The 118057-nt window shown below is 33.0% G+C and overlaps 4 protein-coding genes, 8 long non-coding RNA genes and 2 pseudogenes across 17 annotated transcripts in view; 3 read left to right on the top strand and 11 right to left on the bottom strand.

Moving 5' to 3' along the window:
- Positions 1-12277: 12277 nt before the first annotated feature.
- On the bottom strand, positions 12278-16933 carry LOC124448872. 2 transcript variants are annotated; one of them, XR_006949291.1, is made up of 6 exons: positions 16436-16933; positions 15922-16002; positions 15384-15832; positions 15151-15284; positions 13374-13475; positions 12278-12318 (listed from the first exon to the last, which is right to left on the bottom strand). It is a non-coding gene; the product is annotated as an uncharacterized LOC124448872 (long non-coding RNA). The 2 variants fall into 2 exon arrangements; XR_006949290.1 differs by lacking the exon at positions 12278-12318 and having other exon boundaries at positions 13136-13475.
- Positions 16934-18995: 2062 nt separating this feature from the next.
- LOC124448100 lies at positions 18996-19706 on the top strand. Its single transcript, XM_046999112.1, has 3 exons — positions 18996-19218; positions 19330-19407; positions 19540-19706. Exons 1-3 carry the CDS (start codon positions 19140-19142, stop codon positions 19704-19706), a joined length of 324 nt encoding a protein of 107 aa, XP_046855068.1. The 5' UTR covers positions 18996-19139.
- A 1345-nt stretch (positions 19707-21051) lies between these two features.
- LOC124448880 lies at positions 21052-22172 on the bottom strand. Of its 2 annotated transcripts, none has more exons than XR_006949298.1 (2): positions 22150-22172; positions 21052-21951 (listed from the first exon to the last, which is right to left on the bottom strand). It is a non-coding gene; the product is annotated as an uncharacterized LOC124448880 (long non-coding RNA). The 2 variants fall into 2 exon arrangements; XR_006949299.1 differs by having other exon boundaries at positions 21052-21818; positions 22150-22162.
- A 236-nt stretch (positions 22173-22408) lies between these two features.
- On the bottom strand, positions 22409-44931 carry LOC124448857. Of its 2 annotated transcripts, XR_006949280.1 has the most exons (5): positions 44521-44930; positions 43871-44001; positions 43457-43561; positions 42897-43035; positions 22409-22671 (listed from the first exon to the last, which is right to left on the bottom strand). XR_006949280.1 is itself a non-coding variant. In XM_046999836.1 (4 exons), exons 1-4 carry the CDS (start codon positions 44636-44638, stop codon positions 22553-22555), a joined length of 507 nt encoding a protein of 168 aa, XP_046855792.1. In that variant the 5' UTR covers positions 44639-44931; the 3' UTR covers positions 22409-22552. The 2 variants fall into 2 exon arrangements, 1 of the variants encoding a protein (XP_046855792.1); XM_046999836.1 differs by lacking the exon at positions 43457-43561 and having other exon boundaries at positions 44521-44931.
- On the top strand, positions 44884-46795 carry LOC124448851 (annotated as a pseudogene).
- On the top strand, positions 44885-56040 carry LOC124448852 (annotated as a pseudogene).
- LOC124448886 lies at positions 46031-46492 on the bottom strand. The gene is made up of 2 exons (XR_006949306.1): positions 46409-46492; positions 46031-46079 (listed from the first exon to the last, which is right to left on the bottom strand). It is a non-coding gene; the product is annotated as an uncharacterized LOC124448886 (long non-coding RNA).
- Positions 46858-56960, bottom strand: LOC124448895. Its single transcript, XR_006949316.1, has 2 exons — positions 56267-56960; positions 46858-46987 (listed from the first exon to the last, which is right to left on the bottom strand). It is a non-coding gene; the product is annotated as an uncharacterized LOC124448895 (long non-coding RNA).
- LOC124448878 lies at positions 47988-50650 on the bottom strand. The gene is made up of 2 exons (XR_006949296.1): positions 50558-50650; positions 47988-48711 (listed from the first exon to the last, which is right to left on the bottom strand). It is a non-coding gene; the product is annotated as an uncharacterized LOC124448878 (long non-coding RNA).
- LOC124448871 lies at positions 52266-53604 on the bottom strand. The gene is made up of 3 exons (XR_006949289.1): positions 53146-53604; positions 52738-52842; positions 52266-52312 (listed from the first exon to the last, which is right to left on the bottom strand). It is a non-coding gene; the product is annotated as an uncharacterized LOC124448871 (long non-coding RNA).
- Positions 56961-59513: 2553 nt separating the features above from the next.
- Positions 59514-69313, bottom strand: LOC124448874. Its single transcript, XR_006949293.1, has 3 exons — positions 69274-69313; positions 67913-67994; positions 59514-60165 (listed from the first exon to the last, which is right to left on the bottom strand). It is a non-coding gene; the product is annotated as an uncharacterized LOC124448874 (long non-coding RNA).
- Positions 69314-81797: 12484 nt separating this feature from the next.
- On the bottom strand, positions 81798-87710 carry LOC124448859. 3 transcript variants are annotated; one of them, XR_006949281.1, is made up of 5 exons: positions 84087-84118; positions 83420-83545; positions 82769-82899; positions 82355-82459; positions 81798-81930 (listed from the first exon to the last, which is right to left on the bottom strand). XR_006949281.1 is itself a non-coding variant. In XM_046999838.1 (4 exons), exons 1-3 carry the CDS (start codon positions 87502-87504, stop codon positions 82364-82366), a joined length of 390 nt encoding a protein of 129 aa, XP_046855794.1. In that variant the 5' UTR covers positions 87505-87710; the 3' UTR covers positions 81798-81930; positions 82355-82363. The 3 variants fall into 3 exon arrangements, 2 of the variants coding, with proteins under 2 accessions (XP_046855794.1, XP_046855795.1); XM_046999838.1 differs by lacking the exons at positions 82769-82899; positions 83420-83545; positions 84087-84118 and adding exons at positions 86691-86821; positions 87342-87710; XM_046999839.1 differs by lacking the exons at positions 82769-82899; positions 83420-83545; positions 84087-84118 and adding exons at positions 86691-86821; positions 87342-87710 and having other exon boundaries at positions 82355-82456.
- A 1844-nt stretch (positions 87711-89554) lies between these two features.
- On the bottom strand, positions 89555-92542 carry LOC124448099 (nephrocystin-3-like). The gene is made up of 2 exons (XM_046999111.1): positions 92323-92542; positions 89555-91338 (listed from the first exon to the last, which is right to left on the bottom strand). Exons 1-2 carry the CDS (start codon positions 92540-92542, stop codon positions 90080-90082), a joined length of 1479 nt encoding a protein of 492 aa, XP_046855067.1. The 3' UTR covers positions 89555-90079.
- An 871-nt stretch (positions 92543-93413) lies between these two features.
- Positions 93414-118057, bottom strand: part of LOC124448887 — a 55310-nt gene continuing 30666 nt past the window's right edge. Inside the window, exon 3 of the long non-coding RNA XR_006949308.1 lies at positions 93414-93487. This is a non-coding gene — a long non-coding RNA (uncharacterized LOC124448887). The remainder of the gene's footprint in view (positions 93488-118057) is intronic.

The raw sequence follows: 118057 nt of genomic DNA, 5'->3' as shown, positions 1-118057 counted from the left end.
ACTGAAGCATGTGTAGATAGAAAAACTACTGAAGCATGTGTAGATAGAAAAACTACTGAAGCATGTGTAGATAGAAAAACTACTGAAGCATGTGTAGATAGAAAAACTACTGAAGCATGTGTAGATAGAAAAACTACTGAAGCATGTGTAGATAGAAAAACTACTGAAGCATGTGTAGAATAAAAACTACTGAAGCATGTGTAGATAAAAACTACTGAAGCATGTGTAGATAAAAACTACTGAAGCATGTGTAGATAGAAAACTACTGAAGCATGTGTAGATAGAAAAACTACTGAAGCATGTGTAGATAGAAAAACTACTGAAATATGTGTAGATAGAAAAACTACTGAAGCATGTGTAGATAGAAAAACTACTGAAGCATGTGTAGATAGAAAAACTACTGAAGCATGTGTAGAGAATAAAAACTACTGAAGCATGTGTAGATAAAAAACTACTGAAGCATGTGTAGATAGAAAACTACTGAAGCATGTGTAGATAGATCAACTACTGAAGCATGTGTAGATAGAAAACTACTTAAGCATGTGTAGATAGAAAAACTACTGAAGCATGTGTAGATAGAAAAACTACTGAAGCATGTGATAAAAAACTATTGAAGCATGTGTAGATAGAAAACTACTTAAGCATGTGTAGATAGAAAAACTACTGAAGCATGTGTAGAATAAAACTACTGAAGCATGTAGATAAAAACTATTGAAGCATGTGTAGATAGAAAACTACTTAAGCATGTGTAGATAGATCAACTACTGAAGCATGTGTAGATAGAAAAACTACTGAAGCATGTATGATAGAAAACTACTGAAGCATGTGTAGATAGAAAACTAATGAAGCATGTGTAGATAGAAAAACTACTGAAGCATGTGTAGATAGAAAAACTACTGAAGCATGTGTAGGTAGAAAACTACTGAAGCATGTGTAGATAGAAAAACTACTGAAGCATGAATAGATAAAAACTATTGAAGCATGTAGATAGAAAACTACTAAGCATGTGTAGATAGAAAACTACTGAAGCATGTGAGAATAAAACTACTGAAGCATGTGTAGATAAAAACTATTGAAGCATGTGTAGATAGAAAAACTAAGCAAGCATGTAGATAGATCAACTACTGAAACATGTGTAGATAGAAAAACTACTGAAGCATGTGTAGATAGAAAAACTACTGAAGCATGTGTAGATAGAAAAACTACTGAAGCATGTGTAGAAAAAACTACTGAAGCATGTGTAGATAGAAAAACTACTGAAGCATGTGTAGATAGAAAAACTACTGAAGCATGTGTAGAATAAACTACTGAAGCATGTGTAGATAAAAACTACTGAAGCATGTGTAGATAGAAAAACTACTGAAGCATGTGTAGATAGATCAACTACTGAAGCATGTGTAGATAGAAAAACTACTGAAGCATGTGTAATAGAAAAACTACTGAAGCATGTGTAGATAGAAAAACTACTGAAGCATGTGTAGATGAAAAACTACTGAAGCATGTGATAGAAAACTACTGAAGCATGTAGATATAAAACTACTGAAGCATGTGTAGATAGAAAAACTACTGAAGCATGTGTAGATAGAAAACTACTGAAGCATGTAGATAGAAAACTACTGAAGCATGTGTAGATAGAAAAACTACTGAAGCATGTGTAGATAGAAAAACTACTGAAGCATGTGTAGATAGAAAAACTACTGAAGCATGTGTAGATAGAAAAACTACTGAAATATGTGTAGATAGAAAAATTACTAAAGCATGTGTAGATAGAAAAACTACTGAAGCATGTGTAGATAGAAAAACTACTGAAGTATGTGTAATGAAGCATGTATTATCCAGTTGTAACATTTAACTTTGAACACATGACATGAATGATGTCACATATACATGCTCTATTCCATTTTGTTTTTCATGTTGTTAACTTCACAATATTCTGTATTAAATTCTTCATATCTGCCTTAGTGTACATATTTAGGTCAAGAGGAGAAGGTTATGAGTTAGTAATGATTGTGATGAGATGTACATTTGAGTAAATGTATCAAAATAAAATGATCAAAAATGTTTTCTTTGTCAGACAAAATTTTTTTTTTGTTCGCATGCACAGATATGAAAGGCAAGTGTTTGGTACCTTAAGCTTTACAAAAAGTTGTCCATATTTCAATCACAAGTTTGCCATTTCTCAATGATGTCAGACAAAGGTTTTGTAGCATAAATCATGGTTTCTATGATGCAATTTAATGATGAAAATTTCCATACTAGTGATTCATAAATGTTATTTAATATCGTGACAAAGTAATAGAAATAACACACATATTTTATAAAGATAAACATACCTTGCTTCAAATGACAGTGATTTGTCTTTGGTAAGCAAATTGTTGTTGTTTTGATTGGTAACTTTGTTTAATTGGTCTACAATAACAGAATTACAATTTCTAAAGGTTATCTATCAGTGGCGTGCGGTGACCGAATTTAATAGGCAAGCGCTGGGGGTGAGGTTCGCAGCATGCCGCGAAGCTATCTAGGGTTCTGGGGCATGCTCCCCAGAAAATTTTGGATTTTGAAGGCTACTGGAGCGCATTTCCCGCGATTTCTGGGAGTACTTTGTCGAAAAAAATGTATCTGTCATGACTGAAACAGTATTGAAAAAATCTAAAAAATTCAAAAACTTTTATAGAGTATATATCACAATTACGGTTTAAAAGTATTACATGTGGTATTGTGATATAAAGTCGTTTTAAGTAAATGGCTACGCGTGCATTTCTATTGTAGTGAAGAAGTAACAGAACGAAATAGTCCAAAATCCTACAACAGATTTACTTAAATGTAAATTCCATCCGTCTTTCCTTTGCGCAAAACTCCTTTATAACGTCCTCATAGAATCGTGGCTTCCCTGCAAACTTACCAACATCTCCTTCTCGATTGAAATTGTAGCCAATGCAGAAAGTCGCTCTTGCCCTTGTGTACTGCGAAGATACGTTTTGATACGCTTGAGAGCCGAAAATGATCTTTCTGCAGAGGAGGACGTACTTGGCATAGTAAGAATGAGCTGACACAATCGGTACACCTCTGGAAAACAGGCTTTCAAGTCAAGTTCGATTATTTTTGATATCATATCAAAAACAGGTTTCGATTTGAGCTCGGCAGATGTGTATACAACGATTAGTTCACTTTTAGTGCTTGAAGATTAAAGAATGTTCCATATGAATCTTGCAACGATTGCAGCTCTCGTTCGGGAAAATTCCGGCTGTACAATTCGTGCTTTGAATGATCCAACAAAGAAACGAATGCTCTGCTGTTAAGACTTTCGAATCTAGAGTCAATCTGCACGACAATGGTATCGACTACACAGAAAAACATTTGACGGAAGGACGCCTTTACATCCTCTTCACTTTGCCCGCGTTTCAGTGCTACTTTGACGATACTTGACGTAAAATTCCAATAATCTACGAATTTTGTTCGTTGTTCTTGAATCTTATCTTTCGTCTCGCGAACTTTCGTGACACAGAAGACAATATCGAACTGCTTACTCTGAATGATATTATACAAAACATCCGTAAGACCAAATATTTCTGAAAATATTTTAAGGCAGAACACAAACTGGAAATCTGCAAGAACTTGTCGGTAGCCCCTCGCTTCGTTTAACGTCGTACCGTCAAACTCGTCATCATTTTCGATGATGTATTCGAAAACTTCGAGCAGCTTTGCTCTTGTCTCCAGTACAGCATGGATTAACCTGCTCTGATAGTGCCATCGAACAGCTGTTCCAGTGGGAATGCGTCTGCCGACAACTGTGTCCAACAGGTATGTTCTCTTGGACGAGGCGTGAAAAAAAGGATGAAAGACCAGTGACGGTTTTAAAAAATATACGACACTCTTTAGTTGACGAGACAGCTTGAACAAGGACCAAATTTAATGCGTGTCCGCAACAGTGGATAAAAAGAGCATGTGGATAGTCTTCTCTTACTCGTGTTTGCAAACCGGACAGTTCTCCTGACATCACACTCGCACCGTCATACGTTTGGGCAATCAGTTTTTCGCCGCATCCGTACTCGTTCAGGGTTTTACCGACTTCTTGTTTCAGTCTAGCCGCAGTTCTATCCTCACTTAAATCGGTAAATCCAAGAAAGCGCTCCACAGCTTTACCATCTGGGTTGACATAGCGAACTATAGTTGTTAGCTGCGATAAGGTCTTAACGTCGGAGGTTTCATCCAGGGAAATAGCGACAAATGGGCTCCTCATCACTTCATCTTTTATTGCTTTCAACATAACGTCCTTGACAGCAACAATCAAATCGTTCTGGATACGATTAGAAAGTCCAGAAAACACGGTTGCTGTATGAAGATGCTGTTCAAGCGTGGGGTCATATGCACTTAGCAGTTTTATCAATTCGACGTAATTGCCCCTGTTGGCAGACTCCTCCAGCTCCACCCGACCTCTGAAAGAAAGTTCCTGTTTGCCAAGAAAGCAAACAACATCAATGAAACGGCGAAGTACTTCTCTATTCTTGTGCACCATCAAGTTGTGAGCTGAGATGTGTTGACGGGCCTGTTCGTCTAGCTGCATGTCGATGCGTGTACGCCCAAAACTGGCATTCATTAGGCAACTGGACAAGTGTGTCTTCGTTTTCTCGTGTCTGTTGACGGCATTACACAGGTTGGCCAAATCATCGTATCCCTTCTTGCACCAGACTGTCTTGTCTGTTGAGTTGAACAAAAGACACGGCCAGCAAAATAACTTATTCAATTTTGAGGAGCCAGCCATTTGTACTTGTCGTAATTTGACGTCTGAAAACTTCGAATAAAGACTTTACCACTTCGCTTGCATGTTGTATGTAGTCCTTGCAACTCAGGAGTGGGACGGCCACCTTCGACGATCTCTCGTTTCTCGGAAAAAGGTCTCAATCCAAATGAGCGGGATAACAGTGATTCCACAATGCATTCAGTCATGTTGTACAGGTGTCGTGAAAATACCGAATTGTAGAAGTAGAACATAAAAGGATGAAAATTCCTATGCTATATATTTTATAGGAACATCAATCTTATTTATACCTTACATCAGTTACATGATATCTTGTAGTGACGTACATAACGTGCGTACATTACTCATCTAGATTCATGTATTAGCAATAGAGGAAATAGCCAATCCTGCACTTACTCAAACGCGCTACTTAAACTTACGCACTTAACTTTATAATTACGTAAAACTACTCAAATTTCAAGTACATTATCCGCTGTGTAATAACTGCACCTTGTTTATCAAAATATATAAAAAGCCTGTAAATAAATTCTAACATATAGAATACTCACGACTGTTGTAAATAACTTCTTTGCTAGTGAATAAAATAATCACAAAATTTAATAGCGTTCTAGTACATTGAAATCACGTTCAGAGCTCATACGCAAGACTTATATAACGCTAAAGTAAAACATGCTACAGATAATATCTTCTACATACATAAATTAGAAATCTACTACTACTTTGAATTAGAAATCAGAACATTACCTTTCGCTCTCAGTCATCTTTTAATAAACGATAACATTAACGGCGTGAATAATTCGGATGTCCAATGTGTTGAATATACGAATATTATTCGTGCGCTGATATGTGTTTAAAATTGCGAGCGTACAAGACTGTTGACCAATCGCTATCAAGCGGCGCCCTTAGAAGCGCCGCTTGCCTTTTCTCGATATTCCTCGAATAAGAAGCCTCCAAATCTAGATTAACGCATGCGCAAATGTTCAAATTGAGCTCCGAAGGCAAGCGCGCTTGCCTTGGTTAATAAATAATTAATTTAATCCACTTAATTTAATACACTTGACTCATCTTACAAGTGTAGCAAAGTGAAACCGAAAACCACGACAGTAAATCGCGTATAAATAGCAAGCATTTCAACTGTAAAGACAATTTAGACAAAAGATTACATTGACATTGTTTAGAACAGAAAAATTTAAACTGATTTTGCTCAGAGATTGATCCAAAAAATTTTTGTTCGGTAAAATGCTTAGGCAAGCGGCGCTTGACCGCACGCATGACCGCACGCCACTGTTATCTATAATATATCATTTATGGTATTTTGCCAGGGTTGCTAGAGCCAAGAGGTTGATTGTAGGAAGCTTTAGTTATTATTTTGAAGGGTTTTTTAAGACATTACAGTAGAATGAATGAATGAATGAATAATTTATTTCAACACGCGAACCATTGTAAACACGCGAGTTGTTTTCCATATGGGGCGTGCGCAAATTTTACAGAAAAAATTTAACAAGAAAACTAAATTACGCATTTAATAAAAACGACAATTTTTTTTAAAGTAGACATGTTTCGACATCTCATGATGCCATCTTCAGTATAAGTGAAATAATAAATAATACAAGGTTTATATAAAAGTAATATGATACATAAATTACAACAATGATATAAGATAAATTAATGGGGAGCTTCCGAACGGCATCATGTGATGTCGAAACATGTCTATTTTAAAAAAATTTGTCGTTTTTCATAAATGCGCAATATCAATAGTGCTTTTACTCAGTTACGGTAATACTAAATCAACAAAGTATAGTTCCTAAAACATTAAATTACATTCTATAGACTACAAACTTAGCGAAGTATTTACATTTAAATATTACGACATTATTTGGGAAAGTGAGCAGCGATTATTTTTTAAATAGACATTAGAGAGAACGATTCTTTGAGTGCAATAGGTAATGAATGAGACTAAAATTTTATTCAAAATGTAAAATGACTTAACTCTTGGCGAACAATTTAAAAACGTCACATTTATGTATCGTAAACACGCATGATAATTCTTTGTCTTTTGTTTTACAAACCTTTTACTGGTCGACGGTTGAAACTTTCTGGTTTTGATATTTAGCGTACTGGAAGTTAAGTGTCGTATGAACAGATCGCCAATCTATTCACTAAGATTGCTATGCCAAACAGTTTAACAAAGAATGAAAGCGAAGACGTGTGTTAAATTGGACACCACAATCAACCGATGCAATCCAACACCATATCATATTTTCAACATCACATTCAACTAAATGTTATCGCTTAAAATGACAAATACGAGTATGTTGTCTCTCTTGTGGTAATACAAAATGAAATTAAACAACTTCAGATAATTGTACAATAAAATTGATTACGTTTTAAAAATATTCCTAAAATTTGCCATAGTAAAAGCAACTGTGGCGTCACACAACCACTGTGAGCGCTCCGTTAATCAATAATTGGTGACCCCTCCTTGACCTTGCTAGATATGGTCTGAATGATCGCATTTATTAATTTATAGTGCTTATACATAAATCAATTTCATTTACAGATTTAAATTGAGAAAAATCTGAACACCACACAAAAAGAAAATTCCCCTCTTGATGAATTTATAATAACTGCTAAATGAATGAAACTCTGCAAACTCTAAAATGCCAATTGCGATTGCCCTGTTTTGATGCGATAAATGGGCATTCTTTAAACTGATTAACACCTATAAAATAATGTTGCTGAATACTTGCTGAAATTGATTACAACAATTTTTAATAATCAATTCAGAATTGGATTTTTTTTCACTGCAAAACACGTCCATCTTAAAAGCGTAAAGGACTCTATTCTTCACTTGGCATTTAGCAAGTCTAATTTTTGCTGTGTTTAATTACCTGGAATTTATTAAATTAGATTTTATAACAGTAAATTTTTGGAGGAAGTTTCTTTTTGTGTGTTGTTTATATCAGTTAGTTAGTTGAGAGTACATCTCAAAACATTTCTAAACACACAAAATATTTCTGTTTTATTGACAATAACTAAAATCATAAAGTTGTATCACAATCACTAGTTCGTAAATTGATTTTCAATAAATATAATTTAATTACAAAAGAATTCATGATAATTTTACAGGAGCCTAAAGCTCTAGGGTAACTGTCACTTAATACTCAAACTTTCCCCAGTGGCCAGTTACGACATTAATAAGCAATAAAAAACTTTATCAAAATAAAAATTGAAGCAGCTTACACAACCTTCACAAAAAGAAGTTCCTGACCTGTTATTTAGACATACAGAAATTTAAGGAGTTTTGGAAGAGGTTGTACTAAGTTGATTCAGTTTACCAGACCCTTATTGTGAAGATTTCTAACATTTTAGACTCCTGTACAAACGCAGTACTAGGAGTAAGTTCAGAAATTTTTATTATTTAGTTACACTTCATTACAAAACGTTTTGAGAACTCTCGAGCAGGTGCAACCCCAGACCTTCGGTCTCGGGCTTGCACTGATCTGCTCTCGAGTACTCCCAAAGGTCTTCTCGGTTTGCATTAGCCTGTGCAAACACAGTTAACATCTTTTATTTCTTAATTAAAGTTGAGAATTTACATAACGAAATCAATATTATTTACTTTTTATTTATTTATTTATTCAACTTGCTATGAATACAACACATACATAACTAAATGAAAGGAAACATACTACAGCTTTTGGAGGCCAACATGATGTCACAAACATTAAAAACAACACAATATTCCACTGGACAGTTGACGTGTCTTGTCACAAGATAGAAATATAGTTTTCCATGTTCTTGAACCGTCAATGTCATCATGTATGGTTTCTAAGGATAATTTATAACATACTCATAGCTTTTCCTTGAATTGACTAAGGCTGATCTTGTTGCCATACATTTAAATTGTTTAGTAATGCAGTCTTGAGTCTAGTGCACCTATTTAGAAACGACTTTTGGACTGTACTTGTTTTGTAACAACTAGTAACAAATGACAAATGGTTTGGAAAGCACATAACCGTGTTTTACATTGGCTTAAAGATTGGTTTGTAGCGGTAAAATGTCTTCGTATAATATAATTATATGTATTTAAATAGTTCATTTAGGGCCTGTTTATATGGAGCCGAGTTACCTGGCTAGGCGAGTTACTCGCTCCACCGGGTTTAAAAAAGTGATCTGTTTATATGGCACCGGATAACTCGGCTAGTACTTCCGTTCAATTTTCTTAAATGAAGTTTGGCTATGTTAAGTTCGAGTAAAGGCGCGAGATTTTATAAAGCCTCACAGTTTCGCAGCAAAATGGAATAGGTGAATATAGAATTGAAAATTATGATATGTGTATGTTTTTGTATAATAATGCTGCAAGTAAAAGGCTTAGTACGCATGCGTACCAACAGAGTCAATTTTCTCGTCTCAGCCGAGTTACTCGGCAAATGCGTTTATATGGAAAATTCATCCTGCCTAGCCGGGTAACTCGTTTACACAAACCGAGTTGCCCGGCAAGGCGAGTTACTCGGATGTATCATATAAACGATTCACCGGAAATGCATTCATTCTATATAAGGGCCGAGTTACCCGGCTTGGCGAGCCATATAAACAGGCCCTTAGTTTTAGTTGAAACGAAATCTTTGCTCTGTAATGATTTGGAATGGTCAGACTGAAAACGAGAGGTAGCAACTTCTAACCGTCTTGATAATAAAAGAAAGACTGGTTGTGTGCTAGAGTGAAAAGACAACGGTTGCTTGCTGGCCCTACTTTCTGTTTCATCTAAATCAAAAACTTGGGCAAACATTGATTTCGTAAAAAACATCAATTGTTGGACGGTTTCCAATAACATAGAAATTGAAATTACTTTTTTCAAATTTACAAAATGTTGTACACGATAGACAGAGATGTTAACCAGAGTGAATGTAGAAAATTTATTTAAAGAACAAGAATAGGCTAGGAGGAAACATAATGAGAATGAAAGCCAGAACAGTGGTGAAAATAATGTCACTATCTTGTCTAAAAGGGAGCTAGCATTCAGAGGAGATGATGAATCCGGATCTTGTTTGAATCAAGACAACCATAGAAAGTTTCCAAAGTTATTTGGCAAAATCATGTTCCGTTTTTTGACAATTGCTTGCATGCCAAACTACTTGAGTAAGAACGTAGTGATAGCTACTGCAGGAGGTGTTTTCATCTTCATGTATATCACCTGATCTCTGGAATTATTTGATTGTCTTTATTGATGAAGTTATTCATGGTCAGATTGATAGGAAAATCAGGGAATGCCAGTTTCATTGTTCCTAATGTGATTAATTTTTGAATAAATCACCCCAAAATCAGCTTATCTATACTAACCGTCTGATTAAAAGCGTGTTTGGAGCCTTTTTATATGTATATCGAAGCGTATACTATTTTAAAATAATTTGTTAAATTATCGTAAGATTAAGTATGGACATGTCGACGGTTTTCATATAAATACAGAAGTTGAATGGGAAAAAATATACATGTTGGGCATTCAACACGCGTTTGTATCTGGAAAATGTGGCTGTCATATACGTTATGGGTGACATTATTATAATAATGTTTTTATTGCTAAAGGATCCACTTATAAAACAAAAGTTATTGGGGAGCTCAACCAATGCTAAGAGCTACTCTGATCTATAAATAAACTTAAACTACTAATATACAACAGTGGCTTTGTTTGATCATGCGGATGGATCAGTTAAAATTTCACCCAAAGACGCGTCTGATCAGGTGAAGCGAATTGCTTCGAAGAAAGTTTGTTCATTTGTTTAAGGGCCGAAATAGATCAGCATAGCAACAACAAAAAGAAGCATGGGATATTTTAAGAAATCAGTTCGCCAAAACTTCTATTTCACAGTTCATTCGACTACACCAGCAATATTAATCGCACCAGTTTAAAAGTGAAAACATACTCGACCATATCAGCGAATTGAAATTCCTCCACGATCAACTAAAAGAAATGGGATATAAAAACAACGATCGCCAATTGGCAATGACTTTACTTGCAAGTTTGCCAGGAGAATACAAGCCGCTGATCACAGCTTTCGATGCGATTGGAAAGGAATCTTAAATTTATCAAAAAGGTAAAGGACTGTTGCTTAATTTTGTAAAATAAAATGTTAGGTACAAAGAAAGATGAAGGGGCGCATGCTGCTCACTGATAATTCAGGAGAAAAGAAAAGAAAGAAGATTACAGTAGGAAAGAAAATGAACACCAGCATTCTTTTCAAGAAGTTTGTTGCTCATGTAAGAAAAGAGAACATTTTGCACGAGATTGTCCCAAAAGAAAGAACGATTTAAGTAGTAAATTCCACAATAAAGGAGAGAGGTCAACATATTGTGCCAAAGAAAATGAAAATGATAAAGAAAGCACTGATGAGGTAGCGTTACTCACAAAAGAAATGAAAATAGATATGATTAGATAATCAATTATTGTGCGAATCAACATATGCAAACGTGACAATTTATCAGATTATGAAGAGTTATGAAAGCCAAAGAAAGTAAATCTTCGGGATAATTGTGTCATATTGTCTTAAGGAAAACAAACTCATCGTTTGACCGTTCATTTATATGGCTCACATTAACGCCCTAAAAAACGTACTCTATCTGCCCGAGCTGAAGAAAAATTTGCTGTCTGTTCAAGCTATGTCTAAATTTGCTGAAACTGTAATGTTTAAAAACGAATACAAGATCTCCAAGAATTCTAGATTATTGGGAGTTTGTGAGGTGTATGGAAAACTATATAAAGTCATTCAAAAAGAGAAAGCGCATGCTGCAAAAGAACATCTGACTTTAGAATTATGGCATTAGAGGTTTGCACACTTAAGAAGAGAAAACATTTATAAATTGGTAAATACAGGTAAAGTGGAAGGTATGGCCATTCTTTTCCAACAATACAGAGTTGCTAAGTTGAAGACTTGGGTGAGAAACATCACAACCTAGGAATGAGTATTAAATGAAACCGTCATTTACGTACAATGTCCATAACTCAAAGGAAATACTTGGAAGGAGTGCTAAAGAAATTTGGTATGGAAAATTGCAAGCTAGTTTCCATCCCATTGGAACTAGGTAAGAAATACGAAAAACGATCAAAAGGCGATGAACCATTCGATAAGAAAACATATTGAAAGAGCTATTGTTTTTTTTTTAACTTATCCTGCAAGAATTATCAGAAAATATTTATCAACTTTTGCTTACCTAAGTTTATGTCAAATCCTGGAGTTAAGCATCCAAATGGAGTAAAACGAGTACTACGTTATCTTGAAGGAACGTTAGAGTATACTCTTCCATGTTCCACTAACGATTCAAGTATAGTTTGTTAAAGTAGTAAACGAGAAGCAAGTGTAGCTAGATCAACAACTCAAGCAGAGTATATAGTAGAGTATAAGCACAGCCAGTCAAGAAGTAGTAAGGCAACGAAGACTACTTGGCAATGTTTTAAAAAAACAAAAAAAAAACAAGATTGTTTCACTACTTTACATGAAGACAACGAATGAATAATAGATAGTCAAGAAGTAGTTAGGCAACGAAGACTACTTGGCAATGTTCTGAAAAAACAAGATTGCTTTACTACTTTACGTGAAGTCAACGAATGAACAATACAATAAAGCTCACCAGAAATCTTATAAACAAATAATATGTTAAATCATTATGTGGGAGAACAAGTCAAAAATAACATCATTACTGTCAAGTATTGATGAACAAAGAATATCCTGGTGATACAAAGACCAAAAGACTCTCGATTTTAATTTTAAAACTTTCATAAGCTATTGGGAGTAGTTAAAGTAAAAAAACAATCATAGAATTTCAGTTTGTATTATAATGATGTGTTAATTTTATTGAAATGATGACTATTAAGTGGAAGTGCTAAAAGAAATTGATTAGTTGTAATATTCATATCTTTAGACACGTGACATGAATGACGTGACATATGCATGCTTTCTTCCGTTGTGCTTTTGTATCTGGGCAAGCGCAGATATATTACTATCATGTCTGTTAAGTTTGTTATCTTTCTCCAAGAAAATATTTCGGAAATCATGCAAATCACATCTTAGCTACGAATTACTCACAAACGCTAGGCTACGTTTTATTTTTGATTAATTCAATATATAAACTGACTAAATATAGCGAGGATCTTATAGGTGCGTGTATGTAAAAACCATCGGTAACAGCTCGAAACATTTCCTGATAAACAGCCATCCACATAAATTCGATGTTTCGACAGTACCGCCGTTGACAGTTTAGAAATTTCAGTAATATTGCTTGTGCTTTCGTAAGACATATTTCTCAAATGTTCTATATTTAGATGATTTTTCAGTTTGTTCGATAGCATTATCTAACGTACAGAAAATTATTGACAAATTCTAAGGCACCTCGGACAGTTTAATATCTTTATAGCATATTCTGATAAGACAAATCGTATATCTTAACAGGAAAAATACATAGTTATTGGACTTAAAATGTCTTGTAAGTTGTTAAAATTGTTTAAGTCAAACATGTAACACACATCAGTATTAAAACAAAGTGCAATTCAAACACGTTCACCAAAGAAAGTCTTTTTTTTGCTTTGCATGCACAGATATGAAAGACAAGTGTTTGGTACCTTAAGCTTTACACAAAGTTGTCCATATTTGAATCACAAGTTTGCCATTTCTCAATGATGTCAGATAAAGTGTTTGTAGCAATAAAAGATGGTTTTATGAACCTAAATTAAAAAAGAAAATGTGTTAATAAACAACAAAAATTTGATACTTTTTTCACAGAGGGAGATCAAGGTTAAGTCAGAATACATTATAGCACCTCATCATAGATTTAAAATACCATAGCAATAAATTCTGTTGGTTAAAGTTTATAAAGAATATTTTGACGATAATTTTAAGAGCTCGCTTCATTACAAATTTAATTGAGAATTAATCTGAGCATGCGCAGTCAACTGCATTAATGCTCCGAGTTCATGGTCATGGCAACGACCAACTGTATGTAATAATACCGATTGTAGAGTAATTAGCTCGTTCAGTTCCAAATTTACTGAAAAATTTTCTGCGCATGCGCAGTCCACTTGACCAGTTGTCCAAGTTCATGGTCATAGCAACGACCAACTGCATCTTCTAGCACCGATTTTTAAGTAAACAGCATGCTTAGTAACAATTTAATATGGAAATCATCTGGGCATGCGCTCTAGCATGCGTAGTCCATTCGACTAATTGTTCATAGCCATGGCAATGACTAACTATATGTACTTGCACTACATTTGCGGCAATTAGATAACTTAGTCGCAAATTATGAAAGAAATAATCTGGGCATGCGCAGTAGTGACTTTAATGATACCACAACTTTTGCAAACCTTTGAATTTTTGTATATATATATAAAGCTGAAACTTCAACTAGTAGATGTCAACTAGCAGTGGAAGTTGGGTGCGATTAGGTATGCAGTGGCTTAGGGGCCCAGACTTCGGTCGCGACCGCACTCTCCCTGCGTAACCAGAGCAAAGCCTATCGCAGGCGATCTCGGGGTCTGATGGGCGGAAGCTTGCTACGTATTGGCATCCCCAAGTAGGATAGTGTGGAGGGGCCGAAACCTCCAACCGAAACGTTAACATGCGGCGTTCTAGTACCTTACGCTTAAGAGGGTATCGGGAAGCATGGACCGAAAACGGGGTTTTTTGCTTTCGAATTTTATCTTTTTCTTCTTTTAACAAGAGTTCTTCTCATAAAATAAACCAAGCAATGTTGACACTGTGCCTTTTTCTGACACTTATAATTTAGGACAACATTAAACATGTTTCATAAAATTTTTATTGGTTTATATTTTTCTGATTTAACTCTCTCATTTACTGTTTCTTAAGTATCACAAGCAAACCATCCATCGACTTTGTAGCAGACAGAATTATCTGGTTTCCTTAATTAATATGAGACGCTCTAGTGCTAAACTATCTCGGGGTCTCCGGAAACATGGACCAAAAACGGGATTTTTTGTTTCCAAAATTTGTCTTTTTTTCTTTACAAGAACTCTTCTCATAAAAGAAACTAGAACATCCAAGGATACTGCACATGTTCAAACAACTTCTGCCTTTTTCACTTATAATTTAAACCAACTCTAAGCATGTTTATACGTTTTTTACTCATTACCTTTTGCAATGTAACTTTCTCATAACTCTCTCGTGATGAACGAGAGCCTTCTTATACAATATGACTCTTTCATCATGAACGAACGCATCCATGGGCTTCACGGAAAAAAAGGATTATGTACTTTGTTATAATAGTGTCTACAAAGATAACATTTAATAAGCCAAGCAATTTGTATCGTCTAAATTGAGCCTCGCTTTGAACCATTATGTTATAAAATTTCGAATCATTTTGGATACTAAATTTTTTTTTACCTTATAATATTTTCATGATTCAATCTAGAAAGTAACTTCTCTCCTCGAGTAATTTTGCGATTAAACAGCACACTTTTCGGAATCAAAGCAATTCTTTTGATCGCATAGAGACAGCCGTCCAATTCATTACGTACCTAAGCGTATATAAAGCATTTCTAAATCACGTACAAAATTTCCTTCACGTGACCAAATTACCATCTATTTAAACGATGTTGTATGTAATAAAAAGTTACCTTGACAACTGAAGCAAACCCTCCTTTTTTTAAGCATTTGCAACACCTCAAATTCATTTCGAACTCTTGCATTTCTCGCAGCGTAGCCGAAAGGAATAGGCATCAAATAAGGATACTCATCTCCATCATAACAGCTATTTTGATTTCTCCCTTGATCTTTTTCAGCGTCAAGCTTATCTGAAGTGATGTTATTTGCTAAACCGTACGACATGGGATTTGGAGAGATAAAACGATGTCCAAGAAGCTGCTGTGCCAAGCATTGGTTACCGTTCTCCGGATATAGACATCTATACAAAGTATATGACATTAAAAAACAGTAGCTATAAATTCTTCGTCACTTTAATGCTTGTTTTTTCTTATGATCTTCATATTTTCAAGTGGAAGCCTTGAGTGGCAGTTTTCAAGCAAACCCAAAAATGTCCAAAAAGGTTTACTTGAATCATAATACCCTATTGGCAAAATTCAATAAAAATAGCAAATAATAAGTCCTTATACATATCTATTGAGCTAAACGAAAATTGTTAACATTTTTCCCTACCTATGAATGAACGTGAACTAATCCTTCTACAATCTCACTGAGAATCCACCACATTCTCTGTTGGTGCTTGTACTATCCCTCCTCAATAGAATTTGTTAGATGTTAACAGACATTATGTCAAACAAAAAGACACTCTACTTTGTAATGAAACAAGGCAGATAAGTTAATCATAGTTTTTTATGTTACTTATTGTAGCTAACTGGGTGTTTTTTCTACTGCTATGCTTACATATCTTTAGTACAGAATGTCTGGTTATTTGACTGATTTGGAAGAACCAACAATGTTTGTTAAGTTGTGCTTGAAGTGTGCTTTGAGAAGTTTTTCATAAAATTAAATTGCAGCTCAACAATAGATAAATTTGTTTTGCAGAGTTGATTACATAAAATTTGATTTTTAAGTTTATACAAAAGAACCTCTTGGAAAAAAACACCCGGAAGCCACTTTTAATGAGAAGTTGTGTTAAGATGAGATGCTAAGATGAGTTGTGTCTAAGTTTTCTTATCTGACAACATACCTGAAGTAATCCATCAATTCTATATCATTTTCATCCATTTCCAATTCTCATTCTGTGTATACATCTCTCTGGTTCAATATACCACAAACATTGTTATCAGAAACAGTGATTGTGCAGTTCCTATGTCCAGTGCTTTCAGGAAGAAAAAAAAGATCATCAGGTACACCCGAAATCAAGGTGTCTCTGAAATGCCGTATGCAATGTGTGTTCCATTGTTGCTTTACCTTGTTAAGTTTTGACTGTAAAAACTCTGAATAAACAAACCAAATACATTCCATCTGCAAGTGATTTCCCAATGCAAGCTTTCTTTCATGAACAAGATGTTTAAAATGATTGATAACCCATCCAGAAAATCCTTTTCTACAGTGAGACCACCAGTTCTCAATCCATTGATTAGCATGAGATGATGAATAACGATGCCCTTGCTCACCACCAACAAGGCTACATTGCATCGCTGCCAAAATAGTATTCTCTGTTCCTCAATCTGTCTGTACTAGGATGGAGCGAAACTTAAATTCCTCCACTGACCGTAAAAAATTAGCTGGAATAACTGGATTGTTATTTTTTGCTTTTCGCAAACTTTCAACACAACCGTGAATTTATTCAGCTTCAGTATCCATCTACATGCCAGGTAGCATTTGGTCCATCAGATACGTAAGTTCGCGGAAGCAACTTTCTAGCTTTACGGAGTGCCGATGCTTCTGGGTCGACGTCTTTTAGGATTCTCATAACTGTGTCTCGAGGAACTTTATATTGTAACTTGTTCTTAACTTATTCCACATACCCTGTAACCAAGAGTCGATGATGATCCCTTAATTTCGTTCTCAATGATTTGCCGAACGGTGTCTTCTGAGACAGCTTGGTCCACTTTTTGCAAGCCGTATGACTGAAGCCTTCGCTTTAATGTTCTGATCGACATTGAAATATCATGGTATTGGAACAAGAACAAAGTTATTGTGTTCCAATCATAACCACATATTCCCTTCTTATGCAACACCAAAAAGGTATCCTGTCATTATAGATGCTTTTGAAGAATATAGGTAACTGCATGTAGTTCACTGATTTATTACACTGCTGTACTAGGTATGAATTGCTGGGAAAGTTGCAGTAGTCTAAGAGTTGCAGTAGTCTAGTAGAAAGTTTTATAGCCTAAGAATCTCATCTTAAGAGATGTATTTAATTGGAGAAAATCAAAATGCTAAAGTTTATGATGGGAAAGAATTTTTCCTCAAGTATTATTATATTGCACTGTATTTTGTTTATGTCATTTGTTTAAGAGTGCATAATTGCTTTCTTTGTGTCATTGCTTTTTTCAGAATTTACAGACATAAACTAAACATGTTGAGCTGTGTTATTCCTGAGCTTGATGAAGGAAATATCTGTCCTGCTTGTACCAAAGTGAGTATATTCGTATTACTTGTTTAACAAGAAAAATTAGGAAAAAGAACATTAGCAATGCTATCTCAAACACCTTTTTGACTGCATCATTGAACTCAAATACATTGCATGATTTTATCCTTCATCATATTATTATTTGATTTTTTCATTTTCTACCACATAGTTTTTATTTTCAATAAATTTTGCCATGGGCTTTAGGAAATAAAACTCTTGTATACTTTTGTTTGTTACATATTGATATTTATAAGAATGTCATGGTTTTCTTGCTGGGAATGCTGTTTGATCAATGAGTCACTACAAAGCTCTTGATGAAACAGCAATCTATGGACGAGGCTGTTGACATGAATTTCCTAAAAAATTCTTAAATTTGAAACATGGAGATAGGTCTGTTACACACATTTTGTCTATTTTTACCTAAATGTTCTTGGTTTGAAAGAGGTGGTTAGGATGCATGCATTTGATGGTGTAAATTTATTTTTTCAGTTGGTTTGCTACTTTCAATGCTTTGTGCAAGTGCTGAAGCTTTTGCATACATGTGGTTGCATTATTTAAAAATATTCTACATATTTTATAGATTGAGCTATGCAGTTTATGTTCTCCAAAATTAGAGAAAGATAATGCTGATAATCCTGCACTCAAAATAAACATATTGTATGATGTTGCATGCATGTTGGTGAAACACTTACAGGTAATATTCAATTGACAATAGTTGCTTTGTTAACTGTTTCCTTAGTCAATAACTTTCCCTCAACACTTTTTTCTTTGAAAAGGTAGTCTTTCACATGTTTTTCTTTATTTTGTTTGTTACAAAAGAATTTGGAGGATCCGATTGTTGACATTTTCAATTTTCAATTCCAATTTTTCACTGTTGGGCGATTGGACGTTAGTTGTTGTTTTATTTTCATACGTATAAACAGATATTGATACCTGGGTTTTTATGCTGTCATAACTAATGGTATTGTAGATGATAAATGATGAAAATTCAATAATTGTTTACTAAATCTTTCTTGTAAAAGGTTAAATTTAGTCCCCGACGGGAAGAAGGATTTGGCCTAACTGACGGTGAGATGTTGGAGAGATTGTGGGCTTACATTCGCAAATTTAGCAGAATGACTAAAGAAATACGTCCAAGTCACAGAGTTGATGTACTCAGTTTATGCTCTTTTACATTATGGAAAGAAAACGAAGATTAATTTAGGTATAGCTAGTTTTTCTTTCTTTGTTTGAACATATACATAGCTAACATGTCATCATATTATGTAATAGCAGGTATGAATTAAATTTTGTTTTTTGTGGCAATTTGCTGATGGCAAGGATGAAGCGAGCTGTTGACGTGAAAGAAACTGCAAAATTAGATATTGAAAAGTTATGCAGGTGCTTTCCATGTGAGTATATGTTTGTATTTGCTGTGTGATTATAGTTGACTCCGATTTTGGATATGAACTATTTACGACTCACATGAAAGCAGTAAATTTTCTTTTTTTCATTATCTAAAGCTCACAGGATTTCAATAGATGATATTCGTGAGTGGATGAAGGACGAATCGACTTTTTTTGGTCGTGAAGTTGAGACTGGTTAGTAAATGAGAAATAATGGCTTGTAGCTAAGGAACAGATTTGACACATAATTATTGCTCATTATGTGAAAATGTTTTACGCACAGAAAACTTTTTTAACAAATATACGTAAATCTTCAACAACTTACAGAAGAAGAAGATTGGAAATGCAAGTACGTTATATACCTGGTCTTGTACGCTGATCTTTACCATCGATGGAATGGTTGCACTGATCCAAGTGAACTGACTGTTCGATTTAATCAGATGAAAAGTATGTTCAAAAAGTTCAACTTGTTTCTAGAGATATTAAAGTCTTAAACAGTGTGAATTTAGAAAAATGAACTGGGAAATTTTGAAGCTATGAATGTACGTCGTAACATTGTGAATAATAAGTTGGAATATCGAATAAAAATTATTTTTGTTTTTATACGTACGTACAAGTAGAGATGTATATGCAACTTGCATGTGCTTGTCAGACCGTGCCTTATATTTGTAATGATTTGGTATTTACTGTTTAGAATTGAGGAGTAGTTGAAGATCATGGAAAGGGAAAACTCAATTTCTGCACGCTGGCAAAATACTGACTCAGAGTACGAAAATGCAAAACGCGAGGTTGCGTCTAGGAAAGAAAAACGTGTTTTGTCTCGAATGAGGAAAAATGTTGTTGAAAGATGGTTTCTCCTAAATCTTAAGTCTAAATACTGTGGTAACTATACGTATCTCATAAATGTTCCATACCACTTGCAATGTTTGTAAATTACTTTACATGTTCCCTTCTTTGTAATGTTCTCTGTATGTTTGTAAATGTTTCTGTATGTTTGTTCTGTTTTTTAGATGGTCAAGCGTTGGCATCCAGACTTTCGAAGCAAATTACTTGAGTAACAAAGGATGTCAATAAAGATATCGCAGCTTATAACGAGGAAAAAGAATCACATTTTAATCATTCACATACCGCATTAACATTTGATGCTGTCAAAGATCCTGACAATGATTTTGGTGTGAATATCTAGCTGCACCTACTGATGAAGATTTTCAGTTTCATTTACTTTTAAACGGAAGGCTATAGATTTATGCCATTTGCTTGACCGATCCCAGGAAGAGCAAATCCTGTTAAAGACAGAAATGGAAAATACGTGGGTCACTACTTTCAGCAGCACGGCAAGATTACTGACTTTTTGAATAGTTTTATTAACCATGAAAAGTACTTTATGTTGAATATGTTGAAGCGATATTTTTACACACTACTATGAAAGAACCAGCGATAATGTATAACAGAGTTGTGCAGTCACTTCAAGCTCTTGAAGATCCTTCAATTAGAAAATCAATTTACGTAAAGGGCACTTGAAAAGTTGTTAAGAAATCATGTGTAATAGCCTTCTAACGTACGTACGCTGGATAATAAAATTTATGAAAAAGTGGAGGTTTTTTAATAAACACTTTTTGTTCATCAAAACACATAAGTAACAACTGTTATGTTAGCTAAATAGCTAATGTAGTTTATAGCGTTGCATGGAGGTAACTATTTTGATTTATAACTAACTTTGATATGAAATATATCTATAAATTGGCCCAACTTAGTCACCAGTTCAATTAATCGTTAACTTGACTCTGTTTGACATATTTTTTTTCTACGTCTTGTAGTTGCAACTAAAAGCATCTTTCATTTTAACTATAGACAAAATTGAAGTATAATTGTTTCCTGTACAAGAATTCATTATTTTTTTAAAAAGTAATAGAACTTAGCTAAAAAGAAAATCTTATTCAGTAAACCTAAACTAAAAACAACGCTAGTTCATCGTCAATAGTATGTTTAGACGACATTGAGTCATAAGAGTAAATCAGTATGATACATTGTCAAGTCACCTCAAATTTTTACAATATCCACTACAGCTTTCAGGTACTTCGGTAGACAACAAGGTTAGTCACTTTCAAAGTCTGCAACGTCTTGAACTCCACTCGCACAATTATAAATTTTTTCAGAGTTATTTCGGAGACAACGCTCAGTTTTTCGTATACAATATATGCAGGCTTAAATAAAATATCATAGTTTCACTGTCACATAGCTTTCACAACAAAAGAACGACTTGGAATTTGGCGTTAGACAAACAAACCTCAGGGAATAAAACGTTATACATGTAGTTGATGTTCATTGAATTTGTTTCATCAAAGGATTGAAAAATATCTGTGACTATTTCTTTGACTACATTCAACAGATCTTTTGCCTATATATACAAAATGAAGAGTTAAGACACTAGTGGGGCTCTATTTCTAACAGAGAATATGTTTTCATTCTTGAGTTCGAGTTAAAGGACACGCCATGTAGAGATCTGTGAGTTCAGTCTGAGCTTGATTTCGCCCACGGATCATTTGCTTAAATAACCTGTGGCGTTAACTTGGTATGGCACCGTTGACGATTTTTGTTAAATGTGTCTAAAATTTAATGTTAAAATATTATAGGTATGTTTATCTGTAACTGATATTAAATAATTTAAATTCTAGCAGAACATTTAATCCTCTGAATGAGCGATTTCCCTTTATATTTATGTCAAATGTTTTCGCAGATCTGTCAAAGAAAAATTAAAAGAAATGAAATATATTTATTCGTGTGTGTTCAAGAAACTCACATTTTAGAAATAAAGCATTCAAGAGCACGAAGAACGTATTAATAACTGTTATGAATACGTATGCAAATAAATCAGTGATGCACAAAAATGAACAGACTAACAGTTCGTAGTTTAGAAAAAGTGGATGTATAATTTACCCATGAGTAAAGTAAGATACATTGTATCCGCAATCAAATTTTCCTTTCGGCTTTGTCGTAATCCCAACGCAATCCCAATGGTACCATTGTTGACAAACATCACATAACACCCAATCCACCATTCCATTATCTTTGGAAGATGGTTCTTGACAAAGAAAGGCTTTACATTTGTCATAGGATGTCAAATGACTAGCTCTCTTCTTTGCAAAAGACACACTTTTTCTGTCACTGGACTTTGCCTCTTTTCTTTTTCTTTTGTTGTTACTTCTTCCCTTCCTGCGTTCTTTATCAACTTTTTTAGGCACGGCGTTTTCTGTTACAAGGTGTCCGTCACCTTCATTAACTGTTCCGTCTCGTGCACAAAATACATTCCCAGAATTACCATCATCATCACCATCATTATTTACAACACTTCTCTATCGCCGGGAACATCACCATTTTCACAACCATTATCAACATTATCAGTTCTTTGTCCATGGCCAACATATGCTTTAAAGGTACTTGCAAAAAGTTGGTTCAACCCTTACAAAAATAAACTATAGTTTTGAAAACTGCAGTATTTTGGAACAAAAACTGTAGTTCCGAAAACCATAGTTGTATGAATAAACTATAGTTTTCGGGACTATAGTTTTGGGGATACTAGAGTTATAGAAACTAAAGTTTTGGGAGAACTGTAGTTTTACAATTGATAGTTTTGTTCCCAAACACTACAGTTTTCAAAACTATAGTTTTCCATGAACTACAGTTTTCCAATGAATCTATGTTATAATGTAGTTCATTAACTAAAGGTTTTATAAACACAATTTAGCAAATTCCCTGTACAGGTTCTAGTAGTACACATTATTTTATACAGAATTCAATAAAACATGAATCCACGATACAATTCCGGGAGTATCGTTACATGTTTGTAAATGTAGATCGTCCAGATTGGTATAGTCCAGAGAAGGACTGTTTTTGTTGTTGTTGACTGACGTTTCGACAACCTTAGCGGTAGTCATCTTCAGAGTCAAATGAGTAGTAAACGTCAGGTTAGCGGTATTTGTTATCTGGTTCTTACGTCATTGTATTGTGTGTACAGGAAATGTGTATTGTCATTGTGAATTAGTGTGAAGTGTAATGTTTTTAGTTAATCGTTTGTTTGTATTGTGAATAAGTCGTTTGTAAGGTGCCGGTAATTGCTGTGATCTGTTCAGGGGGGTTTGTTCCAAGTTGGTATATCAACTTTCTAATGTAAGCCGTTGTCTATAGTCAGTACTGTAAGTAATGCATTTTGCCGAGTCCCAGTCAATGTTGTGCTTAGTGATTCGGTGATGTTCGGCAATGTGATTAGTTTTGTCTTGTTTCTTAGTAGCTCGTTTGTGTTCAGTAAGTCTTATGTTTAATTTCCGATATATGAGGCGTGAAAGTCGGAGCAGTTTATTTTGTAAACTGCACCTTGTCGTTCGTTGGGTTGTTCTATGTCCTTTCTGTTCGTTAGTACTTGTCGTAACTTTGTGATTGGTTTATATGCGACACGTATGTTGTATGGTCGTATGATACGCGAGATAGTCTCAGACGTACCTTTGATGCAAGGTATCGTTGCTGTTGTCACTGAATTGTTCGTTTCGTTGAGTTTGTATGTGTTGCGTTTGATAAAGTCAGAGTTATAGTTGTTTTTGTCAAAAACACGTTTGAGATAGTTGTTTTCGTTGTGTAGAGCGTCCGGTGAATCACATATGATTTGTGCACGTCTTGTTAATGTTCTGATTGTGGTGGCTTTGTGTGATGTAGGGTTGTAAGATGATTCGTCTAGTAGTCGGTCAGTATGTGTTGGCTTGCGATAAACTGTTGTTCGTAGTTTTTGATTGTCATGTTTTACCAAACAGTCGAGAAAAGGAAGAGTTCCGTTTTCTTCGACATCAGTAGTATAGTACATGGGGGTAGGGAATCAAAAAAAGTTTACTTTTTTTTATTCCATACGCCCCATGTACTATACTACATATAACCTTGGGTAAAAACTATCTTTATAACAGCGTAAAATAAGACCATGGATTAAAAGGCGTCCCTCAGTAAAAGGTCATGTAAAAAAGCTGTGTAAAAAATAGTCATTGTTTCAAAGGGTAAAAATCTCGAGGTTACAATCTATCGTTTAAAACTATGGAATCTATATGTTTTTAAAAACTATCTTTAGAAATAAATGTTAAGAAAGCATTGTTTCGGAGGCGATCCGGCAGCACAGAGCACGAAGTGCTCGAGCAGGGGGATGGGGTCGCCGAGAATTCTAAGCGACGGTGGGTAAAATTTTCACGAAGTGAAAATTCGGAGCGCCCCCTTACATTCGAAGAATATTCGAAGAATATTCGAGAATAACAGAGGCTTAAAAAATGCTCTTCAAAAATCAAGTGTTAACAAGACCCTGCCAGGACTATGTTAATTTAGCGAAGCTAAATCGCCACAGTGGGTAAAATATAGCTGGTTTTGTAGCGGCGCGCGTGTCTTAGTGCATGTTTTTAACAATGGTTGTTTAATGTAGATAGCACATTTCATCAGCGCATGTATAATAATACAATGTTTTACAAAACTATGGAATCTATATGTTTTTTTTAATTTGTCTGTCAAGCGTGTGTCACATGTACATGTTTAACAATGTTTTATATAATTTTTGTTAAAAGTGTTTTTACTAATTGTTTCAGGATTTTGAATCTTTTTGTATATCGCTTTTGTATTAATTACTTATTACAAACAGTTATGTGATATGTAGTCAAACATGAGGAGCAGGTATGTATGATATTACTCTAACAGAGGCCCACGCTACATGCTTACTACACATTATAACTGTTTGTTAATATTTAGTTATTTGAATTGATAAGATAATGACCATAAGCATAACTTTTACATCCATTAGCTAATATATACCGTTTATCATCAAAACAGCTAAGTGATACTTTATTAATTTCATAACTACTAAGTTGATGGTTTACACTTCTGATAGTTTTCATTGTATGATGTATTTGTTTCTTTTCAAATAGTGTTTGTTTATAGTCTTCATGTTTTATTTTGTTTTTAATAATATTTTTCTTAATTCCTTTAGCTTTTTTATCTCCTTTATTATTATCTTTAATATAACTATACATTTTAGATCGAAGTCCAACAAACTCTTTAATTATATTTCCAGCAGCTTCATCTTTCATTTTACCAATAACTTTTTTATTAGTTTTATCATGATATTTATGGTATTCTGGGTAATCACTAAAATCAAATTTATCTTTATCAGCCCAAAAATCTTTATAAGCATCTTCAGTTTCTATTTCATAACAGAGAGAATCGGTATCAGTGAATAATAATTTAGCTTTATCACCATACCGCTTTTTGATATAATTGTAATGAAAATCATACATCAACGTTTTACTCAAATCTAATATACACATACCCACATATGCAGGTCTGTTAAGGGTTAGTGTTTCTTTAATCTTATGCACAGCCACAAGGTTCTCATTGAATATTTTACTACTTACATAAGTAGGTTTTGAAGCTAATTTTAATAATTTATTTTTATTAGTTACTAGTTTGACATCTACTCTTTTTCGTAAGTTTTCCATTGTTTTCCCAAACACCGAATTATTCATTAATTTGAAGAAGTCTTTTTCAAAAGAATTTTTTGCAATAGTTCTTTTTTGAGTATTAAAGTCTATGTATTTTTTCAACCAAGGAGATTGATTAAATTCAAGTACTCTATGTACTTTTTTCAATTTTAACCCGAGATCTAAGTATAATTGAAGATTTCTATAATGTAGCACATACTTCTCTTTATTTTGTAATGTAGGTATTAATTTTGAAACTAAACCTGTTGATATATTGTAATTAGAAGCAATTGTCTTACAATATTTTGACAACATATCACTAGTTACCTTAATTTTTCTGGTGCTAATGGATAATCGTTATGTAAATTATGTAGTTCTTCAGGGTATTCTAAATCAACTTCTAAAATTAAACCTTTTTTATTATCTTCTTTATATATGGCTAAATTTATGTTGTTAATCTGTTTATCAGTTAACCATTTGAAACCACCAGTAGGTAGGTATTGTGACATAGCCCATCCATATAAATTATTTGCGTCAAGATACATTATATATTTTGAGGGTTTATTCTTATCAAATGTTTCCATATACTTGTTATTAGCTTACCATATCGATTAGAAATATAAGAAACACCTCCCTCATACCCTTTTCAATGAATTGAAACATATCAATATCTGTCATTAATTCTAATTTAATATCTGTCATTTTAAGCATAGCATCCCAAGACAGCCCGGGTGATGTAAAATAATGACATGGGTCTAAGTTATAGTATTCAATACATGTTTTTCGAAAGTTTTCGAATACATCAGCTAATAATAAAACGTCTGATTTCAGATACAGGTCGTGATAATCACCCATGTTTTTGAGATTGAATGTATTCCACACTTTTTGTGCATGGTTATAAGAATCATCTGAGATATTTTCATTAGTAAGAATACTATAAAAGTCTTTTTTTGAAGGCAACCCCTCATCAAATTTTTCAAAGCTATCCATATAATCATATGGGTATATACCTTTTTTAGTCATTAAATTAAGTTTTTCACCTTTAAACTGCTTAGAGGTGTATTTAAACGATTCTTTAGGTAGGTTACTAACAAGCTTTTCTAAACTAGAGCTCATAAATTGAAAACTATCAAGAAATGTTAAGTGGTTACCTAACATGAAAGCCATATATTTTTCCATGTTATTAGGTATAGCATTTATATTCATATGCGTTTCCTCACCTTTTTTGTTTTTGTATGTATGCTTATTAACAATAGCTCCGATCTCTTGCATTATGAAGTGACTGTCATACCCACGTAGATTGTGAAATATTACTGGGATCTTTAATTTATCAGAGTCTATTCTAAGTTTTAAGTTACAATCTTGATGTGCCGAGCCTCTGTATTTGCCAGTGATATGACAATGGTCTCGAACTCGAATATCTTTGTTAGTATATTTTTGTTACAGATATGACATTCATCAGCTTTTTAAATTTTTTCATCATCAGAGGTCATTTTAATGGTTTATTAAAGTGGGTTTTCATAATATTTTACAATATTTAACTTCTTTTAACATAGCTTCCATAAATTTGTAAACAGCCTTTTCACCTCTATATAGTTGAATTTGTTTAGTAAATTTATCATCATAACAACAAACAACTTTATACCCATAACCACAGTCAGTGTGCTTCTGATAGGCTTCAGTATATGAGTTTTTATTATCTTGTTGACAACCAGATATCTTTTCTGTAATAGCTTCAAAATCAGCATATATAACAAACGGAACAGCTTGTTGTTTATGATAGTTGTTGAATTTAAGTATGTTATTATTTTTATCAGGCATTTTATTGATTGTATACCATTTATTAATATACAGTTTTCTATATGGTTATTTAATATTTTTCAGAACTAAAACATTGAGCAGCGCATACAAAAATGTTTTCTTTCTTTATGTTTTGTTTGATTATACATAAATGCATTAAAATTTTTATTAGAATATAATGTTTGTTTTCATTATCAGTTATCAATAGTAGTTCCATATGGTCTTCAAATTTTTCTTTTGAAATGTATAATGGATATGGTTGTTTATTTTCATAACCGAAAACGTTAATGTTAATTCTGTTTTGCTTTTCGATTTTATTATAATGTTTAACAGTCACTGGAAATTCAACCCCAGAGTAGTTTAACTTGTTAATATATTCCTTATCAGATTTTTAATTCTTTGTGGGTATTTATTTTGTGGGTTAATATGTCTAATATGGCACCACATAAAACATTCATTATCTTTATTTTTCATATTTATCAAACCCTTTTAGAGTTTTAAGTTCTTGGGGTAAATTAATGTATGAAGACCCTTGTAATGGTTTGTATTTAACAACATTAAGATAATGATTATCTATAGAGCGAATAACCCATCCAGAACCTTCTTGTGTAAATTTACTAATCTTATTTAATATATTTTGTTCTGAAATTTGTAGTGATTCAGTAATATTTTCATTATTTGTAATTGTTAAAGCTGGGCTGTTGAAATAAGCTGTTTTTGTTGAATGATCAACATCACCATTATATTTTATTTTAATTTTTTCAAATGTTACCTTAAGCGTTTCAATAAATTTTAATCCTTTCATTGTTGTTAATATTTCTTTAATATAATATGTAAGATACTTTCTTGTGCTTTGCATTTGTATTAATGGTGCTTTATTGTTAATAATGCTTATTTCATATGATTTAGTGTATCCTTTTATAGCATTGTTTGTTACTCTTATTTTAACTCTAGGTGTTGGTACTGGTTTCTTATTTTATTCTCATACTCTTTAACCATTTCTTTAACACTCTTTCTTGGTTTTGGGACTGGTGTTAATACTTTGATTAATTCGTTTTTTCTAAGTTTATAATAACCTTTAACCTTTTTTTCTTTAGCAATAACTTTTAACTGAGGTACAGTCATTTGTTTGATATTGGATTGTGATAGTACTTTTTGTACTGGTTTGGAAATTGAAGTATTATTACCTTCAACCCACGGCTTTTGATTTAATATTAAATTAATTAAATCGTCTTTAGTCAACTTTTGAAGTTCATCTTTTTTCATATTAGGCATACTATATAAAATACTCATGTCTTTAAGTACTTTATGTTTTGTTTTATCTTTATTCATCTTATGCATATTATATAATATAGGTTTGTCTTTAAGTACCTTTCGATTTAAATAATCTCTATTCATATATATACTATATATTTTATTTTATTTTTTTAAACGCACTAATTTTAATTATAGAAATAAATCTATATTTAAAACTTTTATAAAAATAATTAAATTAATTTATTTAACATTTTTAGTTTTTTTTTTTTAAATATTCTTTTAATTCAGATTTTTATGTAATAAATTTGGTAACATATTTGGCATTAAACCATATTCATAATAAGGATTGAACCTTTCATATGTAACCATATACACTGATTTAATTGTGCACGAATAACAGGATCATCTAAACTTTCTTGTACAGTAGTATCATAATAATACAATAGTTCTTTTTTATGATTATCAGTTTTAAATCTCAATAACCTTAAATTTTTATTATGTTCAACTAATTTTAGACCATATTCAATTGCTTCAGATATTAAGGTATGTTTAAATGTTTTAAAATCTTTACATTTTTTATATCCTGTAGAATCAGGTGGATAATGTAATAATTTTGTCGGTAAAGCATCAACTAGTATATATTAATCAAATTTACATAATAAATAATGGTCTAAAAAGTCAAAAACCCACCCAGGCCCGAAATGACATAATGATATTTTATTATTACTCATTTCAATGTTATTAATATCATCTTTTGTCTTTAAGTCTTTTAAGTTTTTCTATTTTCTATCATATATAATTACTATATATTTAAATTTTTTGTTAAACGAACCTAAATTTTGTAAAACTGTATTATTTTAATTTTTGAATTTATTAAATGTTTTCTAGTTTTAAGATGTAAAGTTTTATATGCTAAACTATATGTTTTATTACATAAATCACAATGCCATGGTTTTGAGAGCATATATAATGTCCTATGTTGTTTGATTTGTTCTTTAGTATAAATTTTGGTCTTCCTCGTATTGGTTTATCTGAACACATATATACTAATACTATATATTTTATTTTTTAAATAGTTATTTAATGCGTTTAAGATAGATTCTAATAATACCAGAAGCAGTTATATAAGGACCATATTCATATAAATCAAATTTTATAACATAAACATCTGTATCTATATTGTTGATTTCATACTTAAAATAACAATCATCCCATCCATGATATTTATTAAACAAAGCTTCAGTGATATGTAAACTGTGGTATATAAAAATCACTACTAATAGTATATATATTAGGTATATAAAATCACTACTAATAGTATATATATTAGATGGTTTAAATGTATTCAATATAACAGGTTCATAATCAATATTCATACTACATATCACATGTAATATTTTTATATTTTCAACATTATATCTATTTTTGAAAAGATAACCATTCATTTGTATTCAATTCATAATATTTAGTTATATATCTATCAATATCGTCTTTATAATAAAGTTCGTACTTTAATGATTTAATATACATGTTTTTATCTTTCATAATTTCATCTAATAAATCTAAATTAATTTCATGTCCTTTAAATTTATATACATCTTTGTTTTTATAACTTTAACCATTCTATATAATTACTATATATATTATTTTTTAAGGTGCGTTTAAATTATCCTTTGTTTTATACAATGTTTTTCAAAATCCTTCAAAACAACTTCTATATTAGAACTAGTTTTTTACAACATAGAATAAAATTTCTAATCTTTTTAATAGATCTTTAAGATTCATATATAATTATAAATGTTTTATTTCTTTGACTGGGCCCAGTTGTTATAATAAGTACAGTTGATGCCTTTATCCCACTCAAGGATTTTATATACTTCACCAAACAATCTATTATCAAAAACTATTTTTGTCTTACTATTTTTCATATCTTTAACAGGGTGTTTTAATGATATACCCCTACGGCTGGCTAAGCGTATTATATAATAGTTATACATACTAATATTTTTTTTATGAATCAACTTATATTTAAACATAGTACTAACAACCTTTATAAAATCATTTGTAAATCTCAACATATTCAAAAGTTACACACAATCTAATTTTATTATAAAACCATTTTTTCTTGAATGAACTGATTTTGACATTTCCAAATTTCTGGTATCCATTCATTAACAATATTTATGTACATGTGAACAGAACCACAGTGTATACAAACATTCATTTTATTATCTGAAATAATTTCTTGATTTTCACAACATAAGTATGTCTTAGCAGATCTATTAATATAACTATCACATATTTTTATTACAAAAGCAACAATTTACGTAACCAAAAACTCTTCTAACTCTTTATGAATCAATTTATTACAATACATATACTAATACTATATATTTTATTTTTAAGTAATTTTATATAATAAATATCCAGATATAATACCAAGCCCTACTATTGTAATAGATTTATATTTTTTCATATTCTTAGATTCTTTGTAAAAGTCATATAATTGTGGTTCTCTATGAAATGTTAACCGGTTGTAATGTATCGTTTTTACTTTTCTAAGCGCATCTAAAGCTTTGTTCGTAAGTTCTATATGATTATCAGCATATTGAAGTTCTTGTCTTAGCTGTTGAATTTTATCATGCTGCTTGACTTCATTTTCATAGAATTCTTTAGCCTTTTGTAGTTTTACTAGAGAATCGTGGTATCTTTTCATTTCCTCAACGTAACTGTTTTATCAAGTTTATGAAATAGCCAGCCTGCTAGAAAACCTAGGCCATTAACAACAGCTCCAAAAGCTGTTCCAACCCACTAGTAATAACACTTGTCATATATATTTATACAGATTTAAATGGATTTTCAGGAATCCATTTTTGTCTTGAGCATATTTAACTAGCATTGTTGATGCTGTAATAGCAATAGCTAGTTTTGCAAAATCTTTGATACTGTTTGTGTCTGTTAATTTTTGACCTAGTAGTTTTTTAGACGCCATAGAAAGACCTACAGCAGTTGTTGTCACAAGCACTGCATCAAAAGCTTCATTCATAAGTTGTTTCTTATTCATATATAATAGGAAATATTTTATTCAAATGAGTCTAAATTATATTTTTATTTTTTGTATCAAAACATGTTTTTCACTAGTTGTTTCTTCTCTCGCTTTATCGTTTGTTAATTTTTCCTGCCTTTTATCATTTTTCCTTGTATAATAGAGACTAGCAATAGCAGTTAATACTCCAACTGTTCCAAATAAGAATCCATAATTAATATTCCAGCTATTATCCTCAATTTTCTTTTTATTTTCTAATTCAATCTTATTTCTCATTTTTTGTTCTTTAGCAACTTTTGATATAGCAGCTAAGCGTTTACCAGCTTCAACTCTAATAGGGTCTTTCTCTTTCTTAACTGTAGTTATCTTTACGTTTTCTTCAGACATGTTATATAATACTGTAGATTTTGTTCACAGATAACTCATAGATAATCTTATAGATAACTCACAGATAATCTTATAGATCATTTATATTTTTTGTTATATTTACTCACCATACTATCTATAGTAGTACAATTGTCTATTATAATATCATCGATAACTTTTACGTCTGATAGAAATATCACTGGATCATAAGCTAATCCTCTCAAATAAGATCTTATATCCATAAGTATTTTTTCATATGATGTATATGCAAATTTACACATTTCTAAGTTATTATTAATCTTACTTTTAACCATATAACCTTGAATTAAAGCTCCTAAACCACTCAGGCTGGCTATAACTATAGGGTTTACGGTTATACTACCTACAATGCCAGCAGTCGAGACTAGAACAATACTTCCCATGTTTAATGATAGTCTAATTTTCTTTAATTTATTATACTTCCATTTATAACAGGTATACATTTTGTGATAGTACAAATACAACTTTTTCAGCTTTTCAAATTCCTCTTGACTCAACTCACTCGAAATATGATTAAAATCTAGAACTTTTTTCATATTATATTATAAAACATATTTTAATATGAATGATGATAGCGTTGATATACCGAGTAAAGCAATCATATCTGTTTGATGGGGATTATTTACTATCATTTTGTATGTTTATGTACTAATGGTTTTTATGAACTTCATCTAGAGTATCTAGGTGTTGTGATGGTGCATTATCTTGATGTACTTTTTAGGTTCTTCCTTTTAACTCCATAATAATTTATTTTAGAATTAATACCGAATTTCATAGTTTTATTAGCTAATGTTAAAATATTATTATACCCATCAATCTTTTATCTAATATGATCATACGGCTGGGTATTAAAATCATACCAGGGCTGATTGCCATATTTAAAATAACATTCGTGTCTTTTATACTTTTCTCATGTTAGATATCAAATACAGTCGTATCATTCTGTACTATAGTATCCTTTAATAATTTCCTAAAACGTTTTGAGTTTGCATGCTCTTAGCTCCATGATTAACTATTGACCATCTTGTATTTGCTTGAGAACCAAGAATTGTATAAACAAAACTTTCAATGCTCTCTTGCAAAAGAACTTTTCCGATTAATGTAATACCTTCAGAATGATATGCAATGAAGCTCTATAATCAGTAGTCGAATATTGAAAATTAACATAATAACCATCATTGTTTTTATCAAATTTTAAAATACCTTTATAAGGTATATGCTTTTTCAATTCCGTAAAGTCATATTTGTCTAATAACGATGGATGCTTCATAAATTTTTTGATCTGATAATATAAATGATATTTAACAAGGCTTTGTATAATTCTACTTTTATCAAAATTTAAATGATTAAGCGCAATACCACATAAAAAACTGGAAACATAAGCTCCACAAATCATAGCATAGTACGCTTCTTGTTTATAATTTAAATGATTTTTAATATTGTATCTTATACCAGTCGGCTGTTCTTTTTTACTTTTAATTTCACTTGTCCACGTAGCTGTTATAGGTGGGAAACTGCTCATAAAATAATCATTCTCTGTGACATACAATCTGAAGTTACAGATATCGACATTTACAGGCCTTTGAAATGTAGGTTTTACAATAAACTTTGATGACCACCTATGCAACATATGATCAAAATAGTCCTCAGAATGACCTTCATCTCCATTAACAGCTGCTATTAGATTTGAAAACAAAGGTGTTTTAGTTGTTTCTAAATATATTTTTGGCCATGTTGGTACATTTTTTGAATCATCATCACCTAATTTTATAGCATTTTCTTCTATTTGCTTGTCTGACATATAATATAAGCTATGTTATATATGAAGTTCACTGTTTTTATAGACGGAGATCATAAAAAAATTGACTTACAAGAAAGTATAGTAACAACTAACTATTCATATTTATATATCAAAAAAGCTTATGTGTATTGGGAATACAAAAACATAAAATTAAATAATACTTTAGCTTTTACAATAGGCGCAACAAAATATAATATAGATGCTGGTTACTGGACTTTTAAAATGCTTAAAACGTTTCTTGAGTCTGTTAACGTAAAGCTTGAGATGGTAGAAAACAACGGAACTTGTAAAATAACTAATAATAATGACGAGGTATTAGTATTGTCTGATACTCTTATTAAAATGTTAGGTTTTAATGATACCATAAAAACTATTAAAAAAGGTATCTTACAAAATGGTGTCTCTAAAGTGGATATAAACAGAGGATTAAACTATATTCAAATTTCTTCTAATATTGTAAATTCAAGTTATAATTATAACCCTGAAGGAAAAAAAAGTAATATAGCTTTAACTTTACCAGTAATAACAATTCAGTCGTTATTTGGCACTGTATACGAATACAATGATATTGAATCTAAAGTTACAATTATAAAAGGAGTCTTTAACGAGCTAAAATTTAATATATTAGATCAAGATGGTAACCCTTTGAATGTAGGTAGTGTTCTTTTAGAATGTTATCTTGAGTAAGTTAAATGGATGAAGACATTAAAATTGAGCAAAGTTTAAGAGATATTTATTATGATCCGAAAACAGGGTATCAATCAGCAGAACGTCTTTATCAGAAAGCATTAGAAGAAGGTATAGATGTTAGTAGAAAACAAGTTAAAGAATGGTTAATATCTCAAGATACATACACTAGATATAAACCTATTATTAGAAGACATAAATTCAGACAAACAAGGGTAAGCTATCTTAGTGAACAACTACAGATGGATTTAGTTGATATGGGTTCTTATAAGTATAAAAACAATGGTTATTATTGGATATTAACAGCTATTGAAATATTAAGTAGATATGCATTTGCTATCCCTGTTTATAGGAAAGACACAAATAATATGACAAAAGCTGTTGCAAAACTATTAAGTCAATTTAAAGATAGATTTAATGATTACCCGAAACTAGCTCAATTTGATGATGGTAAAGAATTTTATAATGTAGGTGTTAAATCATTATTAGAGAAACATGGAATTAAGTACTTCTCTACTAAAAATGATAAAAGGCTGCGATTGTCGAACGATTCAACAGAACGCTATGTGGAAATATTTTTAGTAAAGGAACATATAAATGGATTGATATATTAGATGATTTAGTATATAATTATAACAATACAAAACACAGTACAATCTTGATGAAGCCTAAAGATGTTAATAAAATAATGAAGATGAAGTATGGAATACATTATACGGTCATGAAGTTGCTTATTTACCATTACCTAAGATTAAAATTGGTGATATGGTTAGAATATCAAAGTATAAATCTATATTTACGAAAGGCTATGAAGCAAATTTTACAGAAGAGTTGTTTAAAGTGACTAAAGTTATTAGAGGAGACCCGAATTTATATGAGATAGAAGATTTAGAAGGAGAGCCTATAATTGGTAAATTTTATGAAGAGGAACTATCAGTTGTTAATAAGAAAGATGATGTTTATAGAGTTGAAAAGATATTAAAACGTAAGAAGGTTAAAGGTAAAAAGATGGTTTTAGTTAAATGGTTAGGTTATGATAATAAACATAACAGTTGGATTCCTGAAAGTGAAATACAAAATATAGAGTAATCTATATAATGGCAGAAGGAGGTTTTGATTATATTGAATTAGAAGATAAGAAGCAAGAAGATAATAACGATGATAATGAAAATATTGCTGAAACATCATTTATTAATGATAATGATGATAAATTATTTATTACTGATAAGGATGGTATAACAATAACAATACCTAATAATCTTCCTGATGTTCCTATTAATTCCACTCCTGTTTATACAAATATTAATAGACCTGAAAATGAAGTTTCTTTTGCTGTTGAATCTTTTATTACAAAAAATTATAGAAAAGTGTTTAGATTTAATCATTTAAAAGGTATGGCAGCTTCTGAAGGTTTAAATTTTAGATTAAATTTAGGTAAAACTGATATAAATAATATTACTTACAAACCATTAAATACAAGAAATCAGCGAGGTGTTGAAAGAATTGTTTTAACACGTAATAGTAATGGAGTACTACAATACAATAAAACAAAAAAATCAGAAGAAGCTGTTAAACAATTTAAAAACGAAATTAAAAGAATTATTAATTTGCAAGATGAATTTATAAAAACTGAAAAGAGTATGCCTATGGTTGATTTAAATAATCAATATACAGAAAATTTCAATCAAATAACTAATCAAGAACTTAGAGAACATATAGGTGTGATGACTCCATCTGGAACTATTGATAAAAGAACAAGACCGCAATTCATAAAAGCACAAATAAATCACTTTGCTGAAGAGCTAAACAAAACTCAAGCTAGAATAGATGAAATAGAAAATGAAAATGAAAATGGTATTGACAACAATATTGATGAATTAACTAATTTGCATGAAAGAGCTGAAGAATTAGAAATTATAATTAAAGAAGAAGAAGAGCAATTAGAAAAAGAGGATGTACGAGAGAAACAGGAAGAAGACATTACTAGGTTACAGCGGTTTAAAGAATGGGTTAAGGAAAATATCCCAGGATTATCAGCTTTAGCTATATCTATAGGTTCGATAATTACAACCATTGTCATTGCTGCAAGAAAAGCAATCCTACAAGGTGCTCAAGCTACTAGTAAATTTTCTAAGGCTTTAGCAAATCTAGGTAAAAAATTATGGCCAGTGTTAGGACCATTATTGAATATTATCGCTCAGGCTATATCTTGGGGAGCTAAAGGTTTACCATGGCTAGCTTCTAATCTATGGATTTTAGCTATTGCTGCTGCTTTGTTAATATATGATCAGTATAAACAAAGAAGAAAATAAAATATGTTTTAATATATATGAATAGATTATTACAAGAAGAGCTTTTACCTGGTTATAAAAGACTGCTATGACAAAATTAAAGGTAACCGTACTTTTATAGTATAACCTTTAATCCTAATAGTCTTAAACCGAATGAACAAGTTTATATTAATATTCCGAAATTGAAAGCAAATAGTTGCTTAGTGCCTGGTTCACTTAATCTATCGTTTGATCTTAAAATCAGTAATACAAAAGTCACTTTATAAATAATCTCAGTCAGATTTTACAACATAGACTACAAATTAAAGTGGCTGGGAAACCCTTTACGATTGTAGTGAACATAATGTTATAAGTGTATACAAAGACTTGTGGTTACCTAAAAGTGATCGACAAGGCCTTATTGAATATGGTATTTGTAGCGAAAATTTACGAAAACTCATTTCGAAAGATGATACTGCTGCAACAAGTGGAAGTCCAGAAAAATTAGCAGACAAATTAATGTATGATATTTATGGTATAAGACAAAAAATTAATATTGATAATATTCTTAAAGACCATGGTCTGTATTGCCCTTTCAATATGAATAATAACTTTCAATACATAATAACATTACCACCAAGTGATCAAGTCCTTATCCCCCAAAGTGGTCAAAATATAGGTGATTATGAATTAGAAAATATTCAACTTGAATATGAAACTATTGAAAACCAAGAAATTGCAAATGAGGTGACAAATTTATATTCTATAGGAAGAAGCCTATTTTATGAACATATAACCCTCTTAAAAAAGGAAAAATGGGATAAGTCAAGTACATTACAGAATATAAACGTAAATGTCCCTCGTAAAAGTATGAAAGGCATTGTACTACTATTTACAGAAGATTCAGTTAGTGATAGTGAAAATTTCTATTTCCATTAATCGATAAAATTTCGTGACAATAGAGGGTGTGCCAAATTGTATTTTCGCCCAAGGTATGAATAAAAAACAATTTTATGAAGAAGCAAGAAAATTTTTTGATAGAACTATTCCGATAGATTGCTTCATGACAATTGAAAAATTTTATAAGGATAAATTTGCATTAGTTATCGATCTACGCACCTTTCAAGAAAAAAATATTGCTGGTAACGGTAAAAAAATCATTAATACTCAAAATGGCGTTTTGCTTGAAATTAAAAAAAGAGCATATACAAAAGATTTAAACTGTTACATCTATGTTATTAGTGATGCTCTTGTTCAATTTGTTAATAATGATTTACAAAGTATTCAATACTAGAATAACCAGTAATATATAAATGAACACACCCTTTAATATGATTATTTAGGTATGACAATTGTGGTAAAACCTTCTTTCTTTTAAGAATGTTAGAAGAAAACTTTAATAGACATTTTGATTATATTATTTTATTATGCCCAACGCTATCATATAATAAAACCTATCAAGAATGGAAATATATAAATGATTCTGATTTAATTAAGGTAGAATGTGACCAAGATCAGGTAGATATTGTTTTAAAATATGTTAGTGATGTATATAAAGGTACAAATAGTCTTATTATATTGATGATGTGCTTGTTGCTTGATGTTAAAAATAGGACATCTGAATTAGTTCGTTTAGCATTCAGTGCTCGCCATTATGGGCTTTCTACTATTGTGGTGACACAGCAATTGACAAGTATTGCCAAACCATATCGTGAAAATATAAGTTATCTAGTTACATTTTTTAATACAAACCGAAATGATATGAAAACAATATTTGATGATTATCTTTATGGTGTTAATAAAGATGATATAGAAGAAATAACCAAAAAATTGAAAAATAATAAATTTGCTCATCTATTTATTCAACTAATATATCCATACCAATGGAAAATTGTTATTCCGCAATAAAACATGTGTTAATATATATGCCAAAGCGTAAAGAGCCTGAAACAATTGATGATATAATTAATGAGATTGATTCCGCAAATGATACTATCAAAGATGCTGTATGTGATGATAATATACAAGATAAACCGCAAGAGGGTTTTAATAAAAGAGATCAACTACTTAAACTAGCTGAAGATGGTGATTTAGACAAGTCAGTTGCTTACATTAAAAAAGCTAGTCAAAAAATTATTGATAAATTATACATTGAATACGAGAAAAACGATTACAAAAAGCTAATGAGTTTTAACTGATTTAGTTATATCAAAATTTTCAGATATATTAAAAGGGTTTGATGCTATTGAAGATCCCAAAGAATTAACAAAACAGCTTAAATCAGACGACCTTTTAAAACGAGATGTGTACAGTTTAGTAGAAAAATATCACCCTATTACCTTTTTAGGAGTTTTATCTGGTGTATAACAATAGTTAAACATGTTTACGAACATAAAAATAATAAACCGGATATAAAATCTGAGGAATAATATAAATGAGCTTATTTTATGGGCATGATAAAACAGATATTAATAAATATACAAGGACCTGTAGATAACTACTACACTAAAACTCAAGTTAATAATAAATTTAATGACTACTATACTAAAACACAAGCTGATAATAAATATGTTTTTGTCTCAAGATTAGCCAACTATTATACAAAGAATGAAACAAATGGTAAGTATGTTTTAAGTTCTAATTTATCTAAATATTATACAAAGACTGAAACAGATGGTAAATTTAATGACTACTATACTAAAACACAAGCTGATAATAAATTTAATGACTACTATACTAAAACACAAGCTGATAATAAATTTAATGACTACTATACTAAAACACAAGCTGATAAGTATGTTTTAAGTTCTAATTTAACTAACTATTATACTAAAACACAAGCTGATGGTAAGTATGCTTTGACTTCTAATTTAAATAACTATTATACTAAAACACAAGCTGATGGTAAGTATGCTTTGACTTCTAATTTAACTAACTATTATACAAAGAATGAGATTGATAGCAGAGTAAATGGTAAAGTAGTACACCATAGCAATCAATTAAATTATAAAAATTTTAATACCGACAAGATATTATCAGAATTTATTTTAATAATGTTAAATTTATTGAATTTACACTTTTATTAATAAATCCATCTGATAACTCTAAAACAATTAAATTAGATATGATGGCAGATAAGATTAAAAAAAAATTTATCATTAAAGTAACAAATGATAATGAAAAAAAGATAGTTAATGCATTACTAGATTTATATCACGTATACTGTGTTGATGATGATTCAAAAATATTTTATTATTATTGAACCAAAAAATCTTCAGTTTCACTAGGTTATGACGAATGGAAAAGAAAATGGCTGGCAGCATTTAATGGATTAGCCAAAATTCAAGTTTATTCACAACATCAATCTACATTATCTATGTCATTTAATGGTTTTTCACAAAATTTTAGGGCTACTATAGAAGATAATATTCTATCAACTAAAAAATTTGTAAATGATGAAATCGAAAAATTAAAAAAATTTATTAAAAATAACTATCAAGCTAAAACTTAAGATGAAGAATAATCCTGTTTGACTACATATCACATAACTGTTTGTAATAAGTAATTAATACAAAAGCGATATACAAAAAGATTCAAAATCCTGAAACAATTAGTAAAAACACTTTTAACAAAAATTATATAAAACATTGTTAAACATGTACATGTGACACACGCTTGACAGACAAATTAAAAAAACATATAGATTCCATAGTTTTGTAAAACATTGTATTATTATACATGCGCTGATGAAATGTGCTATCTACATTAAACAACCATTGTTAAAAACATGCACTAAGACACGCGCGCCGCTACAAAACCAGCTATATTTTACCCACTGTGGCGATTTAGCTTCGCTAAATTAACATAGTCCTGGCAGGGTCTTGTTAACACTTGATTTTTGAAGAGCATTTTTTAAGCCTCTGTTATTCTCGAATATTCTTCGAATATTCTTCGAATGTAAGGGGGCGCTCCGAATTTTCACTTCGTGAAAATTTTACCCACCGTCGCTTAGAATTCTCGGCGATCCCATCCCCCTGCTCGAGCACTTCGTGCTCTGTGCTGCCGGATCGCCTCCGAAACAATGCTTTCTTAACATTTATTTCTAAAGATAGTTTTTAAAAACATATAGATTCCATAGTTTTAAACGATAGATTGTAACCTCGAGATTTTTACCCTTTGAAACAATGACTATTTTTTACACAGCTTTTTTACATGACCTTTTACTGAGGGACGCCTTTTAAACCATGGTCTTATTTTACGCTGTTATAAAGATAGTTTTTACCCAAGGTTATATGTAGTATAGTACATGGGGCGTATGGAATAAAAAAAAGTAAACTTTTTTTGATTCCCTACCCCCATGTACTATACTACTGACATCTTTGGTAAATTGTATGTAGCTGTTGTGTTTGTTGATGTGTGTGAAAAAGTCATCAATCTAGTCTGCATTTAGTGCTGTGATTGTGTCATCTACGTAGCGAAACCAAAAAGGTAGTGCATGTTTATAAGTCGTGAGCGCCCGTTCCTCTATAGATTGCATTACAATTTCAGCAACTACAACAGAAACGGGCGAGCCCATTGCTGTTCCATGTAATTGTTTGTAGTGTGTACCTTTGTACTGGAATAAATTTTGTAATAGTGCATGTTTGTAAGTCGTTAGCGCCCGTTCCTCTATAGATTGCATTACAATTTTAGCAACTACAACAGAAACGGGTGAGCCCATTGCTGTTCCATGTAATTTTTTGTAGTGTGTACCTTTGTACTGGAAGTAAGTCGAGGTGAGGCAGAGCTCCAGTAGCTCCATAATGTCTTCTGTCATTAATGGCAGTACGTCCGTGGTGTTTGTAATGAAGATTTTTGTACAAGTAAGTGCCAGATTAAGTGGAATACTGGTGAACAGTGATTTCACATCAAAAGACACTAGTATATAGTTGTCCGGTATTTGTATAGTGCTCAGTTTTTTAATGAAAGTCTCAGTGGATTGCAGCTTGTGTTTTGATTTGTTTGTAAGTGGTTGAAGTATGTCAGTCAAGTACTTCGAGAGTTCGTAAGTAGGCGAACCACAGAATGATACAATTGGTCGCATGGGTATTTGTGGTTTGTGAAGTTTTGGTAGTCCGTATAGTCTGGGTGGTCGTGGTACTGAACATCTGAGTCGATAGTAAATACGTTCAGATATAATGTTAGATTTTCTCATAGAGAAGATCTTGCTGTTAAGTTTGCGTACTAGTGATGGTGTTGGGTCTCATTTGAGTTGTTCGTACGTTTGTCTGTCGTTAACAAGGGTGCCCATTTTGTTAAAGTAATCATTCCTGTCCATGACCACAGTCACACGTCCTTTGTCTGCTGGTAAAATGACGATGTTGTTGTCGTGTTTTAGTCGTTTGAGTGTTTGTTGTTCGTTCTTTGTCAAGTTGTTGTCACGTACAGAGGACGATTGTAAAGTAGAGGCTATCCTGCTTCTGATCTCGTCTTTGGTTGTCTCTGACAAGTCTCTTTGATACGCTATTTCACATTTCCTGTACACACAATACAATGACGTAAGAACCAGATAACAAATACGGCTAACCTAACGTTTACTCGTCATTTGACTCTGAAGATGACAACCGCTAAGGTTGTCGAAACGTCAGTCAACAACAACAAAAACAGTCCTTCTCCGGACTATACCAACCTGGACCATCTACATTTACAAACATGAAGTTCTAAATCTATAAATTTAAAACGATATATCATAAGCTTCTAAAGGTTGATGACACTACGTAATATTGAGTTGTTGTTTTTCACCCAAATACTAAATTTCAAATCCAAAATATACTGAATAGAACAAGCAATTTACAAATTTCTCCATTTTGGAAGACAAAACTGAAAAGCAGAGAAAGCATTGATTTGAAAATACAAATGAAGTAAATTTTCCTCAAGCTCACCATTGCCATTGTCAATTTGCTCATTTAGTCTTTTGATCTGATTTTCCAGCATTTCTACCCTCTCTTTGAGTTCTAAGGCTTCTTTTTTATACTTGCATTTATCATTGCAAAGTGCACTACCTTCATCTGACTGACTCTCCTAAATAATCAACAAGAACTTAGGCAATATTTAACAATATTTTCCTTTTAGTACCAACTATTAAGGTGTACTTTACTAACAACAAGTACATTATATTATAATGATAAATCTCAATTTTTTAATTTCATAAGCCCCACTGATTGAAAATTCTTTTGTATGATTTCCCTATACAAGTCTTACACTGTACAATGTTTGCATTTTAAAAGATTTTTCACTTAGAAACAAGAAATAAATTTCAAATTAACAGCATTTTATGATTAACGGGAACATGTCATACAGTATGAACTTTTTTAGCATTTAACCAAACAACATCCAAGTTTTATTCTGAAAAATGACCTTAATTCCCTAGCATTCCTCATTAAAAATAAAATTGCATAATTTAAAGATAAGAATAATTATTATCATTGTGTATAGTACATACCTTGGTTAATTACTCTTTTATAAGTGAAGCAAGGCTTGCTGAGCAGCAAGCCTCTGTTTTCTTTCACCTGGATGCCTTTAGCTTTTTAGGAATACTGTGCTCCTGCTGGTAACAAGAACAACAATACAAAATTTTATACATGTTGTTTGAAAAGTTTGTTATTAGCTACTACTTCTCATTTAAATTCTTAGGCTCATAGCCTTGTTCAGCAATGTAGACCTTCGAACATAGAATTAGTAGCTAATAACATTTGAATCATGAATACCATATGGAGTACTTAACAAATTTCCATGAATGCATCATCACATTAGTGACATGAGTGCTAACTACAGATGATGGCATCAATAATTGAGAAACATGCAGTAAACACCATTTAAACAAAATGCGGTCAATGTAATATTTCGGGCAACTCACCACATCATCTGATTCACTCTCACTTTCAATTGTAAACTTTGCTTTGTGAATTCTTTTGTGACACCCTTTGCCAGTATTTATAGAGAAAGTTTCTTCTTTTCTCATTGTCTTGAGCAAATAATCTTTACTATCTGCTTAAACAAAATAATGGATGACTATTTAACAACTATTAAAAAATAATATTTTTCAATTAGAAGCAGTAGCATGCCTGAAATTATAAGGAAACAACCTTATGCAAAGTTTGGCCTAATGTATTACTACATGTATTTAAGAGGAAACAAGTTAAAATCTGGGAAATAGAGACATCCTTATTGTCAGTATTGTAACTGAACTATTGCTATGTAGAAGAAAGAACAACATTTGAGTAAAGGCTTTTTATCAGAAAGTATTTCCCTCCTAAAAAAGCAGTAAGTTGAATTGATAACAGCAACCTTCATATAAACTATGACTATTTCTACAAACAAGACAGAGAAATAAACAAATAGATTTTCACACAGAAATTTACAGATATATAGCAAAGCAAAGATGTTTCATGAAGAAATGATAACAAAGAGAAAGAGCTAGATGCACTAGCAATTAGCTTTTTGGCTGAATTATACAAGCTTTTAGAAACTTGACAAAAAATTCTACAACACACTAAAAGTACTAACCTGAAACCTCTATTATCTCTGCAGGAAATTTCTTCGACTTGCCGTTTCCCTTTGTTTTTCCATCGCCCCACATGACTAACGTTTTGAATCCTTTAAGTTCATCTTTGTCTTTCGACATATTTTCATCCTAAAAAATGATGTTAGAATATGGAATGATATCCATGTATTTTCGTTGTAAAAATTCACCAATGCAAACGCCATATTTTCGAATATTATCGCTGAAAAAGTTTTTTCAACTCTTAACGTATCTTTGCAACAAGCAACATGTTAATCAGATTGAAGATCATGGAATCGGGTAAAGATTAAGGATTACAAAATAACAGTCCCAGTCTCCCAACGCTCTCGTCTAAATCTAAACAGAATAGTTTGAAACAATATTGAAACAAAGCAAAGAAAAGATTTTTGTTTTTATAAGTTGAGGTAAGCCTGGTGTTTTCTGGGTTTCAAAAACCCAAGTTAAGCATTCATTAAACTACAGTGAAGTAAGCATTAAAAATGGCTTATAAAAATACGGTCGAATTATGCGAGAAATACGAAGCAGTTATGGTTCTCAGTGGAGTTGGGGATGCTCTAGGTTATAAGAATGGTTTGTGGGAATTCTGTTACAGTTGTACTCAAATTCATGAAGAACTAGAAAAACTCGGAGGACTTGATAAAATTGACATTAAAGGATGGAGGGTTAGTGACGACACTGTACTACACATTGCTACAGCAGAAGCGTTGGTTTCTGAATGGGCAACAACGGAAGAGTTATTGAGCATTATGGCTACAAAGTACAAGAAGACATGTGCTGAGGATATGTGGGAAAGAGCTCCTGGTCAGACCACAACAAAGGCATGTTTTATGTTACGACCTCTTGAGGAAAAAGGTTACATTATACCATTTAATGAACGAGGTGGAGGATGTGGTGCAGCTATGAGATCCATGTGTATAGGTTTGATGTTTCCTTGTGAAGATCAAATTGAAATGTTAATTGAAATTGCTGTTGAAAGTGGAAGGATGACTCATAATCACCCCACAGGTATTCACCTTTCATAATAAAGCAATCATTTCAGATCATGTATCAATTATCAAGTCACTAATGTCTTGTGTTCTGTCTATCAACAAGTGTTGCTTTGTATACAGTTTGCCAGGTTTTCCTGTTATCTGCATTTCTTTTCATTTTAACACACCTTATAGTAATTTAGCTTTTCAATCCTTTTGCTTTTCTTAGATGTTTTACCTTCAACTCTTTCTTCGATTACTTACTTGAATAAGCCATTACCATGAATGTTTCATATCCTTTTGTCTAATATCAATTTATCAATGAAATAAAAGATGTTGACCTTAGGTTTGCATAAGTCTATGCAATCCATCATTTTCCAGAACCACGTCTCAAATGCCTCCATCCTTCTAACATTGCTCACTTTTAATCACCATATCTTTGATCCATCCTTTTTATCGCTTTTCCACATTTCCAAATTTCTGTCCTCTAAAAGCTATATGAATTGCCATTTCTGTTTTTCTTTTATATCTTCACTACTACAGCCATTGAATCCATGATCCATGTCAAAATGCCGCTATTATGTAATTAGGGTCATCATAATGAAAGTGACCTGAAATTAGCAATCTTTAAAGATAGTGATTTTATCTTTAGGTTATCTTGGGGCTGTTACTGCAGCTTTATTTACAGCGTATGCTATACAGAAGATACCTCCAAAAAGTTGGGGTGCAGGACTTTTAGGTGTTTTACCCAAAGTTTGGGAATACATTGAGAAGGTTGGTCGTGATGTAGAAGAAAACAAGAAATCTTGGGGCTACTTTAAAAACAGTTGGGAGTCATATCTTGAACTACGGGGATTAACAAATGGAACCAGTGAACCAAAGTTTCCAGTGATGTATAACATACCTGAACGTGATGCTTTTTTATAAATCTGTGAGTTATGCAGGTTGGGGTGGGTCCAGTGGTCATGATGCACCAATGATTGCTTACGATGCTTTGATGATGGCTAAAGATTCCTGGTTTCAATTGTGTTCTTGTTCTATGTTTCATGGTGGAGATAGTGACAGTACAGGAATATTGGCTGCAGCATGGTGGGGTGGTATGTTTGGTATGATAGGTGTACCCCCTGGAAATTATAAGAACTTAGAATATGGTCATAGGCTTATGGAGCTTGGTAAAAAACTACTGAATGTATCAAAGAATATGAAAAACTAACAGGACAGTATTTATTCAACAAAATTTATGTCATAAAATTCTGTCATCCCAATATACTTTAATATTTTTGTGAATCATACAACAAAAATTACTACTTGGTTATAACATAAAATCAATTTTCTTTAGAAATAAAGTCTAAAGGAAATGTCAGATTCAGGGCAGTTATAAGTTCTAGTTAGGATGATTCCTGGATGTAGAGCAAGTTTTTTGACTAGATATCAGTGAAACTATATATAGAAAAGGACCATTACATCTTTAGGTTCATTTTACCTCACAAAATGTAAACTACAAACGTTTTGTTCAGTACCAAAAATTCCTTCTCAGGGAGAGGGGAGTTGACTTAAAAATAGGCTCAACATAATTTGGAAGGCACAATTTTCTTTGAAACACGTAGCTACTAAAGTATAACTCTAAAGCTTTGTTATATTCATAATACATCACACCTAGATTTTTTAAAAGATTTAGCGACATCAACCTGACTAGTTCCTAACGTTTTTTTGCGAATTTCCTTAGCTTTTTTGTAAAATTCTATTGCGTTGTCGTAGTTTCCAGTTTTATCAAACACCAAAGCAAGATTGTGTAAAGACGCAGCGACACCAACATGATTTGAACCTAACAATTGTTTTTGAATTTCCAGAGCTTTTTCGTAAAACTCTATAGCTTTGTCGTAGTTTCCAGTTTCATATAACACCAAACCAAAGTTGTTTAAAGACGCAGCGACATCAATATGATTTGGACCTAACGATTGTTTTCGAATTTCCAGAGCTTTTTCGTAAAAATCTATAGCTTTGAAGTAGTTTTCAGTTTCAGAATACACCGCAGCAAGATTGTCAAAACACTCAGCGACATCAACATGATTTGGACCTAACGATTGTTTTTTTATTTCCAGAGCTTTTTCGTAAAACTCTATAGCTTTGTCATAGTTTCTATTTTCAGAAAAAAGCAAACCAAGATTGTTTAAAGTCGAGGTGAGATCAACATGATTTGGACCTAACGCTAGTTTTTTAATTTCAAGAGCTTTTTCATGAAACTCTACAGCTTTGTCGTAGTTTTCAGTTTGAGTATACACCTCAGCAAGATTGTATAAACACTTAGCGACATCAACATGATTTGGACCTAACGATTGTTTTCGAAATTCCAGAGCTTTTTCGTGAACTTCTATGGCTTTTTCGTAGTTTCCAGTTTTATCAAACACCATACCAAGACTGTTTAAAGACGCAGCGACATCAACGTGATTTGGACCTAACGACTTTTTTTGAATTTCCAGAGCTTTTTCGTGAACCTCTAGAGCTTTGTTGTATTTTCCAGTTCCATAAAACACCAAACCAAGATTTTTTAAAGACCCAGCAATAACAACATGATTTGGATCTAAAGATTGTTTTTGAATTTTCAGAGCTTTTTCATGATGATTTTTAGCTTTGCTATATTTCCCGGTGTCATAGTATAAAAGACCGAGAATATTAAAATACCAAGATTTGTCATAACTAGATTCTTCGGATTTAAATTTATCCAACAGTTCAAAAGCAAGATCGTATTTTCCAAAATGTCTTAATCTTTCGAAAAAATATTGGAAAACTTGTAAAGTATTCATGTTGATTTTTGTCTTGTTGGTCTTTAATAATTGAGGAATTTTTTCAAGATGTGGCATCAATTTGCTTTCGTCGTCTCTCTCTTTAAGCATGTAAAGTGCTTGACCTTTTTTCTTAACGTATGGTTGAATAGAAGGCAAATTGCATTCATGCTCCAATTGATGTTCTTCATTTGAATGTTCAGATTGATAAACAATAATTGCTTTTTGAACAATGTGTTTAGGCGACGTTTACTAGCAACCTCCTCAACGTCTTCACGACGATTAACGTCAACTGAACTAGTGTCACAAGGCTCAAATGACGATAACCAACCACTAGCCATACCTAACATGTAACCACCAGAGATCTTTCTTGGGTAGATCAAGGTTTTAGGAACTTCAAACAAGGGTTGTGTTGAGTTGAGACCTAAAAAGCAACAAATATGGATAGATGATGAAGTGGAGAACAAGAATAGAGGTTATAGAAGACACACTACGTATGGTCATTGGTGTTTCACAAGAGTATACATTACAGGATAACTATGTATCCCACTAGTCTAAACAACTGGGTACATTTAAGCAATCCATCTTTCCGATGGTTAACCCACGTGTCAAAGAAACGTCATCAAATTACAAAATTCGTGCAATCAAGTGGTCGGACATAGTAATGTATTTGTAGAAGAGAACCAATAAAATAAAAAGATTCTCTTCTGGCATTCATAAAAATTATTTTAGAAATACAGATCGACTAATTTTAAAGGCAGAAGGTGTAAGAGTGAATAAAAACCATTGTCCGTCAAATCAAAGGAAAGCTTGGATATGATATGCAATACGCAGGTACAAATTTATAGAGAAAAATGAAAAACATTTTTAACGTTGTCACGGATATTACGAGTGCCGTAACGAAGTGTTGATGAGTTTCATATGCATTTGTCAAAACTAGATTAAGAAGACAAAGAGCATTCCAAAAATATATGATTGAAAACTTGCTCAGCGCATTTACAAGCACCAATTTCAGAGCTTGCTCTGTCACAAATTAATTGAGAATCTGAGAATGTGTTGTCAACACCACTAACTCTCCAAGCTCATGGTAACGACCAACTGGATGAACTAGTACCGATTTTGGAGTAATCAGCTCGCTCAGTCATAAGTTTTAACGAAAATCATCTGCGCATGCGCAGTCTGCTTGAGTATGCGCAATAAACTTGACGAGATACACAAGTTCATGGTCGTGGCCACGACAAACTGCATCTACTAGCACCAATTTTGAATTAAATAGCATTCTTAGTAACAATTTAATAGAGAAATCATTTGCGCATGCGCTCGAGCATGCGCAGTCCACTAAACTAGTTGTTCATAGTCATGACAACGACCAACTATACGTATTTGCACTACATTTGTGTCAATTAACTCACTTAGTCGCAAATTATCGAAGAAATCATCTGCGCATGCGCAGTAACGATAACAATCATCCCACAACTTTCGTACGCCTTAAAATTTTGCTATACATATATAAAGCTAAAACTTTATATGTAGATATCAACTAGCAGTGGAAGCTGGGAGCGATATAGTATGCAGTGGCTTAGGGACCCACACATCGGTGGCGACCGCACTCTCCCTGCGTATCTTGAGCAAAGCCTATCGCAGGTGATCTCAGGGTCTGATGGGCGGAAGCTTGCTATTGGCATCTCCCAAGTAGGATAGCGTGGAGGGGCCGAAATCTCCTACCGAAACGTTAACATGCGGCGTTCTAATGACTTCAGCTTAAGGAGGTATCGAGAAGCATGGACCGAAAACGGGTTTTTTTGCTTTCGAATTTTGTCTTTTTGTTTTCCTCTTATAAAAAAAACAAGCAATGTTTCAATTAACTTCATATGACCCTGTCTTTATGTGACAATTATAATTAAAGACAACCTTAAAAATGTTTTATACCATTTTTATCGCTTTATATCTTTCTGATTTAACTCTCCCATTTACTGTTTCTCATGTATCACGAGCAAACCATCCATATGCTTCATGGCAAACAAACAAGGATTATGTGGTTCTCTTAGTTAACATGCGACGCTCTAGTGCTCAACTATCACGGGTATCGGGAGGCACGGACCGAAAACGGGATTTTTTTGTTTTCAAAATTTGTCTTTTTCTTTACAAGAATTCTTCTCATTAAAGAAACTAGAACGTCCAAGGATACTTTAAATGTTCAAACAATTTCTGCCTTTTTGAATTATAATATAAACAAACTCTAAGCATGTTTATACGTTTTTACTTTTTACCTTTTACAATGTAACTTTCTCATAGCTCTCTCGTGATGAACGCGAGCCTCCTTATACAATATGACTCTTTCATCATGAACGAAAGCATCCGTGGGCTTCATGGAAAAGGGATTTTGTTATAATAGTTTCTACAAAGAAACTATTATAACAAAGCACATAATCCTATGTGTTGGCTTGCGATAAACTGTTGTTCGTAGTTTTGATTGTCATGTTTTACCAAACAGTCGAGAAAAGGAAGAGTTCCGTTTTCTTCAACATCTTTGGTAAATTGTATTTGGCTGTTGTGTTTGTTGATGTGAGTGAGAAAGTCATCAATCTCGTCTGCATGCAGTGCTGTGATTGTGTCATCTACGTAGCGAAACCAAAAAGGTAGTGCATGTTTGTAAGTCGTGAGCGCCCGTTCCTCTATAGATTGCATTACAATTTCAGCAACTACAACAGAAACGGGTGAGCCCATTGCTGTTCCATGTAATTGTTTGTAGTGTGTACCTTTGTACTGGAAGTAAGTGGAGGTGAGGCAGAGCTCCAGTAGCTCCATAATGTCTTCTGTCGGTAATGGCAGTACGTCCGTGGTGTTTGTAATGAGGAATTTTGTACAAGTAAGTGCCAGATTAAGTGGAATACTGGTGAACAGTGATTTCACATCAAAAGACACTAGTATATAGTTGTCCGGTATTTGTACAGTGCTCAGTTTTTTAATGAAAGTTTCAGTGGATTGCAGCTTGTGTTTGGATTTGTTTGTAAGTGGTTGCAGTATGTCAGTCAAGTACTTTGAGAGTTCGTAAGTGGGCGAACCACAGAATGATACAATTGGTCGCATGGGTATTTGTGGTTTGTGAAGTTTTGGTAGTCCGTATAGTCTGGGTGGTCGTGGTACTGAACATCTAAGTCGATAGTAAATACGTTCAGATATAATGTTAGATTTTCTCATCGAGAAGATCTTGCTGTTTAGTTTGCGTACTAGTGATGGTGTTGGGTCTCGTTTTGTTGAAGTAATCATTCCTGTTCATGACCACAGTCACGCGTCCTTTGTCTGCTGGTAAAATGACGATGTTGTTGTCGTGTTTTAGTCGTTTGAGTGCTTGTTGTTCGTCCTTTGTCAAGTTGTTGTCACGTATAGAGGACGATTTTAAAGTGGAGGCTATCCTGCTTCTGATCTCGTCTTTGGTTGTCTCTGACAAGTCTCTCTGATACGCTATTTCACATTTCCTGTACACACAGAACAATGACGTATAACCCAGATAACAAATACGGCTAACCTGACGTTTACTCCTCATTTGACTCTGAAGATGACTACCGCTAAGGTTGTCGAAACGTCGTCAGTCAAAACAACAACAAAAACAGTCCTTCTCAGGACTATACCAACCTGGACGATTTACATTTACAAACATTAAGTTCTAAATCTATAAATTTAAAACGATATATCATAACCTTCTAAAGGTTGATGACACTACGTAATATTGAGTTGTTGCTTTTCACCCAAATACTAAATTTCAAATCCAAAATATACTGAATAGAACAAGCAATTTACAAATTTCTCCATTTTGGAAGACAAAACTGAAAAGCAGAAAGCATTGATTTGAAAATACAAATGAAGTAAATTTTCCTCGAGCTTACCATTGCCATTGTCAATTTGCTCATTAAGTCTTTTCATCTGATTTTCAGCATTTTTACCCTCTCTTTGAGTTCCAAGGCTTCTTTTTTATACTTGCATTTATCATTGCAAAGTGCACTACCTTCATCTGACTGACTCTCCTAAATAATCAACAAGAACTTAGGCAATATTTAACAATATTTTCCTTTTAGTACAAACTATTAAAGTGTACTTTACTAACAACAAGTACAATATATTATAATGTAAATCTCAATTTTTTAATTTCATAAGCCACACTGATTGAAAATTCTTTTGTATGATTGCCCTATACAAGCCTTACACTGTACAATGTTTGTATTTTAAAAGATTTTCCCTTACAAACAAGAAATGAATTTCAAATTAACAGCATTTTATGACTAATGGGAACATATCATAAAGTATTAATAACTTTTTTAGCATTTAACCAAACAACATCCAAATTTTATTCTGAAAAATGACCTTAATTCCCTAGCATTCCCCATTAATAATAAAATTGCATAATTTAGAGATAAGAATAATTAGTGTTATCATTGTGTATAGTACATACCTTGGTTAATCACTCTTTTATAAGTGAAGCAAGACTGGCTGAGCAGCAAGCCTCTGTTTTCTTTGCCCTGGATGCCTTTAGCTTTTTAGGAATACTGTGCTCCTGCTGGTAACAAGAACAACAATACAAAATTTTATACATGTTGTTTGAAAAGTTTGTTATTAGCTACTACTTCTCATTTAAATTCTTAGGCTCATAGCCTTGTTCAGCAATGCAGACCAACATAGAATTAGTAGCTAATAACATTTGAATCATGAATACCATATGGAGTACTTAACAAATTTCCATGAATGCATCATCACATTAGTGACATGAGTGCTAACTATAGATGATGGCAGCAATAATTGAGAAACATGCAGTAAACACCATATAAACAAAATGTGGTCAATGTAATATTTCGAAACTCACCACTTCATCTGATTCACTATCACTTTCAATTGTAAACTTTGCTTTGTGAATTCTTTGTGACACCCTTTGCCAGTATTTATAGAGAAAGTTTCTTTTTTTCTCATTGTCTTGAGCAAATAATCTTTACTATCTGTTTATACAAAATAATGGATGACTATTTAACAACTATTAAAAAATAATAATTTTCAATTGGAAGCAGTAGCATGCCTGAAATTATAAGGAAACAACCTTATGCAAAGTTTGGCCTAATGTATTACTACATGTATTTAAGAGCAAACAAGTTAAAATCTGGGAAATAGACACATCCTTATTGTCAGTATTGTAATTGAACTATTGCTATGTAGAAGAAAGAACAACATTTGAGCAAAGGCTTTTTATCAGAAAGTATTTCCCTCCTAAAAAAGCAGTAAGTTGAATTGATAACAGCAACCTTCATATCAACTATGACTATTTCTACAAACAAGACAGAGAAATAAACAAATAGATTTTCACACAGAAATTTACAGATATATAGCAAAGCTAAGATATTTCATGAAAGAAATGATAACAAAGAGAAAGAGCTTGATGCACTAGCAATTAGCTTTTTGGCTGAATTATACAAGCTTTTAGAAACTTTACAAAAAATTCTACAACTGACTAAAAATACTAACCTGAAACCTCTATTATCTCTGCAGAAAATTCCCTCGACTTGCCGTTTCCTTTTGTTTTTCCATCGCCCCACATGACTAATAATTTGAATCCTTTAAGTTCATCTTTGTCTTTCGACATATTTTCATCCTCAAAAATGATGTTAGAATATGGAATGATATCCCATGTGTATTCGTTGTAAAAATTCACCAATGCAAACGCCATATTTTCCAATATTATCGCTTAAAAAGCTTTTTCAACTCGTAAGGTATCTTTCCAACAAGCAACATGTTAATCAGATTGAAGATCATGGAATCGGGTAAAGATTAAGGATTTCAAATTAACCCTCCCAGTCTCCCAACGCTCTCGTCTAAATCTAAACAGAATAGTTTGTAACATTGAAACAAAGCAAAGAAAAGATTTTTGTTTTTTATAAGTTGAGGTAAGCCTGGTGTTTTCCGGGTTTCAAAAACCCACGTTAAGCATTCATTAAACTACAGTGAAGTAAACGTTGAAAATGGATTATGAAAATACGGTCGAATTATGCGAGAAATACGAAGCAGTTATGGTTCTCAGTGGAGTGGGAGATGCTCTAGGTTATAAGAATGGTTTGTGGGAATTCTGTTACAGTTGTACTCAAATTCATGAAGAACTAGAAAAACTCGGAGGACTTGATAAAATTGACATTAAAGGATGGAGGGTTAGTGACGACACTGTACTACACATTGCTACAGCAGAAGCGTTGGTTTCTGAATGGGCAACAACGGAAGGTTATTGTGCATTATGGCTGCAAAGTACAAAAAGACATGTGCTGAGGATATGTGGGAAAGAGCTCCTGGTCAGACCATAACAAAGGCATGTTTTATGTTACAACCTCTTGAGGAAAAAGGTTACATTATACCATTTAATGAACGAGGTGGCGGATGTGGTGCAGCTATGAGATCCATGTGTATAGGTTTGATGTTTCCTTGTGAAGATCAAATTGAAATGTTAATTGAAATTGCTGTTGAAAGTGGAAGGATGACTCATAATCACCCCACAGGTATTCACCTTTCATAATAAAGCAATGATTTCAGATCATGTATCAATTATCAAGTCACTAATGTCTTGTGTTCTGTCTATCGAGAAGTGTTGCTTAGTATAACGTTTGCTAGGTTTTCCTGTTATCTGCATTTGTTTTCATTTTGACACACCTTTATAGTAATTTAGCTTTTCAATCGTTTTCTTTTCTTAGATGTTTTACCTTCAACTCTTCCTTAAATTACTTACTTGAACAAGCCATTACCATGAATGTTTCATATCCTTTTATCCAATATCAATTTATAAATGAAATAAAAGATGGTTGACCTTAGGTTTGCATAAGTCTATGCAATCCATCATTTTCCAGAGCCACATTTCAAATGCCTTCATCCTTCTAACATTGCTCACTTTTAATCACCATATCTTTGATCCATCCTTTTCATTGCTTCTCCACATTTCCAAATTTCTGTCTCCTAAAAGCTGTTTAAATTGCCATTGCTGTTTTTGCTTTTATATCACCACTACTACAGCCATTGAATCCATGATTCATATCAAAATGCCGTTATTATGTAAATAGGGTCATCATAATGTAAGTGACCTGAAATTAGCAATCTTTAAAGATAATAATTTTAATTATAGGTTATCTAGGGGCTGTTACTGCAGCTTTATTTACAGCCTATGCTATACAGAAGATACCTCCAAAAAAATGGGGAGCAGGACTTTTAGATGTTTTACCCAAAGTTTGGGAATACATTGAGAAGGTTGGTCGTGATGTAGAAGAAAACAAGAAATCTTGGGGCTACTTTAAAAATAGTTGGGAGTCATATCTTGAACTACAAGAAATAACCAATGGAACCAGTGAACCAAAGTTTATAGTGACATATAACATACCTGAACGTTATGCTTCTTATAAATCTGTGAGTTATGCAGGTTGGGGTGGATCCAGTGGTCATGATGCACCAATGATTGCTTACAATGCTTTGATGATGGCAAAAGATTCCTGGTTTGAATTGTGTTCTTATTCTATGGTTCATGGTTGAGATAGTGACAGTACAGGAATATTGCCTGCAGCATGGTGGGGTGGTATGTATGGTATGAAAACGGTACCCCTTGGAAATTATAGGAACCTGGAATATGGTCATAGGCTTATGGAGCTGGGTAAAAAATTACTGAATGTATCAAAGAATATGAACAACTAACAGGACAGTATTTATTTAACAAAATTTATGTCATAAGATTCAGTCATCCCAATATACTTTAGTATTTTTGTGAATCATACAATAAAAATTACTACTTGGTTATAACATAAAAACAAATTACTTTAGAAAAGTCAAAAGGAGAATGTCCGATTCAGGGCATGGGCAGTTCTAAGTTTTACTTAGGATGATTCCTGGGCTGTAGAGTAAGTTTATTGACTAGATATCATTGAAACAATATATAGACAAGGACTATTACATCTTTAGCTTCATTTTACCTCATAAAGTGCATACTGAAATTGTTTTGTTCAGTACCAAAAATACCTTGTGAGGAGGGGAGGGGAGTTGACTTGGTGAGTTGACCTTGCTCCTTCAGTCTATATATCAAAAATAGGCACTGTGATTTGATCTAAAGATATTTGAAAAATTCCGAAGCGTAAAGAGTTTATTCTATCGCTTTTTTCGTATACTGCAGTTTTACAAAACACCAATAAAAGATTATAATATCAAAGACACGGCGAAAATAATATGATTAGAACATAGTAATTTTTAGTCACCAAAGCTTTACTGCATGTTTACTGTTATTTATAGACAAAGATATACATTAACATAATTTGGATCGCACAATTTTGTATAAAACACGTAGCTACCAAATTGTAACTCTAAAGCTTTATCATATTCCCCAGTTTCATTACACATTACACCTAGATTGTTTAAAAGACTTAGCAACATCAACCTGACTAGTTCCTAACGTTTTTTCTGAATTTCCTGCGCTTTTTTGTAAAACTCTATAGCTTTGTCGTAGTTTCCAGTTTTATCAAACACCGTACCAAGATTGTTTAAAGACGCAGCGACATCAACATGATTTGGACCTAACGATTGTTTTTGAATTTCCAGAGCTTTTTCGTAAAACTCTATAGCTTTGTCGTAGTTTCCAGTTTCATGTAACACCGCACCAAGATTGTTTAAAGACGCAGCAACATTAACATGATTTGGACCTAACGATTGTTTTCGAATTTCCAGAGCTTTTTCGTAAAACTCTATAGCTTTGTCGTAGTTTCCAGTTTCATTAAACACATTACCAAGATTGTTTAAAGACGCAGCGACATCAACATGATTTGGACCTAACGATTGTTTTCGAATTTCCAGAGCTTTTCGTGAAACTCTATAGCTTTGTCGTAGTTTCCAGTTTTAAAACACCATACCAAGATTGTTTAAAGACGCAGCGACATCAACATGATTTGGACCTAACGATTGTTTTCGAATTTCCAGAGCTTTTCGTGAAACTCTATAGCTTTGTCGTAGTTTCCAGTTTTATAATACACATTACCAAGATTGTTTAAAGACGCAGCGACATCAACATGATTTGGACCTAACGATTGTTTTTGAATTTCCAGAGCTTTTTTTAAAAACTCTATAGCTTTGTCGTAGTTTCCAGTTTTATAATACACATTACCAAGATTGTTTAAAGACGCAGCGACATCAACATGATTTGGACCTAACGATTGTTTTTGAATTTCCAGAGCTTTTTCGTAAAACTCTATAGCTTTGTCGTAGTTTCCAGTTTTATTAAACACCATTCCAAGATTGTTTAAAGACGCAGCGACATCAACATGATTTGGACCTAACGATTGTTTTCGAATTTCCAGAGCTTTTTCATGAAACTCTATCGCTTTTACGTAGTTTCCAGTTTTATCAAACACCAAACTAAGATTGTTTAAAGACGCAGCGACATCAACATGATTTGGACCTAACGATTGTTTTTGAATTTCCAGAGCTTTTTCGTAAAACTCTATAGCTTTGTCGTAGTTTCCAGTTTCATCAAACACCATTCCAAGATTGTTTAAAGACGCAGCGACATCAACATGATTTGGACCTAACGATTGTTTTTGAATTTTCAGAGCCTTTTCGTGAACCTCTATAGCTTTGTCGTAGTTTCCAGTTTATGAAACACCATTCCAAGATTGTTTAAAGACGCAGCGACATCAACATGATTTGGACCTAACGATTGTTTTGAATTTCCAGAGCTTTTCGTGAAACTCTATAGCTTTGTCGTAGTTTCCAGTTTTATCAAACACCATACCAAGATTGTTTAAAGACGCAGCGACATCAACATGATTTGGACCTAACGATTGTTTTGAATTTCCAGAGCTTTTCGTAAAACTCTATAGCTTTGTCGTAGTTTCCAGTTTTATCAAACACCATTCCAAGATTGTTTAAAGACGCAGCGACATCAACATGATTTGGACCTAACGATTGTTTTCTAATTTCCAGAGCTTTTCATGATAATTTTTAGCTTTGCTATACCTCCCGGTGTCATGGTATAAAAGACCGAGGATATTAAAATACCAAGCTTTGTCATAACTACATTCTTCTGATTTAAATTTCTCCAATAGTTCAAGAGCAAGATCGTATTTTCCAAAGTGTCTTAATCTGTCAACAAAATATTGGAAAACTTGTAAAGTGTTCATGTTGATTTTGTCTTGTTGGTCTTTAATAATTGAACAATTTTTTCAAGATGTGGCATTAATTTGATTTCGTCGTCTCTCTTTAAACATGTAAAGTGCTTTGGATATTTGATCAACGTTAATTTCCATTTCATGTTCTTCATTTGAATGTTCAGATTGATAAACAATAATTGCTTTGTGAACAATGCGATGTAGACTAATGTCATTATTTTCTGAATGCAAGAACAATGAGCATTCGTCTAAACAAAGACATATATCTTCCTCAGCTTGTTTGGGATCATTTTTTTGAACATAATAAACCATAATTTCTCGTGGTAAAGGATCAAATGATATCATAGAAAAAAAGCTAATAGCCAGTGCCAATATTGACGATTCTTCTGCACTTTGTTTGACAGCTAAAAGTGAAGCTTGTAACATACTTCTAGGATATACCGAGTTAAATTTAACAAAAATGGCGTCCATGTTTTCTTCTTCTTCTGAAGATATTTTCTTTAAATATTGTCTCCAAGTAAATGAGCAGTTTTCTTTGTTTACAAGACTGACATAATAACCAGTAGCAGCCAAAGCCAGCGGTTGACGATCTAATGCGTGCGATACTTCATTCAACAATTGATCATCAGCATTTTCATCTTTAGTGTAAGAATTTAACAATTGACAACATTCTCTGTCATTCATTCCACTACTGATAGAAATATGTTTGCTGAACAATTCATCGTGAGGTACGGCATCTGTATTCTGAACAGTTATTATTAGTTGTCCATTTTTCCACATGTGATCACCTACTTGTGGTAGTAACGAAGAAATTTCGCTCAGTTGCACAACGTTGTCGACAATAATCAACCAATTTTGCCAGAATTTCAATCGAGCAGATACTAACGATCGAAGGTTCTTGACTTTCTCTTTGGCGGACGAATTTTCATCTTTAAATTTTTCAACCATATACTTGTTACAGTTTAAACTCCAAGGTCACAGTAAGATTTTAAAAGAGATTCCACATTCTTCCCATCGAGAGTCATTACAAACGAAGTTTTATTTTTCCAATCACACGATATTTTTCACAAACCTGTCTCGCCAGTTGAGATTTACCACTGCCAGGATTACCAGTGATGTAGAAATATGTCAGTTCGTTATTGTTATCATTCCTTAATTTTTCAAGATCGTTTATGATTTTATCTTGTAATTCAGTGCGTTCAACAAAAATGATTGGGTTTTGAAGGAAGCACTTGGAACGAATTAAAACTGTTACGATGATTTTTTATTTTATTGATTTCATCGAGGGAAAATTTCAAATCTTGAAATGATTTTTCAATGATATTGACTCTATCATCAAAATCATCATCTGAGTATTCGCTTTCATGCCAATGTGCTTCTTTGTTTCTTTCAACACGAAGTGCATCAACAGCATTCTTTGTTTTTTTATCAAGATGTCCGCTAATCGATTTTGAATAAAGTATGGCATCGAATAATGTTGTGCAGTCCCATTTACTTGTGTCTCCCTCCTGATATTTTAACTGTAGGTTTTTATCCAACTTCCTACCCGATTCTAATTTGTAAAATTTTTTGCCACTTTTTTTGGTATCATCCCATTCTCCATGTGTTGATGTGTAACGAGAGTTCCATTCTTTGATGAAAAATTGAGCAAGTTCCGTTTGTACCACATTAATTACTCTTCTGATGTAAAAAAGATTTCTGCTTTCTCTTGATTCCATCTAAAAAAGAATATGATGTATAAACAAGACAGTTAAAATCATCAATTTTGAAAGTTCGACCTACATCATATATCACTCTTCGTTAAAGTCGAGGATTTACATGATGAAATCGAACTTATTTATTCGTTTATAAATTCAACTTCACCAAAAGCATGCTATTAATACAAATTTAGACATAGACAACTACTAAGTGGCAGAGATAATGCTACAGCTTTTGCCAATTACAGCAGCTTTTCAACAAAACATTAAAAACAACATGATATTCCACTGGATAGTACATGTGACTTGTTACAAGACAGACATTGCTGGTGCTAGATTTTTATGTCTTTGGATCGTCGATGTCAAATGTCGTTTGTAATGGCGAAAATCCAAGTTAGAAATGCTAGAGATGCCTCTGTACTTGACGGTATTTCTATACATCAGTTGATTGTTACTTGACAAGTTAATTCACACTTTATCTTACATACCTTAACTGACATGCGTGCCATTCAAAATTAGACTATTTAATTTAACGTGTTTTGTAGGAATTGAAACAGCAAAGAAAAAGCGCCCATCTCAAAATACTAGCATGCCTAATATGTCTGGTGAATGTTGATCAAAGTGGACTTAGTAAAGAAAAAAGCGGTATGGTTTAAAAAGTGAGAAGGGAAATAGTTCCTTCGGCAAAAAGTGAAGAGGGGACTTGTTTCTAGAGATAATTTACAATATTAAAATAACTTTGTCTTGAATTGACAAGGTGCTACGAATTTATTTTACATATCCTTGTTACTAGCACATGTTGGAAAATAAACCATCATAATAATCCAGGTCGCGTGACGTGAAGTAAAATTGATTTCTGTTAACCAATGGGATAATAGGCCAGGACTTGTTAAGAAAACTTTCATTTTTTTTAAGGGTAATCTAGTTGACTGTCGTAGCGAACTGTGATACACTATGTTCTTTAAATGTACGACACTTCGCGTTGTAGATTCATACCGGGGAGGCAGGTAACTTGCGAAACACAAAATCTTTTTTGCCTCTACGAATTCGACATAAATTTTGAAAGCAAAACATGCAAAGATGCAAAACGTTACAGGAATGTTACAGAATAATGCAGATCTAATACTAAATACCAAAAAAGATGAAAAGACTGACGCTGCTCATTGATCATTTAGGGTAAAAGGAAAAAAAGGAGTACAGCAAAAACAAAACTGAATACCAGCATTCTTATAAAATAAATATGTCAGTAATGAGGATATTTTGCACATTATTGTCTACAAAAAAAAGAACAATTTAATCTGTTATTTCCACTACGAAGGAAAAAAGTCAGCACATTGTGCCATAAAAGATTATCAAGAAAATATTGATTTGGTGTCATTTATCACAAATAAAAAAGAATAGATTTATTTGGATAATTGATTCTGGTGCCACTTAGCATATGACTTTTGAAAATGACTATTTATCGGACTATGAAGAGTTGAGAAAGCCAACGAAAGTAATTAATGGAGATGAACGTTTAATACTGATTTATGGGAAAGGAACTTATCTCGTGGCCTTTGATTTATATAAGTCACATTAACGTATCGTAATCTGGGGCAATGTGCAACATTTCCCATTGAAAATGAAATATCTGAGCCGTTAAACGAAGCTTAAGCTTAAAAGTCAGTTAGTGACTTCTTCGTGATGTATTTTATGTAAGAAAAGTAAAATTTAACACATTTTTTTGAAACGGAGAATTCATGGCGGCCGTCAAATGAAGACACTTTGCAAGCAAATTTTAATTGGTTCGATAAAGTTCTGTTTGGTTAAAAGGTATTTTGAATAATTTTGTTTAATATAGGGGGGGATCAGTTGCGTGCAAGGAACACTCGAGGGGGGCAGTCAGCTACTACTGAAAATGAGCCCCAAATATATACACTTTAAAAAGGGGGCCAAAGCCTGAGCCGAGAACCTAAGGTGGGAGTCGTGTTTGAGGAATCCGGGGGTAAATGCTCCCAGGGAAAATTCTTTATTAAGAAGCTCTAAAATGCCATTTTGTGGACTTTAAGGAGTGAAATCATTCTAACCGTATAAGGCCAAATGCGTTTATCCAATACAACTTGAAAATTTGACGCACTTATTCATTACAGCGCCTCCTAAAAATCAACATCTGAGGGAGCCACGGATCCAGCCCCCCCGTCTAGCATGTCACTGAGAGGATGTTGTTAATTTAGCGTGGATGTTGTTGCTTGAACTGAATTATCGTTTTATTAAAAAATGTCTTTGACAACATTTATATTTAAGATTTTAAATACAGTACTACCTTGGGGAAAATGAGACTGTCATCATATTTAGTAATGATCATAAGATACTATGTGTCTAGCGTACCTTAATGTGTTTTTCGTGTATGTTGTAAATTTGAAGGGACTATAAGCCAATGAAAAATGTTTCCTCAAATAGGTTTAATTCTTTGTTTCAAAATTGACTGCACCATAATGGAATATGTATTTGAAATCTAAGTGTCGGAACTTATGTAAATAACTAATTGATAATTGTTATTTGATACTAGGAATTTATGGAAGAACGGGAATAGGAACTTATGTTAATACTATATTAGTTGTGACACGTTGAAAGTCAGGGCTCTTCTGACGCTGGATGTTAATGCAAAAGCTTGAAATGTTTAAGATTATCTGTGATGCGTAATGTTATATTGCGTAAAATTGAGAATTGTGTCTCGACTGCGCAAGCAGTAGGATAGTATACAGTCCCAAAAACGAATCGGCAGACGTATAACTGCTTTGTGCTAACGTGCAAAGGAGAAAATTGCTACACGTGGCTCTTCAAGTCGGAGATATTTTAGTTGGAGATCTATTTGGAAATTCAAGTTTGTTAGTCCAATAGCAGAGTGGATGAATTTATGAGAAAGTAACGAGTGCGCGCAGGACATAGAAGATCGGCGAGGAAAATTGCTAGTAAATTAAAAGAGAAAATACGAGAAACGGACGGCAAAATCGATAGAAACGAGCTGAGACAGCTACGAGATGGATTGAACGACAAAATCGCAACATTAAAAATCCTTGATGACGCGATTATCGATATGCTGAGCAAAAGCAATGAGGAAACTGAGGAAGAAGAATTGGGAAAAGAAATTGAAGATGCGGACGAGATACGTGCAGAATTCGAGCAAGCAATTATGGATGTGAGCGACATCGTCAAGGAGTCTAATGTCACAGTTGAAACGGCAACAACGGCATTAAATGGCCCGCTGAACAACAGTTTGAAGAGTGAGACGCGCAGAGTTATAAGAGCAAAACTCCTAAATGTGGAAGTAAAGAAATTTAGCGGAGGGCTGCAAGAATGGCAAGAGTTTTTGGATTCGTTTGATAGTGCAGTGAATAATAATGACGGATTGGCTGACGTAGACAAGTTTGCGTATTTAAGGAGTTTTTACTCGAACCTGCAAGATCGACAATATCGGGATTTCCCCTAACTTCAGCGAACTATCACAAAGCTGTAGGATTGTTAAAACGAAGATACGGGAAAAAGAACGTGATCAAGAAAGCGCATATCCAGGATTTAATGAACGTAAAACCCGTAACGGACGAAGGAGACATCGACAAGCTTCGGCGGTCATACGACACCTGCGAGACAAGCTACCGGGGTTTAAAGGCCTTAGGAGTGGACGAAGCCGTTTATTCTTCAATTCTAATAACGGAAGTCAATGCGAAGTTGCCGGACGCTTTTCCATTGACAATAACAAGAGATTCGATTTCACGGAAATGGTCTATGAAAGATGCGTTAAACGCAATTCTTAAAAAGTTGGAGTTTCGAGAAGTTCACACATCGATCGGTGAGAAAACCAAAAGATAGGATGGGGAGAAACAACGAGAAAAGTCGCGACAAAGACATATGGCGTCAGCATCAGCACTGCACGCGAAGCAAGAGAGTTGAAACGAGACGGTAAAGCGAAAAGAAAATGCGTTTATTGTCTCGGGAACACAATCCAGAGGAATGTAAGAAAATAACCACTGTAACTGAGAGAAAACAACTCATTCGTAAGTACGGAAGATGTTTTATTTGTTTGAAGAAAAGACATGTCAGTAAGAATTGTAATAGTAATGATAAATGTAATGCATGTGCGAAGGCACACCATAGGTCAATTGTGAAGCCAATGGGATTCTTACAGGTCATATTCAAACCAACCATTCTTTTCTGGGATCTCATTGTAGGATAGCATTACAGACAGCACAGGCTTTTATTATAGGAGATAAGGGACGTGTTAGGGTCAGAGTGTTATTTGATTCAAGAAGTCACAAGTCATTTGTGAATAGAAAGATTATACAGGGAGCAGGTATTCAGGCTAGTAGGAAATAATGGATAGAAATCAAGCCTTTTTCTCAAGAGAAGGCTAAAGGTAAGTTGCGAGAGTTGTCAGTTACAAAGGGAGAGAGTGTAAGCATCGAGGCATATAGTGTAGACTGTATATCTCAAATTAGGAATGAACATGTAAAGTTAAGAAAGATGGATTATTCACATTTAAAGGGTCTGTGGTTTTTAGATGTTTGCAAGGATAAGGAAGTTTTAGATATTGAAGTTTTGATGGGAGCAGATTATCATTGGTGGTTTCAGGAAGGCAATGTTGTTTGGGGGCAGGCAGATGAGCCAGTTTCTGTGTCTGCTAAGTTAGGTTGGGTGTTGTCCAGCCTCATGAAAGCGAGAATTGATTTGGATAACATGCACACTCAAGTAAACTTCATTACACATGAAAGTTCAGGAAGTTTAAGTTTAGATAAGAATTTCAACCGTTTGTGGGATTTTGAAACTTTAGGAATAGCAGATGAATATGAAGTTCATAAATCTTTAAGGGATTCTATTATGTTTAATGGTAACTAATACAGTGCCATATTGCCTTGGAAAGAAGGACATAGTTTAGATTACACAAATTACAGCATAAGCTTAAGAAGATTAAAGGTCAGTTAGTACGGCTGAAAAGGTAACCAGAAATTTTAGAAGAGTATGATAAGACAATCATAGATCAATTGAGGAAGGGTATTATAGAACCAGTGATAGAACTGGAGCAAGCTAATAAAATACATTATTTATCGCATCATGCAGTTATTCGCAGGGAAGCAAAACAACTCAGATAAAAGTTGTTTATGATGCATCGTGTAAAGAGTCACCCAAGGTTTCCTCGCTCAATGACTTCTTGCATGTGGGACCCAAATCAGCACCATTGCTCTTTCATGTTTTGATAAAGTTTAGAGAGAAGAGAGTCGCTTTAGTGGCAGATATTGAAAAGGCATTTTTGAATATAAAAAAGTTGATACTTTGGACGGGGATTGCCTAAGATTTTTATGGGTTGATGACATAAACATCGAGAGAGTGAAACCTGTAGAATACCGATTTTGTAGAAGAGTGTTTGGGGTTAACTGCTCTCCATTTTGTTGAATGTAACTCTGCAGTATCATTTAGATTTATTCATAGAGATAGAAAAGGAATTTGTTAAAAAATTCAGAGATAGCTTTTATGTCAATTATCCAGTGTCTGGTGAACAATCCAAAAAGAAAGTAATGAGGTTGTATGAGTCAGCAAGTGAGCGATTGGCTGCTGGAGGATTTAGGCTTAGGAAGTGGCTAAGTAATGATGAGAAAGTTTTGAAAGAAGTAGAAACAAGAGAAAGAAGAATTTTAGAGGAAAGAAGGGCAGAATTTAGTAATTCGAAGTGGTTGATTAGCAAACTTATGCCAAAGCATCAGTTGGGGAAAATAGTATCAGTGGAAGTTTTGAGAAAGTACTAAGATTGGGATGGGAGTGTACAAGTCCAATCACTTTGTATTTAGCCTCTGGAAATTGGCTGAAAGAGCAAAGGCAATCATCCCAAGTAAACAAAATATACTAAGTATACTTGCAGGATTATTCGATCCCTTAGTTATTATAAGTCCAGTTGTAGTTTGTGCTAAGTTATTGTTTCAGGAGCTGTGTATTGAGAAAGCTGAATGAGATAATGAGCTGGAAGGTGAAAAGAAAAACGTTGGGAGAGATGGATAGTAGATTTAGAGAGAGTCAGGGATTTAGTTGTGGCGAGATGTGTCTATGGTAATTAACTTGGTAAGGTAAAGTGTTACTTGCATGGGTACGCAGATGCCAGCCAAAAGGCATACTGTGCGGTCGTATATTTTGTGACAGAGATAAACGGTGCCTACCACGTAGAGTTGCTTACGTCGAAAACAAGGATAGTGCCAATAAAGTTGCCGACAATTCCCACACTATTAGTGATGTCAGCTAGAATATTAGCACAGTTGGTGGACACAGTGAAGTTGGCCATAGAAGGTTACATTCAATTTATTGGTACATACTGTTGGTTGGACAGTATGACTGCATTGAGCTGGATGGGTAATAGGGGAGAATGGAAACAGTTTGTGCGCCATAGAGTTAAGGAGATTTTAAGATTGAGCAGGAAGGATAATTGGAAACACTGTCCTGGTGTAGACAACCCTGCGGACTTAGGTTCATGGGGGTTTACGGCATTAAAATTCAAGGAAAGTAAACTTTGGTGGAAGGAACCGAAGTAGTTGTCAGGTCTCCAGTGTGATTGGCCAATGCCAAAGAGGTTAAAACTTCAGAAGAAAGTCTTGGGGAAGCCGGAAGACAGTATTGGCTAACACACAAGTGGTTGATAAAGATTGTGTAAAAAAATTTGCCAAATTTAGTCAAATTAAAGTACGCATCGCATTATTTTCCTGCTGTGTTACAAAAACAATTTGTCTTGATTTAGTTGATAGTTTAAGTGCACGTTGTTTATTGAATTGCATGCGAAGATTTACTGCTAAATTGGGAGCAGCCTCGCTAATTGTTTCGGACAAAGCCAAAACATTTAAAGCAACTGAGAAAGCATTGAAGGGGATTTATGGAATTAAGGAGGTAGAATCATGATTGGAAGACAATCAGTTGATATGGAACTTTAATTTGGCGAGGACAACCTGGTGGGTTGGATTTTTTTAAAGAATGGTAGCATTGGTGAAAGGTTGTCTGAGGAAGGTGTTGGGTAACGCTAAATTGAACAAGGAAGAACTGTTAACAATATTAGTTGAGGTACAAGGTACGTTAAACTCTTGACTATTGATTATGTATATGAAGATGAAGTGAATGTAGATGTACTGGCTTCTGCGCATCTTATGTTTGGAAGAAGATAAACATCTATTCCAGACGAAAGAACTCAGCATACTATTAACGACGTATTTAGCGAAATTGAGAAAGCATTTTTGGTCCAGGTGAAGGAAGGAATGCTTAACAAGCTTAAGGTAGTGTCATAAGAATGGAAAAGTTAAGGGTAGTTTGTGTCCGAAAGTAGGTGATGTAGTTCTTGTGTTTGAGAAAAGTTTGAAAAGAGGATTTTGGAAAATAGCAAGAATCGAGAGATTGATCAAGGGAAAAGATAATATAGTTAGAGGAGCGGAAGTTAACGTTGTTAGCAAGGGAAAGCCACTGCACATAAGCAGGCCTCTTCAGAAACTGTATCCACTAAAGATGGATGCAAAGGTACGTAAAGAAAATTCAGCGTCTTTCATGTAGAAAATACAATCATGCTATTCTTCCTCCCCATACTTTTGAACAGGTTTCACAGTTTTTACCTATTATGCAGCTTATGATCAATAGTTAAAAAGTTTGTATATAGACTTTGATATGATTTCTCATGCATGTTTATTCATACTTTACCTAGATTATTCTTTAGCTAATTTTTAGGTCGGCTAATGTAGATATAAATCTCGCTTTATTTTTGTAAAATTACCTTTGTTTTAGAAGTAAGACTTCATATCTGTCGATCTCGTCGTCCAAATTAAGCTTGCTTTACTTCTTTATATGTCACATACCTAACAAAAGATGAGAGATTTAATATAAAGAACAAAGATGAAAAGTAAGACAGGATCTCCTTCAATTTTATAAAACATTAATGACATCTCTCTAGAACATTCAAGTTCTATAGCTACGTGTACACCACAGACTAAAAACAATTGTTAATGAAATAAAAATACATAAATAAGAACCTCATGCAGAGTACATAATAACATTGAAATGAGTCAAATTCCAAAGGATTACTTTAAATAATATTAAGTTTAACAAGTTTAAACCTCAAGAATAAAGGATCACCTTTCTAAAATAGGATTTCAATGTGAATGATTAAGACACAATTTTTTAAAGCATTAAATCGATTTTTCACTTCGCTAATCATACATTCCATACATGCATATTATTGCAAAAATCAGTTCATATTATAAAAAGACCTTTGTTATTAAATAACAAATTTTAAATTATCAATACATTTTAATTATCAACTGCACGCAATTGTAAATACCTATTATCAATAAAAAACACTATACATATAGCAGTAAAGGATGCAATGAAAGTAAACCTTAACACTGTTAAATTAACATATGATCAAAAGTATAGTTTTGAAAGCTCTGTGTTGCATGAATCAACATTTAACAAAAAATAGATTCGGTCGCGTTCTTCCTCTGTGTGTAATTACATTCTTCCTGTGTTTAACTTTTGCTTATTTTTCAAATTTTCTTATTTCTAAAAGAAATGATTTGTTGTATACAACTGTCAACATTTTGCTACACACACAGAGATTAGTCAAAAGTAGCGTCAGCAAAGAAGGGAGGTGATGCATGGTTAGACATGTCCCCCCCCCCCTATATAAATATTTACAAATCTCCCTTTTTTCCATAGACAAGTATAGTTTATAAAGAAAACATCAGCGTCCTACTTGTAGAAATATTCTCATGTTATTCTGCCCCCACACTTTTGAAAAGGTTTTACTGTCCTTAACCATGCAGCTTATTGTCAATAGTTAGAAAGCTGGTGTATCAAATTAAATGTGATTTCTCTTGAATGTTTAGTAATGCATTATCGACAAGCTTCAGTAGCAAAGTTGTTATGTAAAGTTAATAATATAGTTTCAGTATCTCATTTTATTTTCGACAAATTACCTTTGTTTTAGGAATGAGACTACATACATGACGACCGTGTAGAGAAAATTATGTTTGCTTTAGTTCTTTACATGTCATTTACCTTGCAAAGTTGAGTGATTTAATATAAACAACGCAACCACATACATATCAGTTTAAAAATGGTGTTCATAATTCATACCTTTTTGTTATATCAATCTTTTATCCATGTAAGTTTTGTTACATAAACACATTTAAATAGTGAACGAAGATGAAGAGTGAGTCAGGATCTCTTTCAACAAACAGTGTTATAAAACATTAATGACGTGTATGTAGAACATTCTAGTTATATAACTAAGTATACATCACTGACTAAAAACAATTGTTATAGAAATAAAAATACATAAATAAGAAACTCATGCAGAGTACATAATGAAATTGACATTAGTCAAATTCCAAAGGCCTACTGCTAAGTCTTATAAAGTTTCATAATTTTTAACTCAGGAATAGAGAATCATCTATCTAAGACAGGATTTGAATGCCAATGATTAATGCACGGTTTTTGCAACTGTGAAAGGATTTTTTTCCTTCATTAATCAAAAATTCCATACAATTATAATCTTGCGTAAGTCAGTTCTTATTATAAAAAACCTTTGTTATTAAATAAACCGTTGTAAATTATGAATACATGGAAAACATCAGTTGCACGCAATTATAATTACTTATGATCAATAAAGACACTGTGGATACAACATTAAAGGTTGCAATGAAAGTAAACCTGAAAACTGTTAATCAAACATAATCAAAAGTATAAATTTAAAAGCTTACTGTGTTGCATAAATCAACATTTCCCAAAAATAGATTCGGTTGCGTTCTTTTTCTGTGTAAATACATTCTTCCTGTGCTCAACATTGCTTATTTTACAAATGTTCTTACTTTTAAAATGAATGGCTTGCTCAATACAATTAACAACATTTGTTAGACATACAGCCATTAGTCTAACAAAATGGAGGCGATGCATGATTGGACATGCTATCCCCCCTACATAAATATTTACAGATTCCCATTTTTTCCATAGACAAGTATGCTATTTCACCTCTCGCCTACCTTTGAACAGGTTTTGCTTTCGTTTACCATGCAGCTTATTGTCAATAGTTAGAAAGTTGGTATGTCAATTTAGATATGATTTCTCATGCATGTTTAGTCATACTTTATCGTGACGCTGCTTTAGCTAATTTGTCATGTGCTTAGTGCAGTTGTAAAATATCGCTTAATTTTTCAAAAATTGCCTTCGTTTTAGAAGTAAGACGACCGTGTGAATAAATTATGCCTGTTTTAGATACGAGAGATTTAATATAAACAACGCGACCACATACATATCATTAAAAAATGGTGATCATAGTTTATGTCATATGGTAACATTAATTTTTTATCCATGTAAGTTTTGTTACATAAACACATTTAAATAACGAACGAAGATAAAATGAGAGTCAGGATCTCCTTCATTACTATGAAACATTAATGACATGTCTGTGGAACATTCAAGTTCTATAGCTAGGTGTACATCACTGACTAAAAACAATGGTTATAGAAATAAAAATACATAAATAAATAATATAAAGTTTAACAAGTTTAAATTCAGGAATAAAGGATCACCTTTCTAAAATAGGATTTGAATGTGAATGATTAAGACACAATTTTTGAAACTTTAAGTCGATTTTTTCACTTCGCTAATCAAAAATTCCATACATGTATATTTTTGCAAAAATCAGTTCATATTATAAAAAGACCTTTGTTATTGAATAACCCATTGTAAATTATCAATACATTTTAATTATCGACTGCACGCAATTGTAAATACTTATGATCAATAAAAAAAACTTTACATATAACAGTAAAGGATGCAATTAAAGTAAAATAATTCAGGATCTACTTCAACAAACAGTATTATCAAACAATAATGACATCTATGTCACAGTATAGGAAATATACAGTAGGTCCACTTCATGTGCAACTGGCTGATGTATATTTAATTAGATTACTGGCTGTCGTTAATCAATTCATCATTCCTATTGGTCAAAAAAAGCAATTGACTGGCTGCCACTATGGTAATCACATGCGTAATAAGATATATGTGGCACGAAAAATTTTAATAGAGTGGCTCTACTGTATGTTCTTCTATAGTGTGTCTATGTAGAACATCTCAGTTATATAACTAAGTATACATCACTGACTAAAAACAATGGTTATAGAAATAAAAATACATAAATAAGAACCTCATGAAGAGTACGTAAAAACATTGAAATTAGTCAAATTCCAAAGGACTAGTGCTAAATGTAATAAAGTTTCAGAAGTTTTAACTCAGGAGTTGAGGAAAGACATTGAAGAAACAAACCAAAAATCAGTAGCATTAATAAAAACCATTGAGATTTTTACAAGAAAAATGGAGATAAATCCAATAACAAATTATCCTTTATCGTCAGTTTAGTCACTTACATTTGTAGTTTCCAGCCGTATGATCTATTTTCATAAATAATATTGAAACAAGTAGCTACGTGTGTCACACATTTCATAAGGGTTTTCCTCTTTCAAATTTCTTTTTGCTGCTGCAATCAACATTTAGGACGTGATACTGATATTATATAACTGTACATCGTGGCTTTCAAATGTTTAAATATTTGCGATATGTCCTTGTTAAGTAGCATTCAGATGTTGGCGGTCTTGATTTTTTAAAAACACGTTTAAATACATCTGCAACCAAATGAGACGTGCTACGGTAACTTGCCATCGAGGAGAGTTGAAGGCAACAACTTTATTTTGCATGGCAAAATCAAAAATCTTTATACTTCTCGTCTATGTGTAAAGTCTTGTTCCATCTGATATGAACAACATCTGCCTTCCATGACGCCTCGTGGCTTATATGTGGCTTGAAGTGAATAGTATCTTTATAAATAGTGTTGAGCATGTCATTATACGTATTTGTTCCACATGATTGTTTAATCCTCTGGGAACCGTGCCTTTTCAAAAGTTCATACACATCTCGTTTGGTGATTGTAGCCTGTGAGCAACAACGGCCTTTAGAGGCTTAAACTCATTGTTTGTTCTTGAACAAATTACCGGGTATCTATCATATCCACTTTTTAAAAACAAAACGTATTGTTGCCAAGCAAATGAACTCTGCTCTCCCCACATTAATATACGTGAAATGCTAGTAACAATTGACCATTTTTCAGCGATTTTACGCCAATCATTTATTAATTAAATTATTTAGCCTATTAAGCAACGCTAATATCACAGAATAAAAATATACAGAAGGTCACTCGTGTCGGAACCTTTAATGTTTTTGTTTTCGCTCATGTCGTGCCGCGCATGGTGGCCGCCATTATTACAGCCAGTTGATTTGGGTTTTTGACTTTTTCCCAACCTTCAAAATGATCTGAAGTCATTCCTAAAGTCAAAGTATTCTCGAATTCATTATTAAGTATTGACGCCATGTAATTTTAATTGTTGGAAACCAGTAACAGACCTTAATCAACTGGCTGGAATAATGGCCGACGTGAGGACAAGTTGAACACCTGAGTGACCCTTCTGTATAGTCATTATTCTGTGCTGGTATTATTATTTTGGGCTTGAAGACGTTGGTGACGCCAGTGAGAACGCCCTTAAACCATTCTCAGAAGCTTAACTTATCAAGATATGACTGCAAGATTCAATGAAGATTTGGTCAAAATTTAAGTCTAGTTTTTAAATTCGTTAAGGTCTTATGAATCCTAACCTACCCTACAACATGCATCGTTACTTTTGCATAACGACATTAAAACGCAAAAGAAACGTATGATTCTAACGATTTTTTATTTAAACGCGTTGAACGTGGTCAAGACGTGGTCTTGTTATATTGGCAACTAAAGATTGAAAGATTTGGTCACAAAATCCTAGTTTAAAGATGATTTCTTTTGTTTGTATTGAAATTGTAAAAATTGACCACCGTGATTCTTCATAATAACCTCATATTAATGGAATCAAAATTTAACACATATGAACTCATTTAAGTTCTATAAAACCTGAATCATTTTTTTCACTCTCCTCTTTTGCATTTGCCCCTTTTTCTCTTTAGTCAGGTATGGGTCAGTTTTCACATTCCAATGTAAATGTTCACACATACAAATGACGCTATACAATGTTCTTTTAATAACTTTATATTATCCATTTATGGTGTAACCTCCATATTTAACCCTTACAGTACATATATCACGGACCGCCCTTTCTGAACATATTTACCAATTTAAATTTAACCTTTAGAGGCGAATAGTAAAACCATTCACATTACAAAGATTATAACCAGACCTGTTGTTTTCTTCCGTAAATTAAATTTCTTACTTTGCCAGTAAATTCACAATACTTACATTTCATCTCTACAAAGTTAAATGGACCAGACTTACGTTAAAGCACAGAATAGGAAATGAACAGAAGGCCAACTCTGGGGTACGATGTGTCCCAGATTTTTTATGCGCTTACGTCAGATCCGCCATTACTCTGGCAAGTACTGCGGTTGCTAACTACTATAAATTATACAGTACAATGGAATATTTGTGTAAGAAAATCGCGCTTTTAAAGACAAATTGGCAGTATTTACATTGTATTTTGAAGTTCTGATAATTAGAACACCGATTTCTAAACTAAACCTTCACAATGTGTAAATTAATGTTCGCACAATACAATTATATACAAATTCCTTAGCCAGTACTTGCCAGAGTAATGGCGGCCGCGAATTTCTAGCATGCGACACTAAATTATCCTTCTGTTCATTTCCTATTATGTGGTTATAGTAAACACATACAAATTGAAATACTTTAACACTTCTGAAATTAAGTAAGGGTTAGAGCATGATTACATGTGTTCTATTGGATTAAGAGTCCGAGCATTAGATAGAAATTCACGACGGCGCAGTCAGAATTTATTAGCCGCGTCTACACGTATCTGAATTCATTTGTATCCGCAAACATTTTGTTCTGGATTCTAAACTTTACGCGTCCACACGTATGCGAATTTGATGCGTTTTTTGCGTGTCCACACGTAGCTGTAAACATTTTGTTCTGGATTCAAAACTTTACGCGTCCACACGTATGCGAATTTGATGCGTTTTTTGCGTGTCCACACGTAGCTGTAAACATTTTGTTCTGGTTTCAAAACTTTACGTGTCCACACGTATGCGAATTTGATGCGTTTTTTGCGTGTCCACACGTAGCTGTAAACATTTTGTTCTGGTTTCAAAACTTTACGTGTCCACACGTATGCGAATTTGATGCGTTTTTGTGTGTCCACACGTAGCTGTAAACATTTTGTTCTGGATTCAAAACTTTACGCGTCCACACGTATGCGAATTTGATGTGTTTTTGTGTGTCCACACGTAGCTGTAAACATTTTGTTCTGGATTCAAAACTTTACGTGTCCACACGTATGCGAATTTGATGCGTTTTTGTGTGTCCACACGTAGCTGTAAACATTTTGTTCTGGATTCAAAACTTTACGCGTCCACACGTATGCGAATTTGATGCGTTTTTGTGTGTCCACACGTAGCTGTAAACATTTTGTTCTGTTTCAAAACTTTACGCGTCCACACGTATGCGAATTTGATGCGTTTTTTGCGTGTCCACACGTAGCTGTAAACATTTTGTTCTGGTTTCAAAACTTTACGTGTCCACACGTATGCGAATTTGATGCGTTTTTTGCGTGTCCACACGTAGCTGTAAACATTTTGTTCTGGTTTCAAAACTTTACGTGTCCACACGTATGCGAATTTGATGCGTTTTTTGCGTGTCCACACGTAGCTGTAAACATTTTGTTCTGGTTTCAAAACTTTACGTGTCCACACGTATGCGAATTTGATGCGTTTTTTGCGTGTCCACACGTAGCTGTAAACATTTTGTTCTGGTTTCAAAACTTTACGTGTCCACACGTATGCGAATTTGATGCATTTTTGCGTGTCCACTCGTAGCTGCGAAAACGATACAAATACCAAACTATTGCTTACAGAGCATGCGCTTTTACGAATAATGAGCTGGCTATAAAATTTTGCTATTCGAATTTTGTCGAATTATCCGACAAAAACTACTGCTTCAAGTTCATCAAAGGTAAGAATGAAGCTTTTATTTAGACAGATGATAAAGTGATCCTTTTATTAAGTGTCGTTTTGGAATATAAATAGCAAAGATTGATAGGTGCTCTGAATTTCAAAGTGCTCACTGTTTGGCATGGTCGTTATTCGTCTTCCATACACCTAGTGCGACGGGCTTAGCGGAAGAGATACAGCTTCTTCATCGTCGTACACGTAGGTTAGGGGTCGTGCATTTATTAAGCCCTCGATTTCAACCACAATAGTATGCAACTCGTCGTAGGTTAGATTGGTTCTACCAACTCCCTTTCGCAACGGACGTTTCACGCTTCGAATCAAACGTTCCCAGAAGCCTCCCCACCAAGGGGCCTTTTCGACGATAAATTGCCATGTAATCTGATGGTTTGCAAGATAGCGTAAAACTTCCTCAGAACGACATAACTTGCGAATTTCTAAGCATGCAGCTCGAAAAGTCTTAACATTATCGGATATAAGAAGAGCTGGCAGTGCTCGTCGACTAGCGCATCTGCGGAACGCGCGGAGAAAGGCTGGAACGCTTAAAGAAGGAGTGAGCTCCAGATGAATGGCTCTAGTAGACGCACACGTAAACAATAGAATATACACCTTTGTTGGATTATCCGACAAATTATTCCCTTTGCAACTCTCTCGTACGAACAACGGTCCGGCAAAGTCCAAACCTACGTTTGTGAAAGGGGGATCATCCGACACTCTGCTAACAGGAAGATCTGGAGGAGGCGTTCCCCCATAAGGAAGACCTTCGGCTTAATGACAAACGACATATTTCTTGACGATTTTCTTTACTGCTTCTCGACCACGGATTATCCAAAAATGCTCTCTACTGGTTGTTAGTGTATCACGAATCCTGCTGTGCTTCACATTGTGGTGAACCTCGCATATTAATAACTCCACAAATCTTGATTCCTTTGGAAGCAATACAGGATTTTTGCTCTCCAGATTCAGCGATGAATTCTTCAGTCTCCCATGGCACCGCAGCACGTGATCACCGTTGAGAAATAGCCCAAATTGCTTAACATAAATAGGTATCGAAGAATTCGCATTCATTGACATAAGGAATAATATTTCTTTTTCAAAGGATAGTTGTTGAATAGACCTTATCCATAGCAGCTGCGCCTTCCTTATTTCGTCTGAGCTTAGTTCTTCTGAGGTTGTGAGTTTGTTTGTTGTTCGCTCGCACCGTGGCATCTTCTTTAACATGTTGATGAATCTCATTACATAAACAGTTATTCGAAGAAGTTTCTTCATGGAGCTATAACGAGTAATGTCGATTGCTTTGTTAAGATCTGGCATGGCTCGTTGTTCGATTTCATTCGAAACTAGTTATCTTACGACATTCGGATGCTCTTTCACAATTTCCCTCAGAACTTCGTCACTTTGTGAGAGGTTGCCAACTGGACGTTTTGGCCACTCTTCTTCGCCCTTGCCAAGAATTTGGGTCCATTTAACCATGAGGAAGAATTCAAAAGTAGTTGCCCAGAAATTCCTCGTGAGGGTAAATCTGCAGGATTAAGTTATCCAGGACAAAAGTTGCAAGATTCCGTCAACGAAATACTTCGAATCTTGTTCACTCGATGCTGCAGGAATGGTTTCCATGCTCGATCGTTTCGTATCCAGTGAAGTGCTGTCATCGAGTCAACCCAATAAAAAACTTCCAGACTCCACTTGAGTGCCTTTAACAAAGACTCTACTAACTTAGCTAGTACAGTCGCTGCCACCAGCTCTAATCGGGGAATCGTTTGCTTTCTCACTGGTGCGACCTTTGTCTTTGAAGTGATTAATTTCACGTCGATGGTACCATTCTCATAGACTGTTCTTACATAGGCAACAGCACCAATTGCACTTTCAGATGCATCACTGAATCCATGAACTTGTGTAGTAAGGTATTTCGGTTGGAGTAGATAATAGCACCTCGGTACACGAACATCATTTAGAAACTTTAACTCTGACGTTCCACTGTTCACGTAGATTGCCATGCAGTTCACAGTCCCATCCCAGTTTGTCCAAGCACATGATTTGAAACAGAATCTTGAGCCTTATCGTAAAAGGAGACAAGAATCCAAGGGGAACGAAGATTTTAGATGACCATTTCAACAACGATCGCTTTGTGACAGGTAATGAATTGGCGTACTCGATTATTTCAGTCAAATTGAATAGAAATGTGTCCTCCACCGTATCCCACACCATTCCTAGTACTTTGAATTGAGTGGGTTCCGTGAGCAGTGACTCTTTTGCAATTGTCGACTTTGTAAAGGACTGATCATCTTGAGTAACTCTTGACTTGTCACTAATCAAGCTCAAATTCTTTTTACCTTCTAACGCTTCGATAGACTTCACTACGTTACTGGAATTCGAGTTCTATTTTCGCAAGTTGAATCCACCCTTGGCGATCAACTGCTTTGTTCCCTTGTATATTTGCAAAGCGGTTTCATCGGTTTCAGCACCGGACACAAAATCATCAACATACAGAGAATTTTTCAAGTGTTCAATAGTTTCTGGCTCCTGCTTCTCGTGTGTCTTCAAATCATGGTTGACAGTAGCTCCTAGAATTGCTGGAGAAGGTCGTAGACCAAAAACCAATCGAGAAAACCTTAGCTTTAATACTTCTGAATGAGGATCCCTAGCATCCCTTAGCCACAAAAAACGAAGCATGTCTCTATCTTCCTTGTCAATTCCAATCATTAAGAATGCTTTCTCAATGTCAGCAACGATTCCAATCTTGTTTTGTCGAAATTTGACGAGCAAATCAAAGATTTGTGGAATGAGGTTCGGCCCGGTCAGTAAGCAATCGTTTAGTGAAAATTTACGGAAGTTCGTCGTAGCAGATCCATCATATACAACGCGTAGCTTCGTAGTAACCTTATCCTTTCGTATGACACAACGATGGGGAAGATAGTGAATTTTACCACGATCCTTATCAGATGCCGGAACCCTTTCGACTATTCATGCTGCCAATTGTTCAGTAATACCATTATTGTATTCTTCAAGATTTTGTGGATCCTTTAGCAGTTTTCGATGCAATGATCTCAATCTATTATGACAGAGTTCGTAGTCGTCATCAATTTGCACATGATCATTTTTCCACGGCAGACCAACTTCGTAGCGTGTTCCAGTGAATTGAATATTTCGCACAAAATCTTGTTCCTCGGGTGAGTTCTCCGAGTCAAAGGAGTCAATGCCAACGCTCTCAGTTTCCCAAAAACGCTGCAAATAGATTGGTGATGCCTCCCGGAACAATGTCGACATTTTCTTGTGACGATACACTTTCTTGCTTGGTGTCCCTTTTTCAGACAAATAAAGCAACGGTTGGAGTCCCTTAGAATTTTAACTCGGGCTTCCCTTCCCTTTACCTCTTCACAAGATGCTGAATAATGTGATCCTTGACAGTATACGCATTTAACCTTGAAGCTACAGGCACCGTCTTTATTATTTTTTGTCACTACAAATGTTCCAGCTGTCGATGGCTTGTTGGGCTTATCTTTGTTCTGGGGTTTTTCAATCGAACGCGATGACTCGCTCATTTCACGTGCCTCAACTTCAAACTTTATGGTTTTGAGCAACTCGTCAATTTGCCAAACATCACCAGTAGCTTTTCGTGCGACCTGCATTCTTATTTCACTCGGTAGTTTGGACATAATAATTGGTATTAGCAGACTGCCGTACTGGTTTGCAGATACCCCAAGCGAATTAAGTCCTCGCACTTGAACACTTATTTGATCGAAAACATATCTCAATTGCCCAGTACGATTTTCAGAACATGCAGATATTTGTAGGATTTGATCCATATGTGCGGCAATGACCTGTTGGGTTCGAACAAATCTATCCTGCAGAATCGCAATTGCTGCGTCATAATTTGCGAATGTTAAGGTAAGAAGTCCCTTTATCGAACGTGCTGCAATACCCTCAAGTAATGACAATAGATAATTGAATTTGTTTACCTTAGACATACTCTCGTAGCTGTTAATCGTAGCATTGTATAAGTCCCAAAAGGCGTTCCATTCTGTGATCTTTCCACTGACTTTTGGCAATTGAAGTTTGGGAAGCTTGGCATCATTATCGCTGGTGTTGTTCAGATAGGGGCATTCAAAATCGTAGAATTCGTATTAATCACTTCAATCGTAATCTTATCAATAGCATTCGTGTTCGTATAGACCGTATTCGTGTTCGTATAGACCGTATTCGTGTTCGTATTAACCGCATTCGTGTTCGTGTTCACCGCATTCGTGTTCGTATTAAGCGCATTCGTGTTCGTGTTATTCTCATCGTTGCTTATCGTTGTGTTACTCGTGCTTGCTGTTTCTACCACTAAAGGACTCCGTTCGACTTGTGGTGTTGGACTTTGCCTTCTTTTTATAGTTTCATGACAAATCTCCGGTTTTCTTGCTGCTTCGATTTTACGTCTAGTGCTTAGAATTCTATCCGAGACGGCGGCTGCTTCTTCAATTTCGTGTTCAATATCCGTTACATCGCATATCCTAATGATTTCGTCGTTTATTTCGTCTAAGATCTTCATCTTACTCTCGAGTTGTTCAGCGATGACATTACATCGTTCGATGTCTGCTTCAGTGGTATCCAGAAGCTCGAGTGCTTCTTTTACAAGCCTTTTACACACGCCACGTTAACCGCGAAGTCGTTCAATATTATCCTTGGACATTTCTTTGGTTTTCGAATGAAGCCGTTCTAGAAAACCGTCGTATACCTACTTACCGGCCCCAAGTTGGGCGCCATTTAATGATCGTTCGAAATATATACTCACAAATCTTTGGACGGAATAAACAAATGTCTTCGCCTTCGATATATATATTTTTACTGAAGTATGATTGACATGTTTTTCTTTTCTATTGTGCATTTATAATTATTAGTCTAATCTTTCTTACAGCTCTGAAATACAAAATTTCTCAGGGGAGATTGCCTCAGACCCCCAGGTGCGGGCGCCTCCGACGTTTCATGACTGATGTTTAAATAATCCTAGATCCGCCCATGGGTATGTTTGCTGGAAGGAAAACTTTGTTATTTTCTAGGTGTAGCTGAATCTCTTTTGCGTAAATAGATGGTTTATTAATTTTTAGATATTCAGCGTATGCAATAACGTCATCTGTACGCGTGGTTCGAACATCACGTTCGCTCTGGCGAGGTACAATAGAACCAGTGTCTACCCATAGATCTATTATATTTGATAAACTCTTATACGCTAGATTTAGTTGTTTCGAATTGTTTGTCAAACGCTCGTTATTTAACCACCTTTCAAGTATTTCATTTCTTACTTCCATTGGTAAAGCTTTTCCTTGCTTACTGAAAGGATTCATTGCCAAATGTCTACAGGGTGCAAAGAACTTTCGCGTTTGCTAGTACTTCGCAACTTTAGTTCACAACTTCAGTACTCAAGTACACAACTTCAGTACCCAAGTACACAACTTCAGTACTCAAGTACACAACTTGTCAACTCAAGTTGACAAGTTCATATTGAATATTCCATATTTGGAAATGTAGTTGGCAACATTAGAAAGTAGCTTGGCAACAGCCATTTAAAAAGTTAACTGAAATCGACAGTAAAGATAATTATTTTGTCGTTAATTTGTCTAGGGGCTATTATTGCACCTTAATTTACAGCCTATGCTTTAAAAAAGGTACGTGCAAAAAGTTGGTTCAAGTAGGAATTTTCAGTTTTTTATCAAAAAGAAGGCAATAAAATCTTGAACTACGGGGATTAAGGTGGGGTGGTATGTATGGCATGAAAGGTGTACCCCTTGGAAATTATAGGAGCGTGGAATATGGTCTTAGGCTAATGTAGCTTGGTAAAAAATTACTGAGTGTATCAAAAATTATTAAAAACTAACAGGATAGTATTTATTTAACAAAATTCATATCATAAAATTCTGTCATCCCAATATACTTTAGTATGATTGTGAATCATACAATAAAAATACTACTTGGTTATAAAATAAAAACAAATTACTTTAGTACCATTTAAAAATAGGTACAGACAAAACGCACCATTTCAGGGAGAGAAGTATCTTCAGTTGTTGCATTTCAGCAATCCAGAGGGCTTTCTTCCATAGTTTGGTTGGTTTCATTTGATAGTCCATTGATAGAGCTCTCAAACACAGCAGTTGTTATGGGGGAAAGGTTTTCTTCTGGAAGATTTGAAAAGTTTGAGTCAGAGCTACTTCTCTCAGATGAAACTTGCGTGAATCTATTCTCCATCAAAGGTAAACCTTCAATGGGTGACAAAGATGTGGTGGATGGGGATTTATTGAGGGAAGTTTTGGTCAGAAATGATCTTTTTGGAAGTGAGCTGGCGGAATCTTCCAAGGTACAAATATATCTTCTTTACTTTTTTAATGAAGTTCTTAAATCTATAAATTTAAAACGATATATCATAAGCTTCTCAAGGTTGATGACACTACATAATATTGAGTTGTTGTTTTTCACCCAAATACTAAATTTTAAATCCAAAATATACTGAATAGAACAAGCAATTTACAAATTTCTCCATTTTGGAAGACAAAACTGAAAAGCAGGGAAAGCATTGATTTAAAAATACAAATGAAGTAAATTTTCCTCACGCTCACCATTGCCATTGTCAATTTGCTCATTAAGTCTTTTGATCTTATTTTCCAGCATTTTTACCCTCTCTTTGAGTTCCAAGGCTTCTTTTTTGTACTTGCATTTATCATTGCAAAGTGCATTACCTTCATCTGACTGACTCTCCTAAATAATCAACAAGAACTTAGGCAATATTTAACAATATTTTCCTATTAGTACCAACTATTAAGGTGTACATTACTAACTACAAATACAATATATTATAATGATAAATCTCAATTTTTTAATTTCATAAGCCCCACTGATTGAAAATTCTTTTGTATAATTGCCCTATACAAGCCCTACACTGTACAATATTTGTATTTTAAAAGATTTTTCACTTAGAAACAAGAAATGAATTTCAAATTAACAGCATTTTATGATTAACGGGAACATATCATACAGTATTAACTTTTTTAGCATTTAACCAAACAACATCCAAATTTTATTCTGAAAAAGGACCTTAATTCTCTAGCATTCCTAATTAAAAATATAATTGCATAATTTAGAGACAAGAATAATTAGTGTTATCATTGTGTATAGTACATACCTTGGTTAATCACTCTTTTATAAGTGAAGCAAAACTGGCTGAGCAGCAAGCCTGTGTTTTCTTTGCCCTGGATGCCTTTAGCTTTTTAGGAATACTGTGCTCCTGCTGGTAACAAGAACAACAATACAAAATTTTATACATGTTGTTTGAAAAGTTTGTTATTAGCTACTACTTCTCATTTAAATTCTTAGGCTCATAGCCTTGTTCAGCAATGCAGACCTTCGAACATAGAATTAGTAGCTAATAACATTTGAATCATGAATACCATATGGAGTACTTAACAAATTTCCATGAATGCATCATCACATTAGTGACATGAGTGCTAACTATAGATGAGGGCAGCAATAATTGATAAACATGCAGTAAACACCATTTAAACAAAATGTGGACAATGTAATATTTCAGGAAACTCACCACATCATCTGATTCACTATCACTTTCAATTGTAAACTTTGCTTTGTGAATTCTTTTGCGACACCTTTTGCCAGTATTTATAGAGAAAGTTTCTTCTTCTCTCATTGTCTTGAGCAAATAATCTTTATTATCTGTTTATACAAAATAATGGATGACTATTTAACAACTATTAAAAAATAATAATTTTCAATTGGAAGCAGTAGCATGCCTGAAATTATAAGGAAACAACCTTATGCAAAGTTTGGCCTAATGTATTACTACATGTATTTAAGAGGAAACAAATTAAAATCTGGGAAATAGACACATCCTTATTGTCAGTATTGCAACTGAACTATTGCTATGTAGAAGAAAGAACAACATTTGAGCAAAGGCTTTTTATCAGAAAGTATTTCCCTCCTAAAAAAGGAGTAAGTTGAATTGATAGCAGCAACCTTCATATCAACTATGACTATTTCTATAAACAAGACAGAGAAATAAACAAATAGATTTTCACACAGAAATTTACAGAAATATAGCAAAACTAAGATGTTTCATGAAAGAAATGATAACAAAGCGAAAGAGCTTGATTCACTAGCAATTAGCTTTTTGGCTGAATTATACAAGCTTTTAGAAATTTTACAAAAATTTCTACAACACACTAAAAATACTAACCTGAAACCTCTATTATCTCTGCAGGAAATTTCCTCGACTTGCCGTTTCCCTTTGTTTTTCCATCGCTCAACATGACAAACGATTTGAACCTTTAAGTTCATCTTTGTCTTTCGACATATTTTCATCCTAAAAAATGATGTTAGAATATGGAATGATATCACATGTATTTTCGTTGTAAAATTTCACCAATGCAAACGCCATATTTTCGAATATTATCGATGAAAAAGTTTTTTCAACTCCTAAATTATATCCAACAAACGAGACATTCAAAAATGACCGCCTTTGAACAATAAATGTGAAGCGACTATGTGATAAATGAATACGACTATAATTGGCGATACTCGTTTGGACTTTGGGTCTATTTCCTATACACAGTTAAGCCCCGTTCACACGGGGAAATTTTCTTTGACAAATGATACAAACAAGGATTATGTGGTTTTCTTAGTTAACGTGCGACGCTCTAGTGCTCAACTATCACGGGTATCGGGAGGCACAGACCGAAAACGGGACTTTTTAGTTTTTAAAATTTTTCTTTTTCTTTACAAGAATTCTTCTCATTAAAGAAACTAGAACGTCCAAGGATACTTTAAAGGTTCAAACAATTTCTGCCTTTTTGAATTATAATTTAAACAAACTCTAAGCATGTTTATACGTTTTTACTTTTTACCTTTTACAATGTAACTTTCTCATAGCTCTCTCGTGATGAACGCGAGCCTCCTTATACAATATGACTCTTTCATCATGAACGAAAGCATCCGTGGGCTTCATGGAAAAAAGGGATTATGTGCTTTGTTATAATAGTTTCTACAAAGAAACTATTATAACAAAGCACATAATCCCTTGTCAGCATGTGTTGGCTTGCGATAAACTGTTGTTCGTAGTTTTTGATTGTCATGTTTTACCAAACAGTCGAGAAAAGGAAGAGTTCCGTTTTCTTCAACATCTTTGGTAAATTGTATTTGGCTGTTGTGTTTGTTGATGTGAGTGAGAAAGTCATCAATCTCGTCTGCATGCAGTGCTGTGATTGTTTCATCTACGTAGCGAAACCAAAAAGGTAGTGCATGTTTGTAAGTCGTGAGCGCCCGTTCCTCTATAGATTGCATTACAATTTCAGCAACTACAACAGAAACGGGTGAGCCCATTGCTGTTCCATGTAATTGTTTGTAGTGTGTACCTTTGTACTGGAAGTAAGTGGAGGTGAGGCAGAGCTCCAGTAGCTCCATAATGTCTTCTGTCGGTAATGGCAGTACGTCCGTGGTGTTTGTAATGAGGAATTTTGTACAAGTAAGTGCCAGATTAACTGGAATACTGGTGAACAGTGATTTCACATCAAAAGACACTACTATATAGTTGTCCGGTATTTGTACAGTGCTCAGTTTTTTAATGAAAGTTTCAGTGGATTGCAGCTTGTGTTTGGATTTGTTTGTAAGTGGTTGCAGTATGTCAGTCAAGTACTTTGAGAGTTCGTAAGTGGGCGAACCACAGAATGATACAATTGGTCGCATGGGTATTTGTGGTTTGTGAAGTTTTGGTAGTCCGTATAGTCTGGGTGGTCGTGGTACTGAACATCTAAGTCGATAGTAAATACGTTCAGATATAATGTTAGATTTTCTCATCGAGAAGATCTTGCTGTTTAGTTTGCGTACTAGTGATGGTGTTGGGTCTCGTTTTGTTGAAGTAATCATTCCTGTTCATGACCACAGTCACGCGTCCTTTGTCTGCTGGTAAAATGACGATGTTGTTGTCGTGTATTAGTCGTTTGAGTGCTTGTTGTTCGTCCTTTGTCAAGTTGTTTTCACGTATAGAGGACGATTTTAAAGTGGAGGCTACCCTGCTTCTGATCTCGTCTTTGGTTGTCTCTGACAAGTCTCTTTGATACGCTATTTCACATTTCCTGTACACACAATACAATGACGTAAGACTCAGATAACAAATACGGCTAACCTGACGTTTACTCCTCATTTGACTCTGAGGATGACTACCGCTAAGGTTGTCGACATGTCAGTCAACAACAACAAAAACAGTCCTTCTCAGGGCTATACCAACCTGGACGATTTACATTTACAAACATTAAGTTCTAAATCTATAAATTTAAGACGATATATCATAGCCTTCTAAAGGTTGATGACACTACGTAATATTGAGTTGTTGCTTTTCACCCAAATACTAAATTTCAAATCCAAAATATACTGAATAGAACAAGCAATTTACAAATTTCTCCATTTTGGAAGACAAAACTGAAAAGCAGAGAAAGCATTGATTTAAAAATACAAATGAAGTAAATTTTCCTCGAGCTTACCATTGCCATTGTCAATTTGCTCATTAAGACTTTTCATCTGATTTTTCAGCATTTTTACCCTCTCTTTGAGTTCCAAGGCTTCTTTTTTATACTTGCATTTATCATTGCAAAGTGCACTACCTTCATCTGACTGACTCTCCTAAATAATCAACAAGAACTTAGGCAATATTTAACAATATTTTCCTTTTAGTACAAACTATTAAAGTGTACTTTACTAACAACAAGTACAATATATTATAATGTAAATCTCAATTTTTTAATTTCATAAGCCACACTGATTGAAATTCTTTTGTATGATTGCCCTATACAAGCCTTACACTGTACAATGTTTGTATTTTAAAAGATTTTCCCTTACAAACAAGAAATGAATTTCAAATTAACAGCATTTTATGACTAATGGGAACATATCATAAAGTATTAATAACTTTTTAGCATTTAACCAAACAACATCCAAATTTTATTCTGAAAATGACCTTAATTCCCTAGCATTCCCCATTAATAATAAAATTGCATAATTTAGAGATAAGAATAATTAGTGTTATCATTGTGTATAGTACATACCTTGGTTAATCACTCTTTATAAGTGAAGCAAGACTGGCTGAGCAGCAAGCCTGTGTTTCTTTGCCCTGGATGCCTTTAGCTTTTAGGAATACTGTGCTCCTGCTGGTAACAAGAACAACAATACAAAATTTTATACATGTTGTTTGAAAAGTTTGTTATTAGCTACTACTTCTCATTTAAATTCTTAGGCTCATAGCCTTGTTCAGCAATGCAGACCTTCGAACATAGAATTAGTAGCTAATAACATTTGAATCATGAATACCATATGGAGTACTTAACAAATTTCCATGAATGCATCATCACATTAGTGACATGAGTGCTAACTATAGATGACGGCAGCAATAATTGATAAACATGCAGTAAACGCCATATAAACAAAATGTGGTCAATGTAATATTTCGGAAAACTCACCACTTCATCTGATTCACTATCACTTTCAATTGTAAACTTTGCTTTGTGAATTCTTTTGTGACACCTTTTGCCAGTATTTATAGAGAAAGTTTCTTCTTCTCTCATTGTCTTGAGCAAATAATCTTTATTATCTGTTTATACAAAATAATGGATGACTATTTAACAACTATTAAAAAATAATAATTTTCAATTGGAAGCAGTAGCATGCCTGAAATTATAAGGAAACGACCTTATGCAAAGTTTGGCCTAATGTATTACTACATGTATTTAAGAGCAAACAAGTTAAAATCTGGGAAATAGACACATCCTTATTGTCAGTATTGTAATTGAACTATTGCTATGTAGAAGAAAGAACAACATTTGAGCAAAGGCTTTTTATAAGAAAGTATTTCCCTCATAAAAAAGCAGTAAGTTGAATTGATAACAGCAACCTTCATATCAACTATGACTATCTCTACAAACAAGACAGAGAAAAAAACAAATAGATTTTCAAGCAGAAATTTACAGATATATAGCAAAGCTAAGATGTTTCATGAAAGAAATGATAACAAAGAGAAAGAGCTTGATGCACTAGCAATTAGCTTTTTGGCTGAATTATACAAGCTTTTAGAAATTTTACAAAAAATTCTACAACAGACTAAAAATACTAACCTGAAACCTCTATTATCTCTGCAGGAAATTTCCTCGACTTGCCGTTTCCCTTTGTTTTTCCATCTCCCCACATGACTAATGTTTTGAATCCTTTAAGTTCATCTTTGTCTTTCGACTTATTTTCATCCTCAAAAATGATGTTAGAAAATGGAATGATATCCATGTATTTTCGTTGTAAAAATTCACAAATGCAAACGCCATATTTTCGAATATTATCGCGGAAAAAAAATTTATCAACTCTTAAATTATATCCAACAAACGAGACATTCAAAAATGACCACCTTTAAACAATAAATACGAAGCGACCATGTGATAAACGAATATGACTATATTTGGCGATACTCGTTTGGAACTTTGGACTTGGGTCTATTTCACACACACCACTGCATTCGGTGGGCTTCATCAGGCTACATACATTTGCAACAAGCAAAAACACCAATGTTCACCAATGTAAACGACATATTTTCGAATATTATCGCTGAAAAAGCTTTTACAACTCTTAACGTATCTTTCCAACAAGCAACATGTTAATCAGATTGAAGATCATGGAATCGGGTAAAGATTAAGGATTTCAAAATAACCCTCCCAGTCTCCCAACGCTCTCGTCTAAATCTAAACAAAATAGTTTGAAACAATGTTGAAACAAAGCAAAGAAAAGATTTTTGTTTTTATAAGTTGAGGCAAGCCTGGTGTTTTCTGGGTTTCAAAATCCCATGTTAAGCATTCATTTAACTACAGTGAAGTAAACATTAAAAATGGCTTATGAAAATACGGTCAAATTATGCGAGAAATACGAAGCAGTTATGGTTATCAGTGGGACAGTGGAGTGGGGGATGCTCTAGGTTATAAGAATGGTTTGTGGAAATTCTGTTACAGTGGTACTTAAATTCATGAAGAACTAGAAAAACTCGGGGGACTTGATAAAATTGACATTAAAGGATGGAGGGTTAGTGACACTGTACTACACATTGCTACAGCAGAAGCGTTTGTTTCTGAATGAGCAGCAACGGAAGAGTTATTGAGCATTATGGCTGCAAAGTACAAGAAGACATGTGCTGAGGATATGTGGGAAAGAGCTCCTGGGCAGACCACAACAAAGGCATGTTTCATGTTACAACCTCTTGAGGAAAAAGGTTACATTATACCATTTAATAAACGTGGTGGCGGATGTGGTGCACCTATGAGATCCATGTGTATAGGTTTCATGTTTCCTTGTGAAGATCAAATTGAAATGTTAATTGAAATTGCTGTTGAAAGTGGAAGGATGTCTCATAATCACCCCACAGGTATTCACCCTTTCATAATAAAGCAACCATTTCAGATCATGTATCAATTATCAAGTCACTAATGTCTAGTGTTCTGTCTATCGATTGTTCCAGTTTTGCTCAAGTTATCAGCAACATGGCGCATGCGTTTGTGAATTTGATGTCAATGGCACAATCACGCATGCGCCATGTTACGTTTTGCTACGATACGTTACGATTCCGCGGCTAGATGTGGAAAAACAGGCTTGTGCATACTCATAGGTTTCTTCTCCTGTTATCTGCATTGCTTTTCATTTTGACAAAACATTTATAGTAATTTATCTTTTCAATCCTTTTGCTTCTTCTTAGATGTTTTAATTCCTTCAACCTTTCCCTCTTCTTCTCGATTACTTACTTGATCAAGCCATTACCATGAATGTTTCATATCCTTTTATTTAATATCAATTTATAAATGAAATAAAAGATGGTAAATGAAATACATTGAGAAGGTTGGTCGTGATGTAGAAGAAAACAAGAAAGCTTGGGGCTTCTTTCAAAATAGTTGGGAGTCATATCTTGAACTACGGGAAATAATAATTGGAACCAGTTAACCAAAGTTTCCAGTGATGTATAACATACCTGAATAGTCTGTGAGGTATGCAGGTTGGAGTGGGTCCTGTCGTCATGATGCACCAATGATTGCTTACGATGCTTTGATGATGGCAAAAGATTCCTGGTTTCAATTGTGTTCTTGTTCTATGTTTCATGGTGGAGATAGTAACAGTACAGGATTATTGGCTGCAGCATGGAGGGGTAGTATGTATTGTATGAAAGGTGTACACCTTGGAAATTATAGGAACCTGGAATATGGTCATAGGCTTATGGAGCTGGGTAAAAAATTACTGAATGCATCAAAAAAATAAGAAAATGGCTGGATGATTTTTTTCTAACATAATTTATGTCATACAATTCTGTCATTCCAATATACTTTAGTATGTTTGTGAATCATGCAATAAAAGTTACTACTTGGTTATAACATAAAAACAAATTACTTTAGAAATAAAGTCTAAAGAAGAATGTCAGATTCAGGGCATGGGCAGTTCTAACTTCTACTTAGGATGATTCCCTGGCTGTAGGGTAAGTTTATTGACTAGATATCAGTGAAACTATATATAGAAAGGACCATTAAATCTTTAGGTTCATTTTACCTCATAAAATGCAAACTGCAAAGGTTTTGTTCAGTACCAAAAATACCTTCTGAGGGAGAGGGGAGTCGACGTGGCAGGTGGAAGCCTTGGTCCTACGGTCTATGAGTTAAAAATAGGCTTAACATAATTTGGAAGGCACAATTTTCTTTGAAACACCTAGCTACCAAAACGTAACTGTAAAGCTTTATAATACATCACGTCTAGATTGTCTAAAAGACTTAGCGACATCAACCTGAGTAGTTCCTAACGGTTTTTTGCGAATTTCCTTCACTTTTTTTGTGGAACTCTACAGCTTTGTCGTCATTTCCAGTTTTATCAACACCAAACAAAGATTGTGCAAAGACGCAGTGACATCAGCATGCTTTGGACCTAACGATTGTTTTCGTATTTCCAGAGCTTTTTGGTGATACTCTATAGCTTTGTCGTAGATTCCAGTGTCACAAAACACCACACCAAGATTGTTTAAAGACGCAGCGACATCAACATGATTTGGACCTAACGATTGTTTTCTAATTTCCAGAGCTTTTTCGTACAAGTCTATAGCTTTGTCATACTTTCCAGTTTTATGTAACACCATACCAAGATTGTGTAAAGACGCAGCGACATCAACATGATTTGGACCTAACGATTGTTTTCGTATTTCCAGAGCTTTTTGGTGATACTCTATAGCTTTGACGTAGTTTCCAGTTTTATAAAACACCTTACCAAGATTGTATAAAGACCTAGCGACAACAACATGATTTGGACCTAACGATTGTTTTTTAATTTCCAGAGCTTTTTCGTAAAACTCTATAGCTTTGTCGTAATTTCCAGTTTCAACAAACACCATACCAAGATTGTTTAAAGACCCAGCAACATCAACATGATTTGGACCTAACGATTGTTTTCGAATTTCCAGAGCTTTTTCGTGAACCTCTCTAGCTTTGTCATAGTTTCCAGTTATATAAAACACCAAACCAAGATTGTTTAAAGATGTAGCAACATCAACATGATTTGCACCTAACAATTTTTGTTTAATTTTTAGAGCTTTTTCGTGATAATCTATAGCTTTGTTGTAGTTTGCAGTCTTAAAATACACATCACCAAGATTGTTTAAAGATGCAGCGACATCAACATGATTTGGACCTAACGATTGTTTTCTAATTTCCAGAGCTTTTTCGTAAAACTCTATAGCTTTCTCGTAGTTTCCAGTTTCATCAAAGACAGTACCAAGATTGTGTAAAGACGCAGCAACATCAACATGATTTGGGCCTAACGATCGTTTTCGTATTTCCAGTGCTTTTTTGTTAAGCTCTATAGCTTTGTCGTAGTTTCCAGTTATATCAAACACCAAAGAAAGATTGCTTAAAGATGTAGCAACATCAACATGATTTGGACCTAACGATTGTTTTCGAATTTTCAGAGCTTTTTCGTAAAACTCTATAGCTTTCTCGTAGTTTCCAGTTTCATTAAACACAGTACCAAGATTGTTTAAAGACGTGGCGACATCAACATGATTTGGACCTAACGATTGTTTTTGAATTTCCAGAGCTTTTTCGTAAAACTCTATAGCTTTGTTGTAGTTTCCAGTTTTTTCAAACACCACACCAAGATTGTTTAAAGACCCAGCAACATCACTATGATTTGGACCTAACGATTGTTTTCGAATTTCTAGAGCTTTTTCGTGAACCTCTATAGCTTTGTCGTAGTTTCCAGTTTCATGTAACACCCTACCAAGATTGTTTAAAGACGCAGCGACATCAACATGATTTGTACCTAACGATTGTTTTTGAATTTCTAGAGCTCTTTTATGATTTTTTTTAGCTTTGCTATACTTCCCGGTGTCATAGTATAAAAGACCAAGGATATTAAAATACCAAATTTTGTCATAACTAGATTCTTCTGACTTAAATTTATCCAACAGTTCAAGAGCATGATCGTATTTTCCAAAATGTCTTAATCTTTCAACAAAGTATTGGATAACTTGTAAAGTGCTCATGTTGATTTTTGTCTTGTTGGTCTTTAATAATTGAACAATTTTTTCAAGATGTGGTATTAATTTGATTTCGTCGTCTCTCTCTTTAAACATGTAAAGTGCTTTAGATATTTGATGAACGTTAGTTTCCATTTCATGTTCTTCGTTTGTATGTTCAGATTGATAAACAATAATGGCTTTGTGAACAATGCGATGTAGACTAATGTCATTATTTTCTGAATGCAAGAACAATGAGCATTCGTCTAAACAAAGACATATATCTTCCTTTGAGTGTTTAGGATCATTTATTTGAACATAATAAACCAAAATTTCTCGTGGTATAGGATCAAATGATATAATGGAAAAAAAGTTAATAACATTTGCCAATGTTGAGGATTCTTCTGCACTTTGTTTGACTGCTAAAAGTGAAGCTTGTAATATACTTTTAGGATATACCAAGTTTGATTTAACAAAAGTGGCGTCCATGTTTTCTTCTTCTGAAGAAGAAATTTTCTTTAAATATTGACTCCAAGTAAATGAACAGTTTTTTTCGTTCACGCGACTGACATAATAACCAGCAGCAGCCAAAGCCAGCGGTTGACGATCCAATGCGAGCGATACTTCATTCAACAATTGATCATCAGCATTTTCATCTTTGGTGTACGAATTCAACAATTGACAACACTCTCTGTCATTTAATCCTTTACTGATAGAAATACGTTTGCTGGACAACTCATCGTGAGGTACGGCATCTGTATTCTGAACAGTTATTATTAGTTGTCCATTTTTCCACATGTGATCACCTACTTGTGGTAGTAACGAAGAAATTTCGTTCAGTTGCACAATGTTGTCGACAATAATCAACCAGTTTTGCCAGAATTTCAATCGAGCAGATACTAACGATCGAAGGTTCTTGACTTTCTCTTTGGCGGGAAAATTTTCATCTTCAAACTTTTCAACCATATACTTGTTACAGTTTAAACGGTATCCAAGGTCACAGTAAGATTTTAATAGAGATTCCACATTCTTCCCATCGAGAGTCATTACAAACGAAGTTCTATTTTTCCAATCACACGATATTTTTTCAGAAACCTGTCTCGCTAGTTGAGATTTACCACTGCCAGGATTACCAGTGATGTAGAAATATGTCAGCTCGTTATTGTTATCACTCCTTAATTTTTCAAGATCTTTTATAATTTTATCTCGTAATTCAATGCGTTCAACGAGAAAATGATTCGATTTTGAAGGAAGAACTTGAAACGAGTTAAAACTGTTACGATGATTTTTTATTTTATTGATTTCATCGAGCGAAAATTTCAAATCTTGAAATGATTTTTCAATGATATTGACTATTTTATCAAAATCATCATCTGAGTATTCGCTTTCATACCAATGTGCGTCTTTGTTTCTTTCACCACGAAGTGCATGAACAGCATTCTTTGTTTTTTTATCAAGATGTCTTCCAATCGATTTTGAAAAAAGTATAGCATCGAATAATGTTGTGCAGTCCCATCTACTTGTGTCTCCATCTTGATATTTTAATTTTAGTGTTTTATTCAACTTCCTACCGGATTCTAAAGTGCAAAATTTTTTGCCACTATTTTTGGTATCGTCCCATTCGCCATGTGTTAATTTGTAACGAGAGTTCCATTCTTTGATGAAAAATTGAGCAAGTTCCGTTTGTACCACATTGATTATTTGCTGAATGTAAAGTAGATTTCTGCTTTCTCTTGATTCCATCTAAAAAAGAATATGATGTATCAACAAGACAGTTAAAATCATCAATTTTGAAAGTTCGACCTACATCATATACCACTCATCGTTAAAGTCGAGGATATACATGATGAAATCAAAGTTATTTATTCGTTTATAAATTCAGCTTCTTCAAAAGCATGCTATTAATACAAATTTAGACATAGACAACTACTAAATGGCAGAGATAATGCTACAGCTTTTGCCAATTACAGCAGCTTTTCAACAAAACATTAAAAACAACATGATATTCCACTGGATAGTACATGTGACTTGTTACAAGACAGACATTGCTGGTGCTAGATTTTTATGTCTTTGGATCATCAATGTCAAATATCGTTTGTAATGGCGAAAATCCAAGTTGGAAATGCTAGAGATACCTCTGTACATGACGATATTTCTATACATCAGTTGATTGTTACGTGTCAAGTTAATTCACACTTTAACTTACATGCCTTAACTGACATGTGTGGCATTCAAAATTAGACTATTCAATTTAACTTGTTTTGTAGGAATTAAAACAGCAAAGAAAAAGCGCCCATCCTAAAGCACCAATTTGCCTAATATGTCAGGTGAATGTTGATCAAAGTGGACTTAGTAAAGAAAAAAGCGGTATGGTGTAATAAGTGAGGAGGGAAACAGTTCCTTCAGCAAAAAGTGGGAAGACTTGTTTCTAGAGATAATTTACAATATTAAAATAACCTTGTTTTGAATTGACTAGTGCTACGAATTTATTTTACATAACCTTGTTACTAGCACATGTTGGAAAATAAACCATCATAATAATTCAGGTCGCGTGACGTGAGTAAAATTGATTACTGTTAACCAATGAAATAATAGGGTAGGGCATGTTACGAAAAGATTCATTTTTTTCAAGGGTAATCTAAATGACTGTCGTAGAGAATTGTGATACATTATGTTCTTTAAACGTACGACACTTTGCGTTGTAAATTTCGTGAGACTTTTTGCAGATTCATACTGGGGAGGCAGGTAACTTGCGAAACACAAAAGCTTTTTTGCTTCTGAGAATTCGACATAAATTTTGACAAGGAAACATGCAAAGATTTAAAACTTTAAAGGAATGTTACTGAATGATGTAGATTTAATACTAAATACCAAAGAAAGATAAAAAGACTCACGCTGCTTACTGATCATTTAGGGTGAAAGGAAAAAAAAGGACTACAGCAAAGACAAAAATGAGCACCACCATTCTTATAAATGAATTTCTCACTCATGAAGACATTTTACACGATATTGTCTACAAAGAAAGAACAAGATTTCTACAACAATTTAATCTTTGATTTCCACAACGAAGGAAAAAAGTCAGCACATTGAGCCAAAAAAGATTATCAAGAAAATATTGACTAAATGGCGTTTATCACAAACAAAAAATAATAGATTTGATTGGAGAAATTATTCTGGTGCTACTTAGCATATGATCTTTGATTATGACTATTTATCGGTCTATGAAGAGTTAGGAAAGCCAACGAAAGTAATTCATGGGGATGAACGTTTAATACTGGTTTATGGGAAAGGAACTTACCGCGTGGCCATTGATTTATATAAGTCACATTAACGTAGCGTAATCTGGGGCAAAGTGCAACATTTCCTATTGAAAATGAAATATCTGAGCCGTTAAACAAAGCTTAACATTAAGAGTCAGTCAGTGGCTTCTCCGTGATGTATGTCATGTAAGAAAAGTAAAATTTAACACATTTTTATGAAACGGAAAAATTATGGCGGCCGTCAAATGAAGACAATTTGCGAGCAAATTTTAATTGATTTTTTTTTAATATGGGGGATCAATTGCGTGCTAGGATCACTCCAGGGGGGGCAGTCAGCTACCATCGAAAACGGGCCCTAAATATATACACTTTTAAAACGGGGCGCAAAGCCTGAGCTAAGAACCTAAGGTGCGAGTCATGTTTGAGGATTCCTGAGGTAAGTGCTCTTGGGGAAAATTCTTTATTAAGAAGCTCTAAAATGCCATATCCTGGACTTAAGGGAGTGAAATCAATCTAACCGTATAATGCCAAATGCCTTTCTTTAATACAATTTTAAAAGTTGACGCCTTTATTCATTTTAGCGCCTCCTAAAAATCAACAGCTGAGGGAGCCACGGCCCCAGCCCCCCCCCCCGTCCAGCACACCACTGAGAGGATGTTGGTAATTTCTCTACAGTTTTTTAGCGTGGATGTTGTTGCTAGAACTGAAATATCGTTTTATTAAAAAATGCCTTTGACAACCTTTATATTTGAGATTTTAAATACCGTACTACCTAGGGGAAAGTGAGACTGTCGCCATATTGAGCAATGATCATAAGATATTATGTGTCTAGCCTACCTTAATTTGTGTTTTTTCGTGTATGTTGTAAATTTGAAGCGACTATAAGGCAAATGAAAAATATTTCCTCAAACAAGTTTAATTCTTTGTTTCAATATTGATTGCACCATAATGGAATATGTATTTGAAATATAATTGTCAGAACTTTTGTAAATAAGTAATTCATAATTGTTATTTAATACAAGGAACTTATAGAAGAACGGAAATAGGAACTTATGTCAATACTTTATTAGTTGTGACACGTTAAAAGTCAGGGCTCTTTTGTCGCTGGCTGTGAATGTAAAAGCTTGAAATATTTAAAAGATTATCTGTGTTGTGGAATAGTTATATTGAGTAAAATTGAGAATTGTATCTCGATTGCGCGTACAGGAGGATAGTAAACAGTCCCAAAAACAAATCGGCAGACGCATAAATGCTTTGTGCTAACGCGCAAAGGAGAAAATTGCTACACGTGGTCCTTCGAGTCGGAGATATTTTAATTGGAGATCTATTTGGAAATTCAAGTTTCTTAGTCCATTAGCATAATGCATGAATTTATGAGAAAGAAACGAGTGCGAGCAGGACATAGAGGATCAGCGAGGAAAATTGCTAGTAAATTAAAACACAAAATACGGGAAACGGACAGCGAGATTGATGATGATGGAAGTCCGTCGCGAAGCGAGGATGACGTCAGTGACGCCTCATATGGGGTGTGGCGTACTGATTCCCGAGCATGTAGTATGGAAGTCCTGTGCTAGCCAAACTCCAAGAGTCCCCTCTCGGCCTAGACGATGTAGTCCAAAGGAGCACATAGTGCAACAGTTTGGAATCGCTTCGGCTGCAGGAGCTGCCAGAAAGATGACAGGGTATGTCAGCAGACTGCCTTAGAGGCCCCACTCCGGATTTCTGTCAGGTTTACTCCTTAGCCTTTTTTTCTCCCGAAAATGCCCACAAGGCAGTGGGACCATTTATCCATGGCTGGAGCAGCGAGATTGATAGAAATGAACTGAGACAACTACGACATGGATTGAACAAAGAGATCGCAACATTAAAAATCCTTGATGACGCGATTATTGATATGCTGAGCAAAAGCAATGAGGAAAATGCAGAAGACGATTTGGGAAAAGAAAATGAAGATGCGGACTATATACGGGCAAAACTCGAGCGAGCAATTTTGGATGTGAACGACATCGTCAAGGAATCTAATGCCACAGTTGAAACGGCAACAACGACCTTAAATGGCACGCTGAACAGCAGTTTGAGTAGGGAGACGCGCAGAGTTATAAGAGCAAAACTCCCAAAGTTGTAAGTAAAGAAATTTAGCGGCAGCTGCAAGAATGGCAAGAGTTTTTGGATTCGTTTGATAGTACGGTGAATAATAATGACGGATTGGCTGACAGGGACAAGTTGCATTTTTAAGGAGTCTTCTACTGGAACCTGCAAGATCGACAATATCGGGATTTACCCTAACTTCAGCGAACTATTACGAAGCTATAGAATTGTTGAAACGAAGATACGGGAAAAAGAACGTGCTCAAGAAAGCGCATATCCAGGAGTTAATGAACTTAAAACCCGTAACAGACAAAGGAGACATCGACAAGCTTCGGCGGTTATACGACACCTGCAAGACAAGCTACCGGGGCTTAAAGGTCTTAGGAGTGGACGAAGCCGTATATTCTTCAATCGTAGTACCGGAAGAGTAGTATAGTACATGGGGGTACGAGTGCACTAAAAGTGCACTCATATCCCCCATGTACTATACTACATATAACCGTGGGTAAAATCTATCTTGCACAGCAAAATAAGACCATGGTTCACAAAAGGTCCCCAGTGTTATGCAAAAGCTGCGTAAAAGTCGTTTCAAAGTATTGTGAAAAGGCCATGGTTCAAAGGTGTCCCCAGCAAAAGGCCATGTAAAAAGTCATTGTTTCAAAGGGGTGTAAAAAACTCGAGTTTACAATCTATCGTTTAAAAATATGGAATCTATATGTTTTGAAATATAGGTGCGTTTAAATTTTACAAACAGTCTTTACAAACAAATGTTAAGAAAGCATCGTTTCGAGGTTTGGCAGCGCAAATTTTAGCGTAGCTAAAATTGAGCAGGGGATGGAGCCCCGAGAATTCAGGCGACGATGGTGGGAAATTTTTCACGAAGTGAAAATTGGAGTCGCCCCCGTGGTGTCCGAAAGGACGATAGACATAAATATGCCTTTAAAAAACCGTCTTATAAATAAATGTTAATAAAGCATTGTTTCAAAGGGGTAAAATCTCGAGTTTACAATCTATCGTTTTAAAACAATCTATATGTTTTGAAATATATAGGTGCGTTCAAATTTTAAAACAGTCTTTACAAACAAATGTTAACAAGCATCGGTTCGAGAGGATCTGGCACCGTAGAGGATGATGTGATATCACGAAGTGATATTGCTCCATCCTCGAGGAGGGAATGGAATCCTCGAGAATTCTGGAATCAGGTGGGGAAAAATTTTTCACGAAGTAAAAATTGGGGTTCTTTAGATTCGATGAATATCTGAAGAATATTCGAGAATAGAGGCTTAAAAATGCTCTTCAAAACCGTCTTAAATAATCAAGTGTTAATAATCAAGGTTATTAAAATATCAGTATCAAGCAGCAGTCATTTTAGAGGCGCGTGTCTTAGTGCATGTTTTTCAACAATGGTTGTTTAATGTAACCAGCACATTTCATCAGCGCATGTATAATAATACAATGTTGTACAAAATATGGAATCTATATGTTTTTTTAATTTGTCTGTCAAGCGAGTGTCATATAATTTTGTTAAAAGTGTTTTTATAATTGTTTCAGGATTTTGAATTTTGTATATCGCTTTTGTATTAATTACTTATTACAAACAGTTATGTGATGTAGTCAAACATGAGGATTATTCTTCATCTATAGGTTTAGCTTGATAGTTATCTTTAATAAATTTTTAATTTTTCGATTTCATCATTTACAAATTTTTAGTTGATAGAATATTATCTTCTATAATAGCCTGAAATTTTGTGAATAACCATTATATCTCATAGATAATGTAGATTGATGGTGTGAATAAACTTGCATTTTAGTTAATCCATTAAATACTGCCAGCCATTTTCTTTTCCATTCGTCATAATCAATTAAGCTGGAGATTTTGGTTCAATAATAATAAATATAGTTTAAATTATCATCAACACAGTATACATCATAATAATCTAGTAATGCATTAGCTATCTTTTTCGTTATCATTTGTTATTTTAATGATAAATTTTTTGTTAATCTTATCTACCATATCTAATTTAACTGTTTTGTTATCAGATTGATTTATTAATAAAGTGTAAATTCAATAAATTTAATATTATTAAAACAATTCTGATAATATTTCACACAACATTTGTGGTATAATTTAATTGGTTACTTTGATATACTACTTTACTATTTACTATATCATCTATTTAGATTTGTATAATATCATTTGCTAAATTAAAGTTTAAAGCATATCTTACATCAGATTGTTTTTAGTATAATAGTTAGTTAAATTAGAATTAAAGCATACTTATTATCGTTTCATTCTATAATAGTTATTAATCTTGAACTTAAAGCATACTTATTATCTGTTTCAGTCTTTGTATAATATTTACCATCAGTTTGTGTTTTAGTATAATAGTTAGTTAAATTAGAAGTTAAAGCATACTATTATCTGTTTCATTGTTATTATAATAGTTATTAATCTTGAACTTAAGCATTTATTATCTGTTTCAGTCTTTGTATAATATTTACCATCAGTTTGTGTTTTAGTATAATAGTTAGTTAAATTAGAAGTTAAAGCATACTTACCATCTGTTTCATTCTTATTATAATAGTTGGCTAAATTTGAAGTTAAAGCATACTTATTATCTGTTTCAGTCTTTGTATAATATTTACCATCTGTTTCAGTCTTTGTATAATATTTATTTAATTAACTAAACATACTATTTGTTTCATTCTTTGTATAATAGTTGGCTAATCTTGAAACAAAACATATTTATTATCAGCTTGTGTTTTAGTATAGTAGTCAAAATTTTACCATCAGCTTGTGTTTTAGTATAGTAGTCATTAAATTTACCATCAGCTTGAGTTTTAGTATAATTATCTGATAGATGTGTTTTATCTACAGATCCTTGTATATTTACATTAATATCTGTTTTATCACCCATAAAATAAGCTCATTTATATTATTCCTCAGATTTTATATCCGGTTTATTATTTTTATGTTCGTAAACATGTTTAATGGTTATTATACCACCAGATAAAACCCTAAAAGGTATAGAGGTGATACTTTTCTACTAAACTGTACACATCTCGTTTTAAAAGGTCGTCTGATTTAAGCTGTTTTGTTAATTCTTTGGGATCTTCAATAGCATCAAACCCTTTAATATATCTGAAAATTTTGATATAACTAAATCAGTTAAAAACTCATTGGTTTTTGTAATCGTTTTTCTCGTATTCAGTGTACAATTTATCAATAATTTTTGACTAGCTTTTAATGTAAGCAACTGACTTGTCTAAATCACCATCTTCAGCTAGTTTAAGTAGTTGATCTCTTTATTAAAACTTTCTTGCGGTTTATCTTGTATATTATCATCACATAGCATCTTTGATAGTATCATTTGCGGAATCAATCTCATTAATATATCATCAATTGTTTCAGGCTCTTTACGCTTTGGCATATATATAACACATGTTTTATTGCGGAATAACAATTTTCCATTGGTATACAAGTTGAATTTCTAAATGTGCATACTTATTATTTTTCAATTTTTGGTTATTTCTTCTATATCATCTTTTCAACACCATAAAGATAATCATCAAATATGGTTTTCATATCATTGCGGTTTGTATTATAAAATAACTAAATAACTTATATTTTCGCGATAAGGTTTAGCAATACTGTCAATTGCTGTGTAACCACAATAGTAGAAAGCCCATAATGACGAGCACTAACCCTAATCGAACTAATTCCGATGTCCTATTTTTAACATCTAAGCCAATTAAACATCAGAATAAGAATATTTGTACCTTTATATACATCACTAACATATTTTAAAACAATATCTACCTGATCTTGGTCACATTCTACTTTAATTAAATCAGAATCATTTATATATTTCCATTCTTGATAGGTTTTATTATATGATAGCGTTGGACATAATAAAATAATATAATCAAAATGTTTATTAAAGTTTTTCTAACATTGTGAGAAGGTAATGACTTTACCACAATTCGTCATACCTACAATAATCATATTAAAGGTGTATTCATTTATATATTACTGGTTATTCTAGTATTGGATACTTTGGAGATCATTATTTACAAATTGAACAAGAGCATCACTAACAACATAGATATAACAGTTTAAATCTTTTGTATATGCTCTTTTTTTAATTTCAAGCAGAATGCCGTTTTGCGTATTCATGATTCGTTTTCCGTTACCAGCAATATTTTTTTCTTGGTGCGTAGATCGATAACTAATGAAAATTTATCTTATAAAATTTTCAATTGTCATGAAGCAATCTATCGGAATAGTTCTATCAAAAACTTTCTTGCTTCTTCATAAAAAGTGTTTTATTCATACCTTGGGCGAAATGCAATTTGGGGTGCCTTCTATAGTCACTTTAACTTCATCAATTAATGGAAATTAAATTTTTCACTATCACTAACTGAATTTTCTGTGAATAGTAGTATAATAGCTTTCATTGATTTACGAGGAACATTGACGTTTATGTTTTGTAATGTAGATGCTTTATCCCATTTTTCTTTTTTTAAAAGAGTTATATGTTGATAAAATAGACTTATTCCTTGAGAATATAAATTTGTTACCTCATCAGCAATTTCTTGATTTTCAATAGTTTCATATTCTAGTTGAATATTTTCTAATTCATAATCACCGATTTTTTGACCGCTTTGAGGAATAAGTACTTGATCACTTGGTGGTAATGTTATTATGTATTGAAAGTTATTATTCATATTATACGGGCAATACAACCCATGGTCTTTAATAACATAGTCAATATTAATTTTCTGTCTTGTACCATAAATATCATACATTAATTTATCTGATACTTTTTCTGCACTTCCACTTGTTGCAGCACTATCATCCTTGGAAATAAGTTTTCGTAAATTTTCGCTACAAATACCGTATTCAATAAGGCCTTGCCGATCACTTTTAGGCATCCATAAATCTTTGTATATACTTATAACATTATGATTATTACAATCATAAAGGGTCTCTCCAGCCACTTTAACTTGTAGTCTATTTTGTAAAATCTGACTGAGATTATTTAGAAAGTGACTTTTTGTATTACTGATTTTAAGATCAAACGATAGATTAAGTGAACCAGGCACTAAGCAACTATTTGATTTTAATTTCGGTATATTAACATAAATTTGTTCAGTTGATTTAACACTATTCGGGTTAAAGGTTATACTATAAAAAGTACGGTTACCTTTAATTTTTGCCATAGCAGTCCTTTTATAACCAGGTAAAAGCTCTTCTTGTAATAATCTATTCATATATATTAAAACATATTTTATTTTCTTCTTTGTTTATACTGATCATATATTAACAAAGCAGCAGCAATAGCTAAAATCCAAAGATTAGAAGCTAACCATGCTAAACCTTTAGCTCCCCAAGATATAGCCTGAGCGATAATATTCAATAATTGCCCTAACACTGGCCATAATTTTTTACCTAGATTTACTAAAGCCTTAGAAAATTTACTAGTAGCTTGAGCACCTTGTAGGATTGCTTTTCTTGCACCAATGACAATGGTTGTAATTATTCCAGCCATAGATATAACTAAAGCTGATAATCCTGGTATATTTTCCTTAACCCATTCTTTAAATCGTTGTAATCTAGTAATGTCTTCTTCTTGTTTCTCTAGTACATCTTCTTTCTCTAATTGTTCTTCTTCTTCTCTAATTATAGTTTCTAATTCTTATGGCTCTTTTCTGTAAATTAGTTAATTCCTACCCACATTCTTTCTTTTTCTATTCCACCTAGCTTAGTTTTGTCTCTTCAGCATTTATTTGTGCTGAATTGTGGTCGTGTTCTATCAATAGTTCCAGAGGGGTTCATTACACCTATATGTTCTCTAAGTTCTTCATTAGTTATTTGATTGTATATTGATTATTTAAATCAACCATAGGCTCTCTTCAGTTTTTATAAATTCATCTTGCAAATTAATAATTCTTTAATTTCTGTTTTAAATTGTTTAACAGCTTCTTTAGCATTTTGTTTATTATATTGTAGTATTCCACTATTACGTTGTAAAACAATTATACCTTTTAATTCTTTTGTATTTAATGGTCTGTGTAATATTATTTATATCAGTTTTACCTCAATTTAATTTTAAATTTAAACCTTCATAAGCTGCCATACCTTTTAGGCTATTAAATCTAAATTCTTTTTTATAATTTTTTGTAATGAACTTTTCAACAGCAAAAGAAACTTCATTTTCAGGTCTATTAATATTTGTATAAACAGGAGTGGAAGTAGGAACATCAGGAAGAGTATTAGTTTTATTTGTCTTTTTTATTATTGTTATACCATCATTATAAGTAATAAATAATTTATCATCATTATCATTAATAAATGGTGTTTCAGCAATATTTTCATTATCTTCATTATCATCGTTATTATCTTCTATTATCTTCTAATTCAATATAATCAAACCTCCTTCTGCCATTATATAGATTACTCTATATTTTGTATTTCACTTTCAGGAATCCAACTGTTATGTTTATTATCATAACTAACCATTTAACTAAAACCATCTTTTACCTTTAACCTTCTTACGTTTTAATATCTTTTCAACTCTATAAACATCATCTTTCTTATTCACAACTGATAGTTCCTCTTCATAAAATTTACCAATTATAGGCTCCTTCTAAATCTTCTATCTCATATAAATCTGTCTCTAATAACTTTAGTCACTTTAAACAACTCTTCTGTAAAATTTGCTTCATAGCCTTTCGTAAATATAGATTTATACTTTGATATTCTAACCATATCACGAATTTTAATCTTAGGTAATGGTAAATAAGCAACTTCATGACCGTATAATGTATTCCATACTTCATCTTCATTATTTTTATTAACATCTTTAGGCTTCATCAAGATTGTACTGTGTTTTGTATTGTTATAATTATATACTAAATCATCTAATATATCAATCCATTTATATGTTCCTTTACTATAGAAATATTTCCACATAGATGTTTTAAGCGTTCTGTTGAATCGTTCGACAATTGTAGCCTTTTTATCATTTTTAGTAGAGAAGTATTTAATTCCATGTTTTTCTAATAATGATTTAACACCTACATTATAAAATTCTTTACCATCATCAAATTGAGCTAATTTCGGGTAATCATTAAATCTATCTTTAAATTGACTTAATAGTTTTGCAACAGCTTTTGTCATATTATTTGTGTCTTTCCTATAAACAGGGATAGCAAATGCATATCTACTTAATATTTCAATAGCTGTTAATATCCAATAATAACCATTGTTTTATACTTATAAGAACCCATATCAACTAAATCCATTTGTATTTGTTCACCAAGATAGTTTACCCTTGTTTGTCTGAATTTATGTCTCCTAATAATAGGTTTATATCTAGTATGTATCTTGAGATATTAACCATTTTTAACCTGTTTTCTACTAACATCTATACCTTCTTCTAATGATCCGTTCTGCTGATTGATATCCTGTTTTCGGATCATAATAAATATCTCTTAAACTTTGCTCAATTTTAATGTCTTCATTCATTTAATTTACTCAAGATAACATTCAAGTAGAAAACTACCTACATTAAGAGGGTTACCATCTTGATCTAATATCTTAAATATTAACTCGTTAAAAGCTCCTTTTATAATTGTAACTTTAGATTCAATATCATTGTATTCGTAACAGTACCAAATAACGACTGAATTACTGGTAAAGTTAAAGCTATATTACTTTTTTTTCCTTCAGGGTTATAATTATAACTTGAATTTACAAGATTAGAAGAAATTTGTAAAAACGTTAATCCTCTGTTTATATCCACTTTAGAAACACCATTTTGTACGATACCTTTTTTCATAGTTTTTATAGTATCATTAAAACCTAACATTTTAATAAGAGTATCAGACAATACTAATACCTCGTCATTATTATTAGTTATTTTACAAGTTCCGTTGTTTTCTACCATCTCAAGCTTTACGTTAACAGACTCAAGAAACGTTTTAAGCATTTTAAAAGTCCAGTAACCAGCATCTATATTATATTTTGTTGCGCCTATTGTAAAAGCTAAAGTATTATTTAATTTCACATTTTATATTCCCAATACACATGCTTTTTAATATATAAATATGAATAGTTAGTTGTTACTATACTTTTTGTAAGTCAATTTTTTTACTATCTCCGTCTATAAAACAGTGAACTTCATATATAACATAGCTTATATTATATGTCAAACAAGCAAATAGAAGAAAATGCTATAAAATTAGGTGATGATGATTTAAAACATGTACCAACATGGCCAAAAATATATTTAGAAACAACTAAAACGCCTTTGTTTTCAAATCTATAGCAGCTGTTAATGGAGATGAAGGTCATTCTGAGGATTATTTCGATCATATGTTACATCGGTGGACCTCGTTTATTGTAAAACCTACATTTCAAAGGCCGGTAAATGTTGATATCTGTAACTTCAGATTTTATGTAACAGAGAATGATTATTTTATGAGTAATTTACCACCTATAAAAGCCACGTGGACAAGTGAAATTAAAAGTAAAAAAGAACAGACGACTGGTATAAGATACAATATTAAAAATCATTTAAATTATAAAAAAGAAGAATACTACGCTATGATTTGTGGGGTATATGTTGCCAGTTTTTTATGCGGTATTGCACTTAATCATTTAAATTTTAATAAAAGTAGAATTATACAAAGCCTTGTTAAATATCATTTGTATTATCAGATCAGAAATTTATAAAGCATCACAGATGATTGAATTGCATTTTGAAAGATACGGGTATTATGTTAATTTTCAATATTCGACTACTGATTATGCTTCATTGCATATCATTCTGAAGGTATTACATAATCGGAAAGGTTCTTTGCAAGAGTCATTGAAAGTTTTGTTTATACAATTTTGCAGTCAAGCTAGCACACATTATGGCAATAGTTAATCATGGAGCTAAGAGCATGCAAACTCAAAACGTTTTTAGGAAATTATTAAAGGATACTATAGTACAGAATGATACGACTATTGATATCTAACATGAGAAAAGTAAAAGACACGAATGTTATTTTAAATATGGCAATCAGCCTGGTATGATTTTAATACCCAGCCGTATGATCATATTAAATAAAAGATTGATGGGTATAATAATATTTTAACATTAGCTAATAAAACTATGAAATTCGGTATTAATTCTAAAATAAATTATTATGGAGTTAAAAAGGAAGAACCTAAAAGTACATCAAGATAATACACCTCACAACACCTAGATACTCTAGATGAAGTTATAAAAACCATTAGTACATAAACATACAAAATGATAGTAAATAATCCCCATCAAACAGATATGATTGCTTTACTGGTATATCAACGCTATCATCATTCATATTAGTTAAATATGTTTTATAATATAATATGAAAAAGTTCTAGATTTTAATCATATTTCGAGTGAGTTGAGTCAAGAGGAATTTGAAAAGCTGAAAAGTTGTATTTATACTATCACAAGATGTATACCTGTTATAAATGGAAGTATAATAAATTAAAGAAAATTAGACTATCATTAAACATGGGAAGTATTTTCTAGTCTCGACTGGTGGTATTGTTGGTAGTATAACCTTAAACCCGATAGTTATAGCCACCCTATGGCCTAGGTGCTTTAATTCAAGGTTATATGGTTAAGATTAATAATAACTTAGAAATGTGTAAATTTGCATATACATCATATGAAAAATACTTATGAATATAAGATCATATTTAAGAGGATTACCTTATGATGAAGTGATATTTCTATCAGACAAGTTATCGATGATATTATAATATGACAATTGTACTACTATAGATGGTATGGTGAGTAAATATAACAAAAAATATAAAGATCTGTGAGTTATCTGTAAGTTATCTAGAAGATTATCTATGAGTTATCTGTGAACAAAATCTACAGTATTATATAACATGTCTGAAGAAAATCTAAAAATTACAACAGTTAAGAAAGAGAAAGACCCTATTAGAGTCGAAGCTGGTAAACGCTTAGCTCTTATATCAAAAGCTTCTAAAGAAAAGAAGATGAGAGATAGGATTGAATTAGAAAATAAAAAGAAAATTGAGGATAATAGCTGGAATATTAATTATGGATTCTTATTTGGGACTGTTGGAGTATTAACTGCTATTGCTAGTCTCTATTATACAAGGAAAAATGATAAAAGGCAGGAAAAATTAACAAACGATAAAGCGAGAGAAGAAACAACTAGTGAAAACATGTTTTGATACAAAAAATAAAAATATAATTTAGACTCATTTGAATAAAATATTTCCTATTATATATGAGTAATACTATGAATAAGAAACAATTTATGAATGAAGCTTTTGATGCAGTGCTTGTGACAACAACTGCTGTAGGTCTTTCTATGGTGTCTAAAAAACTACTAGGTCAAAAATTAACAGATACTGATAATATTAAAGATTTTACAAAACTAGCTATTGCTATTACAACATCAACAATGCTAGTTAAATATGCTCAGGATAAAAAATGGGTCCCTGAGAATCCGTTTAAATCTGTATAAATATATATGACAAGTGTTATTACTAGTGGAGTTGGAACAGTTTTGGAGCTGTTGTTAATGGTTAGGTTTCCTTAGCTGCATGGCTATTTCATAAACTTGATAAAAACGGTTACGTTGAGGAAATGAAAGATACCACGAGTCTTAGAAAACTACAAAAGGCTAAAGAGGCGTTCTATGAAAAGTCAAGCAGCATGATAAAATACAACAGCTAAGACAAGAACTTCAATATGCTGATAATGATATAGAACTTACAAACAAAGCTTTAGATGCGCTTAGAAAAGTAAAACGATACATTACAATGGGTTAACATTTCATAGAGAACCACAATTAAATGACTTTTACAAACCATCTAAGAATATGAAAAATTATCAATCTGGTACAATGGTTGTGATTGGTATTATATCTGGATATTTATTATATAAAATTACTTAAAAAATAAAATATGTAGTATTAGTATATGTATTGTAATAAATTGATTCATAAAGAGTTAGAAGAGTTTTTTGGTTACGTAAATTGTTGCTTTTGTAATAAAAAGATATGTGATAGTTATATTAATAGTTCTGCTAAGACATACTTATGTTGCGAAAATCAAGAAATTATTTCAGATAACAATAAAATGAATGTTTGTATACACTGTGGTTTGTTTTCATATAAGATAGTTAATGAATGGATACCAGAAATTTGGAAATGTCAAAGATCAGTTCATTCAAGAAAAAATGGTTTTATAATAAAATTAGATTGTGTGTAACTTTGAATATGTTGAGATGATTACAAATGATTTTATAAAGGTTGTTAGTACTATGATTAAACATAAGTTGATACAGAAAAAATAAGTATGTATAACTATTATATAATACGTTTAGCTAGTAGGAGGGGTATACCATTAAAACACCATGTTAAAGATATGAAAAATAGTAAGACAAAGAGGATTTTTGATGATAGATTATTTGTGAAGTATAAAACTTGGTGGGATAAAGACATTAACTGTACTTATTATAAAAATTGATAGAGTCAAAGAAATAAAAATTTGATTATATATGAATCTTAAAGATCTATTAAAAAGATTAGAAATTTTATTCTATGTTGAAAAAACTAGTTCTAATATAGAAGTTGTTTTAGGATTTTGAAAAACATTGTATAAAACAAAAGATAATTTAAACGCACCTTAAAAAAAATAAAATATATAGTATTATATAGAATGGTTGAAGTTCAAAAACAAAGATGTATATAAATTTAAAGGACATGAAATTAATTTAGATTTATTAGATGAAATAATGAAAGAAAAAACATGTATATTAAAATTAACATATGAACTTTTATAAAGACGATTGATAGATATATATATAAAGAGTATGAATTGAACACTAGTGAGTGGTTATCTTTTCAAAAAATAAATATAATATAGAAAATATAAAAAATTTTACATATTATGTGTGCAATGAATATTGATTATGAACCGATTTTATACTAAATACATTTAAAACCATCTAATAAAGATACTATGAGTAGTGATTTTTATAAACCACAGTTTATACATATTACTAAAGTTCTGTTTAATAAATATCATGGATGGGATGATTGTTATTTTAAATATGAAATCAACAATATAGATACAGATATTCATGTTATAAAATTTATTTATATGAATATTGTAACTATTCAAGTGCTAATGGTATTATTAAAATTTATCTTAAACGCATTAAATAACTATTTAAAAAATAAATATATAGTATAGTAATATGTGTTCAGATAAACCAATATGAGGAAGACCAAAATTTATACTAAAGAACAAATCAAACAACATAGGACATTATATATGTCAAAACCATGGCATTGTGATTTATGTAATAAAACATATAGTTTAGCATATAAAACTTTACATCTTAGAACTAGAAACATTTAAGAAATTCAAAAATTAAATATAGTTTTATAAAAGTTTTAAATATAGATTTATTTCTATAATTAAAATTAGTGCGTTTAAAAAATAAAATAAAATATATAGTATATATATGAATAGAGATAAACAAAACATAAGGTATTTAAAGACATGAGTATTTTATATAGTATGCCTAATATGAATAAAGATGAACTCAAAATTTGACTAAAGACGATTTAATTAATATAATATTAAATCAAAGCCTAAGGTTGAAGTTAATAATACTTCAATTTCCAAACCAGTACAAAAGTACTATCACAATCCAATATCAAACAAATGACTGTACAACAGTTAAAAGTTATTGCTAAAGAAAAAAGTTAAAGGTTATTATAAACTTAGAAAAACGAATTAATCAAAGTATTAACACCAGTCCCAAAACCAAGAAAGAGTGTAAAAGAGATGGTTAAAGAGTATGAGAACAATACACAGATGCTATCAGATAAAATAAAAACCAATACCAACACCTAGAGTTGAAATAAGAGAAACAAACAATGCTCTTAAAGGTTATACAAAGTCATATGAAATAAGCATTATTAACAATAAAGATCCATTGAAACAATTACAGAACACTAGAAAGTATCTTACATATTATATTAAAGAAATATTAACATCAATGAAAGGATTAAATATATTGAAACTCTTTAAATAACATTTGAAAAATTTGAAATAAAAGATGGTGGTACTGCTGGTTATTTAACAAAATTGCTTATTTCAACAGTCCAGCTTTAACAATTATTAATATAATGAAATTAATGAATCACTACAAATTTCAGAACAAAATATATTAAATAAGATTGGTAAATTTACACAAGAAGGTTCTGGATGGGTTATTCGCTCTATAGATAATCATTATCTTAATGTTGTACAATATAAACCACTTAAAGGGAGTTCATACATTAATTTACCAAAAGAGATTAAAAACTCTAAAAAAGGTTTGATAAATATCAAAAATAGAGATAATGAATGTTTTAGATGGTGCCATATTAGACATATTAACCCACAAAATAATACACAACGAAAAAAAATCTGATAAGAATATATTAACAAAGACTTATGGGTTGAATTTCCAGTGACTGTTAAACATTATAATAAAATCGAAAAGCAAAACAGAATTAACATTAACGTTTTCTATGAAGATAAAAACCATATCCATTATTCATTTCAAAAGAAAAATTTGAAGACCATATGGAACTACTATTGATAACTGATAAAAAACAAACATTATGTATTAATAAAAGATTTTAATAAATTTATGTACAATCAAACAAACATAAAGAAAGAAAACATTTTTGTATGAGATGTCTTCAATGTTTTAGTTCTGAAAAATATTAAATAACCATATAGAAAACTGTATATTAATAAATGGTATACAATCAATAAGAATGCCTGATAAAAATAATAACATACTTAAATTCAACAACTATCATAAGCAACAACCAGTACCATTTGTTATATATGCTGACTTTGAGGCTATTACAGAAAAGATATCTGTAACCAAAATAATAAAAATCATATACAGAAGCCTATCAGAAGCATACTGACTGTGGTTATGGATATAAAGTTGTTTGTTGTTATGATGATAAATTCACAAAACCAATTCAACTATAGAGGTGAAAAGGCTGTTTACAAATTTATGGAAGCTATGTTAAAAGAAGTTAAATATTGTAAAAATATTATGAAACCCACTTTAATAAACCATTAAAATGACCTCTGATGATGAAGAAGAATTTAAAAAGCTGATGAATGTCATATCTGTAACAAAAATATACTAACAAAGATATTCGAGTTCGAGACCATTGTCATATCACTGGAAAATACAGAGGCTGGCACATCAAGATTGTAATTTAAAACTTAGAATAGACTCTGATAAATTAAAGATCCCAGTAATATTTCACAATCTACGTGGATATGATTCACATTTCATTATGCAAGAAATCGGAGCTATTGTTAATACAAAACAAAAAGGTGAAGAAACACAGAGATATAAATGCTATACCTAATAACATGGAAAATATATGGCTTTTATGTTAGGTAACCATTTAATTTTCTTGATAGTTTTCAATTTATGAGCTCTAGTTTGAAAAGCTTGTTAGTAACCTACCTAAAGAATCATTTAAATATACACCTCTAAGTTTAAAGGTGAAAAACTTAATTTAATGACACAAAAGGTATATACCCATATGATTATATGGATAGCTTTGAAAAGTTTGATGAGGTTGCCTTCAAAAAAGACTTTATAGTATTCTTACTGATGAGAATATATCAGATGATTCTTATGCATGCACAAAAGTGTGGAATACATTCAATCTCAAAAACATGGGTGAGTATCACGACCTGTATCTGAAATCAGATGTTTTGTTATTAGCTGATGTATTTGAAAACTTTCGAAAACATGTTTTGAATATTATAAATTAGACCCATGTCACTATTTTAGTAGTCCTGGTCTTTCATGGGATGCTATGCTTAAAATGACAGATATTAAATTAGAACTAATGACTGATATTGACATGTTTCAATTCATTGAAAAGGGTATGAGAGGAGGTGTTAGTTATATTGCTAATCGATATGGTAAAGCTAATAACAAGTATATGGAAACATTTGATAAGAATAAACCCTCAAAATATATAATGTATTTAGATGCTAACAATCTGTATGGTTGGGCTATGTCACAATACCTACCTACTGGTGGTTTCAAATGGTTAACTGAGAAACAGATTAACAACATAAACCTTGCTAAATATCAAGCAGATAGTAAAAAGGTTTAATTTTAGAAGTTGATTTAGAATACCCTGAAGAACTACATGATTTACATAACGATTATCCTGTTGCACCAGAAAAATTAAGGTAACTAGCGACATGCTGTCAAAATATTGTAAGACAATTGCTTCTAATTACAATATATCAACAGGTTTAGTTGTTATACCTACATTGCAAAATAAATACAAATGTTTTACATTATAGAAATCTTCAACTATACTTAGATCTTGGGTTAAAATTAAAAAGTACATAGAGTACTTGAATTTAATCAATCTCCATGGTTGAAAAAATACATAGACTTTAATACTCAAAAAAGAACTAATGCAAAAAATTCTTTTGAAAAAGACTTCTTCAAATTAATGAATAATTCGGTATTCGGTAAGACCATGGAAAACTTACGGAAAAGAGTAGATGTTAGACTAGTAACTAATAAAGATAAATTATTAAAATTAGCTTCAAAACCTACTTATATAAGTAGTAAAATTTTCAATGAAAACCTTGTGGCTGTGCATAAGATAAAAGAAACACTAACCCTTAACAGACCTGCATGTTGGGTATGTGTATCTTAGATTTATCTAAAGTGTTGATGTATGATTTTCATTACAACTATATCAAGAAGAAATATGGTGATAAAGCTAAACTTCTTTTCACAGATACAGATAGTTTAACATATGAAATCAAAACTGAAGATGCCTATCAAGATTTTTGGGTTGATAAAGATAAATTTGATTTTAGTGATTACCCGGAATACCATAAATATCATGATAAAACTAATAAAAAAGTTATTGGTAAAATGAAAGATGAAGCTGCTGGAATAGTAGTTAAAGAATTTGTTGGTTTAAGAAGCAAGATGTATAGTTATATTAAAGATAATAATAAAGGAGATAAGAAAGCTAAAGGAATTAAGAAAAATATTATTAAAAACGAAATAAAACATGAAGACTATAAAAAAACACTATTTGAAAATAAACAAATACATCATACAATGAAAACTATTAGAAGTGTAAACCATCAACTTAGTAGTTATGAAATTAATAAAGTATCACTCAGCTGTTTTGATGATAAACGGTACATATTAGATGATGGTGTACTACTATGCTTATGGCCATTATCTTATCAATTCAAATACTAAATATTAACAAACAGTTATAATGTAGTAAGCATGTAGCGTGGGCCTCTGTTAGAGTAAAATCATACATACCTGCTCCTCATGTTTGACTACATATCACATAACTGTTTGTAATAAGTAATTAATACAAAAGCGATATACAAAAGAATTCAAAATCCTGAAACAATTATTAAAACAATTTTAACAAAAAATTATATGACACTCGCTTGACAGACAAATTAAAAAACATATAGATTCCATATTTTGTACAACACATTATTATACATGCGCTGATGAAATGTGCTGGTTACATTAAACAACCATTGTTGAAAAACATGCACTAAGACACGCGCGCTTCTTAAAACAGCTAGCTTATTACTGATATTTTAATAACACTTGATTATTAACACTTGATTATTAAAGACGGTTTTTTGAAGAGCATTTTTTAAGCCTCTGTTATTCTCGAATATTCTTCGAATATTCATCGAATCTACGGAACCCCGAATTTTTCACTTCGTGAAAATTTTCCCACCTGTTCTAATTTCGAGGATCTCCATTCTCTCCTCGAGGATGGAGCAATATTACTTCGATATCACATCATCCTTCTGCGGTGCCGAACCCTTCCGAACCGATGCTTGTTAACATTTGTTTGTAAAGACTGTTTTAAAATTTGAACGCACCTATATTTTCAAAACATAGATTCATATTTTTAAACGATAGATTGTAAACTCGAGATTTTACTCCTTTGAAACAATGCTTTATTAACATTTATTTATAAAGATGTTTTAAAGAGCATATTTTATGTCTGTCGTCCTTCGACACTATCAGTGATCAATTTTCACTTCTCAGAAAATTTCCACCATCAATGTTTCGAATTCGCCTATCCTCTCTTTCCAATTTTAGCTACGCTAAAATTTGCGCTGCTGAGCCCTCCGAAACGATGCTTCTTAACATTTGTTTGTAAAGACGTTTAGGGAATTTAACGCACCTCATATATTTCAAAACATATAGATTCCATATTTTTAAACGATAGATTGTAAACTCGAGTTTTACCCCTTTGAAACAACAATGACTTTTACATGGCCTTTTGCTGAGGGGACGCCTTTGAACCATGGCCTTTTCAGCACAATACTTTGAAACAATGACTTTTTACGCAGCTTTTTACATGACCTTTACTGAGGGACGCCTTTTTGAACCATGGTCTTATTTTGCGCTGTTATAAAGATAGATTTTGAATTATCGAAAGAGTAGTGGTATAGTACATAGGGGATAAGGAGTGCACTTTTATGCACTGTACCCCATGTACCATACTACTCGGAAGTCGTTGCGAGTTGCCGGACGCATTTTGATTGACAATAACAAGAGGTTCGATCTCACTGATTGGTCAATGAAAGATGCGTTGAAAGAAAAGCTGGAGCTTCGAGAAGCTGCCACAATCGATCGGTGAGAAACCAAGAGACAGGATGTGGAGAACAACGAGAAACGTCGCGGCAAAAAGACATATAACGTCAGCATCAGCACTGCACGCGAAGCAAAAGAGTGCAAAAGAGGAGTCAAGAACGGTAAAGCGAAAGAAAATGCGTTTATTGTCTCGGGGAACACAATCCACTTAGTACGGCTGAAATGGAACAGAAATTTTATAAGAGTATAATAAGACAATCCAAGATCAATTGAGAGAGGTAATATAGAACCAAAGTGATGAACTAGAGAAAGCTGATAAAATACATTATTTACCATCATGTGGTTACTCGTAGGGAAGAAAAACAACAAAGGTAAAGTTGTTAATGATGCGTTGTGTAAAGAGTCACTAAGGTTTCCTCGCTCAATGACTGCTTGTATGTGGGACCCAAATAAGCAATCACCATTGCTCTTTCATATTTTGATAAGGCTTAGAGAGAAGAGATTCAATTTTTGTGGCAGATTTTGAAAGGCATTTTTGAATATAGAAGTTGATACACTTAGACAGGGATTGCGTAGGATTTTTAAGGGTTGATGGTGTAAACGATGAGGGTGAAACCCAGATTACCTTTGGAGAGTAGTGTTTGAAAGTTAACTGCTCTCCATTTTGTTAAATGCACTGCAGTATCATTTAGACTCATTCATAGAGATAGACAAGTAATTTGTTACAAAAACTCAAAGATAGCTTTTATGTCGATGATCTAGTGTCCGGGTAAACAATCCAAGAAAAAGGTATGAGCTATGAGTCAGCAAGTGAGACCGATTGGCTGCAGGAGAATTTAGCTTAGGAAGTGGCTAAGTAACGATGAGACAATGTTTCGAAAGAAATAGAAGCGAGAGAAAGAAGCATTTTAGAGAAAAGAAGGGCAGAATTTAGTAATTGAAAGGTTGATGAGCAAACTTATGCCAAGCATCATTGTTGGGGAAAATAGTATCAATGGAAAATTTGAGAAAGTACTAGATTGAATGGGAGTAAATAAGTCCGATCGCTTTGTATTTAGCCTCTGAAATTGGCTAAACGAGCAAAGGCATCATCCTGCGTAAACGTGAAGAGGTTTGGCATACTTGCAGGATTATTTGATCCAAGACATTGTTCCCCATCAGAAGGTGACAACAAAACACGTTGGGAGAGATGGATAGAAGATTTAGAGTGGTCAGAGATCAGTTGTATGAGATGTGGCATGGTAATTTATTTTGTAAGGTAAAGTGTTACTCATGGGTACGCAGATGCCAGCCAAAAGGCATACTGTGCGGTTGTATGTTTGTGACAGCTAAACGGTGCCTACCACGTAGAGTTGCTTACGTCGAAAACAAGGATAGCGCTAATAAAATTGCAGACAATTCCCAGACTAGAACTGATGAGCCAGAATAAGCACAGTTGATGGACACAGTGAAGTTGGTCCTTAGATGACATGTTTAATTTAATGGTACATACCATTGGTTGGACAGTAATGACTGCATTGTGCTGGATCGGTAATAGGGAGAATGGAAACAGTTTGTGTGCCATAGAGTTGACGAGATTTTAAGATTGAGCAGGTAAGATCATTGAAAACATTGTCCGGTGTAGACAATCCTGCGGACTTAGGTTTATGAGGATTTACGGTATCACAATTCAAGGAAAGTGAACTTTGGCGATCGTTGTTTTTGAATTGTATGCGAAGACTTACAGCACCTCGCTAATAGTTTAGGAATAACGCCAAAACATTTAAAGCAACTGGAGAAAAGCGTTGAAGGAGATTTATGAAGTAAGGAGGTAAAAATCATGATTGGAAGATAATCGGTTGATATGGAACTTTAATTTGGCGAGGAATAATTCTGGGTGAGGTGGATTTCTTTGAAAGAATGGTAGCATTGGTGAAAAGTTGTCTGAGGAAGGTGTTGGGTAATGTTAAAACTGAACAAGAAGAATTGTTAACAACATTATTTGAGGTACAAGGTACGTTGAACTCTAGATCATTGACTTATGTATATGAAGATGAAGTGAATGTAGATGCAATTGACTCCTGCACATCTTATATTTGGAAGAAGATTAACATCTATTCCTGACGAAAGAATTCTGCATACTATTAATGACGAAGATGCAGCAGTGGTCAAGTTAGGTTAGGAATTTAGCGAGGTTGAGAAAGCATTTTTGGTCCAGGTGGAGGAAGGATTACTTAACAAGTTTAAGGAAGTGTCATAAGGTCGGCAAAGTAAAGGGTTGTTTGTGTCCGAAAGTAGGTGATATAGTTCTTGTGTTTAAAGAAAAGCTTGAAAAGAGGATTTTGGAAATAGCAAGAATTGAGATATTGGTCAAAGGAAAAGGTAATATAGTCAGACAGTCAAAGTTAGCAAGGGAAAACTATTATACATAAGCAGGCTCTTCAGAAACTGTATCCACTAAAGATGGATGCAAAGGTAAGTAGAAAAATTCAGCGTCCTACATGTAAAAATATTCTCATGTTATTCTTCCTACTCATACTTTTGAACAGGTTTTACTGTTTTTCCCTACCATGCAGTATATGTTCAATAGTTAAAAGTTGGTATATCAACTTAGATATTTCATGCATGTTCATTCATACTTCATCTAGATGTTTCCTTAGCTAATTTTATTAGTCCGTAATGTGTGATATAAATTGCCTTTTACTTTTGTAAAATTACTTTTGTTGTGGAAGACTTCTCATATCTGACGACCTCGTCGTCCAAATTAAGCTTGCTTCTTTAGTTCTTTACATGTCACATATCTAACAAAAGATGAGAGATTTAATGTGAAGAACGCGACTATACTAGTTTAGAAATGATGATCATTGATTATGGTGGCCATCTATACCTTATTGTTAAATCAATCTTTATCCATGTAAGTTTTGTTACATAAACACATTTAGTGAACGAAGATGAAGAGTGACAGATCTCCCAACAAACAGTATTATAAAACATTATTGACATCTATGTAGAACATTCTAGTTATATACTAAGTATACATCACTGACTTAAAACAATTGTTATAGAAATAAAAATACATCAATAAGAGCCTCATGCAGAGTAATATAATAACATTGATTAGTCAAATTCCAAAGGACTACCAAGTTTTATAAAGTTTCATAATTTTAACTCAGGAATAGAGAATCAGCTATCTAAGACAGGATTTGATTTCCAATAATTAATGCACGATTTTCGCA

This window comes from Xenia sp. Carnegie-2017, unplaced genomic scaffold (genome assembly GCF_021976095.1).
Source record: "Xenia sp. Carnegie-2017 unplaced genomic scaffold, XeniaSp_v1 HiC_scaffold_23, whole genome shotgun sequence".
Lineage (NCBI taxonomy): Eukaryota > Metazoa > Cnidaria > Anthozoa > Malacalcyonacea > Xeniidae > Xenia > Xenia sp. Carnegie-2017.
This window is presented reverse-complemented; position numbering and strand designations above follow the sequence as displayed.

Coding starts and splice junctions, on each gene's coding strand:
- LOC124448100 (XM_046999112.1), top strand. CDS start 19,140: ATGGCAAGGATGAAGCGAGCTGTTGACGTGAAAGAAACTGCAAAATTA. Junction 19,219..19,329: donor GTTATGCAGGTGCTTTCCAT/GTGAGTATATGT, acceptor CATTATCTAAAG/CTCACAGGATTTCAATAGAT. Junction 19,408..19,539: donor TGGTCGTGAAGTTGAGACTG/GTTAGTAAATGA, acceptor AACAACTTACAG/AAGAAGAAGATTGGAAATGC.
- LOC124448859 (XM_046999838.1), bottom strand. CDS start 87,504: ATGGATATCATTCCATTTTCTAACATCATTTTTGAGGATGAAAATAAG. Junction 86,822..87,341: donor AGAGATAATAGAGGTTTCAG/GTTAGTATTTTT, acceptor TTGTATAAACAG/ATAATAAAGATTATTTGCTC. Junction 82,460..86,690: donor ATAGTGAATCAGATGAAGTG/GTGAGTTTTCCG, acceptor TCTTGTTACCAG/CAGGAGCACAGTATTCCTAA.
- LOC124448857 (XM_046999836.1), bottom strand. CDS start 44,638: ATGTCGAAAGACAAAGATGAACTTAAAGGATTCAAAACGTTAGTCATG. Junction 44,002..44,520: donor AGAGATAATAGAGGTTTCAG/GTTAGTACTTTT, acceptor TTGTTTAAGCAG/ATAGTAAAGATTATTTGCTC. Junction 43,036..43,870: donor AGAGTGAATCAGATGATGTG/GTGAGTTGCCCG, acceptor TTGATTATTTAG/GAGAGTCAGTCAGATGAAGG.
- LOC124448099 (XM_046999111.1), bottom strand. CDS start 92,542: ATGTGGAAAAATGGACAACTAATAATAACTGTTCAGAATACAGATGCC. Junction 91,339..92,322: donor GCTGGCTTTGGCTGCTGCTG/GTTATTATGTCA, acceptor ACAAAGCTATAG/AGTTTTACGAAAAAGCTCTG.